The following is a 128,333-nucleotide window of genomic DNA, read 5'->3' as shown; positions in this document are numbered from 1 at the left end:
TATCATTTTAATCCAATTTTATAATACATGGATATGGACTTCGTCTTTTCTGCGGTTTCGACACAAAGGATCAACCTGTCAAATCCCGCAGTAAGAGTAATCGACCGAAGGCGATCCTTTGTATGAATAAGAGATTGTTACGGCACATTTTGGTAAATTGCACCGTAACAGGGATGTTTATTCGAATATTTTTCAAGAACTTGACAGTCATTTCTTACACCGTTATGTTTACGTTCACGATAATTGCAAACATGGTTGTCATGTACTTTTTTTGTACAAACTTGTCATATTTGTCAAATAATGAGACTATCAATTTTTATTTGTATATAGGCATCTATCAACTTGGGATGGGGCCTATTAACTTTTCATCGTATGTAACTTGCTGGGCGTCAATACACATAAAACACATAGTAGAACCTCCTTGTGTGCTGATTCGCAGTTTTAACGCGACCCGAGCCGTCACACATAGTATACCAAGAGGATAGTAGCATATGAACAGTATAGGTAGGATAGACGGTGTTTTCATGAAAGGGGTCAGGGAGAGTGGCATGGGGCTAGAATCCTGTGGGACACCTCCTCTGCCATCCTCATTATTTGCAGGAGTAAAACTGCGGAGAATGGATCTTCAACGTTCCCTTTTTTAATGTATTTTTGGCGTAACCACTTTAAACCCTCCCGCAGCTGGTATCTGAACTGCCTTAACCCTTTCTGTTCCAAGGGTATTTTGACAATGTGGACAACGCTATCAGGATTTCTGTGTCAGTCGGCACTTTAAGCACATAAAGAGTTAAAGTGTGATGGTCCCCGGTGGGTTGATGTACGTGAACGATGTGTGTGAGCGATGTGTATACAGTGCGGCGTCTTTTCGCTGATCCCACGGAGAATGCTTTTTCTGGGTGACTCATATTATCTGCGCTGTGTGCTCAGATGTACTTTCAACGAAGCTGAGTACATTCGAGCGTTGTTTGTGGAATTTCCAGGAGCCTTAATTGAAGAAGACAGGGTGTGTTTCCCTTTATATGGGTCGTGCACTGGCTTACTAGTTCACGTACCTCCATTATTACTACTAATTGTAGCCTATGTTTACTTCAGACCACTGTCGTAACGCCGTTGTAATGTCTTCTTCGCGGCCCCCGGGACCACTTCACCGGGTTATGAACCCTGCTTTTTCAGATGAATGAATGAAGTGGGGTCTTTTACGTGTATGAGTTGTGTCTCTTTCACACATTGTGTGTCCTATCCGAGACATTTGCTTCTGCGACATTGCTCCCTTGAAAAACATGTATGCACGCTATAATAGGCCAAACACAAATTCTATACCCACATTCATAAACATAACCCTAACCCTAATTCTAATACTCACCTCAAACTAAACCTAAAACCCTGTCCTTGGAGAAAATAAAACCGGAACAATTGTGTCAGGAGTAAATGTCGTGTTCCCATCCGAGGCACAGAGTGCTTTTGCCTCTTACTATGGAGGGAACGGTATGATTACACACAACATTGCTCAGGTAGACTCGGGAATCGAACCCGGGGTCTTGGATCTGGAGGCAGACGCGCTACCGACTAAGCCAAATCACCACCTCAATGCACTAATGTTGTATACACATAATCTTTTCAAATTGTCACAGTTGATGCGTGTATTTAGAATACACATATTACGTGCAGACGGTCTAAACACGGACTCTTCGAAATTCATACTCCTTTATTTTGTCTGCATTATAGCTCCTTGTATTCTCGTATGATTGATTTTGGTTGTTTTTCGTTGTTTTTGTTGGTTTGGTTGTTTTCATTTTTTAGTTTTGATTTGACTACGTTTATAAACACACACACACAAAGAATTTATATATATATACATATATATATATATATATATAATATACCAGGGTTTCTTTGATGTCAACTCAAGCTCTCTCATCTCCCTCCCCCCCCCCCTCTCTCTCTCTCTCTTTCTCGCCTATGGCATAATGATATAAACACAACACTTATGCACAAATTATGACGTCCACTTAGGTACACCGCAATACACTCATTCTCCACTGTCCCCACTCCCCCACTCTTTCTTCCTCTCTCCCATTCAATCAGCATTTCCAGAAATATGCGGCGTACGTTTTGGGCTCTCACTGCATTCATATATTCGTATATTTATAGTTCCCAAAAAAGACGCACAGTTATGGCTTGAGGCATCGAGGCCCTATCTAAGTTCCGATCTTTCTATATAGCCGCTTCAGATTCTATAAAAACTGCTTGTTATCGCGGGCACTTGGCAGAGATGAATCACGTGACAGTGGACTCCCGTTATAACGAAGTCTTCGGGACCGGCAGTTTTCATTTGTTATATCGAAATGTCGTTATAACCGAATATAGACATTTAAAACAATAAAAAAAAAAATAAAAAAAACACATAGAGCGGATGATGTGGTGGCCTTTTTTTACTTCGTTTTAACCGGAATTTCGCTATAACCGTGTTCGGTCTAACGGGAGCGCACTGTATACACACTTGGTTTGATATAATGGTGGCTATTTAATCAAACGTGAAGGAAAGACGATAGTTTGTTGAGTACATGACAGTATGATATTGTCCCAGAATAAAAGCGACCTGATGAAATATTTCAATACGTTGGTGCAGCACGGTTCGCGTCTCTTCAAGACAACATGCCTGAAACCATCTACAGGAGAGTGAAGCCTAGGGCGAGGTTGGTGTGGGACTTCAATACTCCGTGTTTCTCTCTTCTTTAAAATAAAAAAAAAATGGATGTAAAGTACGAAACTTGAAATCTACGTTAACGATCGCTCAGATATCAAGGGCATACGAATGTGTCTAGGATTGTTGGAGACTAGAACAGTGAATAGAGTAATTTTTGTATTTTTGATCTTTTTCTTTTCATTGATTTACATGTATTTTTATTTCAGAATAATATTAATCTTGGAAAGTACACTTATCCAATAAGGGAAGACGTCTAAATAGACAAGCCGAAGCTGGTTATGAATGATACATAAAGTCTATGTAATACAGTTGTAGTTGAAAAACGTTAATGCTATTCGATTAGAATCACGTCGGGCACATGCGGCAATCATTATACATTCGAATAAAATTGAACATTTTACGCGAGTATGGCCTCTGTGACAAAATAACGATTTAACTTTCACCGTGTTAGATATGAATGCGTTATCTACATGAGATATTAACTGAAAAGAAGAATTCTCACTTGTCTCACATACATAGAAAGTTATCTTGCCTCACTCTTATCTATTTCTCTTTTCTGCAGTGTTATCTCGCAATTCGTTCATTTTCCCATAATCTAAACGCATTAATGCATTTTCTCGGTTTTTCGCGCGAAATATGAACGGTGATAGTAAGCTTGCGGAATGTGAGAGAATAACATGCCGACCTCTTTGTTATTTCACCTTGGGTGGCCTGTGAACCCCGCTTACCCCCGAGACAAAACATGATGACATGACAAATTGTCCCCTAGTTAAGATTACATCAAATTCTGACACGTGTGGGACCGAGAGCCTTCATAGAACCTGCGACTCTCAACTTGTTTACACTTGGGTATCATTTTGCCGATTGCTTGACAGTTCTAGGGTGATATTTCAAGGGCAAGAATGTGTTCTGTGAAGGAGAAGACTTTTGACGGTATATAGGGTCGCCAGCTTTGTCAAAATGTGTGAAAACAAAATCAATGAAAATGTGTATTTATGATATAGAGTTACAGAGGAACACTTTGAGCAAACAGAGTTGTGTTACAAAATACTTCTGATCTCATATCATGGAGCTGTTGGTTAAAGATTTGTTACCATTCTTACGGAGCCCGTATCAAATACTTAGGATTCCAACAGCAGCACTTACAATGTATATACACATGCGCACACCATTTTATATCCTCCTCTGTATATTATTGTCTTCTCCCTTTTTGTGTTGCCTTTTCTCTGTCTCTGTCGTTTTATTTGAACGCGTTTTCGGAAAGGCCGAAGAAGTATTGTTGCCAGTTTTGTGGATGCAATTTCATACCGTTAGATACGAAGGAAATCGAGCTTTTAAAGCGAAACAACGGTATAAACTGAGAGCATCTTGCCGTCTTCAAAACAGTTCTCGTCTTTGACATCGTCTTTCAGACTCCGTCAGCTGAATGGCCGATGTTTGTTCATATGTTTACTGAACCATTTGACCTCTGACGTCATTTTCTGACATAGGTCAACGGTCATGATGGTAGGTGACGAAAAGTAATCCATCTCCTTTTTCGTTGGTCCGCCAATTTTTTTTTTCTTCTTTCACTCTTTCTTTCACGTGAATACTTCGTCTTGTAGTGTACCGGTACAATGTATATACTGTTAGAAGTCTGTGTGTAATCGGGCTACGTAGTAATCTAATCGTTAAAGGAAACCAAAACCCACGTGATATCAATGTGGACTGAGTGAATGCAGCAATATATCAATGTGGACCGACTGAATGCACCAATATTAAAGCAGAACACAGAGCAGAAGTGAAAGTTTGAGGAATATTGTTCCTGATTCAAAAGTTTTCATGAAAAGTACACAAGTCATTCCACCGACTTGTTACTCGTGTATGTGTTCAGGGTAATTCCCCTACTTTCTGAAAGAGGTATATGCAATATGAAGTGCTCTCTTATTGTGCAAGAAAGTGAAAACATGTTGAATTTTCTTATTTCTTCACATTGTTGTCCATAATTAGGTCATGAAGTGTAGTAGTCTCCTTATGCAGAGATGACGGCACCCAAGTTTTAAAGATTTATAACTTTTGCATCGATTGTACGATTTCCCTAAACTTTCACTGATGCATGTCCTATATTGGTGCATTCCCTGAATCCACATTTATAATTGATTTGATTCGATTCGATTTGATTTGATTTAGTGGTTTCTACATTATCATTGCACATGTACACACACACGCACAAACACACACACACACAGTCATATACATGTGTGTGTATATATATATATATATATATATATATATATATATATATACATTATAATATTACATATATATCCATATACGTTGTTTAATGTATAACAACAGTGTATCGATACGCTGTACAATAGATAATATAGAAGGGCTATGCATGCAGCTTAAAGGTAACTTTAATACATATTTGGGTTTTGGTTTCATTTTAGTAAGCTAATCAGAGATGAATCAGACATGATCACGATTACTTGCATATGTTCCATGTATCACTATCTAATTGGAGGAAAACTTCATAAAACCAAGAAGCGATGGATCAAGTGAAGCTGATTGGAATGAATGCGGGGGAAAAAAGAGCAGCACTTTGTACATCTCGATGTCATTTCTGTGTGCTACTGTGATTATGGTAATCTTACAGTTTCTCAAGTTAGGTCTCTCCAGCATAGCTTTATAACTTTTAAGACTTTCAGAAGTAATCACTTGTCGTTGGAGATGGCGACATCAGTCGTCAAAAATATTGGGGTCATCCCACCAGACCGACACCCACGAGTCATACAGCCCACGAGTTCGACATTGAAAACAAGTCCATGAGTCATACAGCTCACGAGTCATACAGCCCATGAGTTCGACACTATATGCAAATAAAGGCCATGAGTTCGACAGATATAACACGGGGCTTAACAGGCGCGGTGGAGCACCCCAATTATCTCGCAGAAATCCATCGGCAGCCGAGCCTCATTTGCATAAAGTAAACAACATGTACTCGCGTAGTTGAGAAAAAGTAAACAACTTCTCAAGCTAATAACAATTTAAGGAAACCTATTTTCGGATTAAAATTGAGTTAGTTTGAATTTAAAAACATGTCCGAATATGCACATATAACATATTAAAGGATTTGACAACGATAAAATGTGAAATTTTAGCGAAAACCTGGCGAGCAAAATTACCAAAAATATGCCTCGAAAATCATCCTAAAATTCACGAAGTGTGATTGCGGAACCAAAGCGCCATTCGAACAAAGTACACCGAAATTTATTTATCTGCTTGCATTTTGAATTTCACACCGTAATATTCCCGGCCATGGTTGTGTCGGAAAAAAACAGAAGGTGATGTCAAAAATGACACGAACGCAAAGCGTACAGGTCAGTCCCATGTATTTATAATCGCGTCACTGTAGCGTTGCATGTCACAGCACACGTGACGCATTGCTGCATGCAGCGTGCGCGGCAGCAGCTCAGCAATCACCGCCGTGCGACACTCAGCAAAATTGACTGCGTCACATGCAAACCAACAATGAGCACGAAATCCTGAATCTCACGTACCACGCATGCCCAATATTACGGGAAAAGAAATGACGTCATTTTCAATTGTTTCGCCGACTACAATTTTCTATTCCAAACCCTGTAGAAACAAGTTGATTTCTCAAAAAGTACAGGTGGAACCAAGCGAAAACTTTCACCATATGGATTGAGGCCTGATGAACTTATGTTGCCAGTTTCGGACACATTGGAGCCCGGCCATAGTCCAGTCGGAAAAAAACAGAGAGCATGTTTTGCTAGAGGTGATTTTCAAAACGCTTTAATATCTCAAGTTCTAGAGCAGCAAATTTCATATTTTTTTCATCAAAAGGAAGGTTTTTAAAAACTTAGATAGTGTGGGAAGTTTGAGTTTACTAGCGACACGCATAGCGGCACAAGGAGAAGGTAAAGATTTGACTTTTTCATGCACACAGTTTCGGGCAGCCGTGGATGCCCGTTGGAAATTCAAATAGAACGGGGCGATAATGAGATGCAAATTGGGGTGCTCCACCGCGCCTGTTAATGTGTCGGTCTCGTGGGCCTTGTTAGCTTAGTGTCGAACTAATGGGCTGTAACACTCGTGAGCTGTATGACTCGTGGATGTCGGTCTCGTGACGTGCACCCAAAGTATTACAGAGGGTTAATTGAAAGGTAATAACTTTGCACACTCCATACTGATTCAAGAGAATCTGATCTATTCCTGTCAAAAGATGATGATCAGAGAAAAGAATGACATACATAGTTGCCGGTAAGCGAAAATCTGGGACACACCCCATGCAAGGGGAAAGCGTTGGTTGATACGTAACATCGGTCCATCTTTTAGGGACATATTTAGCTGCAGGAATTATGCAGGTATCGGTTTCCAACTGTATCACAACCGTCAATTTTGACAGAGGATTTTCAATAGTCAAAAATTGGCCTTAAAATACTCTCAGATATTGGGGTAGTAGACAGTCGTGGTTAGAGTTGTATTCGTAGAAGTATGATAGGCCTAGTTGCAGCAGGAGCAGTTCAGTTATGTATAATGGTGGTCATAGTAAGTGTCAGTATATATGGGTATTAAAGTATGTATATCTTGAACTAATTATGTAAACCAGATAATACTATAATTACATACTGCACTAAATGATCATGTCTGTCAACAAACTGTTCGTATACCTCCTTTTCTGTCTTATTCATTCTTTACTATATGCAATGTAATCTTCAACACCCAAAAAAAAAAATTATTTCGCTTTCATAATTCCTGACGTGAGTACAGTGTATGTTTCTTAGTCTGTCTATTCTCGAAATATTTTACCAGTGATTTAAAATTGTTTCTATAAACACTCAAGTAAAGAATGTCCCAAGGAAATACGAGATCGCGCATCTCCGTCAGGTATCTCTATTTTTATCCCTATTTATCTTCTTAGGCAGATATTTTGTTTTGCGAATGATTGATGACAGTGAAAGATATTTGAGTGCATAGTAAGAATTCCACCTCAGCCAATGAAGTCTCCTAGCGTGAACTCCATTGCCCCCAGCCTAGCGAATTCAGATTTCTTTTCCTGTTTGCGTCATCAAATCATTTCTGTTTTCCTCCTTATTCGACTGATGCTTAAAATATTGCTACCGCGGCTACTACTATACTATTACTACTAAACTGCTGCTACTTCTTCTTCTACTATACTACTAGAGTACTACTACTACTACTACTACTACTACTACTACTACTACTACTACTACTACTACTACTACCACTACTACTATTACTACTATTACTACTATTACTACAACTACTACTTCTACTACTACTACTACTACTACTACATCCTTTTACTACTGCTTACTACATCTACTACTATAAATGCTACTGCTACTACTACTACTACTACTACTACTACTACTACTACTACTACTACTACTACTACTACTGCTATACTGTGTGTTGCTAAACATCGAGTTTCGAGTTTTGAGTTTCAATTTCAAATTTCAAGTTGCAGATTTTCGTTAATTGGTAATTGTAAAGCCCGTGATAAATCGGGAGTCTGCGTCTCTTTTTTTTTTTTTTCTCATCGAATACTTCAAGCCTTACAGCAATAGCTTTGGAGTCTGCGTTATTTTGTTATTGAATTGCACTTTTACCGCAATTCCATACGATCAAAATTTAAAATGTGTGATTGAATTACGTAAAAAACAACAACAAACAAAAACAAACAAACAATTGAAGACGCAGGAGAAGAAGGAAAGACACATTTTATTCTGATGAAGAAGAGACAAAACCGTTCTGTATAGCGTGATGCTAACAATGAATGCACGTCATGAGAATGTGCATCATCAGGTTATGAAGACAGGTGAAAACTGCACCAAGACTACTAGTAATACTTGCTCCTTGGCGAAAACAAAATATGTCCCCATTTGTTTTGTATTTGTTTGGTGTTTTTTTTTTTGTCTGAAAAAGACTCAGTTTGATATCCAACTTGACCCCATGGAAGATGACCAGCTAGTGCAGCTGAATATGGGGTATCCAGCCATCTTTTTTAAGATTGAAAATGAAACAAACAAACAGCTCGTAGCATCAGAAACGTCGAAGGCGTTTCATATCTTTTGGGTCAAATTTAAACCTTCCTATGTATCGGTAACATTGATTTGTCAGCTTTGTTATTCATTCCTAGTTGGTGTGTCAAAAATGTAATGCGTTGCGGTCTGATATTCATTGCACATAAAATGTAGTGGTACATGCATCTAAGTTTCATTTCAAGTTCATTATACATGAACGCCAACAAGATTGCACTTATAAATCATAATAACATTGGCAAGCAGCAATCAATTGGTGTTAAACAGTACTTTGTATTATACTGTAACATATATGAATATGCCTACATAAATATAAGCTTTACTTCTGAGTTATAAACTGTAGCATACATTGAATTGCATATGACCTTACAAAACAGTGAGACCCATTTCATTAAATCGCTTTCTCGCGTTCTAGGGTTCACTTTCAAAATGTAATCCGCACTCTGAAAGAATGATACCTGCCCTCTTTAGGGGTTTATTTTCACTTTTTTTTTAAAGAACAGAGCTCTTTTTGTATCTCATTATTTCTCCTTTGACGCTATACTGCCTTGTTATAGGTGAAGTTATCTTCACCTGACAGTGCGCCAGTAATTGCTACCCGGTGCTCTCCCCATGGGTTTGGCGTCGTGCGCCGGCATATTCGACCCGCCGCTGCATGCCGCGCAGGAATCCTTCTTTCCTCGCATTTACATTCAACCTGTTTAAAGAGAGAGTGAGAGAGTCACTCACACCAAGCTACCAGGAGCTGCTACTAAATAAATGCACCAGCAGCACTTCGCGGCCATTCAGTCACTTTTGATTACATTTATCACAATACACGGTTATTATGTTTGTGTGTGAGGGAGCCCGAAGCGCAATGATATAGGCCAAACCAAGACCGCTTCGTGCGAAACTACATCAGAGGGCCTATTTACCACCCTTAACTATTGTGACACAATGGCAAGAATAGAATAGGGCGCCACGTAAGAGAAACTGGACACTCCTAACAGCAGTTACGGCTTGTTGTCTCGAAAATTAGTTATGATATCAAACTAGGTCAAATGCCCACCCTGTGAGTATATGATAACTTATAACACTATCAGCTTCAGGCGATTAATTCTGATGTCCTATTTACGGTTTGCATGACACAATTTTCGTGAAATCGAATCCTAAATGGGAGGAAACTTGTACATGCTGACCATTGAAATATGTCGATGTGTTCCAGTCCTGACGGAAGTGGTAGAATATTCTACGTTATCCCTGACCTCGTATTTACACATTTTTTTTTTTCGTATTCGTGCCGATATCGTTCAGCTTAAGATTAACCTTTTCCTTCGTGTCAACAACACGGAATTTGTTTTGAAAAGACGAATTAGCCATGGTATGCAAGGTGACTACAATTTTATCATGTCAAGTTGATCTGAAGCGGTTTTTGTTTTTGTCTTTTTTTTTTATTAAGATTTGCTGACATTGGTAAACCTTCAACCCTGTACCTGTTGACCAGAATAATTTTCTTCTTGTTGAGAAAATTGATCAACAATCTGTCGTCATCACCTAGCCGTTCATAGTAATCTTAATGGTACGATTTTAACAAAAATGGAACTGTGTACGCAATTTCGAGAACCAAAATATGCTTCTTCTTATTTAAAATAATAATCGGTGGTGATAACTTAAGTGCAAACTAAGAATCTTCTCTTTCCAAAATCTGAACAATTTCTGGCCTTTTACCAACTTGTATCCAGACACGAAAAAAAAAAATGAAAGGGCTAAATGTGAAATCTCACAGGGTACTTTGAACAGTGTGTGGTGAGTCTTGCTGACCATATCATACCAGACGAGGTTCTCATGGTGCGTGCTGCGATTTAACCGGTCAGTGATTAGTCCAAATGAATCGCATAATGATCTCCAAATTTGTCGCGTTAAATTGGGTTATCGCTATAATACAACACTCTGAAACACTACGAATCCCTGCCAAAGTGAAATGGCAGTATATCCGCTGTGATAAAGTACAGATACAGGGTTTAACCCGGTGCATACTGAAACAGACTGTAACATAATAATTATAGTAGTACCAGTATTGGGAATCGTCATACATCTTGACGATAATGTATACAAAATGTACCTTTTGGGCTAAACTTAAGTGGCCCTCAGCAGTTTATGGGCTAAGGAACGTGGGTGCTCAGATCCTTATTATATTTGGTGATGAATGAGTCCAACTGCGCGTAACAAATAGACCTGAAACCTCAGCTAGATGCTGAAGAGCAAACTTAAACGAATACTGTCCCTAGCACCCATCCCAACACAGTTTAGCGCACATGTTAACTACGATTACAAGGAGAAGAAATAGTACTTTATTTAGCCCATTTGAAGTCAAAGAACTCACACCCTGTGACTTAGTATCTACCACAATGGGCCTTGCTTACCGCAACGCCAGAAAACATTCGATATGTACCGTCGGATGAGTTCAAACTGTTCTGCATGCAAAGTATTCTTTCGTGTTCTAAATGAGCATATTTAATCATGAAATATTGTAAGAAGGAAAAAAGATAATAATCAAGGTGGATGCGACGATTAATGGCATATCTGCTATGTTGAATGAACTGCAATAACATCATTTTCAACTATACAATCAGTAAGCCTATTTACACTAATTAGGATCAAGGAAATGCCGTCCCTGAGTACGCAGTCAAAACTTCCTGCGAAGCCTCTGCGACTGGCCTCTGATGACGTCATATCTCACATTACATCTATCATTTTTAAAACTGGTAATGAAATCAGTTCAAAGTTCTTCCTCCGTTTTTTTGTCATGGGTGTGATGATTTTGAGATATATCTTATTATGGAAGTTCTTTGTTTTTGTAGTTTTTTCGTGTTGTTGTTATTGTTGTTGTTGTTGTTGTTTTACCACGTGAACTATCAGCGTCAGACACGGACTGTCCTAACTTCAGAAATGAGTGATGCCACATTCTGTAAGTTCATGTTATTGTAGTACACTCATGTCACTCAATTTTCATCTAATCATAGTTATGGGGAGGAATGTCTCGCATGCAAGATGTTTGCGCATGCGTAGCACAGAGGTCACTGTACTTTTACAGCCCTCTCCGATGAATTGTGTCCAGTCTATGGTCGTTATCTTCAGGAAGGAGAATTTTCACAAGATCTCGTCATACACACTTACTTATGTTATAATGAGACACAAGGAGGAATAAATCATACATCACTGAATAAGCTATTTTTTAAAGGTCACCTTCAAATTTTCCTTTTCGTTGTTTGTTTGTTGTTGGTGTTGTTGTTGTTTTGTATGAATAGTGCCACCAACGTCACACCACTTCCTTGCTCTCGGTACGACTTGTTATTGTTCGAATATGCGCCCCTCACGGAGCTGAGATACTATAGCCGAGCACCAGGACCCTGCTTTATCCAGGCCTATACCAATAACCCCTTCCAGCGTTGCCTGACCGCAAGAGCCCAGGAGCTAAAGGGAGGGTGCAGGCGAAGGGGGGAAAAGGCTATACAGCGTTGACACCCCGGGGTGACGAGAGGCCTTGTATCCATTAAACCATCTGCCACGTCTAATTGCGTCACGTTCGCGTGAGATCTCTTTTTACAAGACATGAGATGTCGGTGCGCCTTGTGTCGATGCGGTTTCTTCACCTGGCTGCTATACCTTCCTTGTCTGGTATCAAGTTCAAGTCGCCGACAATATGACTGAAAAAAAAAAAAATATATAATTATACACAGTAAAACCGGTCCAACTGAATAAATTTAAGAAAATTTTAGCTCGGCACACCAAGCTCGGTAACGACAACGATCCGGTTTGTTTGTTTGTTTGTTTGTTTGTTTTTGTTTTTGTGTTCGTTGTTGTGTTGTTGTTGTTGTTGTTGTGTGTTTTTTTGTGTTTTTGTTGTTGTTGTTGTGTTTTTGTTTTGTTTTGTTTTTTGCTATGGTGCGCCAAAAGGAACCATGTCTGATTCTGTTTACAAAATCAATAATTCGGTAGAAAAGAATCACCCAAAATTGTATTCTTGTGTCAAAATCAAGAACAACATAATCACCAGTTGAAGATTTTTTTCCTATCAAAACCAATAGCGTGGAACTGATGTTTTAACAGAACAAGACATGGTTCCTTTTGGCGCACCATAGCAAAAACGGACCGTTGCCGTCAGTGCTCGGGTGTGCCGAGGCCTTCATGCCTTATGCACTGATCCTTACTAAATTTCCTGTGTGGAAATGAGTACGTCTGCATGAGACGGTGCTGATAGTCGATTTAAACGATGATTACAATAAATAATAATTTTAAAAAAAAGAATATTTAGTTGCTCGAAATATTTACAGAAAGATAATTTCAGTTGCATTTTCATGTCGTTATCAAAGAGATTATTATAGTTAATGTCTCATCGTAATTATTTGCACGTTCACTCGTTAGGGAAATTAATGTTTCGTGAAAACATAGCCAACGTTAAAATGTCATCACATTCTTCTCAAGGTTTTATAGAAACTGTCCAACAGTAAGGATAGCCTATGCTTACTATATATTCTGTTCGTTCGTTTTTGCCGCGTATCAAAGTAAACTTGAACTTGGAGTTGAGTTTGCGTTTTACTGTACATAACCTCAGAGCCCATCCACATGTAAAAGCGAGAATGCGACAGATCCCCGCGCCACTTTAGACTCTCGTATCCGTGGGAAGAAACGACAGTTTTTGATATACGACTTGATGTGGGCTGGAAAACTTCAAACGTGTGTACGATGTCATCATTCTGCTGCATGCTTTCCTGTTTCATAGCTAGTTAAAGATACATCGCATTCGACGCAAAGAAAGGCGCAGGCGTTTGAAAAATTAGTTGAAGTAAAAGAAAGATGGATCGAGAATTAATTAATTACGACTATCATGCCTATATTGTTTCGATGCATGTTATTTTGATGGGTTAAACTTCAAAGCCAAATTTTTCAGTAGGTCTTCCACTTCCAGCAATTTTTTTCAATAGTTTATAATTTTACCCAAAAGGCTAATGATCAACTTTTCCTGCAAAAATTATGTCTGTATAGTTATACGTCCATGTTCGCCAATTCTTATTTACGCCCGTAGTTGTCGTAAAGTGCTCTTTCATTGTGCTGAAAATTTTAGATATGTTGAAAGAAATATTCTCATATTTTCTTCATACCGTTGTCCTACTATGACATCACAAATATTATTGTAGTAGTCTCCTTCCATCCAGCGATAGCGTTATCGAAACTTTAAAAGATTCATAACTTTTGAACAGAATGTCCGATTTTCTTCAAATATCACTGATGTGTTCTGCAATGCTTTCACTCAATCCACATGATAATCATGTTTGTACTTGGATTTCATTTCCCTTTCAACACTATATTGCTTGTGGTTAACCACTGGCCATCGGTAGAGGGCGTGGTCAGATGTAAGTTAATACATTTTCTTTGGTATCGATTTATATGAACAATAAAGACTCAATAACAGGACAAAGTTTTTGAGAATGGCACAATCGCTTTAAGGCAACGAAAGACTACGGTTTTTTCGAGCACGAACAGTGACTTTGAAGTAAGCGTAAAATTAAAAAAGAGGAGGTGTAGGTTCACTGTATATATAAACAGCACGATATTTAATAAAATGTCATAAAAATGTGAAAACCGACATCCACACGACTTCACGTCAACCGAGTGGCGACACAGCCGGTGATCTACGAGAGGCGCGAGCGAGTGATGATATACTTACAGCTTTTGGTCACACGTTTGCAAACATGATTTAGGGAAAATCGACTGATATCGTATAATAAAGTGAAAACTGTCTGACCCTTCCTGACATTTCTTCTTTTTTTTTACTTTTTGCTTGATTTTGGGATTTTGTTTCCTTCTTATTCAGCGTTCAGCGCTAGAAATCGTTTTTGAAATTTTGATTTCACATTGAATTCATCCTGAAAATCTCCCCCATCATAGGTTTCAGTCGCTATAAAACTCCATGACGAAGGAAAAATATGCTGAACGCATTGATTTTCAGCTGCAACGCCTCGGTGTAAGTTGGGTGCTCACTACAAATGCCATTTTAACATAATAGAATGTCATTATGAACGGTAGGCAGCACTAATCTATGTTTTGTCGCATCTGACTGATTACAAATCCATCTGGTGGAATACGTAGTTTTGCTACACCTACAGAACTTAGTGGTTCTGATAAGATGACAAAAAAAAAAAAAACTAACGATATTCACGCTGTCTCTCAAGCACCCACGTCTCGATTATTCCAGAGGTTGAAAAATCTCAGCTTAACTCTCTGTGTGCCTTATTAATTTCCTGTCCATAGGTACGTGTGTGAAATTTGTGCACATTATTTGCTTCATTGGCGTAGAAAGGCTCAATAACCACGAATTCTAATCCTTTCCTTTACGCAGCATTACCACGCTCCCAGAATTTGATGATAATGTTTGCAACAAATCATGTTCCTTATCTTCTTCACACTGCACTAGATCACGTCATCAGTCACATGGCTGGACTGGTTTGAATGATAAGTGATGCATTCATTTGGTTACTTAACACAAGTATGAGGCAATTACTTCAGTTTGAAACTGATTTTGATTATCAGTTTTACAGTATATAAAACATCATTTCACAAAGAGATAATCCTGGCAGCAAAACAGGGCGTCTAAATAAAAAGGCATAAAATTGATCCGTCGCTCAGTAGGTTGGATGGTTGTTTGGTAGTTGTTTGTTGGTTGGTTGTTTGCTCTATTAACACTTTGATTGCGTTGTCCTAAATCAAAATTGAAATCAAAAGATCATCAATACACGAGAACGTCTTGACCACCTCAAATTTTAAACTTGACAGATCCAAACGAAGATAACTTTATCTACCGTCGTTTTAAGATACCTGTAGGCAAATAAATAAATAAATAAATATATATATAAATATATAAATAAATGAATAAGTGAATAGATAAATAAATAAATATATGAATATATAAATATATAAATAAATACATAAATAAGTAAATAAACCGGTTTACCCTGCATATTTGCTTTCTTAACCAAAGAAACCATTAAATATTCCATCCGTGAATAGCTTGGGTCAAAATCGAAGAGATTGAGTTTGCTGCCTTAAACCTTTATGTTACAATAGTCAAAAGTGTTCAAATTTCACACACAAATCTATGGATAAGTCATTGATGTGACACCCAGAGGGTTAATGGAGGCCTGTATGGGCCGAATGACTTCTCGCTTTCCACTCGTACTGAATGACATCGCCGCCTTTTAATCCTCGTGATATCACCGTGAGTGAGGGAATGATGTCAGGGCACTAAATCAGCTCGAATTATAGGCGGTAGACTCTGAGCTATGTCAAGTTCTGTCAGGGATATAATTGTCAACCGCGGGAAGAACGGCGAGAGACAAGAGGTGTGTCGAGGGTGCAATGTCTTCCCCGGGTCTTCCCGCACATTTCACACCTGTCACTGGATGCTGATTCGAAGGGATGTGGGCAGATGCGGAGAAATCCCGGTGCATGTTGACTCCTCCCACCTTCATTTGGCGTTTCCGGTTTCGACTAAGATGCGTAGCAGCAACTGTCGAGTGGCTGTTATTCTCTCAGAATGGGCGCCATGCAAGAAAACTGTCATTCCCTTACTCCGTCCGTCCCCTTTCTCTTGTTTTTACCCCATCACGAGATATGGGAGAGGGAGAGGGGGAGGAGGAGTTAATGGTAATTATGAGAAATCATAAGGAAATCACTTTTGGTCATTCTGCCGAGCAAATCAAGTTGTTTTCTCTCATGAAGCCACGGAATAAACACAACAGGGGGCATTTCATGAAGGAACTTGTCGGATGAAATATCTGACAAGTCTATTATATCCGACAAGTTTTGAGAAATTCTGAAGTCTGATTGGCTGACTTCTCTGAACTTGTCGGATATAATTGACTTGTCGGACATTTTATCCGACAAGCTCCTTCATGAAATGCCCCCCAGAACAGGTGTCTGTTCTGGATATATATGTATCATATGCATATATCAAATAGATAGATAAATAGATAGATAGATAGATAGATAGATACATAGATACATACATAGATAGGTAGGTAGATAGATAAGTATATAGATAGATATGGACGTGGGTAGATAGATAGATGATAATGATAAATTAATAAATAAATGAATAGACGGGTAGATAGCTAGTTAGCAAGCTAGATAGATAGATAGATAGATAGATAGATAGATAGATAGAGATAGGTATGTAGATAGGAAGTAGATAGATACGGAGGTAGATGAATAGATGGATGGATAGATAAACAGATAGAGAGGGATAAAGTATCATATCAAATTAATGCAGTTATATGTCTTTAAGGTTTTCGTCTATTTATTTCTATGGCTATCTCTCAGTGCATCTGTCAATCAACCTATGCATCTTTTTCCCTATGTCTCAAAAATCTTCGCAATCCTGGAATATCCGAACCTATATACACTCATCTCCTTTCACGTGTGGCTCATTTCAATAGGATGTGGGTTTAGCTACATGGCTTGTAGCTTGCGTTGGTAGCGGTCACATTTCCTTGAACTGGATTAGTAGAATCACCCATTCCGATCACTTACGGATTAATCCCTTAATCCACATGGAGATGAGTAAAGAGGGATGACTGTTTACTGAATGTATTATATACTAGTATAATAAAAGAAAAACTCTTAAGAATTTACCTGCCCTCTTGTCTATGAAGCTATTTTGAAAAAGGTGTATTTTGACGCGAGTGTTATGCATACGATATGTCAAAGTACTTTCACACGATTGATGGTATGTAGTACAGTCACGCCCAATATCGCACATTTTGTCCTATTAAACTCGATGTATACAGTGGACTCCCGTTATAACGAAGTCCTCGAGACCAGCAGTTTTCTTTCGTTATATCGAAACTTCGTTATAATCGAACAAATAAACAATGAAAATACATAGAGTAGATAACGTTGCGACCCGAATTTTTACTTCGTTTTAACCGGAATTTTGATATAACCGTGCTCGTTATAAAGGGAGTGCACTGTATACTCGTTTTGTTTTGCAATGGAACATGGATACGCCTTGCCATTAGTCTTTTGGCTACGATCCTGCGTTTCACACTAGAAATTTTGACGTACAATTTAAAACGAAAGCCATATCTGATACTTTTTTGTTGTTGTTGCTTACATAAAATAATTATACATTGAGATGTTTTGATCGGATTGACTGAAACCAAAATGTTGCCTCCTTCGATGCAAAGTATTCGAATGTTGCATCTTGTAAAATAACATGGCCCTGATATAAAGGGGGTATTTAGGAAACTATTTTTTTTTTTTTTTTTTTTATTCAAGTTCCATATTCCACATTCCATATTCAGGCTTCATATTCCATTTGATTTCAGAGTAAAATATGTATAACACAACATTCAATTTTAGACATAATTTCACAAATGTATAAGGACATGTAATAAAATGATGTGTAAATATGAGGAACCTACTAAAAAGCAATGCTTGTAGGATGTAGGTTCCAAAGAAACAATATAAGCGTTTAGTACAACATGCTAAATTACGAAAGATGACGAAACACAAGCGAAAATCGGTATGTCGAGATGATAATAAACTCTACACAATGTACAAAATAGTTTATGATGGTCAAGGTAAAACTCAGGGATTCAATGCTCCATAAAATTGCACTATTGGTCAAAGAAATATAGTCAAATGAAGTCAAATGAAGACACCCGAGCGAGGCATCATTGAGAATAAGAACAGATATATCAAAATGGTCACAGCAAGTAACTATACATAAGATTGTAAAAAATTGGCTTTTAGATTTTGCTTAAAGGAACTTAGAGAACTTGATTGCAGCCGAACAGAATCTAACTCATTCCAGAAAGAAGGACCGGTAGAAGTAATTGTCTTAAGGGCTAGAACTGTACGAACGGGAGAAAAGTGATATGATCCACTTTGTCTTGTAGGGTAATTATGAATTTCACTGTTTTTAACAAACATTGAGGAAAATAAACTAGGAAGATCGCCAATGCTCAACTTATACATAAAAATTCCAACGTGATACAAATACAAATCAGAAACTTTTAGTAATTTACTGGAAACAAACAATTCATCTGTATGATCCAAAAAATGTGCACGATTTATAATCCGCAAGGCCTTTTTCTGAATAAAAAATAACGAATCTATTTTAGTCTTAGAGCAATTACCCCAGGCCAATATTCCGTAATTTAAGTAAGGTAATAATAGAGTTGAATAGAGGGAATGCAATATTGGCTTGGGGAAGAGGTACTTCAATTTGTGAACAACTCCAACGTTTTTACACAACAACTTACATAAATAATCAACATGAACCTTCCAAGAAAGATTACTATCAATATAAATACCTAAAAATTTTGTTGAATCTATTTGATTTAACTGCAAACCATTCACTAGTACTGAACCTGGAAGAAACTTTATTGTATTACTAAAAACCATATAATTAGTCTTGTTTATATTGAGCGATAATTTATTCGCCTGTATCCATTCAAATACCAGTTGCAGTTCGTTATTCACAGAATCAAGCAACACATAAGGATCTGAGTGAGAATAAAAAAGACTTGTGTCATCCGCAAACAGAAGAAAAGACAGCAGAGAGGATGAGTTGCGGAAGTCATTAATATAAAGAATAAATAAAAGAGGACCTAAGAGGGAGCCCTGTGGAACGCCACAGCAAATCGAACCTATTTCTGAGTCGTGGTTATTCACAGTAACAAACTGAGTTCTTTCGGTAAGATAACTTCTGAACCACTCCAAGGCCTTTCCACGAATGCCGTAATGATTTAATTTGTACAAAAGTATTTCGTGGTCTATGGTGTCAAAGGCCTTGGAGTAGTCCAGAAACAAGCCGACTGTATGCGACTTTGAGTCTATAGCTTTCGCAACTTTCTCTACAAATAATAATATAGCATGAGTGGTTGCATGTTTTTTCCGGAATCCGAATTGATTATCAGCTAAAATATCACATTCATTTAAGAATTTAAGTAAACGATTATAAACCACCTTCTCAAGTATTTTAGAAAAAGAAGACAGTAATGATATTGGTCGATAATTTCCCAACTCATCCTCTCTACCCTTCTTATAGATTGGTAAAACTTTGGCAATTTTCATTTGAGCGGGCACAATGCCGGTAAGTAAAGACAAATTCAAAATGTGGACTAATGGTGAAAGAATTTCATTTATAATACATTTTATGAGATGATTAGAAAATCCATCGTGACCTGCACTCTTCTTGGGGGAAAGAGAATTGATAATGTCTAAGACCTCTGCTTCAAATACAGGGAGAAAAAATAAAGACTGAGGATTGGAATTTAGTAGGTATGAGTGGAAAGGTCTGTGTGCAGACGAAATGTTGCGTGCCAAATTTGGACCAATGTTAACAAAAAAAGAATTAAATGCTTCCGCAATTTCTCCATCATCTGTTATATTATTGCCTTCATAGACAATTTAAGTCAGTGTCGAGTCATACGCAGTCAGATGAATTCATTATCTTGCCTACCATCGCGCCTCCTATTTACTCCGAGATGAACTACATTGTCTCTTATAAGAGGTTAGGTATTACAGATCTGAGACCGAGCGTTCCACAGTTTTTATGATGCACTGCTTTCTTTTCACTTTCCTGCGTTACTTGCGCGGCGTCACTGACAAACCAGGGAGGTGGTGCCTGAGAAGTGTCCGCACGAATTGGGAGTGCACCAAGAAGTTCACCGAGAGGTAGATCTTTGCAAATAATTGTATATAGCTGTGCAAACAATTGACCAATCAGAAAGCGTCATCTGAAATCATGTAGGTTTATTGCCGCTGATGGCGCTGTACTTCTATGCCCTTCTCCTAAATCGGAAAATCTGTGCTTGCCTAAAAAAGGAAAATAGAAAAGTTCGCTGACAGTTCGGGCCCGTCAAAGAAAGCCAGCACACGACTGCAAACAGTCATTCTCCCTCACTCATTCTGGTGAGTGTGCGTTGCGTTCCCTAATCGCTGCCCTCGGAGTCTTTTAATCGAGGATTACGGTGATCGGGAAAGAGGAAGTCATCGACATATCATCGAAAATGACATCAGTTTATCAAGCAAAGCATCCAATGTTTCAATGTTTCTTACTAGCTAATACATATTACGTTTTATGATTAAAGCGAACTCGAGAAAAATTTCGTAATTTGAAAGATTTTTTTCGGAGTCCCGCGACAACTTCTTGGAGTAAGGACGACCGGGTGTACAGTTTCAACTTCGGTTTGCGTCCAGTGGAATCGATGCAAATCAATCTCGACCTTAACGTTGCGGCCATCGACGAGATTTCAGTCGTGTTTGGATTTCATAATAATTTTATTTTCATGCTCAGTTTTTTTTTTCCGCGTCATAAACCAAGCCTGCCAGGGATTTAGTACCTAACGGAATATTCTCATCTCGCGTTGTTCTGTCACGGGAATTGAGTGTGGTTGTTTGTGTTGGACCCTTGTAACAAATTCCATCTTGAACTCTCTCGCAATGTATCATATTAAGATGACTGTGTCATCTTCTCTCGCGTTGCTCTCTATTCTCATCTCCGTTGCTCCAGCTCTGGTCCGGGCCAACGGCTGCGCGGCGGGGGGACCCGACGGTCAGCCGCTCTGCTGCGACGGGAAAGAAATCTCTTGCGTCACGCAGGGCTACCGCGTGGGATCGAGGTACTATCAACCTTGCTACTGCGACTCTGCCTGTACATACACTAGGGACTGCTGCTCAGACTACCAACAGACGTGCCAGGGTAAGTTGAGGGCGTGTTTACATCCACCCCAACCTTTCGATATTCGTATTCATCCAGATAGTGGCTGTCATACATGTCATCGATATTTGTAATTTATTGATAATGATTATGTTTCCTCAAAAGAATATATTCATCTCCCCCTCTCTCTCTCCACTTCAAATTATTTGAAATAAAAATGATATAATGTATGTATGTATGTATGCGTGTTACTCTGTACGTGTGCGTTTTGGGTGTGTGTGTATGTGGCATAATGTCTTTACACAAGAAAAAAAAAATCCAGATAAATGAAAATCATGGAAAGATGAAACCATTAAGATTTTTTTCTAATTTCTTTATATATAAAGACCATCTTGGCACATAAGATTTATGTGCCATTATTTCTGATGTAATATTCATAAAGGAGACGTATGAAAACGAATAAATTGAAATTGAAATTGAAGATGGGTAACCATGGGATTCAGTCACAAATCATGATTTTGGTTTAAGGCCACAAATGAGCTTCGCAGCGAGAACACTGTAGGGAGGTCAGAAGAGGCAATCTCAAAGCAGTAAGAAAAAGAAGACCACAACTTTACTGTTTATATATCTCTTTCTGTATCTTTCTCTTTCTATCTCCTTTCGAGAATATACATGGTTAAAAACATATAACAGATATCTCTCCTAAATCAATTTGATTAAGAAGACGAAGGAAGCTTTTGTCAAGTCGTTCCGAATTGACAGATTGGTGCGTCATTCCAGACCCATGCGTGATTGGCAAACACGACGAAGGATGCTCTCTTCAATTTAATGTATCAAAGTATAGTGCTCAGTCTTACCTTATTCCCATGTGCCACTCACCGACAGAGGAGAAACGACCTTTTTTAACGCGCCAAAATGTTTGCCTCTGCCCGCATAAACCCCACACTGGAGGTCAGTTGTGGAAGCATCCAGCCAGACTTTATGAATCGGCGGGACTCTTAAGACATTCACCCTCCCTTCTCCCTCTCTCTCTCTCTCTTGCATGTGTAGCCTCGCGTTTGAAAACACGGCGTTAAAAAAAAGGGAAATATCAAGACTATTTGAAGTTATTTGCACACGCCAAGTTGGAGAGAACTTATTTCAAGAGCAACTTCTAGTATTCTCCCTTGCTCGTGCTTACAAGAAGGAGATGAGTGAGCATGTATGCCCACCTCAGAGTACTGTATCGTGAAGAATGGTTCCTCCCATCTAAGGTTACTTCCATGTCAAGCTGTTGATTGACGCGGTTGGTTGGTTGGAATGATTGAATTGAATTGAATTGAATTGAATTGAATTGAATTGAATTGAATTGAATTGAATTGAATTGAACTGAATTGAATTAAATTGAATTAAATTGAATTGAATTGAATTGAATTGAATTGAATTGAATTGATCACGGAGATATACTCGGCGAGCTCACCCAGTACCTCCTTGGCTTGATGTTTTGGCGATTCTTGTAATAAAATAAATGCAATCATGCAAGTCTGTGTCTGGATATTAAGACTATCAAATCAGCAACTGCGAAGACGCAGGTGATGCAACGCCGCGACGCCGCGCCGCTTCTTGGGTGTGTTACCGCCTCACCTGTTTCCATCCCCACCCGCCCCCACCCCATCATCGCATGGCAGATAAACGCCCACTCATATACGGCGACATAAACAAGAAATAAAAACGATATCGTCCTCTCCCCTCGTACAATGACACGTGGGAGAATTCCAGCGCGTAGGCCGAGTTTTATTTGCTTCTCGGGTGTAAACAATGATGACTGGTCTCACGAAGACGATGTTATGGAAGCGGCCAATACGATTATATACCCGGCGTGGGTTCTTCCTCCACAGGGGCGGATCCAGGGAGGACCGCAACCGGCGCACTCCCCCCCCCCCTTTATTTTTTGTTGAAACAAAAGAAATAAAAAGAAAAAAATGGGGGGAGGGGTGCGTGCGCCCCCCCCCCCTTTAATTTTGTAAACACGCCCCCTCTTTACGGAATTCCTGGATCCGCCCCTGCTCCACTTGTTTATCTCGGCCTCACCATCGGAGCTCAGGTTGTAAAATCGGTCATATCATCATTGCGAAGACCAATAAGAAAACATGATATATACAAATACCTCGGCACACACCCACATTACACCAGCCTTCTTGCATACTCTCACCAACCTACACATATAGACAAACATGACTTGTATAACCCCATTTTCCTAGTGTATAATAATACACATACGCATATTTACGCAGAGCAACTTATATGATTCGTACTGGGCACGTGTGTTTCCGCGTTGTCAGGTTGCATACAGATACTAAAAACGGTAGATTTCTCCCTTAAAATCATCTGATGAAATTGGACTTGGCGGTGAGGTATATAGTTATACGGTCAATGACGCCATTGAAAGAGTGCATTCAAATCCTCAACACAACCTGCGTTTCGCTCCATTAATCATTGGACATGTTGGACAGGTCCTAACAAGGCAACGCTTTCGTTGGAAATTAAATGTACTTCGATTCAAAAATAACTTTTTAGAGAAATACGATGCAAGTGATTGACTCGCTTTACTGTCATCAGTACATGCATTTATAGAACGACACTCCATGTTTCTTTAATCATGATTTTTTTTGTCACCTGCAATGTAATCATGACTCTTCTTCCAAAGAATGCTGGTTCCAGAACATGCGCACGGTTGATTATGCGCAGTTCCACACAACAGATAAAATATAACACTGGAAAAACACTCAAAATATACAAATATAGTATCGCTATGCGTCTTTCCAATCATACCACAATGCTTTTACCACTTGACTGCCGTTGAAATGGTTACCTGTTCAAGACCTCCACGCGACACCGATGTCCTTAAGAATCGTTATCTTCTTTTGCTTTGCCATCCTGGGCGTACATGTGTGTGTACATACAGCATGACATATACGCACTCATGAGAGTGAGCGCCTAGCACTCATGAGCGACCAAGCCAGACTACAGATTGTATGTATATCGTTCTGCCGCTGATACAGTGGTCGACTTTGGAACAAGAACATTGTGATCGTCTGAAAAGATAAGAACTCTATGACATCATACATGTCGCACATCATTTTGGGACATGCCTGTAATGTAATGTAATGTAATGTAATGTAATGTAATGTAATGTAATGTAATGTAATGTAATGTAATGTAATGTAATGTACTGTGATGTCTGTCATTGCGTCTACATTCCTTCTATTTTCTTCCTTGCATGTAAAGTGCAACTAGTGGAACCCACAATCTACAAGCTTCTCCCTTTTTATAGTGACCCCCCCCCCCCATCTCCATCCCCATGATAATTATTTGTTACTCAGATGTTTCATTTCTTTAATTCTCATCAGAACTATAATGTACCTTGAACTCGATTTTGGATTACTTATGCTTACATCTTTTTTCTCCCTTTATTTATACTGTGCGTATGTGCTGCTATGTTGGAGATGGAGAAAAAATGAATACACTTGAACTTGAACTTGAACTTCTTTTGAGTACAGGCTGTAACTCCAGTGCAGAATTCACTTGCAGTGATCCCCTGGTGATGAGGAAACGATAAGTCGGGTTTGCTCACAGATATAAACACTACATTAATCATTTTAGGAAGCTATGATTCTGATCTCTTGCTTTGACGATGAAGCAGAGTTATGAGATTGCTCTTGAAAGTCTGGAGTCGTGGGGAAAAAAGACTGAAACCTCTGTAGGACGTTAATAAAAAATCTGGAGACAATGTTTATTATTATAACCTTGGAAATGATGAGGATTTCCAATCTCATGAAATGAAAGGATTTAAAGCCTGATAAATCGCTGATTAACATAATGTGGAAGTCAAGTTTACTGCCAATTGACTTTAATACAACCCTGCACAAATCAATATGTAAAAATGAGAGAATATCATCAGATATAAAAAGTCAATTTCTTCCCAATGAGATATCTATTTAGTCTAATACTAGTATATCATATCGAACTAATGCCCTTATCTCCTGCTTTTTCTATTTTGTCTATCTAATTCTCGTCCTTCTCTCTATCCCTTTATACACACATACACGCACACACACACACACACACATAATACACATATGTTTATATACATATACGTATATATACATGTATATATATATATATATATATATATATATATATATATATATATAATGTAATAAAAACCTAAAATGGCATTAAAACGATTTATCCTGGCGAGGAAAGCGCATGTTTGTGTTTGTTTGTTTGTTGTTGGTTTTTTTTTTCTAAAAGGATAAAGCTTTTTAACGCCATTTTAGGTTTTTATCATATAAGATATATATATATATATATATATATATATATATATATATATATGTACATATCCTTTTATATATATATATATATATATATATATATATATATATATAAGGGGTTATGGGGAGAGGGAATTGAAGGTATGCATCATAGAACACTGTTTAATGTTGCTTGGGTTCCTCTTTTCTTTCATGGCGCCGTGTTTACTACACAATCCCACATCGTAACTCCGCATCAATATCGACGTATCTCCAGGGCATATGAGTTTCATATGGGATGTATAGAGACGCATTATTGCACCCTTCGACGTCATTCGCTCTATACACGCTTGATGACGTACGATGACGTCACGCCAACCATCTCATCTACAAATGTTGTGATAACGATCTCCAAGCAGCGACCATTCTTTCGAGTGTCTGCGCTATAGTTTGTGTTGACACAAAGTTTAACCGGATATATATAGTCACAGTGCCTATTCTACACCGCATGCATTGATTTCACGAGCATGCAATAAAACGGAGCACCCTGTTATAATGACTGTTTTCTCAACGACAAATCGTGTCGACGGAATGAGGAAAATGGAAGCCCAAGATCTGTCCATTGATCATCGGTCAATAAGGCTATCCTCTATAGCCCCCCCCCCCTTCAAAAAAAAAATATATGTATATATTCGTTATTCTTGAGGTTCGTCAATCTGAAAAGGAATTAGGTTCGATGTTTCAAGGTTTGCTCTTCCGAAGCGTACAAACTCACTATATACCACCATATAACTACATGTTCGTTAATCCGAAAATGAAATACGGTTCGTCAATCCGAACATTAAATTTTGTGGCGTTTAATTCCGTAGACTCGTTAATCCGAAAATGACAAGAAGGTGACTACTAACGAACCTGCGAAATTACGAACCGTATTTCGTTTTCGGATTGCGAACCTTCGATAACGAACCTATTTTCAATTTCGGATTAACGAACCTTCGGAATAACGAATTGTAACCCCCCAAAAAAACAAGTTTCGCTTGATGAGGTTATCTTCGAAAGACAAGCGCCAAGCAACCGAGCCCCCCCCCCCCCCCCGGGGGGGGTTGGGGGGTTGGGAGGGGGAATATCCCCTCCAACGGGGGCAAATGCCCCCCTCTGCCCCCCCCCCCCCCCCCCCCCGCTTCCGGCGTCCTTGTCGAAAGAAGAATGCCATATTACATATACATGTATCTTATGATTTCATATGCACTACACTATGATACATACACAACATAATACAAAAGTCCTCGACCCACACTTCCAATATAGTAGGCCTACATTCCTTTGCTTGAAAAGAAGAGAGTGTACGTTTATTATTAGAAAGAATGGAATTTTGAGTCGGTATAAGTCGATAAGTTGGAGTTTAAAAGCCATAGAAATTTTTTAAGAGACAGTAGAGCGAGAATAATCTGGTCTTAAGTTGGCTGTCAGACGACAGAGAAAACTGCCAGTGTTCCCCTTACTCGGCCTCTGTTTATTTTGAATTCTTTCTTATTGTTTACTCTATTCTCTAATTTTGTTTACTCAATTCGTGATCTGCATAAATGAGACAAAGAAAATGTGAGGCTCCGGGGCTAAAAACAGTGTTTACACGCTTTGCTTAAAGTACTTAACAATTCAACTGAGTCAGTGACGCCGTAGGAAGGTTTGATGTTAAGAAAGTAATGAAGGTCTTCCATGGGAAAAAAAAGAGCAGCCAAACAACAGTTCTTGCATGGCTAAAATTAGCATAGTCAGACACTTTTGCGAGAGTGTGAATTGCACGGTACACCAATCACGTTATGTTTGGTGACATTTTTTACAGCATAAAAAGTTCCTTGATACGCCATGGTGCGTGGTGACAAAAAGTACCATCACAGACAATGCAGACGTGCGAACGTCCCTCACCACCCAACGACTCCTTTATATGTCAATCATTTCTTTAAAAAAAGTAACAACCACACAAATAAAAACAAAAACAAACACACCTCCTGTACATGAAATTTCGTCCCCAAGATCACCTTGTGATAACCAGAGAGAGGCTGCCAATACACCATATAGTTCGTAGTTCCACTTTTGCGCATGAGCAGAAAAGGTCATTTGTACCGACAGGCATTTTGGTTTGTTAATTCACTGAGATAAGCATCTGTGATGTGATGATTATTATTCATGTGGCCTTATATTGACATAGATGGTGCTTGCCAGCACATCCACCTGACAGCAAGCCTGGTATTTGGCAATATCAAAAGAAAATGTTGTTATAATGCATTCAATACAAAATAATGAAATGGATGCCTCCTGAAATGTCAGTTGGCCATTCTGGTCACCTGGGGGGTGTTTCATCAATTTAGTCAGCGCTGACAAGTTGTCAGTCTCTGACAATAACCATAGTAACAGTCAGTGACCAGAGCATCTCAGCCAATCAAAACCAAGGATTTTGCTGAAATTGTCAGAGACTGACAACTTGTCAGCGCTGACTAAATTGATGAAACACCCCCTGGTCTAAACGCAAGTTAATTCTTTGTCTGAATATGAATTCCATAAATAATGTTACGTCGGGCAAGCTTGTGGATTATGTCGCTTTGAAAACAAGTGAAGTGCCTAACCAACTGAGAAAAAAGAAAGGCCATTTGTACCAATGTGAACATGAGCTGATTACGAGCTGGCTTACTCACATCTCTATCTTTTTGTCTAATTCTCAGTGGATGGAGAGGGTTGCCAGAATGATTTCTAAAATCTAGCTCCTTCATAGGAAGCAAAACTGACAACAATATTGCCAATTTCTTGCAATACTCAGAAAATTAGTTGAATAAATAATTTTGCTGTCATTACAGTCATGATAGTTTCAGTATCAGGTTGATGTTATGTGTTGCATTTTTTCGTGAAAATAAAAACGAGCACAAACATACCTCCTTATATGGAAATAGTTGCTCCCATGTCAAGATTCCGACGTTTATTCTTGTTCATTCAAAATGTAACGGCAGCTATCTGTTTGTTCGAAATGTACATGATTCGAGCTCAGCGCTTGCTCTGTAAAACCAACATAATAGAAAAGAACAAAGATGAAAACAACAGACGATGTTCCCGGTAAACTTTTCCAAGCCATTGGAGACGTTTTAAGTGCTAATGGTGATTCACATAAATTGAAATGGACAAAAATAGTGTGCATGAGGACGCTCTGGGACATGGCGTTTCAACCTTTGATTTACAAATAGCGTAGGCGTGACGGAATTATTGATATTCTATCAGTACTCTGTGATAATAGCGAGGGGTTAGTCTAGTGTAGGTATGAATCACCCGGTACTTCAAACACTGCGATAAAGCGGACAAGCAAACACTCTTTAATACTTCACATCAAAATACCTGACACTCGACTTCTAGTGGCAAGATACGGACGGCAGAACTGAGTAGAATTTGGATCAAAACAAAATCATAAATAAAGCATACGCTCGATTTACACTGAAAATTGCTGCCACAAAAATCAGTGTGCCATTTCGTGAACCGATCGCCTACTTCAATATATTTTTTTTTTGTCGGATGTATGGTGCATTTTAAGTACTCTCAAAATCATGAAAGTCGCGCACAGACACCAAGGATCACGTGACCTGTAGGTTCTTGGAGAAAACACCTGTTGCATAAATCCAAGCCGGAAATGAAGAAGACCTATATCATGTTATTGTATAGACTGAAGGGAATCATTTCTTATAGGAAAGCCAGATTTCAGGTTAGTGGAAGCGAGTGGTTCTCACACGAGTTGAACTCGTCGTGTAGTAGCATATGCCCCATTCAAAAAAAAAAATACAACGTGACCCTCTGCGATGATAACTTTAAAAATAGGGAATCAATCCAAATACAATTTCAGGTTTTGAAACTATAACTTATTACCCACCTCTCACAGAAAGCCCCATCCGATTTACTTCAGTGATCAAAGAGAAATGAGGATCTTGGTAGAGCATGTCAGGAATCCCTTCCCTCCAAGTTCTGTTCATTGTGTTCACACATTAATGCATGCAGTTCTAAGAGCGCCCAAGCGGAAATTGGAAGAAACTAACCCATGACATGTTTTACAATGATCCAAATTGTTCTGTGACCACTTAACCAAATTGAATGTGGCTGCAAAATATAGGTAAGATGTCATATCTTTAAAATTCTGAAATAGCATTCAGACAGTTTAATCACATTGGAAGTTATCAATAATGAAATCTGATTGTATTTTTTTTTTGGGGGGGGAGACATACAACAGTTTATTGTACAACGGTCCTCAAGTATGCAGAAGCGAGAATCGTATGGTCTGCCTGGCGTCTGTGAGAGCAGTGGCAAAATGGCGACAAGGTGTGGGGAGAAAATGGTTCTGTTTGAAGCCGTTTGGGCAAGGTACTAGGACTTGATTAGTTTCTTTCGCTACTGATGCAATATCTTAACTTCAAACAAGCAAAACATGGTAGTAGTAGACTTTGTGACCACAGGACTCGCGAAAGCAGAGGGAACAATATAGGTCAAATATAGTGCCAGAGAGAGACAATTCTGAGGTGTGAGTTTTCTTCAATTTGTCTCCCTCTGTACAATTTACTACCAATTTTATTCGTAGAGGGAGACAAATTGAAGGAAAACTCACACCTCAACCTTCACCCCTCTGCATGATAATCTCTTGCTTTCAAAGACAATTCTATCGCTCTATTCTCTATAGGTTTTACAGAGTATTCATGAATTAGTTTTTTCCCCTTAGCTGCAGGTAGTCGACAGACACAACACTCTTTCAACCCACTACTCTGCGGTTTTTTGTTCGGTCCAGAATAAAAACCACTATGTTGGGTGTCATCGTGAACGTACGTTTGTCTCCCCTGTGGTGTTGTGGTCTTTCATTACATTTGATTCGAGCCTACAAGGAAAGGACAAAACAGTATTACCATCAGCTACGGACAGTTTCATGGCAGACAAACTTTTTTTTTTTTCATTTTGGCAACTAAATTGTTGTAATACCTGGAATTGGCGCGAGATTGTGTGACAGTACATGACCCAGATTGTGCACCGAAGCTCACCGAGCCTAGAGCTATACATGTTGCGGAGTCTGGAATTCATGGTCAAAGAGAGAAACTATCTGAGTTTGACACATTTACAACCGAGCGCAAACTGTAACGGAGCAGAATCGAACGCGCGCAAACAAAAGGGTCCCGAAAGGTTGGCATTGTGATAATGTTTGTCGGATATTTGAGCACGGTTCGGCAGGGATGAATCGCACTGACTCACGTGTGGCACGCAACGAAAATAAAACTTCCCGGGCAGAGCAAACTAATTTCCACGGAGATCAAACATGACGTCTTAACTTACAACTCACGGTCGCCCCAAGGTCAAGTGCAAAAGAAGCCATGACAAAAGGAAAGATTTCGTGTGTGAATCTGCTCCAATATTTGTTTTCTTTGTCATCTGCTATCGTCAATTTTCCCCCTGTATTGCTTTCTTAAGACGTGCGCTGTAAGACGAACACCCCTTTTTTATTTCATTTTTCCCGCGCTTATTTACTCGTCGGTTTGACGCCTCCTGTGAATGGCTACACGGAGAAAGCGGGAAATTTCGTCCAACAATTGAGCAGTTTCATTCTTAGCCTTCAGAAGCGACCTGTAACTGCAGTCGAGCGCAAATAACCATTGCAATAGCACAGAAGTGGCCTAACACTATTAATAAGTCTTCGCATGGACGGAAAGTTTTGTCGTGCTGCGTGAGTGTGGTAAAGAAAAAAAATAATCTGCTACTTGTTCAATGTTCAGTCACCCAAGTAAGACACTTCTGACCTATATATCCATTTATTTTCTTTACAGTGCAGAAACGTTGCTGGTACACGCCCTCTTGTCTCGTTTCAAAGTAGAATTAATGGGAAATCTGAAATGTCCCAATTTAAGTTAACAGCATCTTATACCAATATCCAAGCTATAGTGATCGAGACTCCACTTAACACAGAAAGGCGTTACTGGTATGTTTCTAGTTTGAATGTGTATCAAAAAAAGATCGTGATCAATAATACCGTAGTGGCTCCATGCTTAAAGCTCTCGATTGTATAATTTTGTATGTCATTTGCTGATACTTTCGACGAAAGATTTCTGAAAGTTTTTGATCTGTTACATGCGTCCGTTGCATTCCACCTTCAAGCACTACCCCGATATATCAAGACAAGGATCATTCTTGCAGGGAGGTGGAAACCTCCCTGATTCTTGTAAACGACGAGGTCATATCATTTGATTTTTGTAGATCTAGTCGGTCATCAAATTGAATTTTGTGACACATTGACGCAGCTATATATATATGATTTACTCATTTAACTATTCATGCATTCACTCATTTTTGTAGATTCGTTCATTCTTTTTATCTGTACTATATTTTATTAGATTCACTCAACTTGTTGCACTCAATGGGTTCACAGTGATTTGAATTCGGTTTAGCTGTTTTAACAGAGAAGGATTAACAATGTTCTTCGTAATTACGTAATTAGATTGAAGGATATCATCATGAAAAATCAACAATGTTCTCATCAAAATATGAATAAGAGAACTTAAAGGAAATAGGTTTATGTATATACATTGTATCTGGAGGTATACAGGTGGGGGGAGACCGTCATCAACGAGCAGATTGCTTGACTTGGGTAACAGTCACTGGGCGATATGATTTCTTTTATAACTTCGGTCTCCAGGCAGAATATGAGGCCCATGAGATGAACTCATGGGCAATGTGAAAATACTCATTACATCATTTTTACTTAACACTTAACTTTTACTTAACACTTAACGTTATTTAACTTAACTTTTACTTAACTCTTAACTTAACTTAACTTAACTTAACTTAAATTACTTAACAGGATTAGCCAGGGAAAGTGGACTAGATCTCGAAATGCACAAAAGCGGATCGTGCCTATAGGGAGCTTGACCTCATTCCACCGACTCAGCGTTCATTGTCAAGGGAGGAAGTCATTGATTTATCTTTGATCATCGCGTATTAACTCGATCGGACATTTTCACATTGTTCGCCGCAATCAATTTAATTCATACTGATAATTCTGATCCCTTTCCTACATCCGTTCTACTTCTAGATAAGTGGACATGAATGGATGCTTTTACCATTTGATCCTTGTCAACGTAAGCTGCAATAGTCATTCAGTTTATTTTTGTTTCATATTCTTCATATTCTTTGTTTTTCTTTGTCCGTTTATTCGCAAAGGGTTCAGAACAGAAGTGGACAATACCTTTTAGATCCTTATTCTTTACCAGTCTGGACTAACGGGCGCCGAACAAGCTGAAGTAAACAGATTCGAATGATTTTCATATAATTTGTTTAAAAAGTGCCTTTCAAGTGTCACAATTTCCAATGCAATGTGATCATTATTTTTTCTCCTTTTTGTTAATTTGTTTGTTTGTTAGGGTGGGGTGGAGGGGTTAAATAAGGGCTCCTAGGGGGACAGGTGAAGTGATGGTATACAGGAAAGAATGTGCCTTTATGGTGGGATCCGGCGCGGTTATAGTTTGGTAGGAAGTAATTTTGGCTTCACAGGTGGTTGTCGTTGGGGGCGGTTATGAGTCTTCATGATCTGGTTATGATCCATAACTTTCAGATAGGTTTTTATCAATTACCTTCTCTACCCAGCCAGAGTAACCGACTTGTGGGTTTACAGCTTTGGAGCCCTACATAAATCCCACGAAGTGACTAGAACATGTAGAAGATGTCACACCTGTTCACTCTTTATTCTTCATTATATACCACTTCTCCGTCAACTTGGCTTAATGTCTACGTTTTGGGAACATTGATGTTGACTGCGGAACCGGGGTGGGGGCGAAGCCTGTATCCTCCCCCCCCCCCCCCCCCCCCCACCACCACCATCACCTATCCCTCCGCCTTCATGCATGCGCTGTTGGTGAATGAACAAGTTGTGACTGATTATTTAAAAATCTGACAATTTTGTAAACCCGCCTCGAAAATAATGCTATTCTGTGTTACATCATAATTTACGTTATTTAAACATTTACACATTTGTCAAAGTCACCGAATGCTGATTTAGATGTAATGTATAGCTAGCCTCTGATTTTCAGACATTCGAATCAAATCTAGAATTAGGAGATTTTGAAAAATTCATCGGGGTCACATTGGTGACCGACCATGTTTGAAATGTCTATCATCGAACTTCGAAGCGAATGCACAGTCCCTCATTGTTTATTCTGCGTTATTATTCACATGCTTATACGTCATTCTAATCTTTACTTAAGTTTATGAAAAATACATTTTGGCGAGGCTTTGGGGATTCTTTAAAGGAGCTTGCTAGAAATAGTAGAAATAATGCCGTAAGCTTTCCACATACTTGCTATCTTCATCGTTGATACTGGTTTCTCTCGACTTTGTTTTTAACTTACCATGCAACTTTAAGGCATCAAAACGTCAAGCTATGAGTTTGACGGATTTGTCGTTGATCTCAGGTATATGGATGTGGTTCATTTGGGGACGTGCGATGGACCATCACCAGTGTGTGTAATAGGTGAATCAGGGATGAGACACAATCTGAATTTGCGTTCTCTGAAAAGTGCAAATGGGACGGGGTGGGGGTAATAATATTTTCGATGAATCGTTTTACTAGGTTGCCTCTCAGTTTAAAGGGAACGTTGGCACTGTGAGAAATCATGACAGATATTATTGTCTAGCAGTGTCCAGGACAGCTGACTAGTTACAGGACGTATTGTTTGTTATTTTGTTAGTTATGGGTGCTTGAAATGGTAGCCGCTGCATAGTTGCTGGTAGAAGTCAACAGTAATCTTGTTGAACGATATCTCTGAAATGTACCATTTAAATTGTCTGCCTTCAGTTATAAACTCACCTATTCTATTAGACTCATAGGCTCATTGTGCTTAGTTATAGGCGACTGCATTTCTCAAACGTTATTTCTCAATTATTATCTATTAATATGATCAAGGACCCTCAAACCACAATGAGTTATGATAATCTGAAACTTTGAGACGTGTTCTTCTCGCACTCAGGTTAGCGTCAAAATGTGTATTCATCTTTTCCGTTAAATTTCTTTGTGATGTTTCCACAGACGAACGCGGATGTATGATCCCGGAAAACTACGCATCTTCCTCATGTTATTGACAGAACACAAGAACTCAAAATGGCAAAGAAACTACTCGTATATTGCCACTCCTCTTAAAGGCTTAATTTACCATTTGCAGATGAAACAAAAACCCAGCTTTGGTATTGCAAAACAGTTCAAAAATGTTAGTTTGGGATAGAAACACCCACTGTAAAAATTTGAATCCGTATAATCAATGTTAAGTATTGTTAAATAGACAAAATGTGAACAATAGTTTTAACAAAAATGTTGCCAGACTAAACCGTCTACAGTTATGGTTTAATGAGAGAAATACTGATATCTCCTTATAGGCTTTATTGCAAAAATTGTATATAGTAGGATGTTTTGTGATGCAACAGACCTACATATATGCATCAAATGTGATATCTTGAACATTTTTTAAATCGCTGTTCCCAAAGGTAGACTGAACCTTTAAAGTCACCGCCCATCCATATGAAGCCAAATGTTCCTACCGACAACCAAACTCGCTTTGTTTGGACGGTGTGCTATGGCCACCCGGCTGACACACACTCATTGATAGAGTCGTGCATTCTGATAATATCTGCATGAAATTGGCACTTGTCAGAGAGAAGGCGAAATTTATCATCATTAAGAATCCGTATATTTGATAAAAATGACGTTTAAAAAAAAAATCAGTAGAGTCACATTGATGACGTGTGCCTGGGATATCCACGCGGGAGCCTTTCGAATATGACCTTAAATGGTAGTTCATTGATGACCTCAGAGTATAACTCCATACTGCTTACGTAGTTACGTTGCATATCTACTCAGTGTGAAATAACGTCAAAAGCCGACATGAAATCAAATTGATGGAACTGTTATGCAGTCTTCTCACAACTGTATTGAAGTATACGTGTACGCTTTAGTAAGTCAGGTAGCTAAAGTCGGGTAGCTATTCAACAAACTAAAAAATACGTTCACACAAACACATGCCACGATCGCTCAATAAATCATAATGTATGTAATGAAATGTCGTATACACTGTGTCTTATACCATAAACGTCGTAAGATATGAGCGTACTACGGTCAAAACAATGCTGCTTTACGACTTGAAGTTGACGAAGATTGAATTAAATGGCATGGGATTCCAGAGAACTTTCTACGCGGGCGTAGATACTTTCATGAGATTGCCTCCGTTTTATCGACAAGTACGTATTGCACATTTTGGTGCGTGTATCTTCAAAACATCAGTACCAGTCATCCTCGCGATTAGTTTGAAGAATCAACGAATAGCTCGTTGTCTAAACAGCCGGCCATGAAAGATCCATCCTTTCCTTACATAGTCTAGACACACACAACACTCGTGCAAACATACATGTAAGTCAAAGATATTAATAGGTGGTCACCCCTCCCCATTCCTTTTCAAACACACGCGCACACATACTCTCACAGAAAGTCAAATAGGTATAATGTACCTCCTTGCTTCTTCTTCTTCATCCAATATCCCAAAAGTAAACGTTCTTCAGTGGTTATAAGATCCGCGGAGCCAACACCGCGGTGAATAGAGTTTTGTGTTCTGAGAGGACAAAAGGCACATGTCATTTGGGCTGTCAAGATGGCCCTAGCAGGTACTTAACGATTGCAAATTATCTGTCATTACGTGACAGTTGATGAGCATTAAAGTCGTGACTTTTAGAACAGAATGTAAAAGGCATTTTGCATGAACAGCATGTAACCTTCAGCAATGCTTCTCAAACATCAGTTATGTTACCCCCTTTGCTTCTCCCCATCCACCTTCCGCGTTATCGAATCCATGCATAGTAGACGCCAAATTAAGTAGGGGGGATGACAAAGTTATCCGTGACTTGAGTGTCAAATTATACGATTAAAGAAAAAAAGAATGAAAGGTGGTCACCCATTATATAAAAAGGAAAGCCAGGAAGTAAACTTACGTATGTTGCTCCCGAATTTGAGAATTGATTCACCTTCCCCAGAATCTTATATTGGCAAAAACATGAGATGTGGAGCGGAAACACGAATTATAAAACCAAGGAGGTCCCATTTTCATACATCTATTTAGGTAATGTTTCCTGATGGATCTGGAGCCTCCTTCGTCAGTATAAAAAATTGCTATAGGCCTTCACTAGCCAACATGCATAACCAGTATATATATAGAATATTATTACCTATACGAGGTAGTTTAGCGAGGCAATTACAGTTGGTATTTTGCAGGGTCAGGAGTTCAGCGGGCGATGTTATTCTCCTGAAGGTATGAGAGATTATTTTGTTTTGGCGTAGATATGGTACTAATTCAAATGAGAATTGAAAAAAAATATATATATATATATATCAGAAGAAACAATGAAAGAAACACGGAAAAGAAACATGGCCTCTTCCTTTCCTTCGTCGAGTCTAGGTGAAAAATCCTTTAAAAATTTAATGTTACTCATATAAGAAAAAAAAACACTATCTATTTCTGCTGTATAGATTTTACGACATGTGCCAGTAGAGCAACATTATTTTGCAGGTTTGAGACCTTGGAAATAATAGTTGTGGGTTGCACATATCACTTTAGAACAATGTGAGTCAGACGTATACGGGGTGCTCTATTTTGTTGTGTGGAACCACACCAATGCAGATTTTATCGTGACGTCTCGCATTCACAACATCTTTATAAACGGATGTGCATAGCAGGTTTATATACTGTCTTCTTCGGTAGATGAAGAGTTTGGGAGGGAGGCTGTTGCGCTCGTTTAATGAAATTTTAAAAGAGAAGAAAAGAAAAAAAGGATTTTAAATCTATCGATGTCGTCATCTTTATTCGCCAGTGTCTTCCATACCTGCAAAAGCAATTGCATCAGCCCAGGGGCCCGTTTCATAAAACTTGTCATCAGTGACAAGTTGTCATAGATGTGACAAGCTACTGAAATCCTTGCATCTGATTGGTTGAGAGAAAATTTGTCATAGAAATGTGGCAGTTGTCACTGATAACAAGTTTTATAAAACGGGCCCCTGGACATATTCTAGATATAGGTATTGTACTTACAGTCATGTATAACAAGCATCTACAACTGTCCAGGCCCCCACGCGTTTCAATATGTTTCATTATATTGTGCACGTTGTTCCAGGTGTTGTTGTAGTAGGCGTTGCTGTTTTAGAAAAACAAATCATTATGATTTGAAGACTTGAACTTTAGAAAGATTGTCTAATAGTAGAAAAGTGCGTGCGTCTTCGTTGTCAAATTTCCACGGGCAAAGATGGTATGAGAAACGCCGACAACTGACATTTCGTGGCAGGGATACTAGTATTTAAAAAGAAGAGAGAGAGAGAGAGAAATTGTATGACAGTGAGCTACACAAAGAGGTGAAAAAGCTTCGCTGACTCACGCTGAGCTGCTCTTGACCTGTCCAGAGAGCGTCACGGTGGCTAGATTAAGGCGAGTGACATTATTATCAGGTGCCCCATCAGTACTCCATCAGTGGACTTTAGGGGTCTGTATGGTGGTGCTGTCAATCCACTTCGGTGTTGACATGTCAGTCATAATGACAAGTTATTACTGACGACAGTTTACTTTTTTTACTTTCTTACTCAAGCACTACATAATATTGTCGTGAAATATTGAAACTCTGTCACTACTGTAGGGGATTTTCCTTACAATGAAAGCCATTTAAATTTTCACCAAATTGCATCTGTCCGATATCATCGATATACATCTAAGGATACATAAATGCGTGAAAGATATTAGTTCGAACAACGAAAGAGATGAGCAATAATCTAAACGAACTTATGTCGATACTGTGTGATTTTTGTATTTCATCTTATTTAAAAACCTGAACCATCTCGTTATCGTCTGAGGATTGAAGGGTTTGTTGTATTTTTTGACCAAAGTTTAAAAGTTTTGATAAGAGTGTAAACGGTTTGTAATTTCAAGCTCCTATAACTCCACTCAGAGCTTATTTTAATATAAATCGAGAAAAATGTGTCATCCATTTGTACAGAAATCGGTGTTCCATTCATTCTATCGAGCTCTCAACGATGAAGCGTTGATGGGGACGCACAAGTAACTATTATACATAGCTCCCGCAGACGGGAAATTTACATACCAACCTGTGAGCAAATCGTCAGTGCTGAAAAAGCTTTTCATTGCAACCACATTAATAACTTCGGGTATGGACCAAGCAACGATTTATCACATCCACGCTCCGCAACGCATCATGATTGTATAGTGGTGCTGCTAGTGAACGCGGCTAACTCTACAAATCAAGACAAATGTAATTACTGTAATCTACATCTTACCAAAAATAGATCAGAGTAATTTTCTGGCATAGTTCCACAATTATCATAATTCTTATCCGACGGATCCAGCTCCCAAACAAAATGAGAACAACTTACAACAACATACTCAACAATCCATTTGTGAATGGTTGTCCACCAATAACATTTTATTTTCCAGGGCAAAACAACATTTTTTTTAAGTGTGTTATGTTCCTTTCTCGAATACTTTTTCCTGATAGACCATATACAGGGTCCCGCGATCCATTCTGCATGCTTGTGACTTTTCGACCTGTGAAAGCAAACTAAACATTTATTATATTTTTCAGAGGGACGATTACAACACAAACAAGACGGTTAAAGTCAGCGCGACTTATCTAACTACACCAACGATCATAACAACAGACGATTGCCGTCGATCATGTCGATATGAAGTAGCGATCGATTAAAGAATTACAACTGAGAGGAAAATGTATATTCCCGTCGCTTAACTTACGTTACTCCTTATCAGTTCTTAAACCCTTTTGCTTCTTTGCTTGGGAGCATATTTTTGTTTGTTTGTTTGTTTGTTTGTTTGTTTGTTTGTTTGTTTGTTTGTTTTTGTTAGGTCTTCGTAATTACGTCAAGCTAAATTTTGTGGGTCAGGTAATGTACGTTTACCTGATCAGTGCTTCTTTTGTTGTTCTGACCTACAATGTATTGAATATTGCTGAATTGTTTTCAACTTCATTCACATAAACCAGCCGATATCTCCGATTTTCCTATTTCAAATTGAATCATGTCGTGATATCAATCTAAATATCACAAAGACCAGACGATACCACTAAAATTTCCGATTTCAAACTGCACTCATTATATCAATCTAACTATCAGACTAGAAGGACCCGAATTAATTTCTGTAATTCAAGAGTATCTCCACAGCTTACATTTATTGTGTGTGTGGCTACTTACACTCAAATTTCTTTATTGTCCACCAACAGAAATGGCCATACACATAATCATTGTTTCCCTCTCTCATGTTTGCACATGGGTGGTGATGATATTCGGCGGCTTACAATTCCGGTCCAAAATTGCATAAGAAACATTATTTCGGACTGTCTTTACTGGACGCCCTCCCACCGTAGGATGCTAATGAGTGATTTGTTAATAAGTATTAGATACTAATGTGATCATTAGTCACCGTACATGGGGAAGCATAAGGACATAACCTCATAAACCTAATCTCTATGGACAAGACATAAACATGTTTTGAAATGTCGAACTTTTACTGTGTCGTCTGTGTATAGCCTTATTTCTTTTTCAGAAAATAGTGCCCATCCAATTATTTAACGGATGCAGTTTTTCCAAGGACGAATCGAACTTCGATTTTCAAACTTTACGAGGAACCAAACAATCCAATTAGCGTATGGCAATGCCGTTTTGGCTGCTGTCATTTTAATAGTCCTGTCAGCCCTTTCTCTACCAATTAGTCTATTTGCACAAATTTCACACACGTTAAACTATGGACAGCAAGTATGTTGTATACAGAGGGTTAAGAGACGGTTACCAGGCGGTGGTAAGCGCACCCGAAGGCTCTACTGAAACTCCTCCTTTAAGTTCAGCCCGTTATCCCGTCTTGGTGCATGGATTACTTAGTATACTCTTCTCATTTTCATCGGCGACGTATGTGTAATGTAGGGTCAATGGCATTTTGGCAGAGTGGTGCTTCTGTGACGGATAACGTGTGAATGGAATGCGATGGATTTTGTCGGAGGTGCTCCGGACACGATCCCCCGGCGAGCGAGACAGGTAACGCCCATGGCATCAGGAGTTATTCATGAATGTCACCTGTGGTGTGGTGAATGCGATATGAGATGGGAGATACGACCTGAAGTGGTAACGAGTGTCGTCTGTACGCCCTGTTCGATGATTATCATTTTTTTTAACAACGTCGATATTTGTCTGCGACACAGACAAAGTCGGACAAATAAATGACTTTGACAAGATGTGTGCAGGTGCAGAACTTTGTATCATTTTTTTTTCTCTCTCTCACACACATTCTGTTCTCTTTTTCTATCCATTTATCTATCCATTTCAATTCATATTATATTGGTTTTCTATATCCATTCATTAATCTGTCTTTGTATAGATCCATATATCAATTCATCTCTATTTATATTTACTGTTATGTTATACTACCACGAACTTTTCTCCTTACATCGTGTTTTTCTCTGTGGACCCATAATTACGCGATTGCCATCATTGAAATGTATTTTTGCAGGGAATTAAAAAGTGCAGGTGTAATCTTTGCAGTAGTTCCGTGGCTTGCTGTGATCGCTCTCCTGTCACATTAATCGCTCTTTGATCGGTTCCTTGCAATTCCAAGAGGGTCATGGCCAAAGCGGGCGGTGGGAAGGGAATATTATGTTACTTCTACTCAGAGTCAGTTAATCACTTATCACATCTCCGTCATAACAGTTTTGATAATTTATCTCAAAAGTGTTTGTTTCCCAGCCTTAAAAGGCATCAACACTTTCCCCGACCCTGTCCCTCCCTCTCAATTACCGCGACAGTTTCACCACATGACTGCCAGTTCTTAGCACTGTTCTGCCTCTCTCTTTACCTCCCCCCCCCCCCCATCACATGTTTTCATCGACTCCGAGACTCTCTTCAGTAATTTCACGTGTCTTGTCACTTATTTTCAATCAACTTTGATTAGTTCAGTGATCGTATCTCGAATCATTTTGCATAGTTTTTTTTTCTTTATATGTTTTATTGATTTCAACTATTGGCATACAAACATTAATCATTTTGCATAGTTGATATCTGCAGTCCCTTTCCGTGAAGCACTGCAGTGTTCTTTAACCATAAATTTGTCCAGTTATAGTATGAAGACTGTCGTCTATCTTCGCCATTTAGATGTTTGGTTTTCCCCTTTTTACAAAGAGCTCCGAATCTATTATATCGGGAGTGTTAAGTAAATTAGATTTCAATTTCGGTTCATGTTCTTTATTTCGTAATGGTTGTCAAAATATGTTTAACATCGCATGTCTCAGCAAAACTTTCGAGGCTCTATAAAATGTGTACACCAAATATCTATATAGAATATCCAACCATGAACTTTCCTTAACCATTGTCAACCATCAACCCATCCCTTTACGTTGCCGTTATTTTAGATCACAAACGTCATCATTTGTTTATCTCCAGTTGGTATCAATTGCTATGTCTCCATCGATGATTTTGTCTGGACATAATATTCCCCCGCGGGAATCTTGTCCGGTATTTGCCCGTTTCCCTCCCGTCGATGCTCGTTGCTGTACCCTTCTATTCCTGTTTTTCCATAGAGCTCATATTTCATAATGGTGATAATAAAAACGAATGTTCTCAAAATGTGAGAGCAACTTAGCTGTGCAACAGACGATACCACGCCCGGCACGGCGGGATGTTTTCCCGCCCAATCACGACCTTAAATCTCACAGAGAACGCGTTCGAGATGGGACCCTCTTATCATGATCTCAGTGTCAACGTTAACAGGACAACCGTTTCGGGTTAGTTGGACATACTAGTAGTGGACAAAGTGCTTTGAATGTGGCTTTAACAGACGTGCAATAGCTGTTGTCATTGTTTTAACTTTTCTCGTCTATTTAATGACTTATATTGATTACAAATATACCGACAGAGAAATATAACATAGGCTTTTATGGTTAATGTAGAATGCCTCGGCGATATTCATTTTCCATTTGCCTGCTGCACATTCACGGAGAACCGGCTGTGTGATTCGCCTGTGCCTTAATAAGTTCTGAATGCAATACATCGCACACACATCAAGTTATTTCTGAAATTCATGCCTTCTATTACAAAGTTTGGATATTGAAATGTCACTGTTGATCACTTTTTGTGGATGGAGTGATCGATCAGCGCCTTAACACTTAGCTTTCATACAGTTGTTATAGCAATGGCACAACCATGGTAACATGGCTTGCACAGTCGAGCCTCAGACCGTGGTCATACTTATGTTTCACGTTAAAAGTAAAACACAGGTTTCAAAAGCCTGCAGAAACTGTTGATATTTGCTCTAGAATTGGCACATAATATGTATAAGAATGTGTGATGTAAAGATGTGATAGCACGATTTCATTTGGGTAATGACCAGTTTCCGAAATATTAGCCGAAAAAAAAGGTACGCCGACGGTCACAATATGAGAACATTATCCTATCATGGCTGCTACGGAATGTTTTATAATAAATAATTACCGATTATCGGCAAATCGGCTCATAACAGTATCCATCGATCTTCCGCGCGAGAAAAAATCGCTGGCAGCTTGTTGGGAAATACGATTGGTAGGGCACGATCAACCATCACTTACCAACCCACACTGAACGTTGAGGGTTCTTCTGGAATAAACGTCATATACTATAATAGGAATTATATCACACTTTTGATTTCAAAATAATACAAACAACTCGACATCCTGGTAAATTGCATGAGTCACACAATTTTCTTCGAAATATAACAAGCAAATTCCAAATGTTGGGAGATAATGCTGATCCTTTCTGCGAACTGTTTTTACCTTTAAGAAGGCGTATAAACACACGCATACACGCACACACACTAACGTAAACACGCAGACGACAACATAACATTCCTGCACACCAGCCATAAACTTGATATGAGATATTTCTATCACTTGTGCTTGACTGGCGTGTCTTCCTTTCACGGTCTCGTCCGAGGAGTTAGCCCTTGGATGCATCTCAATCAGGCCCTCTTTCACTACCTTCTTCACTGCTGTCCCATGTCTCCGGGTAAACTGACCCCCTGCCTCAAGTGTGTCCGCGATGCGCAATTCCATAATTCCAATCTCAGCCCTACAATTGAACTTTACGTCTTACAGCATCGATTGTCCTGTTTGGAAGTTATCCAACTTTTCAAAACACACGTCTGTATAAGACGATGATTTTACACTTGCATCAGAGCTGTACGAGAGAGGAAGGAGGATGGAGTATGTCTCATCTTGGAGTAGTGCTGATTAATGATTGAGATTAACGGAATGTTACGTGTTTTCGAATTTCCGTGAGCCTGTATAACATTTCTTTGTATTGGCTTAATTCTTACAAAATCATGTCTTGGAGACAATAATGGTCACCCATTAATGTCCCCCCCCCCCCCCTTGTCGAGAAACGTGTTCTAATCATTCGCAAGCTAACTATTAATACAAAATAAGAGTGAGTCTCAGTGCCTTTTTTAAATCTCGATCCCTGCTTTAAAAAAAAGTTTGTCAGAATAAACATAGGACAAGACTATCTCCTACATCAACTCGACCTGTGAATTTAGAAGGATAAGTTTGGACGAGGACAGAGGATACATTTTTCTCGGGTCTAGGGCAATTACCCCCTGGGCAATTACCCCGCACCCTTCCCCTGGCCCTAATCCTAATCCTAATCCTGAACCTAACCCTAACCCTAACCCAAACTCCTAACCCTAAACCTAACCCTAACCCTAATCTTTACTCTTACCTTACAACTAACCAGTATTTGGCCGGGGGGTAATTGCCCTCCGGGGGTAATTGCCCGGATACGATTTTTCTCTACTCATCAACTTGACCCCAAGAGATGAATCCATCAAAATCAAAATTGACAGCTTTGAGACCCGGACTTGTCCCCTTCATCAGGGCGGGAGGGATAGAGAGGGGAGGGGAGGAAGAGGGTGATCGTGTCTGAAGGAACCGTGGAAGACACAGAGCCATGTCAAGTCTGTTGAGATGAAAATCATTTGTGTCGTTGAATTAGTGGGGTAATGAATGATGTACGAATGGGCAAACCCCAGCTGCAGAGAACGGCAACGAGAAAAGTGGCGTTGGAGAATAGCGCGGAATGTCGCGTGTTCCCGGAATGCGCTCTACATGGGGGACAACTGAACCAGCGACGATAATCATCCGTATAGGCACTAAGTAATAACGACATGATAATTCTGTGTTCCGTGTTAAGATGACAGACATTGGACAATTTTGACGGGAGTAGACAGAGTTTACAAACATTTTCGAACTTGGTCTTTATAGCAAAGATTGGCGGACGACGAAGATCTTTAGCGACCAAAGCAACAACCAAATTCGCAGTACTGATATATAGCATGTAGGTAAAGGTGACTAATGAATAACTTCTTATGAGATCCCTGGCAAAATATTTCATGAAAGTGAATACATTTACCGTCTTGATCACCTGTGAGCTTGTATGTCACATGAAAACGTCATTACTTGCAGAGTATCCATTTGAACGTGACGAAATAGCTTCTTTTTTTTCACTTGTATCCAGCCATATCTTTTCCACTCGACTTTGCCATCTTCGCTCTGATCATTCGGACCCCGCAGAAACTACCTAGCATCTACTGTCCACTTGGATCTGCGGAGCGACAAGTATTACCTGATCTTGTATAATATAAAGAGACAGCGAGTGTACGTGGGGATGATGTAATGGTGGAAGCATCGAAATAGACCAGTTTATCACACACTTAGTATTCAAACATTAAGCATACCTTTGCAACAAGGATTTTGGCAACCAAAAAGTTTGCAGGACAAAACAAAAACTGATCCGTACACATGTGTATTCCATTTATTAAAACGCAATGAGTAGGCCGACGTACATGTCGATAGAACAGATTTTTTTTTGTGTGTGTGTGTGTTTGTCACTAGCTTGATACAATTTTTTTAAACACATTGTTTAAAATGGCTTAATATCAATGAAAGTGACGGGTTGAACTGTGACCGTGGAGACAGGCGTTATTTGGGGGGGGGGATCCATATCTAAAGTGAAGACACTGCACATGGATAGTGGATAAGACTCGTAACTTTCGATCTGAGGTTCCAAGATCGAACCATATTTCTTGATATAATGTTTTTATTCCTGTATACTTTCCTGCAGCCCTCAATAAATTCACATTATTTCTGCCAGCAATGCTCATAAATCCCTTGAGCAGAACGTTTTCCCCCGACACGGTTGAACGTGTCGGCATTACCAAATGCCTCACCAATCCTGACACTACCATCTGACTGAAGTAGACGGTCTGAAAGTCAAGGGATCAAACCTCTCAACCTGTCAGTCGGCACATTCGTGTTTGATCCAATCTCATTCGAGTATCTTCCACTTCCGATTGCATTCAACCCCCCCCCCCCCTCCAGTCGGTCTGGGGTCCACCTGCTTAACTCTTGGTATCAATAGAGAGTTTTCGTCGATGAAAAGAAAAGTGTAATGTTGTCAGCAAGACCTGCCACGTTCTTTCTCGGCACGACCACCAACAACCACCTTGATCAAGTTTATTCGCGACTGATGGAAAGAGGGAGGGAGAATGAGGTCATGGAAGAGTCCGTTTCCATGACAACGGTACTTCGTTCTATTTTCATAGAGAGAAAAGGACGGGACAGATCTGATTAAGGATATCTTTTCGTATTTGTTTGTTCTCCTTTTTTTTCTTTCTTTTTAATCAGTCTGCTATGGTAAAACCTTAAGGAATCTTTTCTTCCGTAATGTCTTTAATCTCAGCTCTTTAAGTTTCATCACCGTCGGATGAGGAGGGAGGAACCTTTGGTGGTATATGAGCCACACCCAAATTGGATCGAACACACACTCATATTGGAATCGTAATAAATGAGAGTAGTAACAAAGAACTAAGAGGGCTGAGACATTATCTTTTAGAGAGAGGCATTTGCACCATATCTAAGCATGACGTTCGGTCAGTAGGCTCAGTCGGTAGTGCGTCTGCTTCACGATCCAAAGGACCCCGGTTCGATTCCCGGGTCCCACTGAGCAGTGTTGTGTGTAATCATACCGTCCCCTCTAGTAAGAGGCAAAAAAACACTCTGTCCCTCGGATGGGACATGAAATGGAGGTCCCGTGTATGAGAGACTCACAAATCATGCACGTAAAATATCCCGCTTTATCTATTCATCGCAAAGAGCAGGGTGTTTAACCCGGTGAAGTGGTCCCGCCTCACATCCAACTGGACTCCATGGAAGACCAGTTATTGCAGCTGAATAGGGGCTATTCAGTCATCTTCTCAGACGGAGAAACAAACAAGACCTTTTTCAAAAATCTTTAAGTCGCCATATTTCCTTCTTCTTGTTTCTCCCGCCTTTATAATTTTTCTTGTATGACAACTCCTGTAATCACATGGAACATGTTTGCCACGAGAGGATATACTTCTACTTCCCACGTACGTGCTCATGTTTTGGAGGTCCTGAGGAGGGTTAATAGGAAAACCAATGGGGAGAGAGTTCAGATTTAAGGGACGGAAAGCTAAAGCTGCGCTACTTAACCCTTTGACCCCGGACTTGTTTTCTTAGCATGACACGTCTATTATAAATCAATCCAGCATGTCACAGCGTTCGTTTCTGGGAACTCCCTGCACTGTCGGTCCCCGACGACACGACCCGACAAACGCGAACCGTCTGTCACAAGTCGGATATCATTAGTTTAGAAATTAAACTTGTCACCTTTGGCAGGATCGTGAACTCTCGAAATTGGAAAGTTGTTAACAAGTGTGTGCCCTGATGTTATACCTTTGAACCAGAGGGTACGAAAGGTGAAGCCCGCATTTAGCTAGAATTGGTTTGCACTTTACCTCCTGTTCGTCTCCCTGGACGCTTAAGTTCTTAGTGTTGGCCCTATCTTTTTTCATTACAATCTGTTATGTTTTATGTCATCGTATAATATCATGGGTTAAGTTTTGTTGAATTGTCTTGTATATTCTTAAGAAAGTGATATTCAAGAAATGTAATATCATAGTATATTTCGTCCTTTTAGAAGTGGTAATCTACTTCCCCTCTACAATGTGTGTGCCCTTTCCATGACCTGTAAACATTAGTCTTTGCGTTTGCTGGTTGATATGATTCGTAATTCGATCTTTATACCCGGACACGATTCTTTAACTCATTATTTGTCCTTCATTTGGTCACCATAGGAATTATTCTCAAGCTTATATTCCCAAAAGCGTTTTTTTAATTCTTTCTTTTTAATCCATCACTTTGTATAAAGAGCGTATTTCTCTGCGCAAGTTATTTCAGGCTGCATTCGCCATAAACTAATCTTATGAAACACAGGGGTTTTGACAGCGTCAGCGCATCAAGTCGTACCAATGCTCTTGAAATACAGACGTGTTCCAGTGGAAGCAGTTTGAGATAGTATTACCAAATACCTGGTTTGTCTAGACACACGTAAGATGTCTAGCGGGGGATGGGTCACGCTCTTAGAAATCAAACAAAACTCATTGATTGAGGCACATTAAGTCCTCTCAAAGAAAACGAAATGTTGTGAGTCCTACAAATAGTGTAAAACGGGGGTGGAATGTGGTTATCTCTAGAATCCACATCACTACATAGCTCCGCTGCTACCCAGCAACCAGAGCAACGGTGTGCAATGTGTGAGGTCCCACGCTCACAATCATAGCTACAAGGCGAGGTTATAAAAACGTATCTCTCGGTAATTTATTCAGTATTGGTTCAAATCGGCGATTCACAGACGGCTTTGTGATAATAATTGCAACAGATTACTAGCTTTCTTTAACCCTATCAACAATGTCTGTACCGCAATGCATAGCAACGAGCTTCTATGAATATAATAGTGATGGGATTGAAGTGTCTGAATGGATGAATTCCCGATGTTTAAAGCAGCTCAACAAAATATATTTCGTAAAATTTGTGACAGGACATTATTCTTTAATACGTTATCTTGTATGCTACACAGGCATTGATAGGTATGCACTATTTAGATTGTAGCAGTAAAATTATGTTGTTGATACTAAGCAGAGTGCTTGTCATGGCTACCGGGCTGAGCCGGCTGACATGGCAACAAGTAATGTATTTGCTTGCAGCATGTGAAATATAAAGCGCAGTTGTTGTTTTTGCAGAAACAACATTTGCACTGCAGATATGGATCGAATTCGAAGATTACATTATGATTAGTGAGCTTCCTATAATGATTCATTGTAAGACCTTATTTTCAATACAAATATAATTGTTGCATACCTGCAAACTTCGTCTTATTTTTAGAGCATTGCCAATTTATTGACAAACATAACATGCTTATATACTCACATCAAGCTCACACAGAATAGAGGTGTCTCGGCTGGTATACAGGTCTCATCACACACAGATCAATCCTAGGGTGCGATGTGAAGTTACTAGGCATGTGTCGTCCACGCCAAGGGTATCTGATGTTGCGGTAGGAGTAATAGTTTCTTCTTAATGCGAACTGACATCTAAGCGACTAAATACACTGTGGCCTTTTGATATGACCATAGAAAGAGAGGGGGGTTTTTTTAGCAAAAACTGATATGGTATATGATGGAACTTAAAAAGAATAATCGAGAATCCTTCACCTAGCTAATCCGGCTGTTGCAGACCAGAACTCAGACATTCTTTTCTTCGCTTTGCAGAGACTTAACAACCTCACATTGTGCTTTCAAGAATTGTATTTGATTTACAGCACCATTTTCTTGGTACTTCGCTTTCGTTTGCTGGAACCTACCTCTATAGAAGGACATGATAGGAGGAGATAAAGCATCGGTTCGAAAGAATGATCCAATCTTTGTATTAAGGTCGTAAATCCTTGCTCTGTACATGATTGCAGAGCAGTGGATGCAAGAATAACCAGGTTGTTTTCTGGAGGAGCAATGTTGAATGTAGGCCTACAAATTATTTTCTCATAGAACTTTTTTACTCACATTATTGTTCCAAGATTCTAATGTCTACCAAGGAAACACCTGTAAGGACCATTAATATGGTTTCATGATTTTTATCTCTCCTTTTCTGGAGATTTTAGCAGCCAAGTTAGTATTGGTATTGATCCATCTTAATATTTCGTGGAAATGTCATTTAATGCCATTTATAGTATAAGCATCAACCTTTTTCTGCTAAAAGTGCAAAAAGTCCCCCCCCCCCCCCCTTGCGAATAAGGGAAAATATTCAAACGTTAGGTCATGGTAATGTAAGTGAAGGTATAAACGAGGTAAGGGTCAGTATACAGATTTTCTCGAACAGTAGCACCTCATGTGAATGTGGACTTCATTGGGTCGATTATCACCGGGATTCATGTACACGCTACCAAAATTTTGGACATGCATGTCCTCGATTTTATGCTACTGGCAGCACATAAATAGATTATAACTATGATCTCTCTTTCTGTAAGATATAAAAATTTCGTATCATGTGGCATGAGGTTCATTAGAACAACAGCAACAAGTAAATTTTTCCCAAAATTGACAACATTATTACTTGATGTGACGGATTACTGTATAGAAACTGAAGGAAACGGCCAGTTGGCACCACACTCAACCTTTAGAGCTATGTGTTTGGTTAGCTGACTGTGTATACCCAAATTATTAAACGTGATGATATCATCACCTCTGGTGTTGCTAATTGAAGTCGTATTACAGCCGAGACATTGTCTTCTGTGAGCAGAGAGATAGCAAGTATGGGGCGCCAAGTGTCGCATGGCCTATTTCGTTACGAAATCAGTAATTTCGTCGACGAAATGATCATTACGAAATGTTCATATCGTAACAAAATATCAACATTTCTAACGAAATGGTCATTTCGTCGACGAAATGATGACTGAGATCGTAACAAAATAGGCCATGCGACACTTGGCGCCTCATAAGTAAGAGGCTGAATGTGTGATACGAACGGAGCCACATTGTCTGCTCCCATGTGTGCTTAAAACAATGTGAGGGGCCTGTTTTGTCAATAATGGATAAATATGAAGCGAAACACGGAAGTTTTACGTCTGCAAGAAACCCCTTTCTATTTTAGAGCCAACCGCAAACCGCAACACATTACGAATTCGTCATCCAGGAGAGGAAAGACAGTTTGGGGGGTGAAAATATAAATGTCAAAAAGAAAAAAAAAATACCGGTAAGTTAATACCAACCGGAAATACGCGACCCTTGGAATCTTAAAGCTGAGTCACCATGGGGTGCATCTAAATACATTCAAGGCGTATTTCAACAGCTGCGAGTAGTCTGTTATCACCCAGAGTGGGGAGGTAGATTATACCAAGAGAAATTAAGAGAGAAATAATAAAACACAAAGAAATATGTATATGATATATTATATAAGCATATAAAACATATATAGATAAGAAATGACGGAGGATGAAAATAATGTAAAATAATGTAATATAATGGACACATAATAATAATGATGATGCCAAATTTTTCGAAATTGTCAGTGCAGGGAATGTCATTTACAATACAAGTGTTTATTTGTCAGCTGGTTTGTGTTTGAGCTATTCCTCAATTTGTTTTAATATAAAGATTATGTATTCATATCCGGGATGATATCCCTGATAGGTTACCCTAGATGCTGTAGAATATCAACATCAAACGAGCGAGGTGAGCCGAACTCAAAACGGCGCACCGCGGCGCCTTAACAGCCCAAGGGGGGTCTCTTCCTCCCTTGTTTGCCTGCCCAAGCTCTTCCCACCACTTCCGAGCGCCAGCGCAGGCGACAGGTCCGCCTGCCAAAGCCGATAAGAATTGGCGCCAAATATACCCGCTTCTTGCAACGCGCTCCCCGATATTAGTTTACCACATAATAATTCTGTGAATTTTTCGACTGACTGAATGATAAAGGATATTTGTGTACACTGTAATTATGAGCCGCCTCTAAAGCGTAATAAATCATATCAATGTACGGGCCCAGACGCAAAGGTACTTCAGAAACTGTGCCGGTAAATATTTGGATAAGATTGTGGATGATACTTCGCCACTGTACAACCGCGATACTGCAAAGCTCGTAATGAATTACCTTCTGAAAAATTTATGCCAAACGTTCATTATTCTTTCAAGCGAAGTAATGATGATGTTAGTGTGATTATGGGCTTTATGTCTTAGCTTTCTGATTTCATGTACGGGAAATTCTTTTGTCTGTCCGTTATTTAGCCCTTGAAAGAAATGCTATTCCTATGTGAAGATGTAATGTTAGATATTTTGTTAAAATCAGCTATTGTATTTGCTGGTCAATATCAAACACTCTTGAATATCAAACTTACTCAAAGGAAGTTGGTTTTTTTTTTCGACCAAATTGTGACAAAATTGAAATCGCTTGCATTGATCTTTGCGTAATTAATGTGTATAATTACATTGTCTTTCTCTGCATTTTATATAAGAGGCATTAAGATTTGAATCGGAAATTCATGTAATTGTAATGCATCAGTTCGTTGGCTGTCTCTTTAAAGGTGATTAACGTGGTGAGTGTGTATGGTGTGTAAATGTGTGTGCGTAAGGAGGCAGTGTTTGTGTAGAAATGGACGCAGGATTCTTTATTCTACTTCGTTAACATTTCCATCACTTAAACAATGTTTAGAGACTTCACAATCTACACCCACCCACACACACACACACGTGTTAGTACATGAATTGCGCAAAAGTCAACTGATTATCTAATTTAGATAATCAGTTGACTTTTGCGCAATTCAGATTTTGAGAGCATGTTTAGACGAATTTGGGTCTACTATGAGCATCATTTTATAAACAGAAAGCATATATGGGCTACTCATATACAGTAAAAGAGCAAGAAATACATACACATAATAATTATGTGCTGTAAAAGTGGACATTTTCTTGCGACTTATGTTATTTGCGCTACCGAGTAAGATGAATTTCGCGTGTTTTTAATTCCACGGAATCAAGACATCGCATAGTGGTATATAGGGCCTGCATAATGCAAGCCGTTTCTGGCCGCGCCAAATAAGCGCAAATTTTCACACTGTATGCGAAAATTTCCACTTTTATAGTACTCGTCCCCCTTTTTTACCTCCTACGTCTTGAAATCTTGAATACTTGAATCATTGAATATCAGCTTGAATACTTGAAACAATATGAATCTATCAGGAATGACACTTTCATCGAGAATGACAATGACACTATTGAGAAACTGTTTATCACATGCAGGAACGAAACTATAAGTCCCAAATTTGCCAAAGTTCTTCGGAAGTCTTTAGGAATACAGAACGGAGAGAAGTGTGTGAGTTCTTGCGATCAAGACAGCTGACGTCATCCTAGTGGTCCATGAAAAACGATGAAAATCTGTCAAAATTACGTTTATTCTTTATCACACTATTCTGAAATGACAGTGAGGCTCAGTCAATCGAAACAACAACCTCTCGTCATTCAAATTAGATTTCTTTTGACCTTTTCTGGCAAGGAAATTACGTGGACTAAATGCAACAGTGTCTTTCGAGGCGCTTGAGTGCATGCAATTCATTAATCTGTGGAACCATTCATGGCAGATATTTCCTTTCTATGTCACCCTCGTTTTCGTCACATCTCTGTCGCAGCATACAGGGTACATCATGTATCACAGTATGTGTGACTAACATTGGCTGCAAATTATTAGATCTTGACATCTATACTTTACTTTAGAATTTGACTACAATGGAAGCGGGCATCGTAAACCTTCTCCATATTGGTTTTGTGTTATTTAAACTCTGAAACCCATTAACTTGATGCGAACTGTCAATATTTTTGGTTTGGGTTTGGGATGTCAACACTCAACATGAATGTGATAAAGGGTAGACGACAAGGTTAAAAACGCAAGTATCGGGGGACGTGCTCGTTATTCCGAAGGTTCGTTAATCTGAATGTTCGTTATTTAGAAACCTACAAACTCCATATACCTAGAAGTTCGTTTATCTGGAAATGAAACAGAGTTCGTTAATCCGAACATTATGTGGCGTTATTTCGAAGGTCGGTTAATCCGAAAATAAACTTTTAAGATTCATTATTCCGAAGCTTCGTTAATCCGAAAATGAAAAAATAAAAAGTGCGTACTAACGAAAATTTGGACCTTGAACCCTACAATATGTCGTTTTCGGAATAACGGACTTGAGCAATAATTATTGTGTTCCATTGCTATGGGAAAATACAATTATTGTAATATCAACTTGCTGTGCTTGGAAGGCTGCATTTCCAAGATGACTGTCATTATTACACTCACATACTATCATCTAAGTCATATTTAACACTACCACCATTGCACTTCGACCACCTCTACCACCAACACCACCCACCCCCCCCCCCCTTCCCTACACACACAGATGGCCCTTCCGATTAATTAACCCACCATGTCTGAGGGTTCATCATTGGGACATGAGAATGGGAAGAGTCTCTTCCAAATTTGTCCCTCTCAAATTTGCTTTGGTGTGAGTCAACCAAACAGAGGAATTGGCAAAGCGTGGACGAGGGATGTGGGCTGGTACACTGGTTACTCGAAACGGACAGGGGGAAACAATGGCAAGTGGATAGGTAGGGCAATTTTACGTGAGTTATTTCATTGTGCCGTATAATGTGCGCGGGATAGACATAATGCATTCAACACGTCAAACATGTTGACATTCTTTTTTTGAGTGGTGGGTAAACAAACGAGAAAGCGGGTCAATAAACTTACAATGGAGGAGGATATTGAATTTCTAGGGTCCTTCCAGATATAACTTACCTCTCAGGTGAGCTTTCGTCTTCAAAAAAAGGTCAACAAATACAGTACATTATCTACGATATTTTCACATTCCAACAACTCTTCAAAGTTTCGTATTAAACTGTCGATTTTTTTTAACTGAAGCGCTACTGGTATACAGGAACGTTGAGAAAAGAGACGTAGGTATGGACTGTACAGAAATGAGCAGTGATATAATTCAAGGTTTGTTAGGTGAATCGTGCCCTTGAGGTTAATGAAGTCCATATAATTTTTAGACAACCCTGAGGAAAAGAGCCTCGGTGCTGTTCCCATGGAAATTACCAAGCCACGTAGTAATGTATCATCATATTAATAATCATTATGATCTTTTTAACCTTGGTTACCCCTTTTCCGTGCTGGACCTTTTCGTACAGACGGATGAGTCTGCCACTATCATCAAACATGTCAAATCGCTGGCAGGCAAGGGCCTATCACTATTATACCACTTGGTAAAGAGGAACATGCCAAGGGTGAATTCATTGCAGAGATTTGAACAATTCTCACCCTCATGCTTTCCCCTTGTGTGTTCGTGTGTATGTATGTATGTACGTACGTACGTATGTATGTATGTATGTATTGAAGTGTGCATATAAATATGTCTGTATATCTGTCTGCGTGTACGTGTGTGTGTGTGTGTGTGTGTGTGTGTCCGACTTGACACCTGACTTCTGGAAGACACGAGTACAGGTGCAGCTCTTGAATTGACCCGACATACCGCCTCTCATCTCGGACAGGGCAGTGTAACCCAGCAGAGGGCCTGTTCAAGACAGCGTGACACGAGTTTTTGAATAGCCAGAAGCCATGCAGCCTCCCAGGCCCCCGAGTCGAGGTTCAAGTGCTCAGAATGTAGGTCACAGCGGACTTAAAATGGCCGAGATCAAGCTCCCTCCACCGGGATATACCTGTCACAACAGTATCGGCCATAGATCAAACTCTTAGCGAAAGCACCAAAGAGACAAATAGGTTTGTTAATGGGAGTGCTCCAGGCACAAAGGATGCGTCGTGGTGTATTTAGAGGCCTGTCTGTCTTTGTTCAACTCCCTCCCTCTTTTCTTCTATCTGTTTCTCTTTATAGTCTCTTCTTTCGTAAATAACTCAGTTTTCTGATTTATCGGTTTATGATTGACTTCCATCATTTTCCCTTCGCAAATAGATAAGGCTATCTGTGCATTGCTGGTACAGTATCTTACGGCAAAACAAACATTTGGACAATGCGCTTATAAATCATTCGGTCTAGCATTAAGCAATATGTCATATTAACATCATCCATAAAGTAGAAATAATCTTGGGCAGCATGACCCCCCCCCCCCCCCCGGGGGGGGGGGGGGTATAGAAATATGCACATGCTCATTGCAGGGAAGTGTTCATAGTCGGACCTTGTCGAGGACGCAGTGGACCTGAGCGCAGGGGAATTTACATTATCCTATAGTTTGTCATGTGCTGTGTCTCATACGATTCACGGCATAATCTTGACTGTATTGTGAAAAACAGAAAACACATAAGAAAAGACAAATTATGCTTGTTTATCTCTTTTGATATCATGTATAATGTTTGTCGGGGAATTCATTTGTAGGACCCAGTCTGGTAATCGATAAGAACACTGTCTTTAAATACAAAAATGTTGAGATGTTAAGTGATGATAGTGATTATTATTATTATTACTATATCTATTATTGCAGCGTGCGCTGAAATCGATTATGATTCATAATTTAGCAGCTGTGTAGAACCGCCTTGATATCAAACGTGACCTAAGTTACCATTCTAAAAAAACTTCAAAGCAGGACATTTCTCCTCCCTCTCTTTCTTCCTCTCCGAAGCGTCGTCTGTCTCTCATCACCATCATCCTTTCAAACAGAAATTGTTGGAATATATTCCACAGAGCTGCCAAAACGAAAACATTTATTCTTAGCGAGGGGTTTAAGTCCTTTGCGAAAAACAGCGTAATTTGTCATCGATCCGGGATCCGGGGCGGGAAACATTTTCGACACTCGCCGCAGCGTAAGGGCGTTTCATGTTCTTCTGCATGCCTTACCGTGGGTCCGCTCCATCGAACCCCACACGTAGTAAAGCCAGATGGGGTTCTATGATGATGTTTGTCTTTCCGTTCCCTTTTGGCTTCATCTTCCTCTTCCCTCTTTTCTCCCCCCCCCCCTTCTCTCTCTCACTCTTCGTACTTAATTCTTTGTATACGCGTCTCCTCCTTTAAAGTAGAAATCCAGTCCAAATATAAGTCAGCCTGATAAGAAAGAGTAAAAAAAAATATTACGAGTTCAACGGTAAAATTTTGATCGAGTTCGGGTGTAAAATAAGGAAGTTATATGTCATTTTGAAGTTTCGCTAATTTTTCAGGAAACAGCTCTTGAACGGTCAATATGAATATGCAAATGGCAAAGTGAGCATGTCATCCCCTCACAACTTGCCATATCTAACTTTGTAGGCCCTACATAACATTTTGAAATTTCCAATTTTTCGTTCAAACGCAGTTATGCCTGGAGGCTCAAATCCTGGTATATTTAACTGATCACTATTCTGAAGTTATTCAACCAGGAATAACATCATGTTTCAGACTTCATTGAATTTTCGTCATTTTTTCTTTTTTGTACACGATCAATGGAAAATTGTGAGGTTATGACATGGTTAGCTCACTCATTTGCATATTCATGTCCACTTTACAAGAACCGTTTTGCAGAAATTAGCAAAACTTCGAAATGTCATAACTTCCTTATTTTTTATCCGATTTCAGTCAAATTTTACCGTTGAACTCGTATCATTTTACTTTTTCATCAGACTAACTTATTTTTGGACTGGATTTCCCATTTAAACGTCAAGTCTTGTGACGTCTAAGATTTTTGTATGTCTCCACCAAGAGCTACCGTACGTTACGATCGAGAAATGCGATTAAACAATCCTCGTGTGGGTCTGATGATTACTTTTGTTAGCTTCCTTATCCACATCATATTGATAATAATCATTACTGCCATTCTAAAGGAAACCAAAACCCAAAGAGAAATGTGGATTCAGTGAAAGCAGCAACATTAGTAGAGCACATCAGTGAAAGTTTGAGGAAAATCGGACAATTTTCTCTCTCTTTGAAGTATCTTATATACCCTGTTGACTATTGTTTTTGTATACTACTTTATCAGTATTCATAATCTTGTCTTTTGTGGGTGTGTCATGCGTAAATTCTATGGCTCTGTAATGTATACACCCCTTCTGTTGTGTTTTCTATTATGCTCCCCTTTTGATTTGTCAAATTTGTACCTAGCTGACATCTATAAACCCACATACACCTGTTTTGCGTGTTCTTAAGGTGTTTTTTTTTTGTGTGTGTGTGTGTGTGTGTGTGTTGCTGTTGTGTGTTGTGTTTTGTTGGGAGGTTTTGTGTGTGTGTGTGTTGTTTGTTTTTTTTTTTTTTTACTTTGCTATAGTTTTAAAAGCTATGATATTGCCCAAATGGGTTGGTGTGCTGAGTCAAAATAACTCTACACAGTGCAGAGTTCCAAGGAGTTCTGTTACAATCCGTTGAAGTCTATCATCCCCTTCCACCATCCAACTCCACACCTCCCTTCTCATCTCACCTCGAATCTCTGTTGTTTGAAAAAAAAAACACCGGACACCTTTCGGATGAATTTCTTCAACTTGCTGCCAAATAACAATCGTATTTGGTTTCTCGATCACGTTCACTCTACAGTGTAGATTTCGCTACTGCTTTAAAGCGGAATAAACTAACGCAAATCAGTAAATAACTTAAGGGGATATCATTGCATTTATCAAACGCCTGACAACGGAATGAACAAAATTGCCCCTTATCATTGTTGATTGGAGGAAAAAGGAAAAGGAAAAAAGAAAAAATAAGAAACTTCTAAATCATCAATAAAATGCGGGTTTCTTACATATGCAGTACATGACACACGTCAAGCTGTTGGGCACAAGTACACAGCCAATATCCTCCGATTTCATCGTAATAGGACGAATTTTGTCGTTCCCATGGCAACTGAGAAGGAGATACATTCCACTTCTGATTACGCCCCAGAGTGGAGCATGTTGCGAAGGTCCCGGATGTCAACGCGAGATCTCGACATTGCTCACCTTTTCACACCCGCGTGTAATTTTTTGAAGGCAAGACGTGTTGTGTCTTATGGGGGTAAAAAACAACCACAGTTGTTTTTCCCCCACCATTTTTTTTAAAGTGCTACCAACGCAGTTTGATCTGCTGGGTCAGCTTGCCAAAGTCAGTGGAAGAATTGCAGTGGTACATTGCTCCCTCTCATTACCATCCTGGTATTACCACATCACCAGCTGAGATTGGTTCGAGATATTGTTGACGTCAGTGTTGCTCGGTAGAACGTACTACTACATGACAACATAACGAGCCAGTAAAATGTCTCTATAATGTATAAAAATATTCATGTCAGAATAATTATGCCTTACCTTTTGACATCATCGATTATCCCATGGAAATAGTAATAGATGTATATGTGTAGAAGGTTTGTTCAAGATGATAATGCATGTCTTCCATTTTGTAGTTTAGAAAGTGAGTGCTTTGCATTTTCCCGAGCAATCTTGTCGTGAAGTACAGTCCTTGTGTTTCCTAAGTCGCTTGCAGTTTGATAGTAGTTTGATGTAGTTTGGTATCACCTGTGCACTTGCAGCGTCAAATTGACATTGGTACTGACAAACCTTTTATTTTGCCTTGCATTGCAAATTTTTGGCACAGTGGGTTGATGGTTTATCAACAACAACAACAAAAGTGCACCGTTAGCTATATCTATCAAACAACATCTGCTCAGCTAGGACCAGCTTGTTGTTGACGACTTAAAAAAAGAGAGAAGTGAGGAATCCACGGTCAAATTTTTGGAATGAACTCGTGAACCGAACTGCACTGAACTCGGAAACTGAATGGGAAACAGACCAGGATCACTTTGGCCAAATCATATTGGTGTTCGGATGGTGAGGTATGACCCAAGTTTGGTTGTCAGCTTCTCCTCCTTCAGTCATGCCGTCACGAACGATATCTCGAGATTCTTCTAAACAAGATGCATTGCCATTTATCTGCAACCAAAGTCCGTTCAGCATCAGGAAAAGACAACAGGGCGTAATCTGGAAATTCTTGAAAACAGACTGTTCCTTTAAATCTCTTTTATATAGCTTCCTCTCTACTTGTCCCTCTTTACTAACTCTTCTGGTGTTGACACTCTCTTGGTTTCTCTGTGTGATTGAAGTGTTTTCTTTCCTAACGACTGGGGCGTGGTCTGTGGCATAGTGACTAAGCCTCTAGACTGTCAATCGGAGATCCCGAGTTCGAATCCCGTCAAATGCCTACGTCCTTGTACAAGCTATTTTCGTCTTGGACAAGATCTTTTTTTACCTACCATGTCCCTTTCGACCCACGTGTATATGTCCCTGGTAGCACTATAGGGTAATATTTATAGTAATCTATAGAGCAGCGGCAAAAACTGCGCTAGAGGCTACACTGATTAAAGATACCATATAGTTACTATTATCATATATTTTTTCGTGATTATGGTTTATTCCTATTTTTTCTCTATCCTATATTATTCCTTCTCTTGTTCTCATTACTTCTATCTCCTTCTCCCCCCCCCCCCCCCGCTCCTATATGGTGAGTTAAAGAAAGGGAAAAATCTCTCCATCTCTCTCTGTCAGTGCGCACTCACGCACATGAAGATCTTGAAGGTGACTGGAGGGAGCCATTCCTGTTTATTCACTCGTTACCCAGAATTGGAGGTGACTGACATGATGTGTTACCATGGCGACGGGATGCGAAGAGCTGTGTCACAGATAGACGGAGCGCTATCGCAGAGCGTGTTCGATAAAGTGCAGCGGAAACAAAATATCACGCTTCAAAGTGGCATAAGGCGACAACTCCCCTGTGTCTTTGGAAGAAAACAAAGAAGGAAATTGATTTTCGCGCAAATAAATGTAAACAAAAGTCTTTCAGGAGTCTAATCCGTCGTGTCAATATTGAGTGTGACTTACACCATCGAAGTAATGCCAAGTGGCTAAACATGATTGAGGTGATTTGTGGGAGTGTGAGTTCGCAATCTGGTTCAAACAAATCTCAAGCCTCGATATTTTGTGCGAGACCTTCTTGCATCATGCCTTAATGAAGTCAAAACGCAGAATGTCAAATATCTGGTACACTAATAGGTTTCCTACAGATTGTCTGTCCGTCATGTAATTGATGCTACCCTAATAAAGGCCACAATCACTGGAGAAAAGTGCGAGGATATAACGAAACAAATTTCTGACAAAACTTTACGGTGACATAATCTATCATTTTGCTTCTTTGCTCATCTTTTTTGTCTTTTGTATATATAATGGCGCCCAGTCTCTACGGGAGTATGTGTACTTACAATGAATTATAGATTGTGTGTAAGTGTTTTTCATACATATCTATTCAAGTTAAGGGGTTCTTTGATTTGTGATACAGTGACAAGCTTTCTTGCCATATCACGCATAATCCGTCGATCCTTATGACTACCACCCACATTTTGTCGTCAAAAATTATCGTCAGATTATTTGAAAGGAATTCCAAATGATTAAGTGGATGTTTATTTAGAACGACATGCCATTGATATTCCGTCTACCAGCATTCCTTCTTCCATGAATCATTGGTAAGTCAGTTTAAAACCTAACTCGACAGGAGAACAATAAAACTAGCTTGTGACAGTCGAAACTTGTCATCCTCAACAAGTCGATTTTGTATTATCTTTAGGGTACAGTTCAAGTCGAGTTACACCCCCTGGTGATATGAATCATGCGAGAAGAATAAAATGCAGTGAATGAACGAAATGATTAAGTCAATGAATGGATGAATGAATGAATGAATGAATGAATGAATGAATGAATGAATGAATGAATGAATGAATGAATGAATGAATGAATGAATGAATGGATGGATGAATGAATGTCATTCATCCATTCATTCAATTAATCATGAATGAGTGAGTGAGTGAATGAATGAATGAATAAGTGATCGAGTGAATAAATGAATAACAAAGGATTGAATGACTGAATTCGATTGACTTCATAAATAGATGGCTCAATAGATGGATTGCTAACATTATTTCATTGTGCTTTTGTCAAGCTTGCTTGTTTGCCAGAAGATCAACACTGAAGTAAATGCACATGCGTAAACATTCTTACAGAGCCAAACCGTGGTATAGAGATTTCTAAATACAATTGAAACATCAGCTCCGCTTCTGTCATGACATATGGAGAGTTTGATCCATGGCAAAACAGGTTAAACGCCATTTTTAAACATTTTGAGATAATTCCGTCATCAGATAGAACAAAACAAAACCTTTCCGATGATACCTCACTTGGTACATGACAAGGAATATTCTTGGAGTCATGATTAAAAGTATCCCATGTTTTCTTACTATATTCCCGATGTTTTTAGCAGGTTTAATCGCAAATGCCTCACATTGACATGAATGGAATTAACTCGTTTTGCAGTGAAACTCTTGATACTGTCAGGGAGTTCCCATCTCCCTGATACTGTAGAGTTATCGAAGGAGGGTTGGTATTTTGTATGAGTCGGCCGAACGGATGTCGTCAAACCTGGCGTGGTATATGTCAACGTCAATGCGCGTGATAAATCGCTCGCACTCACATACGACTCTCTGGCCCTTGGGTGTGAAATTCGTCGTAACTCAGTCGGTGGGACGAGCACCGGGCGACTTCTGATCCGTCGACGGACCTCACGAATCGACGGTCGAATTGGCGCGCAAACGAGTATTTTTCTTGTTTTTACCCCTTTATGTTCTTCAACGGGATGGGATGTTTCTGGATGAGACAATGATTTGTGTGTCCTACTCTATGACACCAATAGCTGCACTAAAAAGTTGTTAGGTAATCACTTAGAGGTCGATAAACATACATTTGGTATGTAGTGGCGTATTTGGTACGATATTTTTGGTTGTACGCATTTATCAGACTTGTACATTAAATTCCTTGCTGCCAAACTATCAAACTATTAAAAGCATGTGATACCAGTTCGCATGATTTAATTAGAAATGAAATAAGGTGTAAGGAGTTTGAATCAGCATTTTGAGGGCAATATAGTGTGTTCAGACCCACGCAACGAGTACTACTCTTGTGTAGAGGGTAAAGCTTTTTTTTTTTCTTCTTTTTGAGTCGATGTGAGTGTTTATGTAAAGTGATTATGCATAAGTTTAAAGTGTAATGAATGATTCGATTTACGGAGGTATGATTTGATGTTTTGTTTTTGATGATGGGGGGAAAACGTTGAATTAAGTAAAACGATGAAGGATTGTTTTCGATAAAATGAAGTATGTTAATTATATTGTGTATTGATGGTCCTGTGCTGTATGATGTAATCATTTTGTGAATGTATTATCATTTCGTCTGTTGAGAATATATGTCAAGAGGAAGGAAATTAAAAAAAAAAAATCATTTAAAACAAAAAAGACCGACGCAAAGGTGCACAATAAAATATCACGTGATTAGATGTGAAAGGCTCACTACGTGCAGAGTAATATACATAACTGTAGGACATGAATGAAAGTATACTATAACGTGAAGTTTCAATGAAATTGATCATCTGCAAATAGCGCCATAGTAACTGCGATCTGATATGCGTTAATAATTATGATCATCATCGTTTATTGATGCTGAACCGTGTTGCCAACTCGCATTCACGGATATGTATAAATTTTACCCATGTCTGAATGAGAGACTTCAACGGTAGAGCCTTGATAGAAAGAAAAAAAAATAGTAAAACGAGACATGAAAACTCGTCACATTGAGGACGAGTTAGGTGATACGCTTGTGGTCATCAGATGGCGGTCATCTGTGATCGACAAGAAACGAATGTGATATAGGCACCTTGAAGTTATATTGAGCGTGCATGCGAAACTGTTTCTGTAACCACTCGGCCACGGGTCATCCACGGAAATGGTAAGACAAAAAACAACAACAATGTATAGATATAACAGGGGGAAAGTCAATGCCCACTCAACACAAAAAAGAGGGATATGGCGTGTGTGTGTGTGTCTGTGTGTGTGTATAGGTGCGTTTATATACGAACGTGATTTTTACATAGACGAATATGTAATACAAAATTGAAGAAAAAAAAAACAGTAAAATAGCTAAGTATATTGTTTCGTGATCTTGTGAGGTTCGAACCCGCAACCTCACGTCTCTGAGACGTCGCCTTTAACCACTCGGCCATACGTCTCGACGAGAAAATATGGGGAACGTTATGGACTTGAAAGACAGTTGTTCAATATATAACACATTCAACGTACGTTGTCAGTTTGCTATTGACATGACGATCTATTGCACGAATATGAGGCAGATATTAGTACCTGTATGAAATTATTATAGGCATGGTTATCAAATTCCCCTAAAATTTCCTTATAATTGCCTTATTTTTACACACAGTTATGCTATCCCTTTAAACTCGTCACAGTTTAATTAGAATCATTAATATCATACATCAGTACCATATTCAGTTCCGTAGCTGATCACGTTTGCTAATTAATTAAGATTATTTGTCTAGAATGTGTCATATGGCCAACCTGTATACACACGTATATACACACACAATGCTAAATGCATGTATCAAACATCTGTAACACAACTTTGAACTAACTGTAGGAATTATCGCTGCACTTATCATCCATACTTTTTATCACTATCTGAAACTCCACAAAAACCACTAATTGACAAATAATCATCAATACAGAAGACTGACTTAAAGGAACAATGCAAATACCTTTTTTACAATGTATAGCTTGTTACATGTATAAATCAGCACAAAGTAACCACGACTACATTGTGTTACTGAATTGCTATGAACAAATTTCATTTTGTTACAATATACTATATCAGTTTGAAAAGCCCAGCCTCCAAAATTTTGCAGCAGTCGAAGTAATGCAGTCTCCAACGCAAAACAAAGGTATACTGTGTGAGTGTGTGCGTATAGGTGTGTTTACATGCAAATGTGATTTGTACATGGACGAAAAGCCCAGCCTGCAAAATTTTGCAGCAGTCGAAGTAATGCAGTCTCCAACGCAAAACAAAGGTATACTGTGTGAGTGTGTGCGTATAGGTGTGTTTACATGCAAATGTGATTTCTACATGGACGAAGGTGTAGTACTCCATTGAAGAAAAAAAAAGTAAAAAAAATAATAATTATTTTCTTTCGTGCTCTTGTGAGGATCGAACCCGTACGTGTGCAACCTCACGTTTCTGAGACGACGCCTCTAACCACTCGGCCATATGTCTCGACGAGAAAATTAGAGGAACGTAAACTTATGTACGTGAAAGACGAATCAGGAATCATTTCGTCCGCATTCCATTCTCATTTTCAGTTTTAAATTACAAAATTGTCAACCTCATGAGGAGATTTCAAAGAATAAAATGCATGATTACTGCAGCTTATTGTCACAGCTACAACATACTTAAGTTTCAGAGGAAATGAAGCAAAATCAGCTGAGATAAAGGTGCTTAAACGTTGTCAAGTCAATGCATGGTTTCTAAAAAAATCACCTCCCATAGACATAACACGTAAACTTGTCCGATTTTGCGTCTTTACATTTAAACACAATTTAAAGCATGATGACGTCATCAAGTTTCAAATCTATGACATGGACTTGAAAGGTAAATGTTCAAAGTACAACATATCTGAATTTGGGATAATATTGAGCTTAAACAACAGAGATACGAGCAAATGAATGTCAGAAACAGTACCTTAAAAAAATCAATTCCACTTTTTTGATTTCAGATGATGATATGATGACGTCATAATGTATTCATGGAGATATTGATACTTGAAACGTTATTTCCAATTCATATGTTTTTGTAATATGCAATAAAAACATAGGGTAACCAGACGTTTTAAAGAGCTATGGCGAAATAAACAAAGACATGTTTTTCGCTATATTTGCACATAGCCGCGCACACGAAATTTCAACTTTGACGCCAACGCATTCCTTTGTTATAGGTCAAAATTGATCGGAAATCAAAGGATATTATTGCTTAATGTATCAGGAATCCAAATCTGTCAAAAAATGTGCATTTTCATTTTGTCTACGCGCACTACGCGCGAAAATGTGCGGACGGACGCGAACGCGCGAAACGCTTAAAATTGTCTGAAACTTCGAGATTTCCCATTGGTAAGTTGTTTTGAGCCTTTTAAAAGTTTGACGCGCGCGTACGCGCCCGTAATAATGTCCTAGGTAATTAGCATTAAAATGTAAGATAGAGCGTGACCTGAACTTAATGTCCACCGAAAATGATACAGAAATGACCTTTAGTTATGAAGTTATGATCGATCATGTAACATGGTCCGAAAATCACAAAATGGCGCCTAGATGACGTCATAGATATGTTACTGTCATGAAAACCTTATTGTGGCTAGATTTTGTCTTGAGACATGTTCCCTGAAAATGTCATGTTATTCCGTAATGTCATTCTTGAGATATTGATGACACAAAATTGTCCAGAAAGAAAGAAGAATAAAAAGAAACGAGATATGAAACTCGTCACACTAAGGACGAGTTAGGTGATACGCTTGGGGTCATCAGATGTCGGTCATCCGTGATCGACAAAGAAAAGAATGTGATATAGGCACCTTGAAATTATTCAGCGTGCATGCAAATCCGTTTCTCTAACCACTCGGCCACGGGACATCCACGGAAATGGTTAGGCAAAAAAAAATGTATAGATATTACAGGGGGAAAAAGTCAATGCCCACTCAACAAACGGGGCCGCGTGAACATGTATTGCATTGCTAGACGGAAATGCGGCCTTGTAACGACTGATGTCGCTATGCCATTTCTGGCGACTTGGGAAAAATACGTGCCGTAGACATAAAACCTATAATCGGCTGGTTTTGATACCTTGCCTTTAATCACAATTTTCAGTGTGATGACGTCATCAAAATACGAAACAATAAGCCAGTTCGGGGTTCCACTTTGAGCATGAGCAGAAAAAGGTCATCTGTACCAGCAGAGCATGGTGGTTTTTAAATTCACTGAGATAAGCATCTGTAATGTAATGATTATTCAACTGATCCCTATAAGTGGTGCTTGCCAGCACATCCACATGACAGCAAAAGCGGTGTCTGACAATATCAATAGAAAGAGATTGTTAGTACATTCAATGCAAAATAATGAAATGGATGCTTTCCAAAATGTCAATGGAAGGATCATTCTGGTCACCTGGTCTATGCAAGTTCATCCTTTGTTTGAACATGACTGATGAATTCCATAAATTGTTACGTTGGGCAAGCTCATGCCTTCTGTCGCTTGAAACTAGTGGAGTGCCTAATCAACTGAGAAAGAAGAAAGGTCATTTGTACCCATGTGCCCATGAGCTAACCCCGAACTGGCTTATTGACATGGTCTTGAAAGACAATTTTTCAAAGTACAACACCTCCGTCTTCGTCATTACATACTATGATCGGTTTGACAAAGTCAGCCTGCAAAAGTTTGCAGCAGTCGAAGCAATGTGGTCTCCAACACAAAAAAGAGGGATATTGTGTGTGTGTGTGTGTGTGTGTGTGTGTGTGTGTATAGGTGCGTTTATATACGAACTTGACTTCTACATGGACGAATATGTAATACACCATTGAAGAAAAAAAAGTAAAATAGCAAAGTATTTTGTTTCGTGATCTTGTGGGGTTCGAACCCGCACGTATGCAACCTCACTTCTCTGAGACGTCGCCTTTAATCACTCGGCCATACGTCTCGACGAGAAAATATGACGAACGTAAACTTATGTGTGTGAAAGATGAATCAGGAATCGTTTCGTCCACATTCCATTCTCATTTTCAGTTTTAAACTGCAAAATTGTCAACCTGATGAGGAGATTTCAAAGAATAAAATGCATGATTACTGCAGCTTATTGTCTCAGCTACAACATACTTTAGTTTCAGAGGAAACGAAGCAAAATCAGCTGAGATAAAGGTGCTTAAACGTTGTCAAGTCAATGCATGGTTTAAAAGAAAAATCACCTCCCATAGACATAACACGTAAACTTGTCCGATTTTGCGTCTTTACCTCTAATCACAATTTTCAGTGTGATGACGTCATCAAAGTACAAAACAATGACATGGTCTTGAAAGACAATTGTTCAAAGTACAACACCTCCGTAGTCGTCATTACTTATACTATAATCGGTTTGATAAAGTCAGCCTGCAAAATTTTGCAGCAATCGAAGCAATGTGGTCTCCAACACAAGAAAGAGGGATATTGTGTGTGTGTGTGTATAGGTGCGTTTCTATACGAACGTGATTTCTACATGGACGAATATGTAATACACCACTGAAGAAAAAAAAAAAGTAAAATGGCTAAGTATTTTGTTTCGTGATCTTGTGGGGTTCGAACCCGCATGTGTCATGGTATACCCTACTGTAAAGTCATGTAATGTCGTTGTGTTTCTACTGTCTTGTTCTCTCCTGTCTTTGTAAAAAAAAAAAAAAAAAAAAAAAAAAAAAAAAAAAAAAAAAGTTTAATGTATTCACAAGAATCCTTTTGAGTGGTTCACAATTTACAAGCATGCTTTTCAGTGAACCTCTCAGTTCTTTCTTTTTTTTTATCCTCCAAACATAACTTTGTATTTTGCCGGTATGCATGTATAATTTCGTATTTGTTAACCATTATCTACCATGTAAAGTCGAATACATGCCTATGTTATATCTTCTGATACATTTCGTGTTATGTTTGACGAAAAAGAAAGAAGGAAGGAAATAAATGAAATGAAAATGAAAATGAATGAATGAATGAATGTGTGCAACCTCACGTCTCTGAGACGTCGCCTTTAACCACTCGGCCATACGTCTCGACGAGAAAATATGAGGAACGTAAACTTATGTATGTGAAAGATGAATCAGGAATCGTTTCGTCCACCTTCCATTCTCATTTTCAGTTTTAAGCTGCAAAATTGTCAACCTGATGAGAAGATTTGAAAAAAAATAAAATGTATGATTACTGCAGCTTATTGTCTCAGCTACAACATACTTAAGTTTCAGAGGAAATGAAGCAAAATCAAGTGAGGTAAAAGTGCTTGAGCGTTATCGTCTATGCATGGTTAAAAAAAAAAATCCCCCCATAGACATAACACATAATCTTCGCTGATTTTGATATCTTGCCTTTAATCACAACTTCTAGTATGATGACGTCATCAAATTAGAAAACATCGACATGGACTTGATAGACAATTGTTCAAAGTATAACATACTCAACGTATGTCGTCAGTTTGGTATTGACTGGACGATCAAACACAGGAACATGAGGCAGCGATTAGTAATCTTCGCTGATTTTGATATCTTGCCTTTAATCACAACTTCTAGTATGATGACGTCATCAAATTAGAAAACATCGACATGAACTTGATAGACAATTGAAGGGGTCGATGCAATATAGTGCTAACCCACACAATGTTCATTTTGAGATAATCGCTGTTGAATGTTTGGAAAGTCCATACATTGTATATTGATAAAACATGAATGCATGCATTTTTTACCATCTTATTGGTTGAATTCAAATATGATATTTTCACGGAGGTTAGAGTGAAGGATAAGGATTATGAAAATGCTTAATCGTGTCATTAATTCCCAATCAATGACATCCCTACTATAGGCATATCATAATTTCTCATCTAAAATCAATGGTCTATAGGATTCATGCACCATTACTTGTATAGTGCATAAACTTTGCTTTTTAAGCTTTGAGTGAAACGTGTCATAGCATAATTCTGTAATTCCATCAGCAGTGATTGACATAATGAAGAAGAAATATATATCACATTGAACGCTTAGAACCTAACGGGGGGGGGGGGGGTATAATAGCATGATACTCGGTTTTTTACTGCCCAGCTAGATGCCAACAACATCCATCACTCACGGCTACGCATAGAGAAACAGCCATGGCGAAAATAAAACTTTGCTTTCTCATAGGCACAATGACACAGAACCCCGTCAAACACACTTTTCTTGGCAGGGATGGACATGAAAAAGTTCATTACTAATACTAAACAGCGTATGCATTCCATTCATGTGGAGCTAGATACCTCTATAGCAACATAAAGCCTGTCTTCAACTCCGTTGATAGAACAATGACAACCTGAAATTTCAAAGAGATGAGCGAGACGCTATATACACCTGGCCTAGAGTTAATTTATTCAGTTCTCATTCCTACTTCAAGTTGGGTTATGTTATTGTAATCATTCCCATCTGCAGTATAACAAAACCAAAGTGAGGGAAAAGGGGAGAGAAAAACGAGAGGTGGCAAAAGGAAAACTGCATGCACAACTGTAATCCATAGCATTGCGTGTGACAAGTGAAACAAATGTTTTAGTTGTTATAGCAGTGTTTTATGAGCATAAACAGACAAATAGACAGACAATGTCAAATTTAAAAACCATCAATTTAATGTCAGAGAAGATGGTAAACAAGATGCATTGAAACCGTAACTAAATCGAACATATTCAGATATAACATTCTTGAATTAAAAACAAGATAAAGAAAAATAATGTCCACGTCAGGATTAAAAAAAAAAAACGCCGCACGAACATGCATTATATTCTTGATGCAAAGTTCCAAGGATTGTCTCATTAATTTAAAAGCAATGATTCCCTTACCACCACCAGCACCACACCACAATGACGTCTCTAAAATCAATGGTAGCACATATCATTGTATCTTGCATTGAATTAGCTCCCTTTTCCTAAACTACCAGTGAAACGTGCCATATTATATGGTGTAATTCGATCAGTAGTGATTGACTTTAAAGAAGAAAGATAATGCAACAAATTGAATGCTTACCACATTGCTTATAGGGCTATTCCAGTTTGGTACTGATCTGTTCTATTCTCCCAGATGCCAACAACACATATCACCTATGGCTAAACTAGTGAAACAGCCATGACGAAAATAAACGACAGAGAACCCTGTCAAAATCACTACACTAATTGGAAAGGTATTGCCCGAAATTCCTCATATAATATGAAGCAATATCAAGTCACTTCCTTCCCTGCCTGTCTTTAACTCCGTTTTTGTCAAACAATAACAACCTGGAATTCTAAACAGATAAGCGAGACGCCATACACCTGGACTAGAGTTAATTAATTCAGTTCCCATTCCTGTTAGTTATGTAAACGTACACGTTCCTAAATATCCTGCTACAGTATAACAAGAACAAAATCTAAATGAAGAGAAAAGGAAAGAGAAAAAGAATGGTAGCAAGCGTGGCACTGTTTCAAGGGGCAATTTACAACATTACGCGTGACAAAATTAATGAAGCAACCCAACCTCCAAACTCCAATACAAAACAAGGGAAATAGAGTAGCTGTGTTCATGACATCAGAGTGAAGCTGAACTGCTGAAAAAAAGAAAAGAAAAAAGAAATAAAAGGAAAAAGTCCTGCGGGACTCGATTAACTTCTCTCCTTCCGGTCGGGCATTATAAACACGCAGCGTGCTAAGCGATTCTGCCACACGGAAGATCCGAAGATCCTGTGCGAAACTTAAATCTATCTATGTATGCTATACACAACACAAATTTACATTGATATTCAGTTTTTTGGCGATATACGTCAAGTGACTGATAGCGCTGTTCAACTTCCCACGAGTGGCCGCGTGGATTCGATCAATATACAGTTACAAAGATAAATCGGGAATCGTTTCGACCAGATTCCATTCTCATTTTCAGTGATCGACAACGAAAATAATGTTAAGTAGCGACTTGAAGTATAATATAATATTGAGAAATATTCGTGAAGTCCAATTCTTTATGCAGTCCTACATAATTCAGATGAAATTGTTTCTGTCATGCAACCAATTGAAAATTTCGTGTGGTGTCGGCGTGTCCAAGTAAGTTGATTGGAAAGGATATGTGAATGAATATTTACCAATAGGTCTTTATATTGTAAAAAAAAAAATCAAACATGGCCATGCGGTCTTTTAAGAGCCATCTTCACTTTAACATTTGTAATTTCAAGTCCAAGTTGCCAGTCAAAGCAATGTGGTCTCCAACACAAAACAAAGGGATATTGTGTGTGTGTGTGTGTGTGTGTGTGTGTGTGTGTGTGTGTGTGTACGTTTACATGAAAACGTGATTTCTACATTGGACGAAGGTGAATACTCCATAAAAGAAAAAAAGCAAAAGATGTATTTTGTTTCGTGTTCTTATGGGGTTCGAACCCGTACGTGTGCAACCTCACGTATCTTGTGACGTCGCCTTTATCCTCTCGGCCATACGTCTCGACGAGAAAATATGAGGAATGTAAACTTATGTATGTGAAAGATGAATCAGGAATCGTTTCGTCCACATTCCATTCGCATTTTCAGTTTTTAGCTGCAAAATTATCAACCTGATGAGGAGATTTGAAAAAATAAAATGCATGATTACTGCAGCTTATTGTCTGAGCTACCACATACTTAAGTTTCAGAGGAAATGGAGCAAAATCAGCTGAAATAAAGGTGGTGAAACGTTGTCAAGTCAATGCATGGTTTAAAAAAAAAATCACCTCCCTTAGACATAACACGTCAACTTGTCTGATTTTGAGTCTTTACCTTTAATCACAATTTGAAGTATGATGGTAAGTCTTCTCGAACTAAGAGTGTGGAACGGAAGCCTCTACGTGAAAGATGAATCATGACGATCACCCGTGACCGACACATCTTTAAAGGGATCAGTTATTAGAGGTGGAAGACCTCGTGCCAAGATATTGTTTCAGCAATTCCAAAGCAATGATACCCTTACATTTAGGTATACCATAATTTCCCTCTGAAATCATTGGTATTATTCATGTACAATTGCTTGCCTTGTCCATAAACTTTGCTTTATAAACTTTCAGTGAAAGGTGTTATAACATAATTCTGTAACGCCATTAGCAGTGATTGACTACATAAATAAAGATATATCAAATTGAACGCTTAGCGCGTATAAAAGGGGGATTTTAGCCTGATGTTGTGTTATTCACTGCTCAGATACCAACAACACTCATCACCTACGGTTACGTATAGAGAAATAGCCATGGCGAAAATAAGGTTTTCCTTTTCTTTGGCAGATAGACACACAACCCCTTTGAATACACTATAATTGACATGGAGGGACATGAAAAAGTTCATTACTACTACTAAACAGTGATGCCTTCTACTCATGTGGCACAAGATACCTCTATAGCAGCATAAAACCTGTCTACAATTCCGTTATTGGGTCAAACAATAGCAACCTGGAATTTCAAAGAGACGAGCGAGACGCCATACACCTGTCCTAGAGTTAATTTATTCAGTTGCCATTCCTGCTCCAGTTGAGTTATGTAAATTATTTTCCGACCTGTCTTGTGCAGTGTAACAGGAACAAACGTAGAGAAAAGGAAAGAGAAAACGAAAGGTGGCAAGCGGGGCACTGTATATCAAGGGCAATTTACAACATTACGTATGATAAATGAAGCAAATCCAACCTCCAGCCTCCGACAAAAAAAAAAAGGGAACTTGAGTGACTGTGTGTCGTGGGGTAATGACATCGGAATGAGGCTGAACTGCCAAAAGAAAAACAAAGAAAGAGAGAGAGAGAAAAAAAAAATAATAGCGTCCTGCGGGTCCCGAACATCTCGTCCTAAGGTAGTGCATAATGACCATGCAGCGCGCTAAGCGACTATAAAGCCACACGGCTGTCCCGAAGATTGGATGTGAAATTCATATCTTTATATCATTTACAACATGAAAAAGTTCATTACTACTACTAAACAGTGATGCCTTCCATTCATGTGGCACAAGATACCTCTATAGCAACATAAAACCTGTCTACAACTCCGTTATTGGGTCAAACAATAACAACCTGGAATTTCAAAGAGATGAGCGAGACGCCATACACCTGGACTAGAGTTAATCAATTCAGCTCCCATTCCTGCCAGTTATCTAAACGTACATGTTCCTACCTATCCTGTTACAATATTACAAGAACCAATGAAGAGAAAAGGAAAGAGCAAACGAAAGGTGGCAAGCGGGACACTGTAACAAGGGGCAATTTACAACATTAAGTGTGACAAAATTAATGAAGCAAACCCAATCTCCAAACTCCAATACAAAACGAGGGAAATAGAGCAGCCGTGTTCACGGGTTACGTATACTTGGTAAAATAATACGATAAATGACATCGGAGTAAAGCTGAATTGCCGGAAAAAAAAAAGAAAAAAGAAAGAGAAAACTTCCGCGGGAGTCGAACTTCTCGCCTTCCGGTATGGCGTTATGAACACCCAGCTCGCTAAGCGATTACGCCATATGGCTGTCCTGGAGATTCTATGCGAAACTTAAATGTATGATTATACTGTCGTGACAGTGCTGACTGAGATGGCGCTATTCAATTTCCCACAAGTGGCCGCGTGGATTCGACCAATATACAGTTGCAAAGAACAATCGGGAATCATTCCGTACAGATTGCATTCTCATTTTCAGTTTTTAACTACAAAATTGTCGACCTGATGAGGAGATTTGAAAATATAAAATGCATGATGACTGCAGCTTATTGTCTCAGCTACAACATATTTATGTTTCAGAGGAAATGGAGCAAAATCAGATGAGGTAAAGGTGCTTAAACGTTGTCAAGTCAATGCATGGTTTGAAAAAAAATCACCTCCCATAGACATAACACGTAAACTTGTCTGATTTTGAGCCTTTACCTTTAATCACAATTTCTAGTATGATGACGTCATCATATATCAAAACCATCACATGGACTTGAGAGGCAAATGTTCAAAGTACAACATATCTGAATTTGGGATAATATTGAGCTTAAACAACAGAGATACGAGCAAATGAATGTCAGAAACAGTACCTCAAAAAAATCAATTCCACTTTTTTATATAAAATGACGATTTGATGACGTCATCGCGTTTCTCTGGCAATATTGATACTTGGAATGTTATTTACAATTCATATGCTTTTGTAATATGCAATAGAAATATAGGGTCAACGGACGATTTAAAGAGCTATGACGAAATAAACAAAGACATGTTTTTTCACTATATTTGCAGAAAGACGCGCGTGCGGAATTTCAACTTTGACGCCTGTGCATTCCTTTGTTATGGGTCGAAATCGATCGGAAATCAATGGATACTGTTACTCAAAGTATCAGGAATCCAAATCAGTCAAAAAAATTGCATTTCCATCTTTCTTAAGCGCTCTGCGCGCGAAATTGCGCGGACGGACGCGCACGCGAGAAAATGTTTGAAACGCTTATAATTGTCTGAAACTTCGAGATTTCCCATTGGGAAGTCGTTTTGAGCCTTTTAAAATTTTGACGCACGCTTACGCGCGCCTAATGATGACCTGGGTAACTAGCGTTAGAAAGTAAGATAGAGCGTGACCTGAACTTTATGTCCAGCGAAAATGATACAGAAATGACATCTAGTTATGAAGTTATGATTGATCATGTGACAAGGTCCGAAAATCACAAAATGGCGCCTAGATGACGTCATAGATATGTTACTGTCATGAAAACCTTATTGTGGCTAGATATTGTTATGAGACATGTTGACTGAAAATGTCATGTCATTCCGTGATGTCATTGTTGAGATATTGACGACACAAAATGTGGCAGAAAGAAAGAAGAATAAAAAACGAGATATGAAACTCGTCACGCTGACGAGTTAGGTGATACGCTTGGGGTCATCAGGTGTCGGTCATCTGTGATCGACAAAGAAAAGAATGTGATATAGGCACCTTGAAGTTATATTGAGCGTGCATGCAAAACCGTTTCTCTAACCACTCGGCCACGGGACATCCCCGGACATGGTAAGGCAAAAAAGAAATGTATGGATATTACAGGGGGAAAAAGTCAATGCCCACTCAACAATCGTGGCCGCGTGAACATGTATTGCATTGCTAGACGGAAATGCGGCCTTGTAACGACTGATGTCGCTATGCCATTTCTGGCAACTTGGGAAAAATACGCGCCGTAGACATAAAGCCTATAATCGGCTAGTTTTGATACCTTGCCTTTAATCACAATTTTCAGTGTGATGACGTCATCAAAGTACAAAACAATGACATGGTCTTGAAAGACAATTGTTCAAAGTACAACACCTCCGTCGTCGTCATTACATACTATGATCGGTTTGACAAAGTCAGCCTACAAAATTGTGCAGCAGTCGAAGCAATGTGGTCTCCAACACAAAAAAAAAGGGATATGGTGTGTGTCTGTGTGTGTGTATAGGTGCGTTTATACGAACGTGATTTCTACATGGACGAATATGTAATACAAAATTGAAGAAAAAAAGTAAAATAGCTAAGTGTTTTGTTTCGTGATCTTGTGGGGTTCGAACCCGCAACCTCACGTCTCTGAGACGTCGCCTTTAACCACTCGGCCATACGTCTCGGCGAGAAAATATGAGGAACGTAAACTTATGTATGTGAAAGCTGAATCGGGAATCGTTTTGTCCACATTCCATTCTCATTTTCAGCTTTAAACTGCAAAATTGTCAACCTGATGATAGGATTTCAAAAAATAAAATGCATGATTACTAAAGCTTATTGTCTCAGCTACAACATACTTAAGTTTCAGAAGAAATGAAGCAAAATCAGCTGAGATAAAGGTGCCTAAACGTTGTCAAGTCAATGCATGGTTTGAAAAAAAAAAATCACCTCCCATTGACATAACACGTAGTATGGTCCGATTTTGCATCTTTACCTTTAATCACAATTTAAGGTATGATGACGTCATCAAATTTCATAACCATGACATGGACTCAAAAGGCAAATGTTCAAAGTACAACATATCTGAATTTGGGATAATATTGAGCTTAAACAACAGAGATATTCACTGCTCAGATACCAACAACACTCATCACCTACGGTTACGTATAGAGAAATAGCCATGGCGAAAATAAGGTTTTCCTTTTCTTTGGCAGATAGACACACAACCCCTTTGAACACACTATAATTGACATGGAGGGACATGAAAAAGTTCAATACTACTACTAAACAGTGATGCCTTCTACTCATGTGGCACAAGATACCTCTATAGCAGCATAAAACCTGTCTACAATTCCGTTATTGGGTCAAACAATAGCAACCTGGAATTTCAAAGAGACGAGCGAGACGCCATACACCGGTCCTAGAGTTAATTTATTCAGTTGCCATTCCTGCTCCAGTTGAGTTATGTAAATTATTTTCCGACCTGTCTTGTGCAGTGTAACAGGAACAAACGTAGAGAAAAGGAAAGAGAAAACGAAAGGTGGCAAGCGGGGCACTGTATATCAAGGGCAATTTACAACATTACGTATGATAAATGAAGCAAATCCAACCTCCAGCCTCCGACAAAAAAAAAAGGGAACTTGAGTGACTGTGTGTCGTGGGGTAATGACATCGGAATGAGGCTGAACTGCCAAAAGAAAAACAAAGAAAGAGAGAGAGAGAAAAAAAAAAATAATAGCGTCCTGCGGGTCCCGAACATCTCGTCCTAAGGTAGTGCATAATGACCATGCAGCGCGCTAGGCGACTATAAAGCCACACGGCTGTCCCGAAGATTGGATGTGAAATTCATATCTTTATATCATTTACAACATGAAAAAGTTCATTACTACTACTAAACAGTGATGCCTTCCATTCATGTGGCACAAGATACCTCTATAGCAACATAAAACCTGTCTACAACTCCGTTATTGGGTCAAACAATAACAACCTGGAATTTCAAAGAGATGAGCGAGACGCCATACACCTGGACTAGAGTTAATCAATTCAGCTCCCATTCCTGCCAGTTATCTAAACGTACATGTTCCTACCTATCCTGTTACAATATTACAAGAACCAATGAAGAGAAAAGGAAAGAGCAAACGAAAGGTGGCAAGCGGGACACTGTAACAAGGGGCAATTTACAACATTAAGTGTGACAAAATTAATGAAGCAAACCCAATCTCCAAACTCCAATACAAAACGAGGGAAATAGAGCAGCCGTGTTCACGGGTTACGTATACTTGGTAAAATAATACGATAAATGACATCGGAGTAAAGCTGAATTGCCGGAAAAAAAAAAAAAAAAAAGAAAAGAGAAAACTTCCGCGGGAGTCGAACTTCTCGCCTTCCGGTGTGGCGTTATGAACACCCAGCGCGCTAAGCGATTACGCCATATGGCTGTCCTGGAGATTCTATGCGAAACTTAAATGTATGATAATACTGTCGTGAGAGTGCTGACTGAGATGGCGCTATTCAACTTCCCACAAGTGGCCGCGTGGATTCGACCAATATACAGTTGCAAAGAACAATCGGGAATCATTCCGTACAGATTGCATTCTCATTTTCAGTTTTTAACTACAATATTGTCGACCTGATGAGGAGATTTGAAAATATAAAATGCATGATGACTGCAGCTTATTGTCTCAGCTACAACATATTTATGTTTCAGAGGAAATGGAGCAAAATCAGATGAGGTAAAGGTGCTTAAACGTTGTCAAGTCAATGCATGGTTTGAAAAAAAATCACCTCCCATAGACATAACACGTAAACTTGTCTGATTTTGAGTCTTTACCTTTAATCACAATTTCTAGTATGATGACGTCATCATATATCAAAACCATCACATGGACTTGAGAGGCAAATGTTCAAAGTACAACATATCTGAATTTGGGATAATATTGAGCTTAAACAACAGAGATACGAGCAAATGAATGTCAGAAACAGTACCTCAAAAAAATCAATAACACTTTTTTTATATAAAATGACGATTTGATGACGTCATCGCGTTTCTCTGGCAATATTGATACTTGGAATGTTATTTATAATTCATATGCTTTTGTAATATGCAATAGAAATATAGGGTCAACGGACGATTTAAAGAGCTATGACGAAATAAACAAAGACATGTTTTTTCACTATATTTGCAGAAAGACGCGCGTGCGGAATTTCAACTTTGACGCCTGTGCATTCCTTTGTTATGGGTCGAAATCGATCGGAAATCAATGGATACTGTTACTCAAAGTATCAGGAATCCAAATCAGTCAAAAAAATTGCATTTCCATGTTTCTTAAGCGCTCTGCGCGCGAAATTGCGCGGACGGACGCGCACGCGAGAAAATGTTTGAAACGCTTATAATTGTCTGAAACTTCGAGATTTCCCATTGGGAAGTCGTTTTGAGCCTTTTAAAATTTTGACGCGCGCTTACGCGCGCCTAATGATGACCTGGGTAACTAGCGTTAGAAAGTAAGATAGAGCGTGACCTGAACTTTATGTCCAGCGAAAATGATACAGAAATGACATCTAGTTATGAAGTTATGATTGATCATGTGACAAGGTCCGAAAATCACAAAATGGCGCATAGATGACGTCATAGATATGTTACTGTCATGAAAACCTTATTGTGGCTAGATATTGTTATGAGACATGTTGACTGAAAATGTCATGTCATTCCGTGATGTCATTGTTGAGATATTGACGACACAAAATGTGGCAGAAAGAAAGAAGAATAAAAAACGAGATATGAAACTCGTCACACTGAGGACGAGTTAGGTGATACGCTTGGGTTCATCAGATGTCGGTCATCCGTGATCGACAAAGAAAAGAATGTAATATAGCACATTGAAGTTATAATGAGATACTTAGTTGAACTTTTTTGGGCCTACATTATTCAGATCACATTTGTTTTTCTGTCACACAAACTAAGTGGAAATTCTGTGCGTGTGCGACTAAGTCGATTTACGGACTTTTTGAGTACGTACAGTGCATAAACTTAGACCCCGTTTACGGTGCGGGGCTGGGCCGAGCCGCGGCCGAGCCGCGGCCAAGGCCAACCTCAATTGCGAGGCCGAGCCCCGCAATTTAGTCCGTTTACACTGCCGGGCTCGGCCGCACTTTTGATTCAAACCTTTCAATATTTTGTCGTAGTGGCGCTCTACTTTTAAACAAACGCAATTTGGTATTGTCTGGTTTTCAGATCCTTTGCCAACTGAATTCCATGGCGACGAAGTCGCCGTTCGGGCAAAGGCCTTTGCCGAAGGAGAAAATCCTTTGCAGGACAAAACCACCTTAAACTATCCTAGTTTTCGACGTTAAAGTGGTTAATATCCTGAATAGCGAAATAGTACAGGCGAGGGTTTGGAAGCCAGACTAAAATTGGCCGCGCATTTAGCCCACTTTGCGCTTACACTGAGAAAAAGGCCGGGCGCGACCGCGGCTCGACCGCGGCCGAGACCACCTCCAGAGCGTGGCATAATGCGAGGCCAATTTTGGCCCCGCATTTGGCCTTTTGCGCGTTTACACCGAAATGAAGGTGGGCTCGGCGCGGCCGAGCCGCGGCCGAGCCGCGGCCGAGCCTCGCACTCTAAACGGGGTCCAAGCGATCCTCGGCACGTACAAATAAAATATGACAATTAAGTGTTTATAACCATCCCGGCATTAACAGTGGCCTTTTAAAACATGACCTTTGACCATTATTTACATAACCAATATGACTCCCTCTAATCTTGCTATTACAATGCTCAGTTCAGAGATCTCTTACAGCTATATACAAGCCTGTGAGATTTACCAGCATTAAAACCAATGAAGCCTCCGATACAAAACAAGGGATATAGAGCAAGGGAGTCTGTTTACATGAGAATGTGATTTATCCTGGACGAAAGTGATACCTCAATTAAAGAGAAAAGGGCAAAAGAAAAATGGGCCAAACGTACGGCTCCAGCGAAAGAGACATCGCCTTTAACCATGTAACTATAGGTCTCCTCTAACTAAGAGTACACTTTGAACGTAAGCTTATACGTGAATGATAATTTATGACGATCTCACGTGATCGACACACATTCAAAGGGGACAGTTAGAAGTGGAAGGAGTGCTTAATCGTTTCATTAATTCCTAATCAATGACACCCCTACTATAGGCATATCATAATTTCTCACCTAAAATCAATGGTCTATAGGACTCATGCACCATTACTTGTATCGTGCATAAACTTTGTTTTTTAAGCTTTCAGTGAAACGTGTCATAACATAATTCTGTAATTCCATCGGCAGTGATTGATATAATAAAGAAGAAAGATATATCACCGTATTGAACGCTTAGAACCTAACAGGGGGGGGGGGGGTATTATAGCATGATACTCGGTTCTTTACTGCCCACATGCCAACAACATCCATTACCCACGGCTATGCATAGCGAAACAGCCATGGCGAAAATAAAACTTTGTTTTCTCGTAGGCAGAATGACACAGAACCTCGTCAAACACACTTTTATTGGCAGGGATGGACATGAAAAAGTTCATTACTAATACTAAACAGCGTATGCATTCCATTCATGTGGCGCGAGATACCTCTATAGCAACATAAAGCCTGTCTTCAACTCCGTTGGTCGAACAATGACAACCTGAAATTTGAAAGATATGAGGGAGACGCTATATACACCTGGCCTAGAGTTAATTTATTCAGTTCTCATTCCTACCTCAAGTTGGGTTATGTTATTGTAATCATTCCCATCTGCAGTATAACAAAACCAAAGTGAGGGAAAGGGGGAGAGAAAAACGAGAGGTGGCAAAAGGAAAACTGCATGCACAACTGCAATCCATATCATTGCGTGTGACAAGTGAAGCAAATGTATTAGTTCTTATAGCAGTGTTTTATGAGCATAAACTGGCAAATAGACAGACCATGTCAAATATAAAAACCATCAATTTAATGTAAGAGAAGATGGTAAACAAGATGCATTGAAACTGTAACTAAATCGCTGCTTTTCTACTCGGTCACGGAACGTCCAACTTTATATTCAACAAAAAAAAAAAATGTTAGGGGAAAGAAACAAATTTAGATGTAACATTCTTGAATTAAAAACAAGAAAAAGAAAATGCCCACGTCAGGATTAAAAAAAAAAAAACGCCGCACGAACATGCATTATATTCTAGATGGGAATACGGTCTTGATGCAAAGGTCCAATGATTGTCTCATTACTTTAAAAGCAATCTATGGTTTCCTTACCATCACCAGTACCACACTACCACACCACAATGACGTCTCTAAAATCAATGGTAGCACATTTATCATTGCATCGTGCAGTAACTCCCTTTTCCTAAACTACCAGTAGAACGTGTCATATTATATTGTGTGTTTCGATCAGTAATGACTGACTTTAAAGAAGAAAGATAATGCAAAAAATTGAACGCTTACCACATTGCTTATAGGGCTATTCCAGTTTGGTACAGATCTGTTCTATTCTCCCAGATGCCAACAACATATGTCACCTATGGCTGAACTAGTGAAACAACCATGACGAAAATAAACGACAGAGAACGCCGTCATAATCACTACACTTGGAAAGGTGTTGCCCGAAATTCCTCATTATGAAGCAATATCACGTCACTTCCTTCCCTGCCTGTCTTTAACTCCGTCATTTGGTCAAACAATAACAACCTGGAATTCCAAAGAGATAAGCGAGACGCCATGCACCTGGACTAGAGTTAATTAATTCAGTTCCCATTCCTGTTAATTATATAAACGTACACGTTCCTAAACATCCTGCTACAGTATAACAAGAACAAATGAAGAGAAAAGGAAAGAGAAAACGAATGGTGGCAAGCGGGGTACTGTTTTAATTCAAGGGGCAATTTACAACATTACGTGTGACAAAATTAAAGAAGCAAACCCAACCTCCAAACTCCAATACAAAACAAGGGAAATAGAGTAGCTGTGTTCATGACATCAGAGTGAAGCTGAACTGCAGAAAAAAAGAAAGAAAAAAGAAATAAAAGGAAAAAGTCCTGCGGGACTCGATTAACTTCTCTCCTTCCGGTCGGGCATTATAAACACGCAGCGTGCTAAGCAATTCTGCCACATGGAAGATCCGAAGATCTTGTGCGAAACTTAAATATATCTATGTATGCTATACATTTATATTCAGTTTTTTGGCTATATACGTCAAGTGACTGATAGCGCTATTCAACTTCCCACGAGTGGCCGTGTGGATTCGATCAATATACAGTTACAAAGATTAATCTTGAATCGTTTCAACCAGATTTCATTCTCATTTTCAGTGATCGACAATGAAAATAATGTAAAGTAGCGACTTGAAGTAATATTGAGAAATGTTCGTGAAGTCCAATTCTTTATACAGTCCTACATATTCAGATGAAATTGTTTCTGTCATGCAACTAATTGAAAATCTCGTGTAGTGGTGTCGGCGTGTCCAAGTAAGTTGATTGGAAAGGATATGTGAATGAATATTTACCAATAGGTCTTTATATTGTAAAAAAAAAAAATCAAACATGGCCATGCGGTCTTTTAAAAGTCATCTTCACTTTAACATTTGTAATTTCAAGTCCAAGTTGCCTGTCAAAGCAATGTGGTCTCCAACAAAAAACAAAGGGATATTGTGTGTGTGTGTGTGTGTGTGTGTGTGTGTGTACGTTTACATGAAAACGTGATTTCTACATGGACGAAGGTGAATACTCCATAAAAGGAAAAAAGCAAAAGATATAAGTATTTTGTTTCGTGCTCTTATGGGGTTCAAACCCGTACGTGTGCAACCTCACGTCTCTTGTGACGTCGCCTTTATCCTCTCGGCCATGACAGTACGTCTTGACGAGAAAATATGAGGAACGTAAGCTTATACGTGAAAGATGATTCAGGAATCGTTTTGTCCACATTCCATTCTCATTTTCAGTTTTTAGCTGCAAAATTATCAACCTGATGAGGAGATTTGAAAAAATAAAATGCATGATTACTGCAGCTTATTGTCTGAGCTACCACATACTTAAGTTTCAGAGGAAATGGAGCAAAATCAGTTGAGATAAAGGTGCTTAAACGTTGTCAAGTCAATGCATGGTTTAAAAAAAAAATCACCTTCCATAGACATAACACGTCAACTTGTCTGATTTTGAGTCTTTACCTTTAATCACAATTTGAAGTATGATGGTAAGTCTTCTCGAACTAAGAGTGTGGAACGTATACCTTCTACGTGAAAGGTGAATCATGACGATCACCCGTGACTGACACATCTTCAAAGGGATCTGTTATTAGAAGTGGAAGCCCTCGTGCCAAGATAATATTGTCTCAGCAATTTCAAAGCAATGATACCCTTACATTTAGGTATACCACAATTTCCCTCTGAAATCAATGGTATTATTCATGTACAATTGCTTGCCTTGTCCACAAACTTTGCTTTACAAACTTTCAGTGAAAGGTGTCATAACATAATTCTGTAACCGTCCATTAGCAGCGATTGACTACATAAATCAAGATGATAAATATCAATTGAACGCTTAGCGCGTATAACTAAGGGGGATTTCAGCCTGATGTTGCGTTATTTACTGCTCAGATACCAACAACACTCATCACCTACGGCTACGTATAGAGAAACAGCCATGACGAAAATAAGTTTTCCTTTTCTTTGGCAGATAGACACACAACCCCTATAGCCCCTTTAACTGACATGGAGGGACATGAAAAAGTTCATTACTACTACTAAACAGTGATGCCTTCTACTCATGTGGCACAAGATACCTCTATAGCAACATAAAACCTGTCTACAATTCCGCTATTGGGTCAAACAATAACAATCTGGAATTTCAAAGAGATGAGCTAGACGCCATACACCTGGCCTAGAGTTAATTTATTCAGTTGCCATTCCTGCTCCAGTTGAATTATGTAAATTATTTCCCGACCTGTCTTGTGCAGTGTAACAGGAACAAACGTAGAGAAAAGGAAAGAGAAAACGAAAGGTGGCAAGCGGGACACTGTATACCAAGGGCAATTTACAACATTACGTATGATAAATGAAGCAAATCCAACCTCCAGCCTCCGACAAAAAAAAAGGGAACTTGAGTGACTGTGTGTCGTGGGGTAATGACATCGGAATGAAGCTGAACTGCCAAAAGAAAAACAAAGAAAGAGAGAGAGAAAAAAATAATAGCGTCCTGCGGGTCTCGAACATCTCGTCCTAAGGTAGTGCATAATGACCATGCAGCGCGCTAAGCGACTATAAAGCCACACGGCTGTCCCGAAGACTGGATGTGAAATTCATATCTTTATATCATTTACAACATGAAAAAGTTCATTACTACTACTATACAGTGATGCCTTCAATTCATGTGGCACAAGATACCTCTATAGCAACATAAAACCTGTCTACATCTCCGTTATTGGGTCAAACAATAACAACCTGGAATTTCAAAGAGATGAGCGAGACGCCATACACCTGGACTAGAGTAATCAATTCAGCTCCCATTCCTGCAAGTTATTCAAACGTACATGTTCCTACCTATCCTGTTACAGTATAACAATAACCAATGAAGAGAAAAGGAAAGAGCAAACGAAAGGTGGCAAGCGGGACACTGTAACAAGGGGCAATTTACAACATTAAGTGTGACAAAATTAATGAAGCAAACCCAATCTCCAAACTCCAATACAAAACAAGGGAAATAGAGCAGCCGTGTTCACGGGTTACGTACACTTGATAAAATAATATGATAAATGACATCGGAGTAAAGCTGACCTGCCGAAAAAAAAAAAGAAAAGAAAAACAAAAAGAACGGGAAAAGTCCTGCGGGAGTCGAACTTCTCACCTTCCGGTATGGCGTTATGAACACCCAGCGCTAAGCGATTACGCCACACGGATGTCCTGAAGAGTGAATGCGAAACTTAAATATATAATAATACTATCGTGACTAGTTGACTTGTGATGGCGCTATTCAACTTCTCACAAGTGGCAGCGTGGATTCGATCAATATACAGTTGCAAAGAAAAATTGGGAATCGTTCTGTACAGATTGCATTCTCATTTTCAGTTTTAAACTACAAAATTATCAACCTAATGAGGAGATTTGAAAACATAAAATGCACGATTACTAAAGCTTATTGTCTCAGCTACAACATACGTATGTTTCAGAGGAAATGGAGCAAAAACAGATGAGGTAAAGGTGCTTAAACGTTGTCAAGTCAATGCATGGTTTGAAAAAAAATCACCTCCCATAGACATAACACGTAAACTTGTCTGATTTTGAGTCTTTACCTTTAATTACAATTTCTAGTATGATGACGTCATCATATTTCAAAACCATCACATGGACTTGAGAGGCAAATGTTCAAAGTACAACATATCTGAATTTGGGATAATATTGAGCTTAAACAACAGAGATACGAGCTAATGAATGTCTGAAACAGTACCTCAAAAAAATCAATTCCACTTTTTTTATTTAAAATGACGATATGATGACGTCATCGCGTGTTCCTGGCAATATTGATACTTGGAATGTTATTTACAATTCATATACTTTTGTAATATGCAATAGAAATATGGGGTCAACGGACGATTTAAAGAGCTATGGCGAAATAAACAAAGACATGTTTTTTCACTATATTTGCAGAAAGACGCGCACGCGGAATTTCAACTTTGACGCCAGTGCATTCCTTTGTTATAGGTCGAAATCGATCGGAAATCAATGGATATTGTTACTCAGAGTATAAGGAATCCAAATCAGTCAAAAAAATTGCATTTTCATGTTGCTTACGGGCTCTGCGCGCGAAATTGCGCGGACGGACGCGCACGCGAGAAAATGTTTGAAACGCTTAAAATTGTCTGAAACTTCGAGATTTCCCATTGGGAAGTCGTTTTGAGCCTTTTAAAATTTTGACGCGCGCTTACGCGCGCGTAATGATGACCTGTGTAACTAGCGTTAGAAAGTAAGATAGAGCGTGACCTGAACTTCATGTCCACCGAAAATGATACAGAAATGACATCTAGTTATGAAGTTATGATCGATCATGTGACAAAGTCCGAAAATCACAAAATGGCGCCTAGATGACGTCATCGATATGTTACTGTCATGAAAACCTTATTGTGGCTAGATTTTGTCATGAGACATGTTGACTGAAAATGTCATGTTGTTTCGTAATGTCATTCTTGAGATATTGACGACACAAAATGTGGCAGAAAGAAAGAAGAATAAAAAACGAGATATGAAACTCGTCACACTGAAGACGAGTTAGGTGATACGCTGGGGGTCATCAGATGTCGGTCATCCGTGATCGACAAAGAAAAGAATGTAATATAGCACCTTGAAGTTATAATGAGATACTTAGTTGAACTTTTTTGGGTCTACATTATTCAGATCACTTTTGCCGCGGCCAAGGCCAACCTCAATTGCGTGGCCGAGCCCCGCAAGTTAGTCCGTTTACACTGCCGGGCTCGGCCGCGCTTTCGATTCAAACCTTTCAATATTTTGTCGTAGTGGCGCTCTACTTGTAAACAAACGCAATTTGGTATTGTCTGGTTTTCAGATCCTTTGCCAACTGAATTCCGTGACGACAAAATCGCCGTTCGGGCAAAGGCCTTTCCCGAAGGAGAAAATCCTTTGCAGGACAAAACCACCTTAAACTATACTAGTTTTCGACGTTGAAGTGGTTAATATCCTGAATAGCGAAATAGTACAGGTTAGGGTTTGGAAACCAGACTAAAATTGGCCGCGCATTTAGCCCAATTTGCGTTTACACTGAGAAAAAGGCCGGGCGCGACCGCGGCTCGGCCGCGGCCGAGACCACCTCCAGAGCGTGGCCTAATGCGAGGCCAATTTTGGCCCCTCATTGGGCCTTTTGCGCGTTTACACCGAAATGAAGGTTGGCTCGGCGCGGCCGAGCCTCGCACTGTAAACGGGGTCCAAGTGATCCTCGGCACGTACAAATAAAACATGACAATTAAATGTTTATAACCATCTTGGCTTTAACAGTGGCCTTTTAAAACATGACCTTTGACCATTATTTACATAACCAATATGACTCCCTCTAATCTTGCTATCATAATGATCAGTTCAGAGAGCTCTTACAGCTATATACAAGCCTGTGAGATTTACCAGCAGTAAAACCAATGAAGCCTCCGATACAAAACAAGGGATATCGAGCAAGTGAGTCTGTTTACATGAGAATGTGATTTATCCTGGACGAAAGTGATGCCTCAATTAAAGAGAAAAGGGCAAAAGAAAAACGGGCCAAACGTACGGCTCCAGCGAAAGAGACATCGCCTTTAACCATATAACTATAGGTCTCCTCCAACTAAGAGTACACTTTGAACGTAAGCTTATACGTGAATGATAATTTATGACGATCTCACGTGATCGACACACATTCAAAGGGGACAGTTAGAAGTGGAAGGAGTGCTTAATCGTGTCATTAATTCCTAATCAATGACACCCCTACTATAGGCATATCATAATTTCTCATCTAAAATCAATGGTCTATAGGACTCATGCACCATTACTTGTATCGTGCATAAACTTTGTTTTTTAAGCTTTGAGTGAAACGTGTCATAACATAATTCTGTAATTCCATCAGCAGTGATTGACATAATAAAGAAGAGAGATATATCACCGTATTGAACGCTTAGAACCTAACGGGGGGGGGGGGGGTATTACAGCATGATACTCGGTTCTTTTCTGCCCAGATGCCAACAACACCCATCACCCACGGCCACGCATAGAGAAACAGCCATGGCGAAAATAAAACTTTGCTGTCTCATAGGCAGAATGACACAGAACCCCGTCAAACACACTTCACTTTTATTGGCAGGGATGGACATGAAAAAAATTCATTACTAATACTAAACAGCGTATGCATTCCATTCATGTGGCGCGAGATACCTCGTTAGCAACATAAAGCCTGTCTTCAACTCCGTTGATCGAACAATGACAACCTGAAGAGATGAGCGAGACGCTATATGCACCTGGCCTAGAGTTAATTTATTCAGTTCTCATTCCTACTTCAAGTTGGGTTATGTTATTGTAATCATTCCCATCTGCAGTATAGCAAAACCAAAGTGAGGGAAAAGGGGAGAGAAAAACGAAAGGTGGTGGAAGTAAAACTGCATGCACAACTGCAATCCACATCATTGCGTGTGACAAGTGAAGCAAATGTATTAGTTGTTATAGCAGTGTTTTATGAGCATAAACAGGCAAATAGACAGACAATATCAAATATAAAAACCATCAATTTAATGTCAGAGAAGATGGTAAACAAGATGCATTGAAACTGTAACTAAATCGCTGCTCTTCTACTCGGTCACGGAACGTCCAACTTTATATTCAACCAAAAAAAAAAAATGTTAGGGGAAAGAAACAAATTTAGATATAACATTCTTAAATTAAAAACAAGAAAAAGAAAATGTCCACGTCAGGATTTAAAAAAAAAAAAACGCCGCACGAACATGCATTATATTCTAGATGGGAATACGGTCTTGATGCAAAGGTCCAATGATTGTCTCATTACTTTAAAAGCAATCTATGGTTCCCTTACCATCACCAGTACCACACCACAATGACGTCTCTAAAATCAATGGTAGCACATTTATCATTGCATCGTGCATTAACTCCCTTTTCCTAAACTACCAATGGAACGTGTCATATTATATTGTGTATTTCGATCAGTAGTGATTGACTTTAAAGAAGAAAGATAATGCAAAAAAATTGAACGCTTACCACATTGCTTATAGGGCTATTCCAGTTTGGTACTGATCTGTTCTATTCTCCCAGATGCCAACAACATATTATCACCTATGGCTAAACTACTGTAGTGAAACAGCCATGACGAAAATAAACGACAGAGAACCCCGTCATAATCACTACACTTGGAAAGGTGTTGCCCGAAATTCCTCATTATGAAGCAATATCAAGTCACTTCCTTCCCTGCCTGTCTTTAACTCCGTTATTTGGTCAAACAATAACAACCTGGAATTCCAAAGAGATAAGCGAGACGCCATGCACCTGGACTAGAGTTAATTAATTCAGTTCCCATTCCTGTTAGTTATGTAAACGTACACGTTCCTAAATATCCTGCTACAGTATAACAAGAACAAATGAAGAGAAAAGGAAAGAGAAAACGAATGGTGGCAAGCGGGGTACTGTTTCAAGGGGCAATTTGCAACATAACGTGTGACAAAATTAAAGAAGCAAACCCAACCTCCAAACTCCAATACAAAACAAGGGAAATAGTGTAGCTGTGTTCATGACATCAGAGTGAAGCTGAACTGCAGAAAAAAAAAGAAAAAAGAAATAAAAGGAAAAAGTCCTGCGGGACTCGATTAACTTCTCTCCTTCCGGTCGGGCATTATAAACACGCAGCGTGCTAAGCGATTCTGCCTCACGGAAGATCCGAAGATCTTCTGCGAAACTTAAATCTATCTATGTATGCTATACACAACACAAACTTACATTGATATTCAGTTTTTTGGCGATATACGTCAAGTGACTGATAGCGCTATTCAACTTCCCACGAGTGGCCGCGTGGATTAGATCAATGTACAGTTGCAAAGATAAATCGGGAATCGTTTCGTCCAGATTCCGTTCTCCTTTTCAGTGATCGACAACGAAAATAATGTTAAGTAGCGACTTGAAGTAATATTGAGAAATATTCGTGAAGTCCAATTCTTTATACAGTCCTACATAATTCAGATGAAATTGTTTCTGTCATGCAACCAATTGAAAATTTCGTGTGGTGTCGGCGTGTCCAAGTAAGTTGATTGGAAAGGATATGTGAATGAGTATTTACCAATAGGACTTTATATTGTAAAAGAAAATCAAACATGGCCATGCGGTCTTTTAAGAGTCATCTTCACTTTAACATTTGTAATTTCAAGTCCAAGTTGACAGTCAAAGCAATGTGGTCTCCTACACAAAACAAAGGGATATTGTATGTGTTTGTGTGTGTCTGTACCTGTGTGTGTGTGTACGTTTACATGAAAACGTGATTTCTACATGGACGAAGGTGAATACTTCATAAAAGAAAAAAAAAGCAAAAGATGGAAGTATTTTGTTTCGTGCTCTTATGGGGTTCGAACCCGTACGTATGCAACCTCACGTCTCTTGTGACGTCGCCTTTATCCTCTCGGCCATGTACGTCTTGACGAGAAAATATGAGGAACGTAAGCTTATATGTGAAAGATGATTCAGGAATCGTTTGGTCCACATTCCATTCTCATTTTCAGTTTTTAGCTGCAAAATTATCAACCTGATGAGGAGATTTGAAAAAAATAAAATGCATGACTACTGCAGCTTATTGTCTGAGTTACCACATACTTAAGTTTCAGAGGAAATGGAGCAAAATCAGCTGAAATAAAGGTGCTTAAACGTTGTCAAGTCAATGCATGGTTTAAAAAAAAAATCACCTCCCATAGACATAACACGTCAACTTGTCTGATTTTGAGTCCTTACCTTTAATCACAATAAAAAGTATGATGGTAAGTCTTCTCGAACTAAGAGTGTGGAAGCTTCTACGTGAAAGATGAATCCTGACGATCACCCGTGACCGACACATCTTCAAAGGGATCAGTTATTAGAGGTGGAAGCCCTCGTGCCAAGATATTTTCTCAGCAATTCCAAAGCAATGATACCCTTACATTAAGGTATACCATAATTTCCCTCTGAAATCATTGGTATTATTCCTGTACAATTGCTTGCCTTGTCCATAAACTTTGCTTTACAAACTCTCAGTGAAAGGTGTCATAACATAATTCTGTAACTCCATTAGCAGTGATTGACTACATAAATAAAGATATATCAAATTGAACGCTTAGCGCGTATAACTAAGGGGGATTTTAGCCTGATGCTGTGTTTTTCACTGCTCAGATACCAACAACACTCATCACCTACGGTTACGTATAGAGAAATAGCCATGACGAAAATAAGGTTTTCCTTTTCTTTGGCAGATAGACACACAACCCCTTTGAACACACTATAATTGACATGGAGGGACATGAAAAAGTTCATTACTACTACTAAACAGTGATGCCTTCTACTCATGTGGCACAAGATACCTCTATAGCAACATAAAACCTGTCTACAATTCCTTTATTGGGTCAAACAATAACAACCTGGAATTTCAAAGAGACGAGCGAGACGCCATACACCTGGCCTAGAGTTAATTCATTCAGCTGCTCCAGTTGAGTTATGTAAATTATTTTCCGACCTGTCTTGTGCAGTGTATAACAGGAACAAACGTAGAGAAAAGGAAAGAGAAAACGAAAGGTGGCAAGCGGGGCACTGTATACCAAGGGCAATTTACAACATTACGTATGATAAATGAAGCAAATCCAACCTCCAGCCTCCGACAAAAAAAAAAAAGGAACTTGAGTGACTGTGTGTCGTGGGGTAATGACATCGGAATGAAGCTGAACTGCCAAAAGAAAAACAAAGAAAGAGAGAGAGAGAAAAAAAAATAATAGCGTCCTGCGGGTCCCGAACATCTCGTCCTAAGGTAGTGCATAATGACCATGCAGCGCGCTAAGCGACTATAAAGCCACACGGCTGTCCCGAAGATTGGATGTGAAATTCATATCTTTATATCATTTACAACATGAAAAAGTTCATTACTACTACTAAACAGTGATGCCTTCCATTCATGTGGCACAAGATACCTCTATAGCAACATAAAACCTGTCTACAACTCCGTTATTGGGTCAAACAATAACAACCTGGAATTTCAAAGAGATGAGCGAGACGCCATACACCTGGACTAGAGCTAATCATATCAGCTCCCATTCCTGCCAGTTATCTAAACGTACATGTTCCTACCTATCCTGTTACAATATAACAAGAACCAATGAAGAGAAAAGGAACGAGGAAACGAAAGGTGGCAAGCGGGACACTGTAACAAGGGGCAATTTACAACATTAAGTGTGACAAAATTAATGAAGTAAACCCAATCTCCAAATCTCCAATACAAAACAAGGGAAATAGAGCAGCCGTGTTCACGAGTTACGTATACTTGATAAAATAATACGATAAATGACATCGGAGTAAAGCTGAACTGCCGAAAAAAAAAAGAAAAAGAAAAAAAGAGAAAACTCCTGCGGGAGTCGAACTTCTCGCCGTCCGGGTATGGCGTTATTAACACCCAGCGCGCTAAGCGATTTCGCCACACGGCTATCCTGAAGATCCCATGCGAAACTTAGATATATGATAATACTATCGTGACACTGCTGATTGAGATGGCGCTATTCAACTTCCCACAAGTGGCCGCGTGGATTCGACCAATATACAGTTGCAAAGAACAATCGGGAATCGTTCCGTACAGATTGCGTTCTCATTTTCAGTCTTTAACTACAAAATTGTCGACCTGATGAGGAGATTTGAAAACATAAAATGCATGATGACTGCAGCTTATTGTCTGAGCTACAACATACTTAACTTTCAGAGGAAATGGAGCTAAATCACCTGAGATAAAGGTGCTTAAACGTTGTCAAGTGAATGCATGGTTCTAAAAAAAATCACCTCCCATAGACATAACACGTAAACTTGTCCAATTTTGAGTCTTTACCTTTAATCACAATTTCTAGTATGATGACGTTATCATATTTCAAAACCATCACATGGACTTGAGAGGCAAATGTTCAAAGTACAACATACCTGAATTTGGGATAATATTGAGCTTGAACAACAGAGATACGAGCAAATGAATGTCAGAAACAGTAGCTCAAAAAAATCAATTCCACTTTTTTGATTTAAAATGACAATATGATGACGTCATCGCGTTTTCATGGCAATATTGATACTTGGAATGTTATTTACAATTCATATACTTTTGTAATATGCAGTAGAAATATAGGGTCGACGGACGATTTAAAGAGCTATGGCGAAATAAACAAAGACATGTTTTTTCACTATATTTGCAGAAAGACGCGCACGCGGAATTTCAACTTTGACGCCAGTGCATTCCTTTGTTATAGGTCGAAATCGATCGGAAATCAATGGATATTGTTACTCAAAGTATCAGGAATCCAAATCAGTCAAAAAAATTGCATTTTCATGTTGCTTACGGGCTCTGCGCGCGAAATTGCGCGGACGGACGCGCACGCGAGAAAATGTTTGAAACGCTTAAAATTGTCTGAAACTTCGAGATTTCCCATTGGGAAGTCGTTTTGAGCCTTTTGAAATTTTGACGCGCGCTTACGCGCGCGTAATGATGACCTGTGTAACTAGCGTTAAAAAGTAAGATAGAGTGTGACCTGAACTTCGTGTCCACCGAAAATGATACAGAAATGACATCTAGTTATGAAGTTATGATCGATCATGTGACAAGGTCCGAAAATCACAAAATGGCGCCTAGATGACGTCATAGATATGTTGCTGTCATGAAAACCTTATTGTGGCTAGATTTTGTCATGAGACATGTTGACTGAAAATGTCATGTTATTTCGTAATGTCATTCTTGAGATATTGACGACACAAAATTGTCCAGAAAGAAAGAAGAACGAGACATGAAAACTCGTCACATTGAGGACGAGTTAGGTGATACGCTTGTGGTCATCAGATGACGGTCATCTGTGATCGACAAAGAAAAGAATGTGATATAGGCACCTTGAAGTTATATTGAGCGTGCATGCGAAACCGTTTCTGTAACCACTCGGCCACGGGTCATCCACGGAAATGGTAAGACAAAACAAAAACAATGTATAGATATAACAGGTGGAAAGTCAATGCCCACTCAACTAACGTGGCCTGGTGAACATCTATTGCATTGCTAAACGGAGAAGCGGCCCTGTAACGACTGAGGTCACTATGCCATTTCTGGCAACTTGGGAAAAATACGTCCCGCAGACATAAAACCTATAATCGGCTGGTTTTGATACCTTGCCTTTAATCACAATTTTCAGTGTAATGACGTCATCAAATTACAAAACAATGACATCGTCTTGAAAGACAATTGTTCAAAGTACAACACCTCAGTCGTCGTCATTACATACTATGATCGGTTTGACAAAGTCAACCTGGAAAATGTTGCTGCAGTCGAAGCAATGTGGTCTCCAACACACAAAAAGAGGGATATGGCGTGTGTGTGTGTCTCTGTGTGTGTACAGGTGCGTTTATATACGAACGTGATTTCTACATGGACGAATATGTAATACAAAATTGAAGAAAAAAATAAAATAAAAAAAAAATGTTTCGTGATCTTGTCGGGTTCGAACCCGCAATCTCACGTCTCTGAGACGGCGCCTTTAACCACTCGGCCATACGTCTCGACGAGAAAATATGGGGAACGTAAACTTATGTATGTGAAAGATACATGGGGAATCGTTTTGTCCACATTCCATTTTCATTTTCAGTTTTAAACTGCAAAATTGTCAATCTGATGAGGAGATTTCAAAGAATAAAATGCATGATTACTGCAGCTTATTGTCTCAGCTACAACATTTTAAAGTTTCAGAGGAAATGAAGCAAAATCAGCTGAGATAAAGGTGCTTAAACGTTGTTAAGTCAATTGATGCTTTTAAAAAAAATCACCTCCCATAGACAATACACGTAAACTTGTCCGATTTTGCGTCTTTACCTTTAATCACAATTTAAGGTATGATGACGTCATCAAATATCAAAAGCATGACATGGACTTAAAAGGCAAATGTTCAAAGTACAACATATCTGAATTTGGGATAATATTGAGCTTAAACAACAGAGATACGAGCAAATGAATGTCAGAAACAGTACCTTAAAAAAATTAATTCCACTTTTTTGATTTCAGATGACGATATGATGACGTCATATTGTAATTATGGAAATAATGATACTTGAAACGTTATTTTCAATTCATATGCTTTTGTAATATGCAATAAAAACATAGGGTCACCTGACGTTTTAAAGAGCTATGGCGAAATAAACAAAGACATGTTTTTTCACTATATTTGCACATAGATGCGCACGCGAAATTTCAACTTTGACGCCAGTGCTTTGCTTTGTTATTTGTCAAAATCGATCAGAAATCAATGGATATTGTTACTCAAAGTATCAGGAATCCAGATCAGTCAAAAAATGTGCATTTTCATGTTACTGACGCGCTGTGCGCGCGAAAATGCGCGGACGGACGCGCACGCGCAAAATTGTTTGAAACGCTTAAAATTGTCTGAAACTTCGAGATTTCCCATTGGAAAGTTGTTTTGAGTCCTTTAAATGTTTGACGCGCGCTTACGCGTCCTAGATGACGTCCTAGGTAATTAGCATCAGAAAAAGAAAGATAGAGCGTGACCTGAACTTTATGTCCACAAAAACTGATACAGAAAGGACCTTTAGTTATGAAGTTATGATCGATCATGTAACATGGTCCGAAAATCACAAAATGGCGCCTAGATGACGTCATAGATACGTTACTGTCATGAAAACCTTATTGTGGCTAGATATTGTCATGAGACATGTTGACTGAAAATGGCATGTTACTCCGTAATGTCATTCTTGAGATATTGACGACACAAAATAGGCCAGAAAGAAAGAAGAATAAGAAACGAGACATGAAAACTCGTCACATTGAGGACGAGTTAGGTGATACGCTTGTGGTCATCAGATGACGGTCATCTGTGATCGACAAAGAAAAGAATGTGATATAGGCACCTTGAAGTTATATTGAGCGTGCATGCGAAACCGTTTCTGTAACCACTCGGCCACGGGTCATCCACGGAAATGGTAAGACAAAAAAAAAAAAAAAACAATGTATAGATATAACAGGGGGAACGTGGCCTGGTGAACATCTATTGCATTGCTAGACGGAGAAGCGGCCCTGTAACGACTGAGGTCACTATGCCATTTCTGGCAACTTGGGAAAAATACGTCCCGCAGACATAAAACCTATAATCGGCTGGTTTTGATACCTTGCCTTTAATCACAATTTTCAGTGTAATGACGTCATCAAATTACAAAACAATGACATCGTCTTGAAAGACAATTGTTCAAAGTACAACACCTCAGTCGTCGTCATTACATACTATGATCGGTTTGACAAAGTCAACCTGCAAAATGTTGCTGCAGTCGAAGCAATGTGGTCTCCAACACACAAAAAAGAGGGATATGGCGTGTGTGTGTGTCTGTGTGTGTGTATAGGTGCGTTTATATACGAACGTGATTTCTACATGGACGAATATGTAATACAAAATTGAAGAAAAAAAAGTAAAATAAAAAAAAATGTTTCGTGATCTTGTGGGGTTCGAACCCGCAATCTCACGTCTCTGAGACGGCGCCTTTAACCACTCGGCCATACGTCTCGACGAGAAAATATGGGGAACGTAAACTTATGTATGTGAAAGATACATGGGGAATCGTTTAGTCCACATTCCATTTTCATTTTCAGTTTTAAACTGCAAAATTGTCAATCTGATGAGGAGATTTCAAAGAATAAAATGCATGATTACTGCAGCTTATTGTCTCAGCTACAACATATTAAAGTTTCAGAGGAAATGAAGCAAAATCAGCTGAGATAAAGGTGCTTAAACGTTGTTAAGTCAATTGATGCTTTAAAAAAAAAATCACCTCCCATAGACAATACACGTAAACTTGTCCGATTTTGCGTCTTTACCTTTAATCACAATTTAAGGTATGATGACGTCATCAAATATCAAAAGCATGACATGGACTTAAAAGGCAAATGTTCAAAGTACAACATATCTGAATTTGGGATAATATTGAGCTTAAACAACAGAGATACGAGCAAATGAATGTCAGAAACAGTACCTTAAAAAAATTAATTCCACTTTTTTTATTTCAGATGACGATATGATGACGTCATATTGTAATTATTTAAATAATGATACTTGAAACGTTACTTTCAATTCATATGCTTTTGTAATATGCAATAAAAACATAGGGTCACCTGACGTTTTAAAGAGCTATGGCGAAATAAACAAAGACATGTTTTTTCACTATATTTGCACATAGATGCGCACGCGAAATTTCAACTTTGACGCCAGTGCATTGCTTTGTTATTTGTCAAAATCGATCAGAAATCAATGGATATTGTTACTCAAAGTATCAGGAATCCAGATCAGTCAAAAAATGTGCATTTTCATGTTACTGACGCGCTGTGCGCGCGAAAATGCGCGGACGGACGCGCACGCGCAAAATTGTTTGAAACGCTTAAAATTGTCTGAAACTTCGAGATTTCCCATTGGAAAGTTGTTTTGAGCCTTTTAAATGTTTGACGCGCGCTTACGCGTCCTAGATGACGTCCTAGGTAATAAGCATCAGAGAAAGAAAGATAGAGCGTGACCTGAACTTTATGTCCACAAAAACTGATACAGAAAGGACCTTTAGTTATGAAGTTATGATCGATCATGTAACATGGTCCGAAAATCACAAAATGGCGCCTAGATGATGTCATAGATACGTTACTGTCATGAAAACCTTATTGTGGCTAGATATTGTCATGAGACATGTTGACTGAAAATGTCATGTTACTCCGTAATGTCATTCTTGAGATATTGACGACACAAAATAGGCCAGAAAGAAAGAAGAATAAGAAACGAGACATGAAAACTCGTCACATTGAGGACGAGTTAGGTGATACGCTTGTGGTCATCAGATGACGGTCATCTGTGATCGACAAAGAAAAGAATGTGATATAGGCACCTTGAACTTATATTGAGCGTGCATGCGAAACCGTTTCTGTAACCACTCGGCCACGGGTCATCCACGGAAATGGTAAGACAAAAAAACAAAACAATGTATAGATATAACAGGGGGAAAGTCAATGCCCACTCAACTAACGTGGCCTGGTGAACATCTATTGCATTGCTAGACGGAGAAGCGGCCCTGTAACGACTGAGGTCACTATGCCATTTCTGGCAACTTGGGAAAAATACGTCCCGCAGACATAAAACCTATAATCGGCTGGTTTTGATACCTTGCCTTTAATCACAATTTTCAGTGTAATGACGTCATCAAATTACAAAACAATGACATCGTCTTGAAAGACAATTGTTCAAAGTACAACACCTCAGTCGTCGTCATTACATACTATGATCGGTTTGACAAAGTCAACCTGCGAAATGTTGCTGCAGTCGAAGCAATGTGGTCTCCAACACACAAAAAAGAGGGATATGGCGTGTGTGTGTGTCTGTGTGTGTGTATAGGTGCGTTTATATACGAACGTGATTTCTACATGGACGAATATGAAATACAAAATTGAAGAAAAAAAGTAAAATAAAAAAAAAAATGTTTCGTGATATTGTGGGGTTCGAACCCGCAATCTCACGTCTCTGAGACGGCGCCTTTAACCACTCGGCCATACGTCTCGACGAGAAAATATGGGGAACGTAAACTTATGTATGTGAAAGATACATGGGGAATCGTTTTGTCCACATTCCATTTTCATTTTCAGTTTTAAACTGCAAAATTGTCAATCTGATGAGGAGATTTCAAAGAATAAAATGCATGATTACTGCAGCTTATTGTCTCAGCTACAACATATTAAAGTTTCAGAGGAAATGAAGCAAAATCAGCTGAGATAAAGGTGCTTAAACGTTGTTAAGTCAATTGATGCTTTTAAAAAAAATCACCTCCCATAGACAATACACGTAAACTTGTCCGATTTTGCGTCTTTACCTTTAATCACAATTTAAGGTATGATGACGTCATCAAATATCAAAAGCATGACATGGACTTAAAAGGCAAATGTTCAAAGTACAACATATCTGAATTTGGGATAATATTGAGCTTAAACAACAGAGATACGAGCAAATGAATGTCAGAAACAGTACCTTAAAAAAATTAATTCCACTTTTTTGATTTCAGATGACGATATGATGACGTCATATTTTAATTATGGAAATAATGATACTTGAAACGTTATTTTCAATTCATATGCTTTTGTAATATGCAATAAAAACATAGGGTAACCAGACGTTTTAAAGAGCTATGGCGAAATAAACAAAGACATGTTTTTTCACTATATTTGCACATAGATGCGCACGCGAAATTTCAACTTTGACGCCAGTGCATTGCTTTGTTATTTGTCAAAATCTATCAGAAATCAATGGATATTGTTACTCAAAGTATCAGGAATCCAGATCAGTCAAAAAATGTGCATTTTCATGTTACTGACGCGCTGTGCGCGCGAAAATGCGCGGACGGACGCGCACGCGCAAAATTGTTTGAAACGCTTAAAATTGTCTGAAACTTCGAGATTTCCCATTGGAAAGTTGTTTTGAGCCTTTTAAATGTTTGACGCGCGCTTACGCGTCCTAGATGACGTCCTAGGTAATTAGCATCTGAGAAAGAAAGATAGAGCGTGACCTGAACTTTATGTCCACAAAAACTGATACAGAAAGGACCTTTAGTTATGAAGTTATGATCGATCATGTAACATGGTCCGAAAATCACAAAATGGCGCCTAGATGACGTCATAGATACGTTACTGTCATGAAAACCTTATTGTGGCTAGATATTGTCATGAGACATGTTGACTGAAAATGTCATGTTACTCCGTAATGTCATTCTTGAGATATTGACGACACAAAATAGGCCAGAAAGAAAGAAGAATAAGAAAAAAGACAGATTTTGACAATCACAATAGGTGATACGCTAAAAGCGTATCACCTAAAAAGACAGATTTTGACAATCACAATAGGTGATACGCTAAAAGCGTATCACCTAATAAAAAAAAAAGAGAGATTTTGACAATCACAATAGGTGATACGCTGATAGCGTATCACCTAAAAAGAGAAATTTTGACAATCACAATAGGTGATACGCTGATAGCGTATCACCTAAAAAGAGAAATTTTGACAATTACAATAGGTGATACGCTGATAGCGTATCACCTAATAAAGAGAGATTTTGACAATCACAATAGGTGATACGCTGATAGCGTATCACCTAAAAAAAAAGAGAGGAAAATGAGATGACAGGGTTTGTGACACAACACACTCGTCGTGCTATTATTGTCATCATAAATCATATCAAATTGGTATTTGTGAGGGGAGACTTGGGTCACACCGACACGCATACCTTCTAAGGATCCTCAATGATTCTTCGAGCAGAAGTACAAACGTCTTGAAAGATATCTACCCGCCGCCATTCTATCCTCTTTCAATCAGTTCTATTTTTATTATTATCATCATTACTATTTCTATTATTGTTATTGTTATGTATTTTATTTATTCATTTATTTATTTATTTATTTATTTGGCATTTCAGCATAAAATACAAACAGAAAAATAAAATCATATGACACGATATGAAGATTGTGGTGATTCTTTACTCGATCAACTATTGAACTACCTTGCTGATAAGATAACCAGGAATATATGATTACATGATGTAGGATGATGTGTCACTTACAGCCAGGATCCAACAACATACTGACATTATCTGATAACCATGGAAATAAACCCCCTCAAAAACCTCTGACCATAATAACTCGTTTAACTATTAAAGTATCTTTCTGATAAGAAAACAAGGAATATTAGGATTACAATATGATGTAGGATGGTGTATCACTTACCGCCAGGATCTAACAACATACTCACATATCTGATAACCATTGAAATAACCCCCCTCAAAAACCTCTAAACATAATTTTGCCCATGATATTATTAGGTCAATTCCCAACCCTGAATTTCACCACTGAATTGTACTAAATTTCCTGACGGACTTTGCATCAAATTGCTGAGACTACAATATCCGCCAAAACGTTTACAGCCTTCTGTGGCAGAGATGTTCGGGACGAAAGGAAGAAATCGAAGTACAATGTACTACATGTATAACAGGAACCTTGTTCAATGCCATACTGTCATAATTCATGCAATTGTACCTTTAAACTTCGTGCAGCTGCTGTCGCCATCATCATCATACACTGCTAACGTTTGCCCTCGGGCGTTTGATGTTTCCTTCTGTCTTGAAGCTATGAAATTCAGGGTTAAGGGTTGTGATCTTGTATCAATTTCGTGATGTCTGCGATTATCTCAAATGACAAAGAGAGAGAGAAAGAAATCTTGGTCGTTCCAGAAATACTGAGTGGACAGAATTGGACTTGTATAGGTCATATGACATGCGGCCATGATAATGTCAAGATCCTTTTCATGGTAAAGTAATCGACTTTACAACTAGATTAGGATAAGTAGAATTCATTGGTAGGGCAGAATTTAGGGGTCACCACGCGTCCGTTACAGCAAACATGAATCTTCATCGAGTACGAGGTATCAATATCTTCTGTCTATGATGAACACTTCAACCATGGCATATTATACAATAGACAGAAATTCTCGGCATTTATATTAGCCTGTTATACAAACTCCTGATAAAAGAGTTCTGTTTCTTGCTCAATGGGATATAGCTGGCAGAGCTGAGAAGTAAGAAGATTTTTGTTAAGTGAAAGAAAGATATCATACAGAGGGGTGAAGGTTCAGGTGTGAGTTTCTTCAATTTGTCTCCCTCTGCAAATACATATCTTTCATTCTGTATGCCTTGTACGCCCTGGACTACTTAACATAACAATGTCGGAATTTTGGAGCTTGCGCATTCGTTCCAGCCTGGTGGTTGTAGTGTCGCTGCCTGGAAAGCAGTAGATGGCAGGTTCGAGTCCCACTGGTTCCTTTTTTCCGACGTGTTTATTGATTTAAAGATCAGCAGTTGCGATCTTAACAAATTTAATTTGTAGAGGGAGACAAATTGAAGAAACTCACCACTGAAGAAATTTGTTGTTACGAATCCTTTCTTTGTCAGGGATTTGGAGAGATTGTACAATTCTAGATGGTGTTTTCTCTGGAAGTCAGCACTCAAAACACACAAAAGGTTAAGTAGATTGATTTTTATCGGCCAGAATGTCAGGAGTAAAAATGTGTCAATACGGAGACATACTAATGCACGATGTATCAATCCAAATGATATTGTTTAATACTCTAGAGGAAGATGTTCGTACCTTTAAAAAAAGACTATTGAATTACGTGCTAAATTATGTCGTACCACCATACCCAATGATTAAACATAGAAAGTTAACACACACACATTAATACACACACGCACACATTTTGACGATATCAAAATATCTCGTACTGATATACGGTCTTTCGCAACCGCTTACGACTTACTTGCATAAAGTAACATCCAGATAGTGGTTCTAAAAGGGTTAGATATCGCCAAACAAGAGGTTCTGATGGATTACATCGATTGTGACAGCCTATGCTTTGATATACGTGCTGACAGATCGACGTTGCTGAAACGCGCGAAAAACCGCGTTTGACAACGAGGTCACTTTAGAAGTCTGTCTGTCAGCATTGTCGTCAGCTTAAGTCCACTAGACTGCCGCCAAAATCACCCCCCCCCCGCACCCCTCTCCCGCATCTACCATCCTCCTCTTCTCTCATCCCCTGCACCCCTCTCACCCTCCTCTTCCCTCATCCCCTGCAACCCTCTCACCCTCCTCTTCCCTCATCCCCTGCACCCCTCTCACCCTCCTTTTCCCTCATATCCTGCACCCCTTTCCCGCATCTCCCATCCTCCTCTTCTCTCATCCCCAGCACCCCTCTCACCCTCCTCTTCTCTCATCCCCTGCACCCCTCTCACCCTCCTCTTCTCTCATCCCCTGCACCCCTCTCACCCTCCTCTTCTCTCACCCCCTGCACCCCTCTCCGGCATCTACCATCCTCCTCTTCCCTCATAGCCTGTCACATCAAAGGCTCTGGTCGATTCCAGGTGCGCAGTAAAATATAGCCATTGGTGTAGACGTCAGGACGTACTCGACCGAAGTGCGTCATCCAATGTCTTTGTATCAAAGTTCACCGCGTCTCAGTTAACAGCAGAGCATTTCTCATCTTTTGACATAATTTTCATTTCTAGTTTTGAAAGAAAAATCATCCGCATATCTTTTACAGGTACACTTAAAAACATTTGTCTTCTTCAAGCAACTGCGACATAATTTGCCTAGAACAGTTCAGTGTTGGTTTTTTTTTTTCATTGTTTCTTTTTATCTATTGCTCGATCACCTAACGGTTTCACATTCTTGATATAGTACTTTGTATTTCAACAACCAACGCCACTACAGACATTGTGTAATTACACATTCGGAAACACAAAGGAGATTTCTTGATACATGCTTATGTGTACAATCAACGCCAAGTCACGTGACAAAGACGAAAACTCCCGGTGGGGCCAATGGGAGGCCTTGTTAAACTAAGGTTAAAATGGTCGGAGCGTTCTCAGCCCAGTTTGCTCAAATTTTGATGGCCTGTTGCCTCTATTACACTTCTCAGAGCATTCCCTCATGAGCAAACTATTTCGACCCGAGATGTCATGTGATCAGGCCGACTGCAACACTGCCTGCTTGAAAAATCTCCTTCTGTCTCGGCTGTCGCTAAACTTGATTAATTTTGGCAACGTATTAGTCTAGTGGACTCGAACTAATAGTCACATCACTATGATGGTAGTTCCTTAAAGTGACACATCTAATGCTAGATGGTTGTTCAAGTTAAAAAAAAAAAAACCCTACAAGATACCCATGCCCTATTAAACCTACCACAAGAGGGATCGTAGAGAGCTACAATATATTCATATACTGAGATGAATTCCCTGTTCTTTACCAAGAATTGTCCTCAATGTAGCCCCCCCCCCCACCAACTTTAAAGATATTGTTCACCATTGGGAACAGTGATTTTAAAAATGTTCCCGATGTCACATTCGGTGCATATGTGTAGGTCAGTTATATCGCAAAACAGCCCATATAGATATTTCGCAATAAAGCGTAAAAGGAGATATCACTATTCTTCTCACTAAACCATAACTGTAGACGGTTTAGTCTAGAAACAATTTCACTATAACTATTGTTCACAAATGGTAAATAATGCCTTTAACGCATGTGTATATACTTCGCATCGAGTCTTTCTCACCGATGTCAGATCCACGTAGCTTCACTTTGTTGTATAAGACGTGGACAAGTAATGACAGTTCTCGGCAAGCTACGGAGCTTTAAAATATTTCACTGACCCCCTTCCCGTGTTTGTTTACCGGACATAAACTTTCGTGGTCTATTTCTCACGACTTCCTGACTTTGATTCACAAAATACGCGGACTGTCTGTCTCTCTTCGTCTGTCTGTCTGTCTGTCTGTCGCTCTCCTTCTCTATATCGCTCCCCCTCTCTCTCTTCTCTTTACTTCTCTATCTATCAATCCATCCACGCCTTATTATCTTCCTATTTGTCTCTCCCTCATTTTCTCTATATGCCACTCTTTTATTGTTTTTATATCTACCATTTTCTGTTCTTTTTTAATCTCCGCCTGTCTATAATTACTTGTATAGACATAGACGGAGACATGTATTTATCTGCTACCAATAGTCGTGCTTTCTCCCTCTCTCTCTCTCTCCTCTCTCCTCTCTCCCTCTGTCCTCTCTCTCTCTCTCTCTCTCTCTCTCTCTCCCTGTTTGTGTCTCTTCCTTTTTTCGTGTTTGTTTGTTAGTTGATGAAGCTGGGTCAATCCGTCAACCCTTGAAAAGCACTCAAACAGTGAAATATTGACATAGAAAATATACTACCCTCGAAGTCCACGTTGGTGGACGTTTATGCAACGTTTTTGATTTCGTCTCTCTTCACTCAACTATATTCTCATTTCTCCCGTGATTTCATGTGTACTTTTCTATCTTCCCCTCGATCAGCTTTCATCTCTTCTGTCAACATTGTTTTGTTTTTGATAACTCTCAGTTGTCTTCTCTTCCGACCTACTTTTCTTCCTCATGAAACTATCAGCTTTTCATTCACTTCGAGTTTTTTCTTTCTTCTTTATTTTTCATGGCGGGGGGGGGGGGGAGTCCCACTCTTTAATATTCTACCTCGTGAGTACTAACCTTGAATCATCTTATTCCCATAAGTTTAATTCTGTCCTTCATTCTATAGGCTTAATTTTTTTTTCTCTCTCTCTCTCTCCCTTTCGTGTCTTCTCGAAATATATTTTTCTATCGTCGATCTATCTTTAGAGCTTCATCTCTAACACCGTCTGAAATACCCGTCTAACAAATCTTGCAGTATTTTCACTTCGTATAACCCCTTGCCTTGCACAGATCCTCTTGTTCAACCGTTTTCCTTAATCTTCTAAATATCATTTCGCTTCTCATTCATAGTTATCGCTGTTTGCATACTTTAATGATTGTTGCAATCATTACGGGCTGGCAGTGTTTAGTCTATTTGATATCGAAACGTGATTTTTATCAATGCACACGTCATTCAGGACTGTGATATACTTGCGAAATAGCATCTGAGCAAATTTTGAGTCATCATACCATCACGCACAAAACGTCGCATAGTGATCGCAACTAACGTTATTGGAACACCTCCTCCATAGAAAAAAAAAGAAAAAAATATCGTGTGGCTGTTGTAATACTGACAGATGAATTGCATAAAGAGGCATAATTCATTGCATTCATGTGCATTATCGCGAGAATTTCACGCGTGACGGCGTTTCTTCTATTCCAGCGATTTCTACCACTTTCGTCTTGACATGTCGCCGTAATATAAGTACGAAGCCGGAACGAAATGCCGTCTGCCAGCAGAGCCCAATCACGGGGGTGATTTATCAGATATGTATCTTGCATTACTTCGGCACTTATTTTCTTTTCTCTTTCTTTTTCTTTTTCTTTTTGTCGGAATGGGAGACATGCGCCAGGAAGTTGGATCTATTCCAGCAATTTTCTTAAAATGTATCCTTGTGTGAATTCTCTCAAAAGGTCATTCACAAAAGCGTTTCATGTTCAGCCCTTCATGTCAACATCGGTAGTCGAGGAGAAAATCCGAAGTTCCGCTTACGTGCGCGTCTGAAGTTGATGGCAGAAGACAGTGCCTAGATGAAGTTTCTTTTTCCACCAGACGTTGTAAATTACCCCTGTCTATGTGCTCGTCACCGTGGTGGAATGTTCAAGAAGTTGCTTGGGTGGACAAGTTGAACGACTTATGATTTCTTGGCGATGTGAAAATATCAATTTCCTGCCATTAAGACGTCGAGTATGTCACTATATGAACCGAAATCAATGAGAGTTGTGTTGTCATTTTTATCTCTGTGTTAAAAAAATACCAGATTCAAATACAAGTGTGATACGGTGCTTTGTACAAAATAACAAAGGAAACATAGTCATCAAAAGTTATGACAATGATTGTCATATCTGGGGACCATTTCATAAAAGGTCTATTATTATGATAGCAACTCTTGCTGGAATGGCAATTGTCATGGTAACGACAAGAATCAAGCTTCCTGATTGGCTGTTGCTATTGGAAATTGCCATTCCAGCAAGGAGTTGTTATCCTAATTTCTTTCATAAAATGGGGCCCTGGTCTTCCATGGGGCCTGAGAGTCCGGTTCGGCAGAGAGAATTGACGCCAGATGTTGAAGTCTGAGAGAAAGTCATTATGAAAGTAAACAGCCAGGAACACTGCAAGGCTCGAATACTCCATACCTGTTGAAGTGATGATGTCATAATGCGAGTTTCGGCTACCACGTAAATTATATCCTTATAACAAACTCCTTTCTTGTTGTTTATTGTCTTAGAAAATAAAACTACGAGCATAATAAATGGCCAATCGAGACATGTAGTCGGTGTTGTACTTGACCCAAGGCATGTATCAATGTTGGTTTCTTTATCTTGTTTGTATTATTAGTTGGTTCCAATAAGATTTACGTCGTATCGTTAAATCAAGATTTGGCCATTAAATTTCTCCATTATCAGTTTCCTTAAAGGCATTGTTTACCATTTAGAATATATGTAGTTCTAAGAAGTGAGTTGGGGAAAGAAACAACCAGTGTAAAAAAGTTAATCAGTATAATCGATGTTAAGTATTAGATATACAAAATGTTACAATAGTTACGATAAAATTGTTTCTAGATTAAACCGTCTACAGGTATGGTTTAGTCAGAAAAATAGTGATATCTTCTTATATTTTATGTTTTATTGCAAATTTTTTATATGGTAGGATGTTCTGTGATACAACTGACCTACACCATGTGCATGTTTGTTTGTTCATTTCCATCTGAGAAGATGGCTGGATAGCCCATAATCAGCTAAGTTAAGCTGGTCTTCCATGGGGTCCAGTTGGATGTGAGGCGGGACCACTTCACCGGGTTAAACACCCTGCCAATCAAATATGATAACATCAAATGTGATAACTCGAACATTTTTTTTAATCACTGCTCTCAGTGGTAAACAGTACCTTTAACTCTCGGGCAAAAAAGAAAGAAAGAAAAAAAAAAACACGTCATATTGCGTGTACGATTCTTGAAGCTTCTACATTCTTCTTCGTCTATGTAATTTCTTCCATGCAGATTGTTGAGTTGATTGGCTTTTGTTGTCATCATAACTGAATGACGTTTGTTTTCTTTCTTGGCTAAAGTTCTATTCAATTTCAGATATCATATACATACTTTAGCACGTATTAAAATCAAGCTCACGAATAGCGGCTTTGCGGCTGATATGTGACTGATATTCGGCAAATGAACGTTAAAAAAACAGTCATTGCTAGCATGTTTTAGTCAACTCTTGGATATTGGAGAAAATGATGATGAATTTGACAACAATCGGGGCATCTACGACAGAAAAAAAAAAACTCTATTATACCTTTCGTGCATAATGATAAGATATGTGATATGAGATATCTCATATTAACTTGTAATTCAAGAGCAGAAATCCTGACTTTTCTTCGACGATGATGTCAGGATTTGGCTGCTATCTCAAGATCGTTAAGCGGAACATCTCTCACCGTAGCCGTAAATAAGGCATGACCCGACAGCCTGCGATAAAAAAAGGCGCCACTCACTGAGTGCAAGCGAGGCACGAAGACGAATCTGATATTTTCTCGTTCGACTTCTCCTTTGTGGGTGTTCGCAGGGATTATATTTCTCTCTACTTTTTCGTCTTTCTCTCCCTCCTTCTTCCCATCTCTATCTCCCTCCGCCGCCGACCCCCCCCCCCCGACCCCCGACCCCCGATCCCCCCCCCCCCCCCCCAACTTGGCTTAACTATACTCTGATAGGATAGAGATATGTGTTGCTAGTGTTCCTTCAATAAATAACGCAGAGTGCATTTAGGGTTGTATAGTGTGTATTGGTTCAGAGTCACGTGAATCCGCGTGCATCTATGTGTGTGTGTGTCTGCATGTGTGTGTGTCCGCATGTGTTTTAGTGACATTGATTTATTGTAATGGCGTCAAAACTCAGTCACAGGACTAACGGTGTCGCATGCAACCATATACATTTTCCCACTGTGTCCTGTACGCGCGAAGTTCAGTTTGAAGAGATTGTCGTTAAAATTCCCTGGAAAGTTGTGGTATATACGAGCTGAGCATTTCCTTCTGTCGATCACAATCTCTATAATAAAGCCACCTTCTAATGCAAGCAGTAGGCAAGGTTCTAGTTTTGTAGATACATGTATAAGGTTTCGGGTTCCAATCCTGCACGTTGCGATAATCCTCGAAATCTCCTTTAATCTTTTCCTTTAATCTTCCTCATGACCCAAATTATACCCTATGGGTATCTGTCAACGCTATAAGGTAACAATAATACAATGCTAACGTTAAAGAGGCTATACCCTGGACCAATAATACCAGGGCCCCATTTCATAGAAAGTTGATATTATAGCAACTCTTGCTGGAATGGCTATTGTCATAGTAAGGACAAGAATCCAGCTTCCTGATTGGCTGTTTGCTATGGGAACTTGTCATTCCAGCAAGAGTTGCTATCCTAACATCATTTATGAATTGGATGGGACCCAGATGTAATTCTTCAATTATTTCTTAAATTTGTTTGTTATTTTTCTGTTTTCCATGTATTCCATTATCATCATTATTGCTATTGTCACGATCATTAATATCATTATAACTATGATTATTGCTATTATCATTACTTTTATTATCACTATTACAACTATCATTATCATCGTCATCGTCATCATCATCATCATCATCATCACTGGTATTATTTTTTCAATGTTACATACTGTAAATTGCCTGTACGGAGACATATGACCGTGTCGTCATACATTACATAATTAACATTAGTACGCAATCTTCATTTTTTTTTTTTTTTTTTGGGGGGGGGGGTGCTTAGCCCCTTGCTTCAAGTTATTACTTACTTTGTTTGACTGTGTATGTGCGTGCGTGCGTGTGCGTGTGTACATGTATACGTGTGTGTGTATTAGTGCGAGTGTGAGTTTCCCTGTCTGTCTCTTTGTATAAGTATGTTTGTATTATGTATGTGCATTGATGTTATATGATTTTTTTACTGTTTATTCTTCACATCAGACAATAACTTGTGCCTTATCGATTCACAAAATGGACAGGTAGTTATACACACAAATACAGATAGTCAAACACAAAATCACAAGGTTATCGGATGACAGTTCAAAGCCTTACTTTGAGCACTAAGAGGTGCTCGTTTAAGTTATGAGATGAAGATAAATCAAGTTCCATGTGTCACTAGGTGAAATTGATGATATTTATTGTGTTTTTTGTTCTCTCGATCTCCCGTCACTACAGCCGTAGATTGTGAAGTATCAGCATGGAGCTACTGGAGTGGATGTAGCGTGCGTTGTGGAGTCGGTATCAGCGAGCGAAGGCGGGTCGTCGTTACAGAGCCCAAGAACGCGGGCGAGAAATGCCCACCGCTCCGGCAGATCAAGGCTTGTTACAGCAGCTACTGTGACATCAGCAAAAAGTATGGAAACGGTGAGTGGAGCGTTGTTTTTTCCCTCTCAGTTTATCAAGTTGTTCTTATATTTTCATCTACCGTATAGAAATAAACCACGATTTTTAAAGAGAGTAACTAATGCAAGAATTTCGAATAGATATTTCCATGAAGACACTTCACTGGCGTTAAAATCTTGCGGTATTTACAATCTTATTCATTTCATCAGACAATGGGAAATTCTGAAATATTTGAAACAAATACGAGCGTTTTTATATTTAGCTAAAACAGTTTGATCTCATTTTGTAACATTGTAGAAGTTTGGGGTTAGCTATGTCATTGTGCTATAGTTATTCTAGATTATACATAGATATTGTTTCAAGGAAAATGTCGGTATCTACTGCTGATGACAGGAGAACGAGAAAAAATATAACATCCAAAACAAAAGCACTCATACTTTAATAACTAACTGAAGCGGAATTGCGTTCAGTCCATCTGTATTGACACATCAGCAGGATAGGAAAATGAATAAGGATTACACAAGAACGTGGAGGAAGCGAAATAAAGTAAGAAATTTGAATTATCATTTGATCTATAATATAGTTATAACTTGAATGAAGATAGCAATGAAATTATACAGGAGTTTACCAAGAACTCTTGCCAGCTAGTGAAATGTTGCGAGAAGAGAATTCCTTGGTAACGTTTGCAACCAGGTAATTTTGTGTATGACATAAAAACGCCTATGAAGCATTTCATATCAAAGGGAAAATCCTTACTATTATCTATATGTTTCATCCATAAATGGATTTTAAAGATTGTTCTCGTCTATATTAGTAATAAAAATGGAGTATTTTTTTTCTTTCTTCCGTTCCCACGAGAAAACGTGAAGTAGATGACCAATATTCTCGAGTTTATCTAAATATATTAGACAGGGCTATTGATATCTGAACGTTGTAGGGTTACAAACTTCTGTTGAAATGAAGGAAAAATAAAAGAGAAAAATGAATTTATTCGAACATCTTGAAATTCATGCTGATGGAATAATGTCATGGAAGCAGTCAATGTTTACCCTTCAAAAGCAAGCTGTCGAATCAATGCTGTCATCTATAGCATCGACACATCCCAATAACTTAAACTGTCGACAGTCGCATGTTAAACAACCTCTTCCTTAGCTTTCCATTATATATAGCTCTGCTTAATACTGTCCATTATATACCTCTGCTTAATACCGCCCAGCATTATATAGCTCTGTTTCAGTGCATTCATGCGTCATCTCCTATTTCATCTGTTTTGTTAAAATTTTTGTTGGAAATTATGGAGATGTATGAAACATTTGACACAGACTACCACAGGATCTGTAATTGCGATGGTTCATTGCTCAACACTACAAATACATATCGTTATACGACGCTGATCTTTTTGTTTTTTGTTTTTATCAAGATGGACTAATCGGCGTCACATTTTCATGACAAATTAGGATCGTTGAAACTGCTTATGTGCCACCATGATAAGTTTCATTTCATCGTGTTGCATTTCATTTCAATTTATTTCATATTTCTCAATTAAAAATATACATCAAATATAACAAAATAGAATGATGAATGATACACCGACGAAATCAGCACTGGTTATAACATAAGGCATGATGGATCTATAGCTGTCTATGTCATTCTCAGCTGCATGTCATAAATGTTTCGATAACCTGTTGAATGACGTCACGGGGATTCATTTGTGACGCAACGTCTGACTCTCTGTCCGTCTCTCCCCTTCTCTCTCAGGTGTGGCGTTAATTTTACCTCATTACCTTGGCGACAGGCGAGAGGATGCTGAATTTAATATCGTGAAGAATTTTCACTATCGTGATCGCGTCACGTAAGTATATGCGTCAAAGCGGCTAGACTTAAAACGATTGGCATAACTATGGAAATATAAATATTTTGAAGAAATGAAGGCAATGCTGTGTGCACGCACATAAATATATCAGAACACAATGTCAAAAGACTAAGCAGATTCGATGGATAAAATTATATCTAGACTGATGTCGAACGTACATGTGTAACGATATTTGTAAATCGTTTGGGTTAGAAATGGGACAAAATTTGACGCAGGGTTCGAGAGATAAACAATACTGATTGTTTTGGATATTAACTTAAGTCGTCTGCTCTCAACCCAAGTTGTACCGAAGTGTATTTCCTCTATTATCTCTCGTGGAAAATGAAAGCCTGGCGATGTGATGCATTCTGTGGAATAAAGGAAGTCTAGAGAATGGGTATTTGCTGTCGCACACAATAGATTTGTTTTGTCTTGGGAACGTTTGATATACACGTTTTTTCTTGCTCATGGTCACACTCTTTGTCAGTGTATTGTATTTGTGGATATTCTATTCCGTTTGATGTTTGTAATATAAAAGTGATAATGATGATGATAATAACAATATATCTTAATGTGAAGTATTGTACTATCATGTTTAGAAACCTGAATCCTAATATCGATTTTTCTGCTCTCCTTTTTTTTTACCAACACAGATTCAACAGCTACTGTGTATATTTCAAGCTCAGACGCGTCAATAAACATTGTTACACGGATTCAAACTTTCAATGGACTGATAGTCTAACGAAATGTAAGTCTACATTAATGCGTAAGCATGTTTTTATCATAATCTTTGCTTGGTATTGTAGAACATTGTAGAACATTGAGACACAACACGTACAGTTTCCCTTAACTTGTGTCTTTCAGAGCGACTGTCATACACAAGCCGTGATGAATTCTCCCTCCCCCCCCCCCAACTTTAATTGAATGTATGTCTTTGTAAAGCATCTTTGTAAAGCATTTTGAGTCGGAAAAAACTCAAGAAAAGCTTGAGGAAATTAAAAACGCATTAATTTCTGAAGACTTGAAGGGGAAAAAATGAAGGTCAATAAATTACTTCCATTTACAATATTCACGTGAACTTTGAAGTTCAAATTAGTGTCATGGTCTTCCGAGCGTAGGATCAGGCAACAGAACCAAAGTAATTATTATGATATTTTGCATGGTTTTATCATAAAAGAGCTTTTTTTTTTCATGCATATATATATATAGACATATTCTTTCCTCTTTTTTTTTTTTTTTTTTGGTCCTCTTCTATTACTAGTTTATATACGATTATATACGATTTTTCTTTGACCGTGCCGACATTGTATGACAATGAAAGCTGCTAAGAAAACAGCTTTCAATGTGGGGACGAAACCATCCTTTTGTCCCTTCACAATAAATCCTGTCAATCTGATTAATGTTTGCCCTTACGTAGATAGTAGCGCTATTTTTTCCACTCAGGATGACAATGAAAGATAATCATCTTATCTCTAGTTGGCCCTTGTGCTTTGTAACCAATGACAGACCATCCTTTACCGAAAGCCATCTTTTCAAGCCGTCTATATAAAGATAATACTAAGCATGCATTCTTTACCGCAATAAATTGACACAATGCAGATGAACCTATTCGGCGTTTAAGAGGTTGTGGGTTCAAGATGACTTCATTTTTGTTAACAAGTTCTACATCAAATAAAATGTTTTTTCCCCAATATTATATATCAATATCATTTTTTATTAACACACATTTGCTCTAAGTAGGTCGTATACAGTTGTGCTCGATTGAATAACTATATATTGATTGAATAATTTCATTCCGACTACCGAAAAGGAGGGTATATTCCATGTGAGGGCCAAACTTTTCTAAGTGGCCCACAACAAATTGAATAAACGATTGTAATTACAGACAAAATAAATATGTAGGGTACAACCAACAGTAGTTGTTAACATGCAATATTTTCTAGCACACACAGGCATGCCAAAACATACACTGTACATGGATTCTTTTTCATTATATTACAATATTTATATTCTCTGGTCTCCATATAGGCACCTCCTGAGATTCATTGCAATCTATCCCCATTCAACAACATTTATCTATCAAGCGATCTAAAGGCTTTTACTTTTGGGTTTCGACTGAATCAACTTAATTGTTTCACCCAGGTCATTAAATTATCTGAGGGAAGGGAGGAACTAAACGGGACTGGGCTATACTTCTGCCCCCCCCCCCCCCCCTCTCTCTCTCTCTCTCTCTCTCTCTCTCTCTCTCATAAATTTGATATATTATATTAATGTATCACCGCCAAAGGTTGTTCCATGAATAATATCATGAAAGATAAGCCACGGTATCCCTTATGGGATTCATTATGAAGACTAGTTGTCGCATCGCCATCCACCCCTTACGGATTAGCATTGGACTGGAATTAATGAAATTGCAGGATTTAGCCTTTCTTCACTTTTATCATCTTTGATATCTTTCTGCAGTACAGGGATCCAATCAGCCGATTACCTATATATGGCTACAATCAATTACAGCTGTCGGGCTCATTATGCGCCGCGACGTCACGAATTTCACCATATTATCAATCAAAGTAGATTTAGCATCATGTTTATAAAGTTTGTACAGTATAATCATGGGGCGATGTTCACATCCAGTCATACATCCCCGACATGGCCTGTTACGCACCTGAAGAGGGCAACAGTTACCAACTTTTATGAGTATTTTATGAGTGTTTTATGAATGCATCTTTTCATTCCAATGTTACATTGATCATCAAGTTTCTTTGCGTTTTTTTTTTCTTGCTCTTCATCCCCTTTCGGCACCCGACCTGAATGCTTCTATTGAATCACCTCAATGTATATAGACTAGTTTCGTCATCTTTCAATTAATCCGTGTTCGGTTTGCCTTCGGGTGTCAGTAGTTGTCGAACAAGCAGTAATGGGAGGGGAAAATTAAATTCTCTATTCAAATCGCGTAAACCGAAGGAAACTCATTTAACCCCCTATTAACTACAAAAGACCTGATTTTATTTTGCCAGCACCGGACTATGTCATTTTACGGATTTTTGTCAAGTAGGGGATGATTTCAATTACACTTCGAGAGGTCGAATCCATTTACGTTCAAGGGTATACATCTGAATAAGAAGCTTGAGCGATTGTCACTTCGTACTGTGTTCATTCGACCTCCGTGTCATCTTCTTTTCTTCTATTCTGTATACAGAAATTGCCATCGGACATGGCTTAAACACAAATCTCTATTCAAATTCATCTGCGCTCTTTTGGAACATTACGCGCAAATGTTAGTCATCTGTTCAACACTACATGATTGTATAGTTTGTGAGAAATTGTCACCAAATGTTTTAAAGTTCTGGTTTAGATACTACCATTATTGTATGTGATCACACTGTACATCAAAAGAGCATTGTTTATAGGCTTTATGACGGTAACAGTACAGTTTTCGTGATAGTATTCTGTCTATCATTTTTAGGGACTTTTTGTAATTAAGATGACACAAACATGATGATTCTTTCGACCATGTTACTGCTCATTTATATCATACTCCTGTGGAGCAAGACCTTCCGGATATTATGCAGCTCGGTGTTTATATTTCAAGTATTAAAACTAGCTCTATAATGGAAAACAATTATTATGCCGATTATGCAGTAATTGCATTCAGGTGATCATTAAACCAAGGAGGTACCAGACTTGTACCTCCTTGATTAAACACAGGATAAATGATGGAGACTTACCAAGCCATAGTGTGTTGGCAGTAATTCAAATTCAAATTCAAATTCAAATTCAAAATTATTTTTCACTTCCATCAAATAAACAGAGAAAATTATATACAATGTATAAACAGAACATTTTTAATGATTGCAAAAAAAAAACACCGTGAATTAACAAATACATGTTATAATGAGTAACAATGAAGAAGACTTAATTGTATCCCTTTTATATATATATATATATATATATATACATTATGCATAGTACAAATTAAGTAAGGATGACAATGTAAATGGAGGATCCCACTAAAAAGCAACGCTTGTATGATATGGGACCCTCAGAAAATACATAAGAAAACGAATATAAAAAAATAATGAAACTACAAACAGATATAAAACAAAATCAAAGGAACTAATGTCAACTGACATGAAATCAAATTAGGAAGGAAAAAAAGAGGGGGAAAAATGAAATTACAACACGTGTCATCGTGGACACAAGCAAACTGGATTCCATCATGTAAGAGTAATGTGAGGGATAATAAAATGTGATGGTCAAAAACGTAAGAGTGTATAGTGTACTATTCCTTGACAATAGGCATGTTTAAACAAAATACTAGATAAGAGAGACAGATTCGTGAGATTTCTTTATCAACTATCAATCAAAATAAAAGTGACTTCCGTTCAAGTCATCCTTCGTTGTTCAATATTGTCACGCACGCTTTACATGCGCTCTGTCATAAACAATACAATCATTGACGGGGGGGGGGGGAGGGGGAGACAGTATACACCGGAAACACACAATGGCCATATTTACCTGACCTGAGCTTTGGAAGACAGCGACACCCATTCCCTGCTGTTTCTGTCAGTATGTGAACATGATGTGCTCCTTTATCCCACCTGTTAAGCATGTTAAGGCAAGGTTACTGTACTTTTCGATCATAGCTCTTCGTAGGCAGGCTAGGGAAACATACAATGTCATGCTAGCGTGATGAAAAGAAGAAAAAAAATTGATATGAACAGGTCGTTATAATGCTGGACGAGTGACGAACATTGTGACACGATTTTCTCATTATGTCGTTATCTAGGTCGAGGGGTTAAATATCACGCATTTCCGATTAACTCATTTACACCATGTCACAAACATCCATTTAAGTATTGATGAATTTTCAACAATTCTAGTACGACTCATTTTTTTTTAATGAAAAAAAAATAAAAGGATAGTCTCCTGGGATTGTTTGCATTTTGTCAAGCTACACTGAATAAGCGTCAAGCAATCTTAAAAAAAAAATAACGATAATAGTAACGCGCCGTGCAATAAAAATATAAATAAAACCATTGCAGGCATCACGAAATAAAGATACTGGAATCACTTGAGCGCGATAATGGGAAAATGGTTCAATATCGTAGTAATCGCAGGGATCGTTTGATACAAGTTGCTTGTCCGAGGGGCTCCATATTATAATTATATTTTGTCAGATCATTGAACATTTCCTTTTCCAATTACGAAACAAATAATACTGGATTTTTAAACAATATTAGCATGATAGGACTCCACTATCATCGAACGTTATTTTGACGGTATTTAGAGCAGACCACATATGTCTTCGAAGTAAGAGGGGTGTGGACAAGGACATACATGTAGAAAGACATTGAAAAATGCGAAATTAAAGTATTCCGAGTATGAGTACAAGCATGTTCTTAAACTGCGAACTACCGGGACACGCCCGTGGGTACACTGGTGGGTAGGTGATACTGTGATACTGGTACAAGTATGATAGGCCCCTATTTAGGGGGCATCTGCAGTTAATGAAAGAAAGAAAGGAAGGAAGTGTCAGTAAAGTGGCTGTGTGCAGAATGGTCCGTCATTTGACACTTCGGCAGGCATCCATTTCATTGTTTTGTATCAATGCACTAACAACCTTTCCTATCAGTATTGTCAAATGCAAAGATTACTAGCAGGTGGATGTGCTATAGCAAGCACTATTTATAAGGATTTCATGAATAATAATTTCATAACGGATTCTTACTTCATTGAATTTAAAAACCAGCATGTCCGATTGTAAAAATGACCTTTTCTGCTCATGCGCAAAGTGGAACTGTGAACTGGATTATTTTACATGACCTAACAGCAGACAACAAACCATCCATACAGGAGGCACTCTGATATCTTTACCTCCCTACCTGATTCAGGTTCACCTCGTTCTGGAACACAACGACGGTCGTTTGAGTGTCCTTGCCTAATAAATAAGAACTAAATCCTCTTTGTCAACGTACTTGAAGCAGCGTATAAAGCTTTATTCAAAATCATTTTGAAAGGAAGAAGGGCATCCACAGGAATCTAGGGGAAAATTGCCCAAATCTGGGGTTTTGTAAAGGAATAGGTGGCTGAGATAACAGCTCTTGGATGACAGTAGGCGAGATAAAAGAGGGACGTAAAAATGAAATATGCCCAGCTGTCAAGATATACACTGACGCCTTTGTCTGATTTCTTGTAATTGATATGTAATATCCCAACGACTGCAGTTCGTGACCGTACATTTGTACTACTTTTTTCTGTTCTTGTTATTTTCTTTTCCCTATCTCTCTCCCTCTCGTTTTCTCTCTTTCATCACCCCTCGTTTGCCGATTAGCAAATGAATTCGGTTCCCTTTTTATAGCAACTATGTAGTAATGCGGTGTCGTTCGTCCACGGCTTCACATTCGAATTCAATCTTCTGTTGTGTTAATATTCAACCCTGCCGGGCCTACCACCTCTAATACTTTCACCACAATGCAGAGTTACGAAATACTAGCTATGTAGTCTTGCATAATTCACGCAGTGCTTCATCACTCCCAACGCTTTAGTAATGAGTTTGTATACTTAAAATAAGTTGTTGTATCATTACTTGACTCTTGAATGTAGCTCTCATTTCTTAGCAAGCCGCCAAAGTTTGTGTATGACAAGTTCCTTTTTTCTTCTTTCTTTTTTTTCTTTGTGCTACTTTCACGTTTAGCACAGGGAAATGCAAATACTTAATAACTTTTTGCTTTTATTATTAACTTCTTTCTTTTTGCATCTCTTGAAAGCCTGATAATGAAAATTTACCAATTAGTATATCATAAACAAATTGATGATATTCTCCTCATCTGGGCTGTGGCTTTAAAAGCTTCTAAATCCCCGGATGCAGAGCACAGATCTTTCTCAATCAAAAAGAAAACAAAATCTTTTCTTTATTCGCCAGGTGTAAATCAAACGATAATGATAAAAGGTCATTCAGAGTTTACGAGTGTATAAAAAATGGCAGTCGTTTTCTCTCGTCCTATTCTTGTCTTTCTCCATCTTTCTTCCATCCCCCTCCCCCCCCCCCCCCCTCTCTCTCTCTCTCTCTCTCTCTTCTTTTAATCTCACCTTCAGTCTTCCGAAATGTGTTTCAATATCAATCAATCGTATTGTTAAGGAGAGACGGATAGATTGAGCGATTCAGGTCAAGTTAGTGTGCGTCACCCCCGGGGTGTGGTGCGAACCAATCAAGAGACGAGACTCATTCATCGGGGCGCATGATCTGCGATAATCTAAAAATGAGCGAGGTGTTGAGACGTGGCTAAGTCAATGTCAACAGGACTCGCTCGCGGAAGAATTCACCTGAATAAAAATATTGCAACAACAAAAAACACTAAAATCATCGTTTAGAAAAACTTCGGCGAATGAATGGCACGAGAAATCATGCAGCTTACACAATCTGACACCGTTCAAGGCTATGGTTATAAGTTGCAGACGCAGACGATGAGTCATAGAATGGAAAATCTTTGAAGAAAAAAAGTGGGATATGTGGACAAATTCGACAAGGGTTTGAGACGTGGAAGATTTGAGTTGAAGATTTGATTTGAGTATATCAGAGTAAGCCATGTGAGTTTAAATTGTGTTTGCTATGGCTGATTATGGACGTAATTAGATTCTTACTACTCATGCAGGCTTATTTTGCATATGTGTGTTTATTCGTTTGTTGCCAATAATAGGATTCAATTTTCATAACCCCCTTTATAGCTCAGCCTTTTGGCAAAGAAATCCAATTTACACACGCTCACACAATGTCGTTACTCAAACACAATGTCATGTAAATGCACCGGTTGAAGGTGGTTTCCAGCAATTAACATGATTAAGAATAATTATAGCGAAAATGAAGCTGTTTTGATTGCGAAAACTTGTCCAGTGCAGAAGGTGGGGAAAAATCCTAATTCTGTCTTGTATAAACGACATTCCTCATGTTTCATCAACTTGTCTGTTTTGCAGGATCTTTTTTTTTTTTTTTTTTTTTCTTTTTTTAAATCTCGTCTCGTTTTCCATTGCAGCCAAGACAGTGTGTGTGGAGTGCAACAGACCAGCCTACGGCACGGACGGCAAATGCCACGGCGAAGGGGTGAGGAAGGAGAAATCGAGGTTCGCAGCCGTAGACGTGCCGGGATGCCGGGGAAGATGGATACAACAATCCATCGAAGAAAACTGTAAATGCAACACGGGTGCAGATTATATATTCATCTAGTTGTACGCTCATTAATTTACGTTTCCTCTTTAATATCAATTCTGTGATAGTCTTCTTTATCTACAAATATACCTTAAACTAACGAGTAAGTGTTATGTAAACAAAATCCCTTTAGGCAAGTGGAACCGCACTCGTTCTTAAGATAGGCAGTAATTTAATGAGTTCAGCTGTCCTTCTTCAAATCATATACAGTAGTGGATGACAATATCTTATTAGCTGAGAGCGATAAGAACATCAGTCGGGACGAAATTGATTTTGTATATTCACGATAGCGTGAATTTAATCTGTACGCTTCGTGTGAAATCACAGTGAATGATCATACGATACAGGCCTGTTGATTTTGTCTCCTAACATTGACTTTACCCGTCTAGATTATCTGTGACAACGTAATTATGATTCTGTTGTGTATGCAATTTTCGGGTCATTGTTCTCAGCATTGTCGTATTCAGACAGAAGAGAAATGGCGCGATATCGCTTCCTGAGATAGTTATAGTCTTGAAATAACATTTTTCAACAAAAGTTTCGACTGTGCTTCCAGGGAATTACGGGAGATGCTATTCTTTCACCGATGCACTTGAATCGGATAATATTTAGTTGTTTAAAAGAAAACAATGCAGGCATTAAGTGTGTCGAATCGGCGCGGGGTCGTTGTATCTAATCTGTATTCTTCCCCGAATCTGTCCATGTTCTGAAACCTTGTAAATCTCTCATGGCCAGTTAACAGCCCAAACAAGACCGAGTTTCGTCTGTATATTGATTTGACGCTTTGCCATTAGAAAATGGAAGACATTTGGATATCAGGGACCTTCAAGCCCCTGTGTTACAAATCAGTAGAAGCCTATTCATTAATGGGACTAAAACAATGTAGGTCCATGTACTATAAAGAAAAGTGTTACATTGTGTAAAAGGTGCTATTTTTTTGTCATGTTTGTATATATATATACACGTCGAATTTTTGCATGGTTCTCTATACTAGGGCTTGTATTTATATGAAATGTATATTCCTACGCTATTCTAATGATATTTTGTAGTCCTACTCTCTTGTTATATTGTATTTGTCTGTAAAAATAATGTCAAAATGAGTGAGGTACGAATTGTGATGATTGTTTATCATTCGTTTAGAAAGCATGTGAGCGTTTAAAGGAACAATCCTTTTCCGCTTTCCTGTTGCATGTATACATTAATAACTGCTGCATTTTCCTGGAAAGGTAGCGTTAGTGAATGAAAAGAAAAGCTTCTTTATCTTAGTTTTTGAGTAATAGCGGTACCGCATTTGTATAAAACATTCATTCTTTATAACTTATGATTGTGATACTACTGCAGAAACGCAGTTGTGTGAGTTAGTATAGAGCTGACAGTGTAGACCAAACCGCGATCATTGGATATCCACGATACCTTTGCTTTCGCTGTAAGCGACGACAAAAAAACAAACAAACAAACAAACAAACAAACAAACAAACCTTGAAACATTACTATGCAGCTACGATGTAGTTTCATTAAATCAATTTTGTTTTTAATGAATTTGGCCTTCGAACCACGGGATTTTTTCCAGCAATGTAAAGTCACTATACCGTAGGGTTGACGAGTCGTTCAGTCTATCGTTTGGCCTGTCCATCAGACAGTGCAACTGGTGATGAGATAAACATTCTCTTCTTGGTGCGTCATGTACTTGCTTAAAAGGGCCTCAGTTAGTTAAGGGAGCTGTATACCAGATTCGTCGGTACGTCTATAACGCATGTATGTTTTAGGATAATCGTAATAAATGAATCGATCTTGATAACAGCACAAGTGAAATCTACCGAATCTCCGAGTAAAACTCACCATATAGTCAGTAATGCCCTGTCGAATGTAATTGACGAAACCAAACATTGGTGGTATGGGGACGAAGAAGCATGTGGCTGAATGCAATTCTCATCACCAATTGGCTACATTCTTCAGTATCTGAAAATAATACCCTTGAATCCACGAGCAATACGTTCACCCCGGTTAATACTTCTCAAACAACTCACCGAAAACTCGAAAACGCAAGTTATAACGTGAACAGCTGTGATAGATGTTGGGTTGAGAAATCCTGATTCCTAAGAAGAGGGATCTATCGCACAAGTGTCAAAATTGTATTCAAATGATGCCGGCTTGATTTTCTATTCACTGATAGTGACTTTCGGCTCTTCTCAGAAGCGCCGTGATTTTGCCGACAGATTCCTTCTCGAAAGGAAATGTGAAATCGATAGATTACAATGTTATCGTGTATGGTTTGTGCGTGTATCTGAGAAATGGTCCATGTTTGAATAATCTATCTGCTGGGCATAAAGGTTTCTTGAGCGTTGCATCTAAAGGGAAGAGCAGCGCAACTATTTGTTAATCGCTGTTCGAGTATAAGAAGAGTGAAGCCGCGAAAGTAAAAATCATTTTGGATGAACGTGTACGTGTGAGAGTATTGTGTGTGTCTGTACGTATGTGGATGATGCTTGGACTTGCTTTCCAGGGCTAAGTACAAGAGAACTGTGTCCTTTAAAAGTAAGTCCGCATTTCATTGCAGGCACAGTTCTCAGTTGTCAGGTGATCAGCGAACTACTTAGAAGACTGTCATTATATAATCATTAATGTGTGTCTGCATTTGTTCTGATGGTGTGTGCGTGTGTATAGTGCTGTGTGTACGTGTACTTGTGTTGGGCAAGGGGTTTTCTCCTTTTGCTTGTTATGCGTATTTTCAGAATGAATGTTTCTGTACGATCGCTCAAATTGTCTTTGCGCCAGTGCCGTCTAGTACCGCACTGCTCTGCGCTCTATATATCGCCCTCGCACTCCGAGAGTGGAATTAGCTAGTTTCACATCTTTGCATGATAAACATTCTGCGCTAAAGTCACCGTGTATTTCGATCATGTCTGTTTTTTCCAGGAGGCTAACCTCACTAGAACAAAGTATCATTAGAAAGATTGAAATGTATGAGTGTTTTGTTATTATAGATTAGATTTTTTATACATTGGGTGTTCTATGTTTGGCAGTATTTTATTGGCAATAAAGTGTGTGTGGTAAGACAAGCTGGACGTTTCTCGCATTTCTTACTTCTCCGCGTATTACACCCTCATATACGAGTTCTTTCGTCAACATTGACATTGTCTTAATAATTTGACAGCCACCATAGAAATGGAAAGTAATTTATCGGGATGGCTGTATGTCTTCGAACATAATCATCTGTGTCCCGTACAAAAAGAGTGTCAGACACAGTGTGTGTATAATATACACAGTGTACATGACAATATTTAAAGATATACATGCACCACTAAAGAACATAATTATGTTCTTTAGTGGTGCATGAATATCATTCATACCTCAATCCTCGAGTTAAAGAAATACTGGACTAGTTGCTGACAAATGCAACAACAACAGCAATAACAACAATTTTATTACAAGTCAATGAAACTGAAATACTAGTAGAGTACATAATGTAGTATACGGGAATTGCCATCAACTGAAGCAGCATCTATACCTGCATATACAGCACGAAAGAGAAACAGAGAAACGAAATAATATACTTTCTCCGTCTCTCCATTTTCTCTCCCTCTCTATCTCCCTCACCCTCGCTCTATCTATCTATCTATCTATCTACCAACCTATCTATCTATCTATCTATCTATCTACCTATCTATCTATCTATCTATCTATCTATCTACCAACCTATCTATCTATCTGTCTACCTACCTACCTATCTATCTATCTTAATTATCTACCTATCTATCTATTTATCTATCTCGATCTATCTATCTACCTATCTATCTATACTCTCTGTCTGTCTATCTAATATCTATACTCTCACTGTATCTATTCAAATGTATCTGTCTATCTTTCTGTCTATCCATCTATTTATTCATATATATATATATATATATATATATATATATATATATATATATATATATCTGTCCATCTGTCTATATCTTTCTGCATACAATCATTCTTCTTTCTCTCTCCCCCTTCGTCTGTGCATTTTCAATAGAAACAGAAATAGAGGAATAATAAAGAGAGAATTAATATCCACATTATTGCTTCTCTGCTATAATATAGGCAAGCTGCGACACACATACCAGCACACCACATGCTCACTAGCAGCGAAAAGATGCCTTGCACCATTTGGGAAATAGTCCTGCGCAGTATGATGGTCACAGAGCATTCCTCTACGGTAAAGATTAATACAAGGCAGTTTTACATGACCGTGAACATGTGTTACATTGTCAGGGGAACGTCTGATCCCGCGTCCTACGGGACTCCACAAAAATTGTACAGTGGCAGAAGGAAAGAAAGAGGGAGAGGGAAATAACAGCAACAACAACAACAAAAAAAATAAAGAGGGAGAGAAAAGAGATGGAGAGAGAGAGATAAAGGGAGAGAAATATATGAGCTGCCCGAAAGACGACACAAGTGATAGATTTCTGTTTCTTCTGCTTCATTGTCCGACTCCCCGAACGGCACCAAAACTTTCTAAAACGGGCGCGTCTAATCTTTGTCGGAATGTCCGAGGAATGTCCGCTGCCCATTCGTGTCCCCAAAAATAAACGCAGAAGGGACGTTGCAAACGGAAAAGAGAGAGGTTGAGATAGAGACTTTAGCTGCCTGCCATACATACCTCACGTCATCAGAACACTTCACAAACGGCCATTTATCATCCGCGTTAAGTGACAAAATGGCGACAAACACACACACACACTATCACGATATCATATATATATATATATATATATATATATATATATATATATATATATATATATATATATATATATATGATATACATATATAACATACATATAATTTAATACATCAGTGCATGATAATTACCTTGTATCGAGATTCCATGGAAGATGCTCTCGTGTTTGAAATCATTCCAGTAATTTATTGCTTTCAATATCATTTCATCATTATACTGAAAGACACGTGAAAAAAGGGAAGAAAATCAAAATTCACGGCTCACACATTCAGGCGGAATGTACAGCAACAAACGTAATCGAAATAAAACAAACATTTGGAGGAAAGTAAGAGTGAATACAGATCCTTATTCAGAAGGTTTACTTTGTTCATCCGAAATTGAAAGAAGGTTCGTTATTCAGAAGCTTCGTTAAAGAAATAAGATTCGCCAGTACACATCTTCTTTTCATTTTCGGATTAAAGGACCTTCGCAGTGACAAACCTTCGGAATAACGGACACCACCCTGAAAAACAGCTAAAACGCTTGATTTGAAAGAAATCATGAGCTGAATAAAATCATGGACTTCAGCAGCTACAAGCTATTTCACTTAAAAGATGCTGTGTTCATCAGGACCGCGCCATGATGGGTAATCGGTATTTCTCGACAAACTAATCTCCCTTTTGTTGTCTTCTCTTTAATCCACATACTTATTATTCCAAGGTCTCTAGTATAAATACAGAACTCTTCTGACTGATATAAGGGGAGCATCAGGCCAGGGAAAAAAGGGATACTGAATCGACAAAGCTTGGGGTGAAGTTATAGTACTGGATCTCTGGATCTTAAAACGATAATGTTCAGTTCTTAGAAACACATACTGCCATAAGAGAGTCTCTCTGTTTGTATCTAAAAGTAGAATTCATTAAAAAAAAATTAAACAGCCACAAACCATTTACATAATCAAAAATTACAAGAAGAGATGAGCTTTTAACACAGACTTGAATAAAAATTTATCAAAATCTGTAATGTCTAATGTTTAGGGAAAATTTGTCCCACAATGCTAGTGCCATTTTTGAAAGTCATGTAAGCAAATGTCTTAGATTTGACACTTATTTAAGAGAGTAGATTATTTGACTTGAACGTAGATTACGATCGGTCTGATGTATATGGCTTATTGAGCTCTTAGAGATCAGCAGGGATATTTCCATAAAGACATTTGAATACAAGCGTAAGAAACTTAAAGGGGATGGCTAGTAACTGATCAGTGGGAATCAGTGGGAATGCTGGGGGATGATTGTTGCCATCCTTGTGGGATTCATTTAAGAGTACATTATATATCTATTGTTGTGTGAAAATTATTTGCTTCAGAATGGTCTCATATTCAAGTAATGTGCAGTTTAATGTTTCCAGGTTAGCATGCCTGTACAGTGACGGGGCATTAAACTGCACATTACTCGAATATGAGACCGTTCTGAAGCAAATAATTTTCACACAACCTCAGATATAATAATGTACTCTTAAATGAATCCCACAAGAATTGGAACAATCATCCCCCAGCATTCCCACTGATTCCCACTGATCAGTTACTAGCCATCCCCTTTAATTGATAATTATGAGCCCTTATCGGCAACAAATGGAGAGTACGAAGGATAGGAGTTGTTAAGATTTTCTTTTACGTGTTACAAGCCCTGCGGCTGAATTTTGTATAAATTTATCCATTTCTATTTATTTTTGTTTTTGTTTATTTATTTATTTATTTATTTATTTATTTATTTATTTATTTATTTATTTATTTATTTATTTATTTATTTATTTATTTATTTATTTATTTATTTATTTATTTATTTATTTATTCATTCATTCATTCATTCATTCATTCATTCATTCATTCATTCATTCATTCATTCATCCATCCATCCATCCATCCATCCATCCATTCATTCAGTCATATATCCAGTTATTCATGTATTTATTTATTCATTTATTTATTTATCTATTCATTTTCATTTTCTTTTTCTTTCTTTTTTTTTTTTTCGTTGTAATCCTCCTGGCTGGGGTTCCGGATTTCCAATGAGCAAACCGTTATTATTATTAAAGTGACTAAAAGTGACTAAAAGTGACTAAGAAATATAAATGATGAGACGCACATTGCAATTACATTATATAATATACTTCTATATGCTCTCTACATGCACGAGGGCTTTAAAAGGAGTGTAGGTATCATAGAATAATGTTGCGCTAACCAAAGAAACTTGAAAACAAATTATCCTTGAAACCAGAGAATCTTTGCAAGAATAACGAATTCATTCAGCAAATCATAAGTTAAGAATCTGGTATTTAAAGTTGTCTTGCAATGCAATTGATCCAGCCATCAAAGGACCCAACCCAACAAGATCTATTAATCATATTTCATTGATAAACTTATGAAGGGTTTTCAAAAGATTCCTAGTAGGTATGCGTTTCTCCGTTAACCAACAAGAATATGTCAGAGCTATAGCTATTTCACATTTCTTCAGTGTATAAAAATCATATATTGTAAACAGTAACTTGTTGACATGCTGCCAAAAAGTGCTTGTTGTATGAGCGGAGGACGATGCATTTAAAGAGAGCGTGAACTGCAACATGTGTTTAGCAAGGCATGATCGTATAGAGATATAATCTGTATGGGAATGATGCACAGTTTTGGATTCGTTGAATTCCATTCACTTCACACCACAATTAATCCGGAACCCGAAAGTTATGACTGAATCAATGAGGAAGGAATTTGCCAAACCCGATTTTCACATAGTCAGCAATCTCATATTCCTATAATTCCATGCACGCTATTCTGTTAATAACATCACAGAACGTTGTGTGCAATTTTTGCGCAAAATGCGGTACTGTATGTTACGCGCTACCACGATTGTGGAACTGGCTGGTGTGTAGATATTTCCCAATGCTGTATAATACGAAACTAATCGCACATATATTACATCGCGTATGTATCAGGATGGCAATATTTGCCCACGAACGCCAATTGATATCTGGATACCTTGGCCAATGAACGGCTGACGGAAATAACACATTTCAACATCACAAGGTAGGTAAAATTATGCAAAAGCCCTGTAAACGTGAACAATTTTCTCTCAATATTGGTACATTTTTGAGCGAATACATGAGTCACCGAACCCATCCTGAGTCAATGCCCTCATCTAAAAATTTCAAAATTTCAAAGTTTTACATTCCACAAAACACATAAATGCGATTATCTGTTGCTTTATTTTTTTTTTCACACGGAAGAGCTGTGGAAAATCACAAGCACAAACGAATGTTGAAACTTTATATGTGTATTTATATATAAACACATGTTTAAACTATGTGTGTGTATATATACATATACAATATAATAGACACACACACACACAAATATTTGTGCTGTTGCTTATTTTTATTCCATATACCTCCCCCAATTTCTTTGTTTCACCTGTGTGTACGACATATAAATTGAAGACATTAATGACACAAGCTTATCCAACAAAAATCTACCCCCTAAGACATATATATATATATATATATATATATATATTTACATGTCAATATGTGTGCGTGCGTGTG

General features: G+C 38.7%; 1 protein-coding gene across 1 annotated transcript; it reads left to right on the top strand.

Annotated features, from left to right (window-relative positions):
* The first annotated feature begins 20,829 nt into the window (after positions 1 to 20,829).
* Positions 20,830 to 120,394, top strand: LOC140226967 (somatomedin-B and thrombospondin type-1 domain-containing protein-like). The gene is made up of 5 exons (XM_072307404.1): positions 20,830 to 21,526; positions 109,815 to 110,003; positions 111,741 to 111,834; positions 112,488 to 112,582; positions 119,868 to 120,394. Exons 1-5 carry the CDS (start codon positions 21,268 to 21,270, stop codon positions 120,056 to 120,058), a joined length of 828 nt encoding a protein of 275 aa, XP_072163505.1. The 5' UTR covers positions 20,830 to 21,267; the 3' UTR covers positions 120,059 to 120,394.
* Positions 120,395 to 128,333: the final 7,939 nt, after the last annotated feature.

The sequence above is a fragment of the Diadema setosum genome, chromosome 4, assembly GCF_964275005.1.
Source record: "Diadema setosum chromosome 4, eeDiaSeto1, whole genome shotgun sequence".
Taxonomy (NCBI): domain Eukaryota; kingdom Metazoa; phylum Echinodermata; class Echinoidea; order Diadematoida; family Diadematidae; genus Diadema; species Diadema setosum.
The sequence above is the reverse complement of the archived record's forward strand: the minus strand, read 5'-3'. Positions and strand labels throughout refer to the sequence as shown.

Excerpts from the sequence above, each read along its gene's own strand:
- LOC140226967 (XM_072307404.1), top strand. The coding sequence starts at position 21,268 with ATGTATCATATTAAGATGACTGTGTCATCTTCTCTCGCGTTGCTCTCT. Across the intron at positions 110,004-111,740 it reads CAGCAAAAAGTATGGAAACG|GTGTGGCGTTAATTTTACCT; the intron begins GTGAGTGGAGCG and ends CTTCTCTCTCAG. Across the intron at positions 112,583-119,867 it reads GACTGATAGTCTAACGAAAT|CCAAGACAGTGTGTGTGGAG; the intron begins GTAAGTCTACAT and ends TTTCCATTGCAG.